Source organism: Anolis sagrei, chromosome 5 (genome assembly GCF_037176765.1).
Source record: "Anolis sagrei isolate rAnoSag1 chromosome 5, rAnoSag1.mat, whole genome shotgun sequence".
Classification (NCBI taxonomy): domain Eukaryota; kingdom Metazoa; phylum Chordata; class Lepidosauria; order Squamata; family Dactyloidae; genus Anolis; species Anolis sagrei.
In genome coordinates, this window is record NC_090025.1 from 171,155,417 (window position 1) to 171,299,595 (window position 144,179).

Genomic DNA, 144,179 nt, shown 5'->3' on the forward strand with positions numbered 1-144,179 from the left:
GGAGGGGCAAATCAGGACATGAGTCATGTCTAACTAGGATATGTTCAAATTACAGCAGCCTCAGTTTACTTACCTCAGCTTCTAGGAAGAGCTGAAGTCTGATTTGTTCCTGGACCCAGTTATTTGTCTTTTTTTTTAAAGAGTATCTGCACGGGCAACACATCCCAAATGAGTTGATTTTCTTCCTATCACTTTTTTCACAGTCTGGTTTTTACAACTCCAGATAGTGATAGAGAACACAATGACATGGATCATCCTAAAATATCTTGTATGTCCAGATTTTGTCTCTACTTAAAAATAATTTCCACTGAGTTCAAGGCTTACTTCTAGATAAATAGGTAATTGTACATGGGATTCTAATCATGTATTTTAAATTTATTACAATTTTATATATTGCTGAGGCACTGTTTTATGTGTGATGGTATGCATACTGTCAGCTAAAATCTCATAAGAACAGTAGTTTGAGACTTCCGGGCTACATCACTGTGCAATATTAGATTACATTTTTTAAAGTGACATAAGGAGGAATTTGAATGGAGGAGCTACAGAGTATTTTCAAAGCATAAGAATCAGGAATGATGAGGAGAGTATGCATGCCATCTCCCTACAGTATGCACCCAGTCCTTAAAAAAATGAGATGCATACTGATATAAACAGATTGTGTATCTCAATGCAATAAGGTTCCAGGACTTATTTTTTAGTAGAAAACATAGGCTACTGCAATTGCATAGTGAATGTGGCTGGAGACTGCAGGCTAATACACATCACCTTCATAAATATTACAAAGTCGTAGAATCATAGAATCTTTGAGTCATGAGCCATCCAGTCCAACTCTCTGCCAAGAAGCAGAAGAATCACATTCAAAGTACCCCCAACAGATAGCCATCCAGCCTCTGTTTAACAGCCTCCAAAGAAGGACCCTCCACCACATTCTGGGGCAGAGAGTTCCACTGCTGAACAGCTCTCACAGTCAGAAAGTTCTTCCTCGTGTTCAGTTGGAATCTCCTTTCCTGTAGTTTGAAGCCTTTGTTCCACATCCTAGTCTCCAGGGCAGCAGAAAACAAGCTTGCTCCCTCCTCCCTATGACTTCCCCTCACATATTTATCCATGGTTCTCATCATGTCTCCTCTCAGCCTTCTCTTCTTCAGGCTAAGCATACCCAGCTCTTTAAGCTCATAGGGCTTGTTCTCCAGACCCTTGACTTTTTTATTCGCCTTTCTCTGGACACATTCCAGCTTGTCAACATCTTATTTATTTATTATTTATTTACTACATTTATATCCTGTCCTTCTCACCACCACAGGGGAACTCAGAGTGGCTCACAAAAGGCAGCAATTTGATGTTGTACATATACATAAATACAATAAAAATAAATATATGCAATTAAAACACAAAGAAAAACAACAGTAATACTAAAACAATTTTTAAAATCACTTTATCCAGAGTGAAATCCAAGGCCATTCAATTAGTCACTTCACAATTCTGTATACTCATATTGCTAGCCAAAAACCTGACCCTATAACCTTTAACTTTCTTCCCGAAGGTCAGGAGGGGGGGGGGCTGCTCTAATTTCACTGGAGAGGGGGTTCCATAGCCGAGGAGCCACCACTGAGAAGGCCCTGTCTGTCATCCCTGCCAAACACTCCTGCAAAGAACACGGGATCTTAAGCTCTGTGGTGGATCATAGAGGGAGCTATGTTTGGGCAGGTAAGCTGGACCAGAATTGTGGTGCCCTGAATTGGACACAGTATTTCAGGTGTGGTCTGACCAAGGCAGAATAGAGGGGTAGCATGACTTCCCTTGATCTAGACACTATACTCCTAGTTATGAAGGCCAAAATCCCATTGGCTTTTTTTTGCCTCTGCATGACATGGTTGGCTTATATTTAACTTGTTTTCCATGAGGACTCTAAGATCTTTTTCACATGTACTGTTGTCAAGTCAGACGTCTGTATCTTTGCATTCCATTTTTTCTGCCTACAAAAAAGTGATTCATCCTAGGAAAGTTTTATGCCAGGATTCATTGAAAAATTTACTGATTGAGAAGTTTTCAAATATCCATGATTACTTTAAAATTCTGATTTCCAGCAGGTATATGAGCCACCAGTTATCTTTTTCTCCCCATTCAAAATTATGCTTCTGGATCAGTTTGTTTGCTGAGTTTCCAGCTCCAATGACTGATGAGAGTGAAGTAGCTATTGGAGTTGGAAAAACACAATTTTTCTCCCTCTCCCCTGTAGGACCCTTTCATTAGCTCTGCACCTGCAGTGAAGGGTCCTTAATTTTCCCATAATGATAAATTTTCCTCTCTTGCTTGCCTTACAGAAACCCCCTCCTCATTATTTTGCTGTTGTTTCTGAAGGGTGAAGAGTAACAACCAGGGGCCCGGCTTGCCCTCCTCTCCATCCTTCAATTACCCTCTGCTTTTGATTATATTTTAAAGCTACCCTGTCTTAACTAATTGCATTGTGATTAAATGTCAGGCAAGAAATCTATAATAGTATTTCTCAATTGTCCTAATGCCACGACCCCTTAATACAGTTCCTCATGTTGTGGTGACCCCCAACTATAAAATTATTTTCATTGCTACTTCATAACTGTAATTTTGCTACTGTTATGAATCGTAACATAAATATCTGATGTACAGGATGTATTTTCATTCACTGGACCGGATTTGGCACAAATACCCAATGTGCCCAAATTTGAATACTGGTAGGTTTGAGGGGTTATGGTTTTGTCATTTTGGAGTTGTAGTTGCTGGGATTTATAGTTAACCTACAATCAAAGAGCATTCTGAACTGCACCAATGACAGAATTGAACCAAACTTGGCAGGCAGAACTCCCATGACCAATAGAAAGTACTGGAAGGGTTTGGTGGGCATTGACCTAGAGTTTGGGAGTTGTAGTTTACCTACATCCAGAGAGCACTGTGGACTCAAACAATGTTGGATCTTGACCAAACTTGGCACAGATACTCAATATGCCCAAATATGAACACTGGTGGAATTTGGGGAAAACAGACCTTGACATTTGATCTACTCACATTTGCATTTTTTCAAACTGCTAGTAATGGCATTCCATGCAGTTATGACAGACACATGACCTTGGAGGCGTCTAAGGACAAAGCCGGCTCTTCGGCTTAGAAATTTATTTATTTATTTATTTACTTTATTTGTACCCTGCTAGCATCTCCCAAAGGACTCGATGCGGCTTACACAGGCCAAGGCCTCACTAAAACAACAGCATAACAAAACACGTAACTTAAAACAAATCAAACATTAAAACAATAGCAGTAAACAATAAAAACAATACACCATAACACAATAAAACTAGGGCCGGGCCAAATGTAATGGGTACAGATTAAAAAGTGCTGGGTGTGACAGGTGGATGTAGGATTTTAGGGTAAGTGCAATGTGCAGACCATCTTAAAACTCTGATAAAGTGCTTCTGGGACATATTGCTGGAGTTTCCTATTCTGGAAAGGCACATCGGAACAGCCAGGTCTTCAAACTCTTCCTAAAGGCTGCCAATGTAGGGGCTTGTCCGATGTCTTTGGGGAGGGTGTTCCAACCACTAGAGTTGGAGATGACTGGACTTGATGTCAAGGGAAAACTTTTACCTTTACTAGGTTGGCAGAAGCTGGTGCTAACAGCGGGAACACGCCCTACTCCCCGAATTTGAACCTGCGACCTTTCAGTCAGCAAGTTCAGCAGCTCAGTGGTTTAACCCACTGTACCACCAGGAGGTGGGGGGCTGTATAGGGAGTTTCCAAAAGAATCAATAAATCGGGACCTGGGTTGTTGTAGGTTTTTTGGGCTATATGGCCATATTCTAGAAGCCTTCTCTTCTGATGTTTCACGTGCATCTATGGCAAGCATCCTAAGAGATTGTGAGGTCTCACAACATCACAACCTCTGAGGATGCTTACCATAGATGCAGACAAAACGTCAGGAGGGAATGCTTCTAGAACATTTATTTATTTATTTACAGTATTTATATTCCTCCCTTCTCATCCTGCAGGGGGCTCAGGGCGAATTATATTGTACATATATGTGGCAAACATTCAATGCCATAGACACACAGAGGCTATTTAACATTCCAGCTTTTTTTCTATGAAGTTATTCTGGCCGCCAGGGGAGCTGTTGCTTTACCATCCATTTGTGACACTGATGAAGTACTTTCTCATTCTTTGCATGCTTACTGGAGATTTTTTATGGTGTCGTAAATTAGTCTCCGGTGAAATTTAGGAAATTTCCCTGGTGGCGCAGTGGGTTAAAGCGCTGAACTGCTGAGCTTGTTGACCAAAAGATCACGGATTCGATTCCGGGGAGCGGTGTGAGCTTCCGCTGTCAGCCCTAGCTTCTGCCAACCTAGCAGTTCAAAAACATGCAAATGTGAGTAGATTAAGAGATACTGCTCCGGAAGGTAGGTAACGGTGTTCCATGCAGTCATGCCGGCCACATGACCTTGGAGGTGTCTATGGACAACGCCGGCTCTTCGGCTTAGAAATAGAGATGAGCACCACACCCCAGAGTCAGACATGACTGGACTTAATTTCCTACTTGACTGATACAACTGTTTTTGGGCTGCAAAGGTCGACAGCAAGCTACACAAATTGGTCAGAAGCTCACTCCGACCCAGGCTAGCTTCGAACTCATGACGTTTTGGTCAGTAGTGATCTTAATGCAGCTGACTCCCAGCCAGCTGCGCCACAGTCCCTGTGCATATAACCTGAAAAACGTACAACAACCCAGTGATTCCAGTCATGAAAGTCTTGGACAATAAATTGGGAGCTTTTGGAAAAGGGATGGAGGTACGATTTGTTACACTGGGTTTTGTTACAGTAGGCCAGGCAGCTTGGGACGGAGGCACATGCCCTTCTTTCCATCCACCCTTCCATTCATCCCCAGCTCACATCTTTGAAGAATGAAAATATAGTAAAAGGTTTTTCATGGTAAACACATACACAAAACCCTCCGCTTATTCCGCGCATAGAAGGCATGAATAGCTGGGTTGGAGGGCGGAGTGGGGGGCGTTTGGAGAGAAGAGAAGAAGCAGGAGAGACTGGGGGTGGGGGGTGGGGGGGGGGAGAAGGCCCTTGACAATCCCCCAAGACATTTTCTCTCCCTCTCTCCCTCTCTGCTGGGCAGAGCATTGAAGAATCGGCCCATTTTTTGCTCAGCAAGAGCGTTTAGAAAAGAAGCGTGGGGTCCCATTGAGGGAGCCCGTCTCCCCCTTGGCAATTGTGGGCTTTCTGAAACCTATCTTCCATGCCTTGTCAGGGCATTTTCGGGAGCCCAATTAGTGCTTTGTTGCGCCCAGGAGAGAGAGAGAGAGAGAAAGAGAGAGAGAGAAAGAGAAAAAAGCTCTTTTGCTGAATCTTTGAGCGGGTAAGAAGGAAAGAAAGGGACAGAGAAAGAGAGGAGGGGGCCAAGGCGAGCGAGGTCTCCCGCTTCCTCCCGCTTCTCCCTCTTATTTTGACGATTTCGGTCATTACTCCGTGCCATAATTAATATGACAACTGGACGCCGGAGTTTGTATAGAAACACCTCGGCAACAGGCGAGGGCGCGCGGGGTGGGTGGCAAAGGGGACTCCGCAGCACTGAGTCCAGCCCAAGAGGAGAAGGAGAAGGAGAAGAAAAGGGTGAATGCCCGAGAAGAAAGCAAGGAGGAAGAAAGATAAATAAATAGTGGGCACCGCTCGCTTGTCGGGAGAGAGAAAGAGGCGAGGGCCTGGGGGGGGGGGGGGGGGGATTGAGACTAGGAAGGAGCAGAAAAGAGAAGTTAACTTATTTTGGAATCTCTTTTCCTGCTCAAAGCCCGGATTTCCCCGAACGTCGTTAAGAAACAAAGAATGTTCCGGGCAACTTGCCCCAGAGTTGGGTTTTGTAGCCCCAGAGTTGGGGACAAATGGCATCGATTCGACAGTGTAGACCAGGCACGGGCAAACTTGGGTCTTACAGGTGTTTTGGACTTCAACTCCATTCGTAACAGCTTCAGACTCCTTCCTTTCCCCCCACAGGTTTTGGACTCCAACTCCCACCATTCCTAACAGCCTCAGGCCTCTTCCTTTTCCCTTTCAGGTTTTGGATTTCAACTCCCACCATTCTTTAACAGCCTCAGCCCCCTTCCTTTCCCTTCTCAGTTTTGGATTTCAACTCCCACCATTCCTTAACAGCCTCAGGTCCCTTCTTTTTCCCTCTCAGTTTTGGATATCAACTCTCACCATTCCTAACAGCCTCAGGCCTCTTCCTTTTCCCTCTCAGGTTTTGGACTCCAACTCCCACCATTCCTAACAGCCTCAGATCCCTTCCTTATCCCTTTCAGTTTTGGATTTCAACTCCCACCATTCCTAACAGCCTCAGGCCTCTTCCTTTTCCCTCTCAGTTTTGGATTTCAACTCCCACCATTCCTAACAGCCTCAGTCCCCTTCCCTTTCCTGCTCAGGTTTTGGACTTCAACTCCCACCATTCCTAACAGCCTCAGGCCTCTTCCTTTTCCCTCTCAGGTTTTGGACTTCAACTCCCACCATTCCTAACATCCTCAGTCCCCTTCCCTTTCCCGCTCAGGTTTTGGACCTCAACTCCCATAATTCCTAACAGCCTCAGGCTCCTTCCTTTTCCCTCTCAGTTTTGGATTTCAACTCCCACCATTCCTTAACAGCCTTAGTCCCCTTCCTTTTCCCTCTCAGGTTTTGGACTTCAACTCCCACCATTCCTGAGGCTGTTAGGAATGGTGGGAGTTGAAATTCAAAGCCCCCGGAGGGCCCAAGTAGGCCCAAGACTGATTTGAAGCCACATAGGGTTCCCACTTCGCAGGACTCCGGGGAAAGTGTCTGTGCTTGGAGAACCTTACAATTCAAAGTATGATCGGACACATGGAAGAGTCTGGGAGATGCAAGAGTATTGAGGGCCCCATCATTACAATCAAAAGCATCATGGGACACGTGGTAGAGTCTGGTGAAAGATGCAGGCAGAGGGGGGATTCTGGGCAATATCATTTGGAGATACATAGGATGCTGGGGAAAGTGTCTCTGGAGAACCTTCCAACCTGATGGGCTGGAGCGGGAAGCAGGCAGAGAGGATTGAGGGCCCCGTAGGCAATATTATCATAAGATACATAAGACTTCCAGTGGAAAAAAACAAACAAACAAACAGAGGAGAAGTTGGTTCTGCTTGGAGAGTCTTACAATCCAACACACGATGGGTCACTTGACAGAGTTTGGGAGGCGCAGGAGTGTTGATTACAATCAAAACCACCATGGGACATTCTTAAGCGGCTGAGGGGGAAAGGAAGGAGCCCGAGGCTGTTAGGAATGGTGGGAGTTGAAGTCCAAAACACCTGGAGGCCCCAAGTTCGCCCATGCCTGTTTTAGATGCTGTTTCTTCATGGGTTCCATAGTACTACTTAGACATGGCAGTTCAAGGTGAGAAAGGCCTTGAGACAGAAGGGTCAGCCGAGGAGGCAAGACCCGCCCTCGGGCAGACACTCAATCCACACCCATCCTCCACCGAGATTAGAATTGCACTTGCCGTTCCTGTTTACTCTTCCAGAAGCCGGTGACCGTGACTTTGACCTCAGTGCAGCCACCGTGGACAATTCCTCTCTGGTGCTGGGCTCGTTTTTCCTTCCTTCTTTTGGTGTCAGTGGGGGAGACCTTTGTACAAACAAGACCCCATGAATCTTGGGGTGCAACTACACCAGGTATGGGCACACACAGGCCCAAGGGCCTGATGTGGCCCTTTGGGGTCCTTTTTTCAGGCTCTCCTTTCTCTCACCATCCTATCCTTCCTTCCTTCCCCCTCTCTTTCCTTCCTCCTTCCCTCCCTCCCTTACCTTCTCTTTCTCCCTCCTCTTTTACCTTCCACCCTTTCGTCCTTCCCTCTTTCCTCCCACTTCCCCCTCTCTCTTTCGCCTTCCTTTCTTCTCTTTTGCGTTTCCCTCCTTCTCTCTTTCCTCCCTCCTTCCCTCTTTCTCTCTTTCTCCTTCCTTCCTTCCCTTTCGTCCTTCTTCCTTCCCTCTTTCCTCCCTCCTTCCCTCTCCCTTTCTCCTTCCTTCCTTCCCTTTCATTCTTCTTCCCTCTTTCCTCCCTCCTTCCTTCTCTCTTTCTCCTTCCTTCTTTCCCCCTTCTCTCTTTCCTCTCTCCCTCCTTCCCTCTCTCTTTCCCCTTCCTTCCTTCCTTCCTTCCTTCCTTCCTTCCTTCCTCCCTCCCTCCCTCCCTCCCTCCCTTTCTTCGCCTTTGTCCTTCCTTCACTCTTTCCTCCCTCCTTCCCTCTCTCTTTCTCCTTCCTTCTCTCTTTCCTCCCTCCCTCCATTCCCTTCTACACTTCCTTTCTTCCCTGAGAGTTAGCTGTTGTAGAGTGGCATAGGCTGCCTTGGAGAGTGGTGGAGTTTACTTCTTTGGAGGCTTTTCCACAGAGGCTGTCTATCGGGAGTGTTTGGATTGTGCCTTCTTGCATGGCAGGGGGTTGGACTGGATGGCCTCTTCCAGCTCTAGGTTTTTAGGATTATTTACCAGGAGTAGGCAATATGAGTCTTATGGATACTCTTTTTCTCTCCCGTTCACCATTTCATCCTGACCAAGACTAACCCTTTTGGGATCCAAACTTTAACCCGTCTTTCCTTCACTTTCTGCCTCCGGAAGTGAAGAGGAAGGGGAGGAAAGGGCAGGGAGGGGATTTGGGGAGAACACCTTCCCTCCCAGCCCACCCACCCTGCTCCAGCCTGCTATGCGGCCCCCAAGTTAGAAAGTTTGTAGAATGTAGTATGGATGCAATCTGACTCCTCTTTAGTTGCCATGGCTCAATGCATTGGAATCACAAGAGTCCTTCAGACGTCTCTGCCAAAGAGTGCTGCTAACTCACCAAACTACCACTTTTAGGAGCCCATAGCGTTAAAGTAGACCAAACAGAGAGTATCTACACCCCAAGAGATGTGCGCTGCCTTCTTTTGGATGCAGAAAAAGGGGACATAAAATCTCTGGCGTCGTTCTGGACAAAGTGTAGTTATTCTGCTGCTCCCACTGGAGCGTGGGCTTTCTCCCACCCGCGTTGGAAGCGCTTGCAGCAGCATCTCTGCCTGCCTCTCTCTTTGCCCGGGAGGAGAAGTGGTCCTTTCCGTCCCTGGAGGTTTGCCCACCTCCCTTTCCCTCCTTGGCCGACTTGGCGGAGGTCAGTCGTGTGTCTCCATTGTGCGGCCACGCGCCCCGCGTCCATCAGCCGCCTGAGGCCGCCAGCTCAGCTTCTGGTGGCAGGCAGCAGGAAGGAGGAGGAGGAGAGCCATTCCTTCACCCAGAAGACCAAACAAGCCCTTGGGGTTCTCAACTAGGCCTAGGGGCTGCCTGCTTTTTGTTGCTGCCATTAAGAGAATCATAGATTTGAAGAGACCACAAGGGCCCTCCACTCCAGCCCCTTCCTACCATGTTGGAACACACCATCAAAGCACTCTTGACATCCAGCCTCTGTTTACAAACATCCAGAGAAGGAGACACCCCCAGACTCCCAGCTAATGTATTCCACACTCGAACAACTTTTGACTGTCAGGAAGTTCTTTCTAGTGTTTATGTTGGGTTTCGTATCTGGACTTCACAAGTTTCCAGACCTCAGTTAGTAGCCAGACTAGAGCTAGGACTAAGCTGAGAGATTCCTTTCCCCACTTTATCATACATGTTTCCCTCTTTAGGTATCTTCCATAGGACTGTGTCCAGCTGATGGCAACTCCTTGAATGACTCCATCAGTGTTGCCTCTGAAAAATCTTGCAAATTTCTTGGGAAGAGAAGTGGACAAGTGTCAGCTTGCTGGAAGAAGCAAAGACCAGCAGCATTGAAGCAATGGTCCTCCACCATCAACTCTGCTGGACCGGCCACGTTGTCTGGATGCCCGACCACCGTCTCCCAAAGCAGTTGCTCTACTCTGAACTCAAGAAGGGAAAATGGAATGTTGGTGGGCAAGAAAAGAGATTTAAAGATGGGCTCAAAGCCAACCTTAAATACTTTGGAATAGGCACTGAGAACTGGGAAGCCCTGGGCCTTGAGCGCTCCAGCTGGAGGTCAGCTGTGACCAGCAGTGCTGTAGAATTTGAAGAGGCACGAATGGAGGGTGAAAGAGAGAAATGTGCCAAGAGGAAGGCACATTAAGCCAACCCCAACCGGGACCGCCTTCCACCTGGAAACCAATGCCCTTACTGCAGGAGAAGATGCAGATCAAGAATCACCTATGGACCCACCACCAGTACACCGATCTTGGATGACCATCCTACTCGGACTACAGCCTAAATAATGCATGTTTCCCAAAAGGGCTTTGTCTTTACTCCTCCTGCTTGCTTCCTCTCCCCTTTGATTATACAGGAATGGAATTCTGTGAGGGAACTTCATCTTTTAAGTTTTATTGCTCTGGGTTGACTATGTGGTCTTCGCCATTGTTCTCTTCTGCCTTTTCTTCCTTCCAGTGAGGATGCATTTTGCCTCTCTCTTTAGGCAAAAATTGATTAAAAAACCTTTATATGGTTTTACCTCATTAGAAGATGTGATTTAGTACACTTAGCTCCAAGACCTTTTCTATAAAAAAATGCATTTCTTTTACTTTAATAAATCAGAGTCCTTAGTGTTGCAATAAGTTAAACCTTTGTACTGGCAGGACTGAAGACTGATAGGTCAGAGGTTAGAATCTGAAGAGAGTGCGAATGAGTTCCCTCTGTCAGCTCCAGCTCCTCATGCTGGGACATGAGAGAAGCCTCCCACAAGTATTGTAAAACATCAAAACATCTGGGTGTTCTCTGGGCAACATTCTTGCAGACGGCCAATTCTCTCACACCAGAACCAACTTGCAGTTTCTCTAATAGCTCCTGACATGAAAAAAATACTTCAGTAAAAATTTATGAACCTGAAGTTCTGACTCTACAATCCTGTGCCATCCTAAGAATAGAAGTTTATCCCAGTTTCACCACGTGTAAGATTCTGTTGGTTATGACATTCACTTCTGGTACTCTGCTATATTTATGGTGGAATCATCCCAACTGAGGGTTATTTTGAGTCTAACAGCTCAGATTTCCCAACAGTTTAGGTCAGGCATGGGCAAACTTCCACAGTTCCTAACAACTAGTAGACTGTTAGGAATTGTGGGTGTTGAAGTCCAAAACATCTGAAGGACTGAAGTTTGCCCATGCCTGGTTTAGGTGGAATTTCTACTCCTGAGATTTGAATCCATTCCTCCATGTCCTAGTATTTTGAACAGCAGAAAACCAGCTTGCCCCTTCCTCAGTGTGACATCCTTTCAAATATTGAAACATGGCTAATATGATGTCCCTTCTTAGACTTCTTTTCTCCAAGCTGAACACACTCAGCTCCCTAAACTGCTCTTCATTGGGCTTGGTTTCCAGAACTTGGACTATTTTGGTCAACCCTCCCTGGACCTCTTCCAGCTTGTTAATGTCTGCTTGAATTGTGGTGCCTTCATTGTATCATGGGGTTGGAAGAGACTACAAGGGCCAATCAGTCCAGTCTGCTGCCATGCAGGAACACACCAAATTGACCCTAGTCTATGAGGACTCTGTCTACACCAGTGGTTCTCAACCTGTGGGTCTCCAGGTGTTTTGGCCTACAACTCCCAGAAATCCCAGCCAGATTACCAGCTGATAGGATTTCTGGGAGCTGAAGGCCAAAAACATCTGGGGACCCCAGGTTGAGAACCACTGGTCTACACTGTAGAATTAATGCAGTTTGACACCATTTTAACCATGATGCTAAGAAACCATGGGATTAAGTCATTTGGTGAGGCATCATCACTCTTTGGCAGAGAAACTTAAAGGTCTTGCAAAGTACAAATCCCATAGTTAAACTTCCACTCTATGTCTAACTTTTTTTTGATGTACATTTTAATATTAAAACACATCATAAAAAATCATATGTGTATTCTATGGAATATTTTAAATGATTATGTGTTTTAGCAATGTTGTAACCCACTTCAAGCCGTGAAGATAGGCAGGTAACATATAAAATTATTATTATTAATAATACCATTATTATTCCATATATTTGATCAATGGCAGTTAATGATGCCAAACTGCACGAATTCTACATTGTAGATGTATATTCAGGCTAAATTCCAGATTGGAAATACCATGCCCTAAAAATGTCACAGAATTTGATTGAAGTACCCTTATCTTCCCTCAGTACTATTATTGTTGGTTCACATGAGCAAGAACCTCCAGGTTTGGGATCAAAAAGTTGGTTACTGGTCATGATAGCTCTACATGTCAAAGTCAGAAGCATTATATACTGGGAGTAACAACAAGAGATGCAAAATGAGGGCATGTAAGAAATTAGTGTGTGTATGTTAACTGCAAAATAAGATGTATGAAGCCGGTTGGTTGGGCCATGCCCGGGGTGCTGGCTGAGCCTGGGACTTTTGGTTACTGCTACATTTTTCAGGCTTGAGCTATGCAGGTGCTTGCAGAAAAACAGAAAGAGAGATAGTTTGAAGTGTACTCTTGCTTCATGAGCTTCTGGAGGAAGATTTCTCCACATGGACAAAGAAAGACCATTTTAAATCTCTCATAAATTGACATTATGTGAGTCGATGCAACTGATCACATATGTTGTTCTAATTTACAAAGAGTAAACTACTTGTTCTTTATTGATAATCTCTGTGGCATATTTTCTTTCTTTGTGGGCTGATCAAATGTGAACTGCACATGGTTTATTTTACATTACGCCCATATAATTTGCTAACAGCACCCAAATTTCAAGTCCTGCAGAAAGTGAGTTTTTAAAACTTGTATATTTGCTGTGCTCTTCTTTTGTTAACTTTGCTTTTTTGATGACTAAACCCATTTCTAAATGCTCAACTGAAGTTTGAAATTACTGCAGTCCTAAAGATTTGAGTCCTGTTGGAAAATTTCATTTAGGAGGAAGGAAGTTTTATTTGGAAGGGCAATGTTCTCCATTTTATTGCTCTCACCTGGAAATTAAACCCCTGAATACATTATCTCTGGGGGACAAGAGCAACAGGTCATATCCAGTTTGCAGTTTTCCAAAGATTCACCTACACAGATCTTCAGTTGGATTTAGCATGGCTCCTCCTCTGCTCTTAAATGGTATCTTGGAGCAAAGGTTCAAGTTAGGAAATAGCTTACCTACAAGTAACAAACTGTTCATGTCAGCTTGGTCTCTCCAAGTGTTGTCATTGAAGAAACCTTTGTATTATTTTACACTAGATCAGTGGTTCTCAACCTGTGGGTCCCCAGATGTTTTGGCCTATGAACTTCCAGAAATCATAACAGCTGGTAAACTGGCTGAGATTTCTGGGAGTTGGAGTTCAAAACACTTGGGGACCCACAGATTGAGAACCACTACATCAGATTAAAATTTAATTGTCAGATTTCAGGGGCTCCATTGCATTAAAATTTCCTAATAATCTGCTACCTTAAACTGCAAACTGTTTATATATACAGTGTTCCCTGACTACTTCACAGTTCACTTTTCACAGACTCACTGTTTCACGGGTTTTTTTTTTTTAAAAAAATGAATTTAAAATATACAAGTAGCGAAGGAACACTGTATACCCATTACCTGTGATTGTGGTTGGTTAAAATCATCCCCTCCGATGCCATGTTTCGCAGCGCAGCCACCAGAAGGTGAAAAAGGCATGTGCGAGTGGGGAAGGAGGAGGGGAGGGGGAGCCAGGCACATGAGGAGGAGCCAGCAGGAAGTGTGGTATGCAAGGGGGGGGGAGGGAGGGAGGAAGGGGGAAAGAGGAGAGGGAAGAGAAGGCAAAGGGATTGAGTGAGTGAGAGAGAGAAGGGGGAGGGGGAGAGAGGTGTGGGTGGAGCCACTCCTAGGAGGAGCGATCCTATGCCTCGTGTGTGCTGAGGCAGTACATATACTGTATAGCGTCCCTACTTCGCGGATTTTCACTTATCACGGGTGGTCCTGAAATGTAACACCCATGATAAGTGAGGGAATACTAAATATGCCTTCAGGATACCTGCTAACTTAGTGATCCCCACTAATTTCAAGGGGTTTTCTTGGGCAAGGAATAATCAGAGGTGATTTTCCTGTTCCTTCCAATAAAATGTAACCACCCTGAGTCCCTTCAGTAAGATAGGAGCAGGATATAAATAAAGTTTGCATTATTATTATTATTATTATTATTGCCCAAAATTTATTAATTTTATTTATTTACAGTATTTGTATACCGCTTTTCTCACCCCAAGGGGTGAGAAAGGCGGTTTACACATAAGTAATGGCAAAATTCAATGCCAGTACAAACAATTACAATTATACACTACAATTAGACATAAATCAAGTTAAAAACAGTGCATCCACAAGCAATAAAACAATAATTAAAACAACAAAACAGTCTCGTCTGTCGAGTTGCTGTTCCAGTCATTGTCTTTCTGAAATGCTGCATACATTTACTTCTACTGCCCGAAGGCCTGATCCCAAAACCATGATTTTAATTTTTTTTCTAAAAGTCAGGAGGGAGGGAGCAGATCTTACCTAATTTGGGAGTGTGTTCCATAGGCGGGGAGCCACAGCCAAGAAGGCCCTGTCTCTCGTCCCCGCCAGACGCATCTCTGCTGTTGACGGGAGCAAGAGCAGGGCCTCCCCGGATGATTTTAGATTACGAGGTGGGACGTAGGGGTTGATGCGTTTGGACAAGTAAGCTGGGCCAGAACCATATAGAGCTAAACACCTAATATTTGTTGGCAGTTTCTTATCCAAATACTAACCCAGTTTGTTGTCCACAATGAGATGTTGCAGACAACATCTCCATCAGCTGGGTCTCCATCTTCTGCCGGGATGCATTTGCTGATATCTTTCTGCAGCTGCTGGTACTTCTGCACTTTGGCCTGGAGCTTCTTCTGCAGGGGCTCCGCCATTCCTTTATGACATTTACCTGTTTACTATATCCAATTGTAGTCCCAATTAAAGTAGTGTCACTGCATTGAATGAAACATTTATGAGTTAATATTGGATTAAGTTGGGTTGATTCAATGTGTTGAATCTAGTTGGATTTGTCAGTTGCATTTGGCCCTAAACTTGTGTATCAAGCCAACAGTGTGTGCACAGTACAACCCATCTATGTGAGTAAAGTGGGCTACATGCAGAACTGAAGCTGTGAATTATTACCATAATCAAATTGAGATGAGGGAATAGAAGGTCCATTAGGAAAAACAACTTTTCCGGTCTTAAGCTCTTTTTTTTGCTGAGGATCTCAGAACAGATCGGAGTTGTGACATCACATTAGAGTAAACACAGCAGACTTGTGAATGAGCCAAGGCTAGAATTGCCTGCTTTTGTTCCAGTTCTATTCTTTATATGGCAATTTGATCTGCAGTAATTAGAAGGTGATATTAACTCCATGTCATGAAAACTTCCACGGACTGATATCTCCATAGTAAAGGTGACAGGCTGCTGTTGTTTTCAATCATGGCCACTTGGCAAAGCTAGCTAAAGCTGGCCTTGTCAGAAAGGTGAATGAGGCTGTGTTTGGGATCTTATCTTATTTCAACAAAATACTGGATTGTTGTTATGCTTAAGAGATTTCCCTTGCTATAATTATTTTTCAATCAAATTATCTTTTCAGGAGGAAAATGCACATGTCCTTGTGATTTTTAGGAGTGGAAGAAGAGAACAAGGGATTATTTAGATTTTCAAATTGATCTATGTAACAGCATGGTGTAGTGGTTTGAGTGTTAAACTAGGACTCCAAGAGGCCAAGGTTGAAACCCCTGGCCAGCCATGGACACCCACTGGATGACCTTATGCAAGTCACACACTCTCAGCCTTAGAGGAAAATAATGGCAAACCTCCTCTAAATAAATCATACCAAAAAACCCCTTCAAGTTTACACTATATATTGGAGTCAACTTGATCCCGGGTGGCACAATGGGTTAAACCCTTGTGCCAGCAGGACAGCTGACTGAAAGGTTAGTGGTTCAAATCCAGGGAGCGGGGGTGAGCTCCCATCTGTCAGCTCCAGCTTCTCATGCGGGGACTTGAGAGAAGCCTCCCACAGGGTGGTAAAACATTCAGGTGTCCCTTGGGCAATGTCCTTGCAGACAGCCAATTTTCTCACACCAGAAGTGACATGCAAGTCCCTCCTGACATGAAAAAAAACTTTTAAAAACTTTTTTTCTCTTTTTTAATGATTTTTTTAAAATATGAGTTTCCAAATTACATTTAAAAAGTGGGAAAAGGATAAAACATAGGGGAGGTGGGAAACGGGTAGTTGAGGAATGGTAAAAGGGAAAAAAGAGAAGAGAGAAAGAGAAAAGAGGGGGTAATCTCTGGGAATGTGTCAAAAGGGGTGGAAAATATGCGGGAAGGTACAAAAAGGGTTGGGGTATTTGTGCTTCCATTCTTCCCTATATTGGTTTTAATTTTCTTATATTCCTTTTTACTGCTTTTTGTTGTATCCCCAGTGATGGTGTCTTCTGTCAGCTTTCTTCTTTTTAGATTAATAATTTTACTTTATTTTCCTTCAACCATTCTGTGAAAGGAGTCCAGTCTGTTATTTTTATATATCTACCTTGTGAGATGGAGACTAATGCTGTTAATTTATCCATGCTCATAATTTCTAGCATTTTATCTATCCATTCTTCTCTTGATGGTAGGTCTTTTTGTCTCCATATTTGGGCACAGACTAACCTCACCGTCTGTAAAGAGTTTGTCTTTATTTGTATTCCAATTCATGTTTGTCATCTCTAATAAAAAAATCCTCGGGATGCATTGGGAATTTTTCTTTCAATATTTTTTGGCATAATTCATGAATTTCTTTACAAAATATTCATGCTTTGTCACATGGCCACCACATGTGGTAAAAAGATCCTTCTTGTTTCTCACACTTCCAACAATTGTGATTATAATCTTTAGTAAATTTTGCTATCTTCTTTGGGGTCATGTACCATTGATACATGATCATCATTTTTAGCTAATTCTCTTTTAAATCATAAGCATAGGTATATTTCAGTATTCTATTCCACATTGTTTCCTATTCCTCTAACATTATTGTCCTTCCAATGTTTCTTTCCCATTTGGTCATACAATCCTTAATCTGTTCCTTTTCTGTACTCCATACCAGAAGTAGTCTGCAGATTTTCACAATAATTTTCTTTTCATTCATTAAAATCTTATCCCCCCCCCACCAAAAAAAAAAAACCCTTGAAGGCATAAAATAACTGTTAAACCAACATCCCTAGCCTCTGCCACATTTTAAACATTGCAGACTCAGGTTCAGAGAGAGTCATGTGATATCTAGCATGCATCTAACAGATGAAAAACAAGGACTATTGCTCTGGAAAAGGAGATAATTGTACCGCTTTTGCCACTTCAGTTTTAAGGGTTATAATAGAGTAGCTCTAAGCTGCTTTACTTTTCCTCCTCATTGTTACTAATGGAGGCTGATGACCCATATGCCATATCTGGGTTTTAGTATGATGTTTAAAGAAGCCATTCAAAATGTGAGCCTATTTTATAGAAAGTATCATCATCTTGGATAACTCTATCAGATTGAATATGGATTGTGTTCATTAGCCATTGACATTGCAGCCACCAATTACCACTGTTTTTAGAGAGTATGCCAGCTTCTATATACAACAGAAGAAGCATTCCTCCTAGAAAGTATGGACTTCCAGAGAAGCTGAAGCTGGCCACTTTAAGAATAGTCTCTGCCAAGCTGCTGAGCCAAAATCAAAATTATCAACAAAGACTGATATTGACAGAACATTTGTGGTGTTTATTTTGGTCATTTATTTATTTACAGTATTTGTATACCGCTTTTCTCACCCCGAGGGGGACTCAAAGCGGTTTACACACAAGTAATTGCAAAAATTCAATGCCAGTACAAACAATTACAATTATACACTACAGTTATACATAAATTACATTAAAAATACATCAATGAGAAATAAAACAATAATTAAAACAATAAAATAGTATCGTCCGTCGAATCGCCATTCCAGTCATTGTCCTTCCGAAATGCTGTATACATTTACTTCTACTGCCCTAAGGCCTGGTCCCAAAACCATGATTTTAATTTTTTTCTAAAAGCCAGGAGGGAGGGAGCGGATCTTACCTCATTTGGGAGTGTGTTCCATAGGTGGGGGGCCACAACTGAGAAGGCCCTGTCTCTTGTCCCTGCCAGGTGCATCTGTGCTGTTGACGGGAGCGAGAGCAGGGCCTCCTGGATGATCTTAGATTACGAGGTGGGACGTAGGGGTGGATGCATTCAGACAAGTAAGCTGGGCCAGAACTGTATAGAGCTTTATAGGTCAAAATCAGCACTTTGAATTGGGCTTGGAGATGGACCGGCAGCCAGTGGAGCTGGCATAGCAGGGGAGTCGTGCTAACCATTTTCCTCTTCTACAGTCAGTACTTTGAGGATTGAGTACTGTGTTCCAGTTTGCAGCATTGTTTTGGCTGTTGAGCTAATTAAATAAGACTCTTGATATCTTTTCTAATTTCTCACATAAGTGATATCATTCATCTGTTATGGCGTGTTAGAATAACAGAACCTTAAGAGTTGGAAGGGACTACAAAAGCTATCTAAATACCATGCAATGCAAGATTTGTGTAGAGGAGATTTGTCTTTGTTTTTCCTTGGAGACTCAGGGCCCATCTAGAGAGGCCCAAAAACCAGGACCTGTCTCAGTTTTACCAGAGGTGTCCAAACAATGCCCCCTGTAAAACTGAATTAATTAAACATCTGATAAAATTCAAGTTTTATGATAAGATCCAGGTCTTACCAGGTGTGGGCCCTGTGTGGATTGGGCACGGGAACTGCATCATGTGATTTCCAGGCCCAATTCACACAGTCAACAAAAATATACAAAATACATCATGCAAGCTTCCAAAGCTTCATCACTTTCTTCATCAGGAAAACATGTTAAAAATCATACAGAAAAAGAAAATTGATGATGTCACAGGACTACATTTTGTCTCCAATGTTATTTCTGTTGACAGTTAAGATGGTTTGGAGACATATTATGTAGGCAGGAATCATACCTACCTGACTGTGTGGAGAATATAAACAAAGAACAATAAAAGATAGACAATAAAATTTCAGGTCCATTGGCACAGAAAGACAATTTTTTAAAAGTTTTTTTAGTAGAGGACTTGTTATGGTTATATCTCTTTGAACAAAAGCTCTGTTGGATAACAACCAAATTGGTTCTGTATGAACCAAAATACCTTGATAGTGGCATCCTTGGTACCAATGGAGATCCTAGAAGTGTCCTGTCTTAGCTTAAGACAACTTAGAGTCACTGCATGACAATCTCTCATCTGTGTAGCATTTAAAAAGTTAAGACAACCCAGAATCTTATGTGGACAGAGCACCATCTACTGGCTGGTGATCATGTTAGGAAAAAGCGATATGTGTAACATGTAATGTAAAATATACCACATGTAGTTCACATTTGGTCAGCCCATGCATTGCCTTGCCACAGAAAGAAAATATGCCATGTAGGTGAACAGTAAAGAACAAGTAGTTTGCTCTTCTTAATTCAGAACAACATATGTACAATGTGATCAGTTGCACCAACTCACATAATGTCCTTTTGTGAGAGATTTAAAAATTGTCTTTTTTTGTCCATGTTGGATAAATTCCTGCAGCAGCTCATGAAGTGAGAGCACACACCAAATTCTGTCTCTCTCTGCTTCTCTCTTCTTTTCTCTCTGCACCTGAATAGCTCAAGCCTGAACAAAAATGTAAGAGTAACCAAAAGTCCCAGGATCAGCCTGCTCCCTGGACATTGCCTGAGCAATCAGCATCATGCATCTTATTTTACAGTTGACACACACACATTAACTGATTCCTTGCATGCTCCAACAGCATACAACCTCCCAGTTACGTCAGCTTCACTGGCTGCCCATCTGCTACCGAACAAAATTTAAAGTGCTGGCTTTAGCTTATAAAGCCTTAAACGCTTCTGGTCCATCTTACCTTTCTGAACATATCTCCCCCTATGAACCAACTTGGGCATAGAGATGTGCCCTACTCTCAGTCCCGCCTCTTTTGCAGATGCAACAGGGCCTTCTCAGTGGTGGCCCTTTGGCTATGGAACTTCCTCTCCAGTGATATTAGATTGGCTTCCTCCCTCTTGGTTTTCAGAAGAAAGTTAAAACGTGGCTGTGAAACCAAGTGTTTGGGGAGTAGCACAACCACAGTGCAATATATATCCACAGAGCCAATATAAACGGAGCCAAGTAGCTTGGGCCATGACTGCGGGATTAGGTGCATCGTTTTAACAGTGTTTTACTAGTTTTTAATTGTATCTATTTGTTTTATTTTGATTTCAAGCTCAATCTTTTTTGTATTTGTCTGTTTTATGGTTTAATTCAATTCTGTTTTATGTTTTAATGCGGCATTAAATAATTGCCAAAACTGGAGACTGCTCTGAGTCACCCTTGGAGTGAGATAGAGTGGGGTAGAAATACAGTAAATAAATAAATAGTTCGTTTAAGTCAAGGGCAGATTTGTGGGTCAAAATTATGGATTTTGCTCTGACCCATGGATAAGTTGAGTGAGCTAGGTATGTTTATAAGCAGAGGCTGGATGGCCATCTGCTGGGGGTGCTTTGATTGTGATTTTCCTGAATGGCAGGGGGTTGGGATGGATAGTTCTTGTGATCTCTTCAAATTCTATGATTCTATCAGCTGGTGCCAGAAAGAAGTGGCAGTAACAATGCAGTGGTCAGAGGTTATAGATGACCAGGAAGTAAAAGGGGGACAGCAGTGAAAATTGTGACAAAGCTGAGTCTGAGATTTTTGGTGAGCATATTCTGCACTAGCTCCAAACCTCAGACTCACATTGAATGAAAAGCTTGCTGTATTCATGATGCACAGCTGTTTCCAGTGAGAATTCCAGGGATTTTGCTTGTTTAAACCATCTTTGCCCTCCAGCTTTGCCCTCCGGAATTTGCAGGAGCCTCCACAGTACCCCGTGGCTGCAGGGCAATCTGGACAGATAAGATTGAATCTGATTTAGTCCAACCCACTGTTCAGACTGGACACTTGCACGATCACTCTTTCCTCATCAGTGAATGCAAAAGAGAGGGATTGTATTGCTGCCTCTACTCTTAGCAGAGCTCTGTGTGAGCTCCTGGCCATTGTGGGTGCCTCTTTTGACATCAGAGCAAAGTTCCTGGATCACCAGCATGATGGGGCATGGTCCCCCCCTCATTTTTTCTTATTGCACAGGTACTCTCTTCAGACATCCACAGAGGTGTCCGGATAACCAGAAAATCTCCCCTCCTTCTCATTGGTCATGCGTGAAAGCTCCTCATATTCTCATTTTAGGACTCAGTGTTGTCAGGACATCTTGATTTCTGTGTTTTCACTTCAATACAGCCCAATGGTAGTCATAGATGTGGCTACATATTACCACAGCATCTGGTAGAGCCTCATTTGAACTGTACTCCAGCATCCCAAACTTGCCAACCCTGAGCAACCTTTATCTCTAGCACATCAGCAGGACTATTACTAAAAACAGACTAGAGGGTTTCACCAACAACAACCCCACCTTAGTCTGTCTGCTTTTTAAACCACCTAGCTTTATGAGATCTGGAGAATTCAAAAGATTGCATCTGATTTGTAGGTTTTTGAAACTAGCCTAATAAAAATTTCAACCAGATATGGATTTTGGGGACTTTTTCTTCTGTCCCACAACGTGGTTATTCTTTATTTTGACTGAAAAACGGTGCCTCCAATTGTTCAATAGTAATGTTTGCATGTTTCTGCATGTGGATGACGGCAATAGAAGGAAGAAAGCCCTTAATGGGGTTGGGCGGATACATCAATAAAAAACATTGCTGTTCCTTGCTCATGCACTGCACTTGGTGTTGGATTTTTATTTCAAGGTTGTACAACAGTGACAACAGAAAGAAGACAACAGTCTATTTCTCCAAAGCACCAATAAGATTTGAGCCTTATTGCTTGTTATACTTAGCAAATTGTAGTTTTGTTTACACTGCAGAAAGGGTTATGGTCAGCCAGTCCCCTGCCTTTGCCAATCAGTGGCAATCTCTGTATGCTTATTGCATTAGACAGTCTCAGGTAATCCAGCAACTCATGTCATAACATTTTGAAAAGGGAAACAGAGGGGTGCATGAAGCAGTGGGCAAGATATAGGGAATTCCAGGTCTTGGGTTGACCTTGGCCCTCCATAAGTCCCAGTTCACCCCACATAGGTCCCAATCCACCCCACAAACAGCCACACTCTATTTTTAGAATCATAGAGTTGGAAGAGAACTTGTGGGTCATCCAGTGCAACAACCTGCTAAGAAGCAGGAAAATCACATTCAAAGCACCACCAACAGATGTCCATCCAGTCTCTGTTTGAAAGTCTCCAAAGAAGGACATTATCACTTTGTAGCCTCCAAGGACAGATATGATTTTACTTCCCACAGTTCTTTTAAAAAAGTATTTTCAGATTTTAAAAATGTTTGCAAACACCAATACACACATCCATTGTGGTTGTGTGTCTTTAAGCCATTTCTGACTTATCGCAACCCTAAAGCAAACCTTGGTTTTCATGGCAGGTTTTTGTTCACAGGGGATTTGCCTTCTTCTTCGTCTGAGGATGAAAGTGACTTGCCTAAGAGAGCAACTTGCTTAAGAATACACAGTGGGCTTCCATGTCCCAGCTGTTTCTGCTACTGTTCAACACAGAAACCAGTACGCCATGCTGGCTCTCTACCCCTCCATTACGATGCATCAAATTAATATATAAAATATCCCTGTCTTTAACATCAGATAAATCCGTCCATATCAGATCCAGATGGTATTTCTCAATTCTGGTTTGCAGTTATAAAAAAAAACTACTTGTCCAAAACTTTAGTTTAATCATCAACAGTTGTTTTGCTAACACAAGAAGTTTTTTTTTAATTTGGAGACAAATAAGTACACTAGTGGATAGAATGGTTAACAAGTTTATTAATGAATAGGCATAATTTGCAAAGATGGAAGGCTTAACAGAAATTAAGGAGCAAATGGAAATTTACATTTAAACCAAGCCCCACTGAGCAATGTACACCCCTATTCTGTTGTTGATAGTCCCAGGAAATAAATCCCCAGCTAACTCTTTTGGTATGCACTGAACTCTTCCATGCACAATCTTGGAGACTTTTTATACACAGAACTTTTAATCTGTCTGTAACCCTCCACTCTCAATCAGTCACAGCTAGGGCACATCAACGCTGACCCTTAAATTGGACCCAATACAATGTGATAGATTGATCTCAAGAGATGTCCACAGAGGGACTCCCCTAGCCACTGTGACTACCCTAAATGCCTCCTCTCACCCCCTCATGTTGCAGTGGTTTCTGACCACAATATAGCAGCTACCTGTTCCTGGTTATGTACTCTGACTTTAGTCAGAATGACAGGGTACCCCGTGAGAGGGGAGAAGAGGAAATCCCCTGTCTCTTCACCTCATTTCCCAGCACTCTTGTTGCCCACACTGACATCAGGGTAAGCAAGAGGAAACAGATAGGTGCCATGTTGTGGCTAGAGAGAAGAGTGCCATCCCATGTCCCCATGCTCACTGAGTCTAGGGATCATGAGATACCTGTGGGGACAGTTGTGGCTGGTTCTGTTTGGGAATCAGTGCAACTGTCCCCACTGGCCTTAGGTCAGGGGACAGCCCAAATCCCAACTTTGAATTTGGGCTTTCTCTAAACATTTGGTAGCACATGGCAAGGTTGTATTACAGTGGCATTGCCCCACATTTCCATGGATCAGCCTATGCAGCATGTAGATGTCATGGGCTTGATCCTAATCTATACTGACTTAAATGGTCAGTGTACATGAAGTCCTAGAATCATAGAATCATAGAATCAAAGAGTTGGGAGAGACCTCATGGGCCATCCAGTCCAACCCCCTGCCAAGAAGCAGGAATATTGCATTCAAATCACCCCTGACAGATGGCCATCCAGCCTCTGTTTAAAAGCTCAAAAGCATCACAGACATGGAAAGAACTGCGAGGGCTATCTAGTCCAATCTCCTACTGTGCAGGAATACACAACTAAAGCAGTTTTGAAAGATGACCATCCACCTCCAAAGAAAGAGCTTCCATCACCTATGAGGCAGTCTATTCCACTTGGCTTTGGTTCAGTGTGTTCTTATTTATCCCTATGTCAGGCTTTTGGTAGTTAGTGTCTTATTTGTTGTCTATTATTTTCAGGGGTTTTTTTGTGTGTGTTTACAGTATGTGCTATTGCTCTTTAGAACCTCAGTGAGCATAATTTTCTTTACCAAGGAATGCAACCAATGTAGATGTGTTTAAAACACAAACCTTGCCTTCACAAACTATATGGGCAAATTCAATGGACATGCAAGATAATAGACAAGTGGTAAATGAATTTTAATAACTATCCCTGATTTTGGGTTGTAGTGGTAATAGCAGCTACAACACATACCAAGATGCTAAACAAAACTGAGAACATTCTGAACCAACCACAAAGCAAAACCCTATTATTGTTTGTTCATGGGGGTGGGAACAGATTTTCAAAGAGCTGAAATTAAACTATTGCATAATACAAAACCCACTGGAAGAAAATCAATCCATGCTGCCCTCTCAAACAGCAAACACATGTGAAACTTGATGGTGTTCCAGTTTGTGCCCCGTATTGCACACAGGGAAGCAATCTGGGCCTCCAGAGTTTGAAGGGGGTTGATTGGTGCAAAAGAGGGATGTGTCAAGAAAACTCCACCTCTGTCCAAACTCACCAAAAAAGAGAAAAGATCAAAGAAGGGGGCTGATCCTTCAGCTGCTCATTAAACTTTAAATAACTGTGTATGTTGTGTACACAGACATTCCTGCAAACACAGGAAGATCACATTTCCCTCTTCCCTGCAAGCAAAGCCTGATAATTTGGGTGAACATGGCTAAAGAGGTCCACATCATGAATGGAGATGCTTTACAGGTAAGTCCCTAATAGAAACTGAACCTGGTTACAGGGTGGCATATGAATGCAATGTAAAGTATGACAAGTAGCAGTTTGCTATTGGTTTTACACTTTTTCAACCTGTTCCTGTGTCTTTGACATTAGTAATGACTTGATGTACAACAGATGTGACAAACACGCATCTTCTTGATATTATTGGACTGTAAGTCCAGGCCTTAATTTATATTGCCAAGGGTGAGGAATGATGGGATTTGCAGTCCAACATTTGGAAAGTCCCATGAGTCCAATGCCTGATGTATACCGATGTATAGGGGATAGCAATTCTCTCCTTCCAGATGAAATATTTTATTATTAATCCCTGTATATTTTTGTTGTTAAATACACAATTCCAGAAGGTGGTTCAAAAGCTGGTAATGCTTCTCAATCCAGTTGACTTGGAAAAAAACAAAATTCAGTGCATAGCATTTTTCCTTTGTGAAAAATGGTTATACTGAATTGTCTGAATGGCAAATAAATGATGGGGCCATAATTAGACACTTTGCCACCAGCCATTAAAATATTGTTTTGGTGATGAGTTCACACCTTAGTGCAGAGTTAAAAACACTTCTCATCCCATGACCACAAAAGAGCTTCGGAAATTCAAAACAGATTTGTCCCCAGCCTTCATCTCTGAATGAAAACTGAGAGACTGGTGCAAGATTAATAGCACATACATTCAGAAGAATTAAAACCTTCTTTGCTGCTTCTAAGCACTTCCAGAGCTCAGAGTAATAATGGGCAAAAACATTCCCTTTTCTCCAGCTCAAGTCAGGGTTGATGAAGACTATGCATTTTAGCTGATAAGAAAATACATTAGAGATCTGTCAACCCCTGTAAATAAACAAGCATGGCTTATTTTCCCTTCTCACTTTTGATCTTTGTTCTCCAAACAGTTAAAATGGTCGGGTGAGTTTGTCTCTTGTTCAGCTATAGTTTGCGCTAAAAAGAAACCAACCCGTTCCCGGGATCCAAGTTAATAGGTTGAAATTAGAAAGAGCTAGACCAGGGTTTCTCAACCTGGGAGTCAGGACCCCTGGGGGGGGGGTAGTGAGGGGGTGTCAGAGGGGTCACAGTGGGAGGTTTGGCCCAATTCTATCATTGCTGGGGTTCAGAATGCTCTTTGATTGTAAATGCATTACAATTACAACTCCCAAATGTCAAGGTCTATTTTCCCCAAACTCCATCAGTGTTTACATTTGAGCATATTGAGTATGTGTGCCAAGTTTGGTCCAGATCCATCATTGTTTGAGTCCACAGTGTTCTCTGGATGTAGGTGAATGACAACTCCCAAACTCAAGGTCAATGCCCACCAAACCCTTCCATTATTGGATTGTTGTAGGTTTTTGGGCTATATGGCCATGTTCTAGAAACATTCTCTCCTGACATTTCACCTGCATCTATGGTAGGCATCCTTAGAGGTTGTGAGGTTCCAGCATTTTCTGTTGGACATGGGAGTTCTGTGTGCCACGTTTGGTTCAATTCCATTGTTGGTGGAGTTCAGAATGCTCTTTGATTATAGGTTAACTATAAATCTCAGCAACTACAACTCCCAAATGACTAAAACAATCCCCTCCCCAACCCCACCAGTATTCAAATTTGGGCATATTGAGTATTTGTGCCCAATTTGGTCCAGTAAATGAAAATACATCCTGCATATCAGATATTTACATTACAATTCATAACAGTAACAAAATTACAGTCATGAAATAGCAATGAAAATAATTTTATGGTTGGGGTCACCACAACATGAGGAACTGTATTAAGGGATCATGGCATTAGGAAGGTTGAGAAACACCGCCCTAAACTATGTATTATAAACGTAGTGGGCTACTTAATAAACTCAAGTAGTATACAAGATATAAAATCCACATGGTGCTAGGACAGATGCCCAAACAAGTATTTATTGGATTTAAGATTTTCCAAATAATATTGTGTAACCCAGCCTCGGTTTTTGGGTAGCTTTGGTGACCCCCTAATTTCTTAACAAGGCTGTCTAGTGAATGGTTTTTATTCATTTTTCATGCCAACGCATTTCCTAATTCTTATACCCTCAAACCAAGATCAAAGTTTCCATAATACAGACTTTGGCACATGTTTGCATTTGTTCCATTTTCCTCCTCATAAAAAACATTTCACATGAAAAGAATTCTAATACTTTAGTTGGTACCATTAGGTTAATGGGAAGAATTGTTGATGTTATGTCTCTTCAAGCTGATCATAACTTATCCTAGAGTTTGATAGGCAGGATTGAGTCAAAGGAGGTCTGCATTGTTTTTCTCAAAAGCTGAGAGAGTGAGGCTTGCCTAGTGTTTTTCCTTGGCTGAGCTGGGATTTGAACCTTTGTCTCTCAGAATGCTAGTCTGGATGTTATTCCATTACATCACACTCTTTACTGACACTTGTTAGCCATCTAGTAAGAGTATTTCATAACTGGTTCAGCACACACTGTTCCAATTGCTACTGAACACAGAAGAACCAGTAGTTAGAATTAGAGCTTGGAAAAGTTACATTTCCCAATGACAACTCCCACATCCATCCCAACCCCCATCCATCCAACATTACTACTGACCACAGAGGATGGGGGAATCTTATGGGTAATTCCCCCAAAAGAGCTTTTTCAAACTCTATCACAAATATTGATTGTACCTTTAATACATGTGAACAGTAGAATAGGGTAGTGATTTTACTGCTGGACTATAACTCTGGAGTTTAGGGGTTCAATTTTCTGCTTGGCCATGAAAATTCACTGGGTGACTTTGGATGAGTCACAGACTCTCAGCCCTAGGAAACCCCATGATAAGTTCACCTTAGGGCAGTGTTACTTCATAACGGTAATTTTGCTACTGTTATGAATCATAATGTAAATATTTAATATGCAGGATGCATTTTCATTCACTGGACCAAATTTGGCACAAATACCCAATTCACTCAATTTTTATTTATCATATCAGGAGCAAACCAAACAGTTGTATTGCATTTTTAACAAACAAACAAACAAACCACAAAGTTTGCAAGCTTGGTAGTTGATTAAATGCCCTTTGACCAGTAGCGGGCCACTTGGAGTGCCTCTGGTGTTGCCGCAAGGAGGCTCTCCATTGTGCATGTAGCAGGACTCAGGTTGCATTGCAGCAGATGGTCTGTAGTTTGTTCTTCTTCACACTCGCATGTCGTGGATTCCACTTTGTAGCCCCATTTCTGAATACTGGTGGAGTTGGGGGGATTGATTTTGTCATTTGGGAGTTGTAGTTTCTGGGATTTATAGTTCACCTACAATCAAAGAACATTCTGAACTCCACCAATGATGGAATTGAACCAAACTTGGCACACAGAACTCCGATGACCAACAGAAAATACTCGAAGAGTTTGGTGAACATTGAACTTGAGTTTTTGAGTTGTAGTTCACCTACATCCAGAGAACACAGTGGACTCAAACAATGATGGATCTGGATCCAACTTGGCACAAATACTCAATATACCCAAATGTAAACACTGGGGGAGTTTGGGGAAAATAGACCTTGACATCTGGGAGTTGTAGTTGCTGGGATTTATAGTTCACCCACAGTCAAAAAGCATTCTGAACCCCACCAATGATAGAATTGGGCCAAACTTCCCATAGAGAACTCCCATGACAAAGAGAAAATACTGTGTTTTCTGATGGTCTTCAGTGACTCCTCTGACACCCCCCTATGACACCCCTCCCCCAGTCCTAACCCCCAGGTTGAGAAATGCCGCCAGAAACACAACAACAATGGAAAGTTTCCTTGTTCTTATTGCTGTAAAAAAGCTATTGTCAGAACTTAAAATTTGGAATATATTTTATGGATGCATCATCACCTACATTTTGAGAAGATCGCCTCTAAAACCCACTCATCCAACTTAAACAATTGGTAGACAGTCAGAAATATTTTATACCTCATGTAAGGCATTCAGACATTATCTACCATTCAATCTAGATGAGACCTTTCTCCCACTCCCTTGTCCTCTAGCTATTGATGGTACTAATTTTCAAGACATGGAACACAGTTAACTATGGATTTATCACATAGGAATCCAGCTACATTGAAGAAAGCAGTACGAAGTGGGATGCCATCTCTTTGATCTTTTCTCTCAAAGAAGAAGTTGGAGCTTTAGCAAAAGTTCTCCGCATATTTGAGGTACATATTTTATTAAAATAAAATAAACCAATAATGTTTCAGAAGCAAAATCTTCCTGAGTTGTGTACAAACTTTCCCAAAACACCGCTGATTTTGTCATGCATCTACTTTAATAGTTGTAATTGTGTCCCATTCTGTCTTGCTGGAGATGAGCCAGTTATTTTGAAACACCCTGCTTTGCATGTGGCTTTAGGTTGTTTTCTTTAATAATGTCATGTCTGCGCTTAAAAGAATACATCTGGAAAGGAAAATTTTTAAACAGCAGCAAAATGTGGAATTAAACTCTGCCCCATTTTGGAGGAATAAATTAAGCTAGCAAACAATAGAGAAATACAGTAGGAAAAATACCAAAAGCTGTACCAAGACATTTTCTATTTGTTAACCGAGGGGAAAGTTAATTATTACCACAAAGAATGAGAATTCTAAAGTGCTTTTCCAACATAAGAGAGGTTTTTTGTGTGTGAGAGTGAATAAGAGAAAGAAAGAAACAGACAAAAACAGAGATAGAGTGCATGCACTTACACACATATGTTTGAATGCACTGTAAAATTATTGCACGGTAAAATGCTCAGTGCTATGGAATTCTGGAAGTTATAGTTTAGTGACACACCAGCACCTTTTGGCAGAGAAGCCCAAAAATTACATCTGCCGTGGTTCCATAGCAATGAGCTGTGGTGATTGTCAAACTGCATTAATTCTCAGGTGTAGATACACAGCCAAGGGCCCCCTGGTAGCACAGTGGGTTAAATTGCTGAGCTGCTGAACTTGCTGACCAAAAGGTCAGCGGTTCAAATCTGGGGAGTGGGTTGAGCTCTCACTGTCAGCCCCAGTGTAAAGAACTAATAATGCCACCAAAAAATATGTGAGGAAGCGTTAATGCCACCGCTTGTCAACAAAAAATATGTGAAGAAGTCTTTATCCCACCAAATGGGATTATCAAAGATGTAAGGAAGTCCCTAGACTGTTATTAAATTAAACTGCCACCAATAAAATGTAAAGACGCTGGTCTTAAAGTCTCTATTTATCCCTATTTGCGTTGTGAGGTAACTTTGGTAGAGTGGAATGCACTGAACATAAAATCAATGGAGGAGGCAGGTTTGAAATAACAAAGAGAACAAGTTTATTATTAACAAAGCGTAATTGTTGCAATATTGAGATGTTGAACTTGGCACATGCTTGTTGGTTACAATATGGCTTGGCTGTGATACATTCAGGCTTTAGATGTTACAATTCTTATAAACTCCTTCTACAGTGAAGTGCTTTATTATTATTTCAGTGTTCCTTATTGTGAATATTCACACTGTTTGTCCTATACAAACCCCTGATCTCCAGTCTTCCACTACTGGTGATCCTAAAACCCCCTCTGTTAGATTCTTTTTTTACTCAAGCAATCTAACAAGGTTTCACCTTCAGCTCCTTTGCTGAAGAAATATTCACAAATACTAAGAACTAACTAAATCTATATTACTTCACACAACAGAGCCCTAGCTGACTCTGCCCTCTTCTCAGGGTCTCATCCTCCTGACTAAACTACTTTTCCCAGAGTCCTTTCCCGACTCTGCTATTTCCCCAGAGTCCTATCTGACTCTGCCCTCTTCTCAGGGTCTCTTCCTCCTGACTGAAGCTTAACTGCCACTTTCAAACCTTTTTCTCCTTAAGCTCCGCCCACCTCCTCTTCGGCCTTGTCACCATGGCAACCTATCTCTCTCAGCTAGGCCCTGGCAACGAATGTAATACATAAATACAGTTTAAACACAGTATAAATAACACTTTATAATAACCATTATAAATACAGTTTAAACACATTATAAATAACACTTTATAATAAACACATCTCTACACCCAGCTTCTGCCAACCTAGCAGTTTGAAAACATGCAAATGTGAATTGATCAATAGGTACTGCTTCTGCAGGAAAGTAACGTCACTCTGTGCACTCATGACCTTGGAGGTGTCTATGGACAAAGTGGCTCTTTGGCTTAGAAATTGATATGAGCACCACCCCCCAGAGTCGGACACAAATAGATTTAATGTCCAGAGGAAACCTTTACCTTTACTTAGATGCACTGCTAGAAATGAGGAAGCATTTCACAGGCTTCTGAAAAGTCAAAGGAAGAAGTTTCAGGTTCTAGACACAATTAATAAAAGATAGGGAAATGGGGCAGGGAAGAGGAGACTTGAGACCCCAGGGCTTTAAGCAACCAATGGCCCAGTTTCCAAAGGCCTCCTCAAACAAACAGTTTTGGTGTCTATCAAGAGAAATTTGTCCTGTTCCTTCTCCACCCGTTCACCCATTTGGCAAAAAGAAAGAAAGAAGGGATGGGGGAAGATGAGAAAAGGGTCAACCAATTGCAATTGACTTTCAGGCTCCACCTAATATTCATCTGGCACTACCTGCCAACTGTGAACCCCATCACAGGTAGCATACTGTACCTTACAGATTACTCCAGTGAGCTATACCACCTTTAACACAAAAAAGCACTCTGACGTCTAATAGAGGAGCATCCACTGTGTAGGATAATGGTTAACCAAGGTTGTTTTCCCCTCACTTCAAAGCACTTTTCTATCTCTTCAACTATTTTGGATGCACTAACTCCAAGCTGTGTTTGCTTTAGTCAGTGAAAGCATTCTAGCCAGCTTGAAAAAGTAACACATGCAGCATGGTTTGGCAGCAAGAACACCGGTCAGTAATATTGGGTCCCCTCCAAAGGGGAGTGGTGTTTGTATATGGATACAACTAGCGTCATCATTTGCTGTCAGGTATGTTTTTTCTTTCAATTAGCTAATAATTAACTGTATTTCTGAGGTTGGAATGTATCTATAATAAAGAACTGCATTCAACTGTAGTTCCAACAGGAACAGACCAATAGCAACAATGGGATTTATATAACTGCTGGCTTACTCTTCAATAATTGGTTCAATCAGTTTGTATCACTTGGGATTAATTGGATTCAACTGTTAAAACATAGGCCAGCATTTTATTAGGTGCACATGGATTGTGTGTGTGATCTCTTGCGGTTATAATATCTGAGCTTACGACTATAATTTGTTATTAGTGTTAATAATGCAATTGCCCTATTATATTTATTTATCTATTTATTTATTTACTTCACTTGTATACCACTCTTCTCAGCCCTCAGGCGACTCAGAGCAGTTAACAACCAGTATCAACAACACAATACAAAATCATTAGTCATTTAAAACAGTAATATCAATTAATTAACATCAAAACATCAATACAACAATACAGCAAAATAACAATCCATCACATCTCATCAATAAAATCAGCATCCACTCTCGTTGTCCATTAATCCATATTCCAGTAATCAATCAATTGCACTGCTTAGTTGAAAGCCTGTTCGAAGAGCCAGGTCTTCACTCTCTTATATATTCACTTCCCGTCTGGTCCTCTGCAACAATGTTTGCCATCCCTACCTCTAAGTGGATGAAGGCAACCGCCTTAGGTGGCAAATGTTTGAGAAACAGCATTAACAATCTTACTAAGGCTGGTGACCTCAGTGCAGTAATGCATGATATCACCCCCATGGACCTCATTCCATAGTAGACCACAATATCATAGCTAAAACACTAAAAAAATTGAAAAATCAGTAACTAATAAAAATAACCAGCAACAAACACAACAGAGTGAAATTGCAGAACATGCAGGCATAAAATTATTTAAAAAAATATTTTTATTGAAGATTTGTATGCATAAAATAAAATATAGAAAAGGAAAAAGGAAGAACGATAAAGTGATAACCCCAGTGCCAAAAAGAGGGGAAGAAAAAGAAAAAGAGAGAGAAAAAGAAAAGAAAGAAAGAAAAAGAAACCTATATAATTCTTCTGTACTTCTGGTCTTCTTCTTTGCTTGTTATATTCTTCTGTCCTAAAATCAATAAAATAAAATAAAAATAAATAAAAGTTCAGTTTCTACTTTCTCCATTCGTAGTTGTATCCTTGACCATGTATTCAGTTGTTATTTTCTTAGCTAAATGATTATAGTTTTATTCTCCTTTTTTATATGTATTTTAAACGATTTTCACTCTGTCTTTTTCTTCGGTATTCCTTGATGTCTTGCTAGGAGTTGAGTCAATTCATCCATGTTCCTTACATCCATTATTTTCATTTGACAATGTTCTTTCGTGGGAATTTCTTCCAGTCACCAATTCTTCACATATACTATTCTTGTAGCATGACATGTTTTTACTGCTGTTGCTTTGATTTTATTGCTGTTAATGTATTTAAAATTGTACTGTGTTTTTGTGGCATTGAATTTTGCCTTGTAAACTGCTTCAAGTCGCCAGAAGGCTGAGAGGGGCGGTATACAAATAAAGTAAGTAAGTAAGTAAGTAAGTAAGTAAATAAATAAATTGCAGATGTAATTAAATAATTTAGAAGTCCTTTTTTTTTGGGTCCATTTTCAGATGAGTTTGGACAGGTAAGTTGGGCCAGAACTGTTTAGGGCTTTATAGGCCAGAGCCAGCACTTTGAATTGTGCCCGGTAGAATACTGGCAGCCAGTGGAGCTGGCGCAGCAGAGGAGTTGTATAGTCCCTGAGTGCCACTCCTGTTAGCAACCTGGGTGCCTTCAATTGGTCCATTAGAAGCTTCCAGATATTTTTCAAAGGCAACACACATAGAGTGCATTGCAGTAGTCTATATGAGATGTAACCAGAGTGTGAACTACCATGGCCAAGTCAGACTTCCCAAGGTATGGGCGCAGCTGGCACACAAGTTTTAACTATGCAAATGCTCCCCTGGTCACCGCCGAGACCTGGAGTTCCAGGCTCAGCAATGAATCCAGGATCACACCCAAGCTGCGAACCTGCGTCTCTTAGAACCAAGGTTTCCCAGTTTGAATAAAATGAAGGGAATACAGTTACTGGAAGGGTTCATGATTTGTTTGGTCAGTTGGGCAAAGGAAGGATCCAAGAGGTTGTTTGTGTACCCCAAAGGTTCATTTGTTTCTTGGTTTATTTACCTCAAGTAAAAGTCTGAATGCAGTCACTACATGAAATTAATTAAGAACATGGAGATGGTTACAATCAGCTAGGTCTAGTCAGTATTGCATAGCTTTGCCACTCCTGGAAAACTCTGTGATGACATCTATTGTAAAGGATGCAAATGAAGCTGTTTAGATGGGGCACAGATGTCAAGAGAAGCTACATTTAGTAACAGAGGGGTGAACAGAGGACACTGTGATGGCCCCAAAAGACATCTCCAGTCCCAGCCTGTCTAGGCACCTGCATTGGATTCAGCACATAACTGCTGGATCCAGCACTAGTTAGGGGGCAAATTAGGCCAGAATCATCTGCCCCATGTAGATAAGCCCTAGAACTTGGAGGAACTACATGAGACCCTCAAATGTAAAGATATATAATTAAATACTAAAGTGATGACATGTTATGTGGTCTAAGCAGCTTCACAGTATTTTTGATAGCTTCAGCGAGGATGGCAAAAAGGTCAAGGTCCCACTAGAGTACTGATGGAGTGTACATGTCTGTAAATAACTTGGTTTGAAGGAGAATACTTTTCCTTCTTTCACAGGTACACAAAGGCATCTAACTACATGCAGAAGATTCTCAGAGTAAATAAGTGGCCAGGAAAAGATCTGTGCCAAGCTACAGTCTGAAGGCCTTTGGGCACCCATGGCAAAGGCTTTGCACAAGGAAATGCAAGCGAAGCTAATGAATGAATAACCTGTGTGCCAGATCAATCCCCAAAGTACAGAAAAACAGAATGATTTCCAATTGGCAAGGGGTCAGGCAAGGTTACATAGTATCACCCTATCTAATGCATATACTGAAAATATAATGCATTAAGCAAGATTAGATTTGGAGGAAGGAAGCAAGAAAATTAGAGTAGGATAATCTAAAATAGGCAGATGACATCATATTACTAGAAGAAAATAGCAAAACCTAGGAACGATTACTGACTAAAGTAAAGGAAGAGAGTGTAAAAACAGGTTTATATTTGAACATTAAGAAAACAAAAATAATGACTACAGATAAGTTACATAACTTTAAATTAGATGATTAAGACACTACAGTTATTCAAGATTGTCCATATCTTGGCTCAGTCATTAATCAGAATGGAGACTGTAGTCAAGAAATCAGAAGATGACTAGGACTTGGAAAAAAAGCTATGAAGGAACTAGATAAGATCCTAAAATGTAAAGATATACCATTGCATACTTAGGCATGGACAGGTTAGGACTGTCCTGTCCATGCCTTTGTATTTCCAATTTTTATGTATTGTTGTGAAAGCTAAAGAGTAAAAAAGCTGATTGAGAGAAAAGCAATTTATTTGAAATGTGGTGCTTGAGAAGAATTCCACAAATACTGTAGACTGCTAAAAAAACCAAACAATAAGTGTGTGCTAGAGCAAATCAAAACTGAATTCTCCTTGGAAGTCAAGATACTTTGGGTATATGATGAGAAGACGTCTCTTGCTCAAGAATATGATAGTAATTAGTAGAGTGGAGGACAGTAAGAAAAGAGGAAGACCACATTTCAGGTGGACATTCAAGCAAGAAAACCATGACCCAAGTCTCCAAGACCTGAACAGAGCTGTAAATGACAGGGTGACTTGGAGGTCTCTTCAAGTCACCCTATTCATAGGGTCTTCATAAGTCGACGTCGACTGAATGGCAGATAAGAACAACAACAAAAGGATTATCATTAGGATTCTGGCCATTATCTCCAGTATAAATACTTAACTCCCAGGGTAGACCAAAGAATCATTACTTCGAACAGACTGTGGCTTACTGGGTCTGGTCTCAATCATAATAAATTTTTACTTAGAGTGACTGTAACTTTCCCATCCTCTGGAGTCCTTCAGTGATTTGTGAGTACCTAATTAAATGGCTCATACAATGCATTGTCTGTTTGCTGTACAGACCTTTAGAGAACTAAAACAACTTGACCTAAGGGCTCAGTTGAGTTAAATGCATTCTTAGCATGGAGGCTGGTTCAATTAGGAGAACATCTTTCCTGAGACACAGGATTTGAAAGCACTCCTGACCTTTTCAACTTCTTGTATTGGTATGTGTGGCCAAGCAATTTCCGTTCATCTGTAATGTCCATTGTGAAGGACATAAATAAGTGACTGCCCCATGGTATTCTTTCCTTACTTGGAGGGTAACATTCCAGCTTTCTGTGTGTCTCTCTCTGATTGTATATTCTCAGCAATGTGTAGAGGTCTTTGGACATATTCTAGGGTTGGTGTCTCCCACACTCTGTTGTATGGATGGACAAATCTATCAGTTTTCTTGCTCCTACATTCATATTTGTTTTTTTAAAATCTCATTCTTTCTATCACAATTCTGAAGAAATCTGAAAATTTGGGAAAGGGAAATATTTTAAATTAAAATAAATAATAAAATTATATTCTTAGCCTTCTTCACTGACCAATTACAATGAATCCAAATATTCTTAGTGCAGGGATGATCACACTTGACCATCTTTCTGTATAGCTTTCATAGAAGCAAATATGGCAACCTTCATCCTTCACTAACATGGCCGAATGCACAAAGATTAAAAGTCAGACTTAAGCATTTGAAGTCATATGACTTGATAAGAAAATATGTCAGTTTTACAGTTCCCCAATAACTGATCTTCACGTTTGAGGATTTACCTTTTGGTGAATTTATGAAGAATTTATGAGGATTTGGATGATCCCTTATCATAAAGGCAAATCAAACAAATAAAGAAATAATCCAGATCTTAAAGCAAAACGTTTTTCTCAGTCACTTCATGGGCTACCTTGAAAATAGTCACATACTGACCATGTTATTTTGTTCTAGGAAAAGGGGATAAACCTGACCCACATTGAGTCCAGACCTTCCCGACTGAACAAAGATGAATATGAGTTTTTCATCAATGTGGAAAGCAAGAACATACCTGCTCTTGAGAAAATAATAAGGACTTTGAGAGATGACATTGGAGCAAACGTTCATGAGCTCTCACGGGAAAAGAGGAAAGATGCTGGTAAGAATATATTGCTGAAAACAATAAGGTTCCTTTCCAACAATATGCAAATGCTGAGCTCAAATTGCCACCAGGATATTTTCTGGAGGGCTCAAATACTCATTTTAAAGTCAACTTATGAATGGAAATTTGCTGAGGGATTATAATGGAAATCTGGAAGCTTGGCCACTCCTGATGGAGCCCATCATCCTGTTTCCAACAGTGGCAAGATAGAAACTTCTGAGAATCCTTCACATGGGTCCATGGGACCATCTGTTTGCATTCAGCACTAAACATATATGATTTATTTATTCAGTGCAAAGACTAAATAAGCAGGCACAACAAAATGATAGAGTAGTCCTCTGGAGAGAGCCAAACAGTTGCCAAAGCAATAATTCCTGGATATAGAGTTTAAATGCTCAGTACACCCTCTTCTTGATTTCATCCACATCCATCCTATTCTTATGAATACAGCTTTTTGGACAACAGATGTGATCCTAATAGGATTTCAGTTAAGGCTGACTTTCAGTGCTTTAGGTCTGCTGCCTCTTCTTCCTTCCTGGGAGGAACATGAAAGGGCAAGAATCTCTCCCTGAAGTAAATCCTGATAATCTCCTTACCCTTTCCTTTGTGTCCTACCCATGACATTGCAAAGGGAAAGAGAGAAATATTTGGAGGAATTGGACACCATTATCCAGGAAAGGAAAATGAGAGATAATACATTATGGGTTGGCAGGGAGTCATAGTCACCTAAAAGCAAAGATTTAATTACTTTTCAAGTTAGAAGGATTTTTAAAAATCCTCCTTCTTAGTTATAATTTTACTACTTTCTTCAAAAGGGAATACAGTACAAAGTTCTACTTCATTGTCATTGTCAAGCATCTTGGGTATGTTTATTTGGCAACAGGAAATCAATGGGTCTTATTAGTTGGTTAAGATTTTGACACTAATTAAGGTGCATTGAGTAGCAGATTTTAGAATTGATGTAATTTTTCTCTCTGTTTTTGAATGCATTTTAATGAACCTTTTAAAAAAGCCAACGAGCTGCCCTGTGAGCCTTTTTGGTTGAAGGGCAGACTATAAATAAATCAATGAATAGAAAGATGTCCTCTTGAGTCTCTTTAAGAGAGAGAAAGCGGCATATATATGTGCATCTATATTATAATATATATAATACATATAAAGATAGCCTAGAGTGCATGGGCTAATTTGGGACCTCCAGGTGTTTTGGACTTCAACTCCCACAATTCCTAACAGCCACAAGCCCCTTCCTTTTCCTGCTCAGCTGCTTAAGCTTGGTTGAGAAACACGAAAGGGTGGTATCATATGAACTTTTGGACCCACTGAACATGTTTCCCAGTAGTTTTGATACAGAGAACTACTCTAGTGAAAGATCTGCCATATGGCCACCCATCCAGAGTGTTTTGATTGTGTATTTCTGCGTGGCATAATGGGGTTGGACTGAATGGCCCTGGTGGTCTCTTCCAACTTTTCTGATTCTATGGTTTTATGTCAGATAACCAGATGGAAAAGGGGGTAGCTTTCCTGTACTTTCAGTAGTTATGCAGAGGAGGTAATTACATCTATATCCAAAGATGGAGGTGGTGGAGGCTCCTTCTTTGGAGGCCTTTAAACAGAAGCTGGATGGCCATCTGTCAGGGGTGCTTTGAATTTGCTTTTCCTGCTTCTTGGCAGAGGGTTGGACTGGATGGCCCATAATTTCTCTTCCAACTCAATGAGTCTATGTTCTATGACATGTTATCTTCTATGCAACTATTAAGTGCCCAGAAACCCCACTCTATTTTCCACCTCATCAGGTTTAACTGCTGCTCTTAACCCTATCCCACCCCAACAAATTGTGGTTAATCTTAACTGTGTTATGAAAGAGGAAATCAAGGTCAAGCCCTGGCTTCAGAAGCTGGCTTGTAAATTTAAACTTTGGTTAATCAAAAACAGAGGAGAAAGCATCTTCTGATCAGTGGTTGAAAATGAGGGGGGAAAGGGAGTGCAGAAGCATGATGTTTTGTTATAGCTCATTCCCATCACAGTAAAATATGGTTGATTGCAAGGATGTGCAATTTGCCACTTGCAGTTATTGGTTGAGGCTGGTAACATCCAGCATCTAGATAAGGAGTAGAAACTGGTGTAGAGATCTGGGGCCATTTCTACCCTGATCTCTTTGTGGCATTAATCTCCCTGCCAGTGGTCCCAAAACTTTCACCCTCCAGTCATTTTGGACATCAGTGCCCGGTAGCTTACCGGTAGCCCCAGCCAGTTTGGTCAACAGTCAGGAATTCTGAGAGGAGAAGTCTGAAGTACCTGGAAGATAAAAGTTCGAGGAACTTTTAGGATGTTTAGAGCCTAAATATTCCAAACAAAATCATATCCAGGCAAAAAGGGCAATGTTTTATTACTTCTGGCCACTGTTTTGATATTCCTAGAAAAAGGAGTTATGTAGAAGGCAAAAGTTCTAGAGAGGAGTTGTGGTTGGCATTGAATCTTGTTTTCATGGGGGCAAAATTGTCTAAAAATGACTGATTTTTTCAAAAAATAATAATTCAGAGGACTGTGCAGGATTGGGAAGGATGTGCGGTTTTGATGCCACAAAATCGGAGTCCAGAGATTGCAAGTGGCCACATGCTGCACTTTTCCTACTCCTGATCTAGGGCCCATCCACACAGCTATATAACCCAGAAAATCAAGGCAGAAAATTCCACAATATCTGCTTTGAACTGGGTTATTTGAGTCCACATTGCCATTTTCAAAGCAGAAAATGTGGGATTTTATTCAGCTGTGTGGAAGAGGCCCTAGACAGATATTCTCTGTTTCTCTGACATCTGAAAACAGCCATTGTATCTGCAAAGTTACACTAAATGCAGGATTTTTTAAAGGAAGAGTTTAACAGATATGTCATGAAAATAGTATATGGTTTTTTAGAAGTCCTTTTGTTAAAAGAAAAACTGGGCAACTGCAAATATAGTGTTAGACCCATTGGAGCCCTAAATATAAGGATTAAGTATAATTCAGTTTGAGCTTGAAAAGGAAGAGACAATTTATTGCTGCTCAGAGACAACCAGCCTCTGTATAAGTGTTGTTTGCTGGAACCCTGGGGGTGACTAGAGCAGTTGGCTCTGCTTTTTTTTTTAAAGGATTCAGACCTGTGCCTAAGAAACACAATAAATTTTCGAGTCCTACCTTTGACCCCTCCCCAGAATGGGCAGAGATCTGCAGAATTTCTGGAGCCCTTTGAATTGGTTGCCCCTCATATAAACTGCTAATTAGCATCCAATTAAGCATCTGACCCTCACATTAAACTGGTCACTACTTGGGTGTCCTCAGCAGGACCATAAAACACGGCTGTTTCTTCAGCAAGCAAATCAATATTTATTACTGATCAGCCCGGCGTGTGCCCTGCAGAGCTTCACAAGGGGTCAGCATTGCAACAGCATAGCCTGGCCATTCATTAATGGCAACAGGAAGAGACGTCGCCACGTCTGGTGAACTGGGGCACAAGAAGGCATGCTGAAGGGCCTTGTATCTCACCATTTAGAGAAAGTGACTTATTTTATCTACATATACACATGCGGAGGAATTTATCCTCCATCTATGAATAGGTTGATTTGGCTATAAGTAGATATAAATTATTTTGCTGTAGATATATATTAAAAGGGTTGCTTGCTTGTTGTTGTTGTTGTTGTTGTTTGTTGTTTTGCATTGCCACAGGATTTGGGCTTAGAATGAGCCACACAGTCCAAATTAGCCTTTGTACAAATTGTCAATAATTGAGTGCAGCCTTTCCCACTACAGTGTGCCTCAGATAAGTAGAACTACAACTCCCATCATTCTCAAAACCTCAAAGCTCCAGAGAGTTGAGATTCGATAATACCTGGAGGTGATAGCCAGTTCCATCTTGAAACCTGATGGCAACCACATTTAAATATAGAGACTCACATATTTACATTGCAACCATGTACACATTTTCGTGAAAGTAAGTACTGATGAACTTAATGATGCTTGTACGTATATGTACTTATACTTAAATGTGTATTTTTATGCCTCTTATGGTATCAATTAATATAGCATTTTATGCAATTTTAGATAGGAAGACACAGACTCCATTTATGATGACATATCCACAAACATTCATATAATTGCTAAGTGGGCTCCATTACAATGCATTTGTAATTCAGTTTAAGAACAACATAGAACATTTAACAGATTTTAAAATAATGTTTTAAAATAATAAAACAGATCATGACGGATCTTGGAAACTAGAAGCAGACTTGGTTAGTACTTGGATAGGAGACCATCAACGACTACCAGGTGCATGTCGGCTACCTTTCAGAGGAAAAAACTGGCAAAACCACCTCTGAATATTCCTAGCCCAAGAAAATTCTATGAAATGCATGGGATTGCCACAAGTCAACAGGCGACTTGAAGGCAGATGGACACACACATCAATAGCTCGCTGCTGCTGCCCTCTAGTGATGGAATTATACATATTTTCTACTTTTCAGAGGGACATTCTTTTTTTAAATCATGGATGCTCTCAGCAGTTTTTACAAACAAAGGCTTTTAAGTCCATGTAAGAGAAGGAAACTCACTTCCATCATATCACAGATATAATACATGTAAAACATCTTGAAGAAGTCCTAAAAGGTTTTGATAAAGGCCTTCTATAAGTACCCCTCTGTTCTAATTTGGTCAGACCTCACCTGGAATACTCTGTTCATTTCTGGACACCACAATTTAAGAGAGATTATAAAATAAATGATGGGAGTTTTACTTCAACACATCCATTAGAGAATTCTTGCTTATTTAATTGTCTCAGTAAAAGTACATAAAATAAAATATTTTGATTCCATAAACACCAATACAGTTATAAAAAGTGTCCCAATACATTGGTCAGTTTGAAAGATACAAGATGATTTATCCACACAATCTCTATTTCTGCCTCTTTCTCTCATTTGTTTCTCATTGATGTCTAAATGCACAGACAGTTATTTTCTAACCCTAAGAGTAAATAAGGGTTAAAGCTTCTCTGACTCATTGCTTTTTATCGCTACCTTATGAATAATACCAGGGCTCTTATAAAGGAGGGGGAAAGGGACAAGAGGACAATCCTGTGTATGGAACACCAATGTCAGGATTGGGATGAACATGGCTTAGTTCTCTGCAGATAGAACCTAATCCTTTTCATGGAGAAACAATTCCCACTGAGTTCACTTCACTCACTCCTGAGTAGAAGCCTATTTATACATTATATATCAATTGAGAAATAGTGTGATATAGTGGTTTGATCCTTAGGTGATGGCTCTGGAGACCAGGATTCAAATCTCCATTCAGCCATGGAAACTGCTAGCTGAATTTGGACAAGTCACATTTTTTCATACGAAAGCAAAGGCAAACCTCTGAACAAATCTTGCTTTTCATATGTTCACCTTAGATTTGTCAGAAACAACTTGAAGGCACAAAAACAAACACAGGGAGTCCCAAAATTTGCACACCTTTTAACAGTTAATAGTAACTATGTTAAGGAAATAATTTAACACCAGATTACACCAGTGGTGGCTGGAGGTTTCCATGTCAGTGGGATGGTGAGTCCACTCCAGGTTTCATTAAAAGAGGTATCCAAGGTGCTGAACTTGCAGATAGAGTTCCAAAGCTTTGACAGATCCATTATAGTCCTTAGTAAAACCTGGTGCAGATCCACTATCTTGTTTACATATCAGACTCCAGTCCTCACCAGAAGTGACTAAAAAACAATAAAAAAATCATTAGGGTAATTCATGTATCTTTCTTCTTTCTAGTACCATGGTTCCCAAGAAGCATTCAAGAACTGGACAGATTTGCAAATCAGATTCTTAGTTATGGAGCAGAACTGGATGCTGACCACCCAGTAAGAAAAAGAAGTTTGATGTCTCTCTCAATCTCTTTGTGCAAATTCTGACATGGTGAATGCAAGACGCACAACCTGACTGCACATAGCTGTTCCTGCCTTTGTATGCCCTAGAACAGGTTACTTGTTCTAGAGCAGTGGTTCCCAACCTTTGGTTCTCCAATTGTTTTGGATTTCAGCTCCTAGAAATCCAGCCAGCTGTTAGGAACTGTGGGAGCTCAAGTCAAAAACACCTGGAGGACCAAAGATTGGGAACCACTGTTCTAGAGCATACAATATAATTATTTGTTCTAGATCACAATATAGAAAAGTATTCATGATTGCAATAAGCTATGACAATAAATCATCTTGTGAACACTGTTAACATTACTTTAAGAAGTAACTTTCCAGACTTCAGGGATATTTCATGCCATTCCATAACAGCCTACAACTATCAGCCAAGCTAATTTTTATATGAATGAATGTTTAATGAAACTCCAGTTAGAAATCTGTTTTTTCACCACTAACTTTTTCTTTCAAGTAGCAGTTGTAAAATATCTATCAGTAGATGGTCTTGTAGAATAAGGAAATGTTTATTCTGTCATTTATCGCTGCGTCATTATCTTCTTTTTATTGTTATATTCGCATTTCTACATTTTATGTTAGCATTTCTATATTGTATTTTGGTTCTTTTTATTTGTGGTTCCATGTTTTCAGGTAGATTGTTAACCTTGCTGAACAGGATATAAATTGAAATAATAATCGTAAAAAAAAAAATACCCAGCATCAGCATCATCCCCTAACACTCATAGAAAAGGAAAGTACATTTTATTTTGATGTCAGGAGATGCAAAATTACTGCTATTGATTTAACCAAACCTGGGTACTTGAAAATAAATTACATGCCCTGCAGAAAAAGAGAAATAATAATTACTGCTATTACACTAATTGGTGCAGAGTGATTAGCCGTTCGCTAGCTCATGAGTTTCATCTGAAATGAGCGACATGTTCTGCACAATTATTTAGCACACAATATTTGGCAGAATACTAGAAAAAAGCATGGGAAATGAAAAGACCCAATTGCTCTGAAAAACAGAGTGAATCAAAGAGCCCTCTCAATGCTTCTGTTAGGGATAAAATAATGCAAGCAATCCTTGAAAGCAAAACAAAAACCATCAACAAACTCAAACCAAATCTCAATGAACTGAAAGGAAATGTGTATTCTACATCCATCTGCTAGTATTAATCAGGCAACCGTTATTTTCCTCTGGTTTGTGGGGAGAGGGAATGCAAACACACGTAGACTGAAATAACATTTAAGATGTCAAAAAAACCACCACATCAACATGGCAATTTTTGTTATCTGCAATACTGAAGACCTTTCATCAGCCAAAGAAGACTGATTTTGTGTTTATAACTGGACACTTGAAAACCTTGCTTACTTAATTAGGATTGAACACTAAATTGGTTTTATAACTGTAGTATGTAAGAAAAATAAATAAATTAAGTCAGCTTCGTTTTCATAATATTTCTGCAGGGATTCAAAGATCCTGTTTACCGGGCCAGAAGAAAGGAATTTGCAGATATAGCATACAACTACAGACAGTAAGTATGAATATGTGTGAAAATGTATCGCGAAAAAAACGAACTTGGGTTCATGAAGATGAATCTGCTTATTCTAGCAGTAGTGTGGAAATTTTCTGGGAATTCAAGCAGTTTTAAAGATGTCACGTGCCTCCATTTACTCAATGCTGTCAGCTGGTCATTGTCTCAGCCATACAGTAGTCTTTCCTTACACATATTATAAAATCTGATGATGGAAACAAGGGAAAGACCTTCTGTTTCACGTGAGATAGCTAATTCAGGTGGAAATCAGCCATAGCAGAGCACCTGATGAACCAGCCTGGACACAGCATTTTATTTGAGAACACAGAAATGCTGGACCACTCTTACAACCACCATGTCAGACTACACAGAGAAGCCATTGAAATACACAAGCATGTGGACAATTTCAACAGAAAGGAGGAAATCATGAAAATGAACAAAATCTGGCTACCAGTATTAAAAAACTCTAAAATTACAACAGCAAAACAGCAGAGAGGAAACAAACAAGGACATCTAATCACCTCTCAACAAAAGTTTGCTCCAGGCACTGTCAGGCCATTATATGCTAATCAAGGTGGTCAATTGAAACATTCACACCTAGCTCCAGCAGACAAGAGTCCTTTGTCCCACCCTGGTCATTCCACAGATATATAAACCCTTTTTCCTAGTTCCAACAGACCTCACTACCTCTGAGGATGCTTGCCATAGATGCAGGCGAAACGTCAGGAGAGAATGCCTCTAGACCATGGCCATATAGCCCGAACAAACCTACAACAACTCCTTCTCTCAGCTGTTATGTGGATCAACTGTAGTGGGCTCCTAACTGTCTTGAATGAGGACTGATATAAACATATCAGGACTGATAATAAATCATGATGATTGAGGACTGATATAAACCAATCATACTTCAGCATTCATTGTGGATTCATTTTGCTACTTTAATTGGAATATTTTGTAGATGTGTTGCTTCAGCATCTACTGACCTGAGCCCCAACAGAGGAAGCAGTTTACAAAACAATATTACATTGTTAAACCAATGTATTATAGGGTTTGTAAAAGTGAAAGTATAGCCTTATTGAATTTGGTCCATAGAATAAGAAGGAAAAAAAAATAAGAAAGTGTTCCATGACACCCCCCGCCCTTAAAAAAAACCCTTTGGCCATTCATCTTTATCTCCCTGTACCATTTGCATCTCTGATTTCCTCTCTCTCTCTTCTCACCTGCTACTCCAAGCAGAGGTCTATTGATCTCAGCTGCTTTCAAATTGGTGTCTGACGGTGTTTTAAGCCTCTGCTCTTTTCTCCAGGCCCACGAAGGTGGCCTAAGGATTAATTAGGAAAGGTCAATGCTATAGAAACCAAAGCGGACCCAGTTTCCCCTTCTCAATCATTCAAAATCACGTTTAAAGCTCCAGAGATCAAGGAGGACTGGTGCAGAGACATAGAAAATTGTACACTTATTGGGGGGCTGTCTCTGGACTAGGCTAAAAATGGAGGTAAAGGGAATGGAGGGGGTATCACTTATATTTTGACAAAGATCCTGCCGCTCTGGAAATCCCTCACATTATCTCAGCAGTGCTATAGACCGTATTAAATTGCTGGAAAAGACCATTTGAATTTCAGGGAGAAGGGTGGTGAATAAGAAGAGAAACCATAGTAGTGTTGCCTGTCCATTTCAAAAAAATGCATTTTTATGTAGACTTGAGCTCCCTCAGTTCTTATGTCAAGGCAACAAAAGGGAGCAGGTCAAAAGACTTTGACCAGACTGGCAGTGCTGTAACTGTATTTAGGTTAAGAGACAGATTTTGACCCTCCTGCTGGGCAATTGCCTTAGCTGGTTCTTAGGAGCTAGAGGAGATCTAAAGAGTTATCTACTTTATGCTATGCCCCATTTTCTACAGCTCTTTCATATGTCTCAGATTTATGGTTTGCCAGAGTACGAAATCTGCAAAGCAAGACAAAGAAAAAAAATGAAACCAACTCACTAGATTGTTGTTGCCAGTACTAGGAAAAACAATGGTGTGTATCTTGTTGCAGCTTTCTGCATAGGGAAGGAGCTAGTTACAAGTAACTACTTAAATTTAATTAGACTTTCCCCCAACTACTCTACCCTAATTATACTATGTTTTGATGACTACCAAAGGACAGGTATCTTCACTTCTTTTGCTGTGTGACTGTTATGTCATAGTAGTAGTATTTCAGGGGTGTTGTGTGGTTTCCAGGTGGTAAAAAAAGGTAAAGGTTGCCCCTGACATTAAGTCTAGTTGTATCCAACTCTGGGGTTGGTGCTCATCTCCATTTCTAAGCCAAAGAGCCGGCGTTGTCAGCAGATTCCTCCAAAGTCATGTGGCTGGCATGACTGCATGGAGCACTGTTACCTTCCCGCTGGAGCGGTACCTATTGACCTACTCATATTTGCATGTTTTCAAACTATGTTGGCAGAAGCTGAGGCTAACAGCGGGAGCACATGCCACTCCTCGGATTCAAACTGCTGACCTTTCAGTCAGCAAGTGCAGCAGCTCTGTGGTTTAGCTCACTGTACCACCAGGGGGCAGTATGACTGTGTTTCAGTAGCATTTTCTCCTGATGTTTTTCCTGCATCTGTGACTGGCATCTTCAGAGGATCATATTATTCCACTTTAACTGCTATGGTTCCATTCCATGGAATTCAGGGATTTGCAGTATAGGGAAAGGCTTTTAGATTTCTCAGCCCAAACTATAAGCCCTAGGATTCTATAGGATGAAACTATAGCAATTAAAATGAAATAATACTGCTATAATTCTGTAGTGTGAGTGGGCAATGCTTGCTCATTCATAATCAGGTAATTCCAGAAGCTTTCATGACATTAACAAGAATAAATTGTTGCTGGGAATATTCAAAGTCACTAACTTCTGTAAAGTTTTCAAATGAACTTAGGGCCCTTCCACACAGCCCTATATCCCAGAATATCAAAGCAGAAAATCCCACAATATCTGCTTTGAACTGGGTTACCTGAGTCCATGCTCCGATAATGTGGGATTTTCTGCCTTGATATTCTGGGATATAGGGCTGTGTGGAAGGGCTCCCAGAAAGTATTGGGAACCTGAAAGTGTGGGGGACCCAAAAGATGGTTGGCAGTGGACATTGTCTCAACTAATAAAAAAGCCCATGGAATTCTGACCTTGCAAGTCCATGATCTACTACGCTACTCATTTTAAGCCATTTCTTTGTTTTAGTGGTCAGCCTATCCCCAGAGTGACTTACACGGAGGAAGAGAAAAGAACATGGGGAACAGTTTTCAGGGAGCTGAAGACTCTGTATCCGACACATGCTTGCTATGAACACAATCATATCTTCCCTCTTCTGGAAAAATACTGTGGTTACCAAGAAGACAATATTCCACAGCTGGAAGATGTCTCCAACTTCTTGAAAAGTAGGTAGAAGTGCAAAGTTAGCCCCCAAATCTGACATCATTGACACACATTATCAATATAAATCCTGCTGCTTGACTTCTAAAAGCCGACATCAGGAGTGGGAATCATGCAGCCCTTCAAATGTTATCCAACTGAAACTCTTGGAGTTCCGCACCATTGACTGTGGTGACTGAGAGCCTTTCCACACAGCCATATAACCCAGAATATCAAGGCAGAAACCCCCATATTATCTGCTTTGAACTGGAATATATGGCAGTGTGGACTCAGACTTCCCAGTTCAAAGCAGATATTGTAGGATTTTCTGCCCTGATATTCTGGGTTATATGGCTGTGTGGAAGGGCCCTGGGGCTGTTGACATTATCAGTCTAGCCAAATCCAGAAGACTGTATAACTCTCTCTCCTAAGTCCAATTCCTGGCCTCCCACTAAACTAGACCCTTTGAGTCTGAGCTGTTTATGAGTTACCACTCAATAACTCAGAGAATCAGCATGGTGTAGTGATTTGAGTATCACACTTAAGGCTCTGGAAACTAGGGTTTAACTCTCTACTTAGCCATGGAAGCCTATTGGGTTACCTTGGGCAAGACATACATTTTCAGCCCCAGAAACCCTTGTGGTACATTTACCTTAGGGTCTCCATAACTTGGAAATGGCTTGAAGGCATACTACAGCAACAGCAGCCCAGTCATACAATTCAATAGGTCTGCTATAGTTGGAACTAACAACTAGATTTAGATTTAGAAACCCAGTTGTATCCATATTTATCTGGAAATAAATCCTGTGGAACACAATAGGACTTTTGAGCACAATAAGACATACATCACATATGTTATTGTACTACATAATACATCGTAGAAATCTAAACCTGTCAGGATGTTATTTAATCCAAGCTCTAACATGTTCTTCTGTCTCTTTAAGGCTGCACTGGATTTCGCCTACGTCCAGTGGCTGGTCTTCTCTCGTCTCGGGATTTTTTGGGTGGCTTGGCTTTCAGAGTGTTTCATTCTACCCAGTACATTCGTCATTCATCAAAACCAATGTACACACCAGAACCGTAAGTATTTGGGCTCAAAGGTGTGGCAAACCTGAAATATTTTATATGGTCACAACAGAGAGAAGATATTTGGGCTGGGAATTTTCTGAGGAAAAATAAATGTGTACAACACAAAGAATGTTTTGGGTACTACAATTGTATTTATATATTTACTTTCCTTTGAGATGTAGGCTTACAACAAATTGAAAGAGCTAAAACCTTATTATACATCTAACAATTAAATGAAAAATTGTTAATAGTATAATGTTAAAAGGGTTTAAAACATTTTTAAAACATCAAAAAGTAATTAAAGCAACTTCTACCACACAAAATAACTTTTCACCCATATGAGGTAAGAGCAAAACTGTCTAAATAAAATGACCTTTTTCAGCTGCTGGAAAGAAAGCAAAAGACAAACCTGCTAAAAGAAAGTATTCTACAGAGTGGAGAGAGGTACTGATAAGACTGTCCTCTGTCCTCACCAAATGTGATGATTTTGGAAACACAGGAAAGCCTCTCCCCACAAGGATCTTTTAAAAAAAATCCATCTCCACTATCTTCCAGAGGTGCCTCAAAATGCCAAAACTGGCTCCAGTCCACACTTGTACCCAACCCTTCTCATCCCGAAGGGGACTCAGGGTGGCTTTGGATTGCTTTGGATTGGTCCAAATTGGTTTAATTCGTTGACGGGATTCAGAACAGTCAGTTGGATAACTCTAGTCCAAATCTCAGCTTTTAAAACTTTTTGATACAGCTTCTTTAGTTTTTGTTTTTAAGTATGTAAATAATTGTGGGTTTTAAAAAAACTGGTACAATCCATGCATTTTTGTTTTTCTTTTAGTGATGTTTGCCATGAACTTCTAGGTCATGTTCCTTTGTTTGCTGATCCCAGTTTTGCTCAGTTTTCCCAAGTAAGCAAAGCCTTTATTTTATTTATGGCATCTAACAGGAAAGATCATTAAACCATACATGAAACTGCCTTATTCTGTGATTCTTAAAGTCAAATATGCATGCAACAAAAACCCCATCCTTCAACATACAGTTACTGAGACTTAAGACTACAATCTTAGGGATTTTCAAAGCTGTGCTATTTATGTGCCCACTTAGGCGAATGTGAGTCCTGTTGAACTCATTTATACACACACATTGTTAGTTATTTTTTAAAGCACAGAAACTAAATTACAGTCAAACTAAATTACAACATCTTTACTATGATCTCTTGTAAATTAAGTCTATTTCAAAATGTATTGTTATATTGAGGCCATAGTATTCATTGATATAGCAGGATTTGAACCTGCTGATTGATAATTGCAATACATTGTTTGAAAGAGTCTCAATACTGGGCAGGAAAATTCAGTTTTTAGATAGCTTATGCAAAGGAGGGGGTAATGAATCAACCTGATTTTGGTTTATGCCAGTTCATTTGTTAATTCATTCCACTGGTTTCTGCATGATTGTGTGTTTTCAAGCCACACAAAAATTAATATATAAACAACATCAAATGGTAGTCCCCATTTAAATGTGATGGTGAATGTGTTCCATTTTCTTATTGAGATCTTTTCAAACATCTGTTTGCAACATATTTTCAGCACCATGGATAAGTTCCTTAAAGTCTGGACCAAGGACTGGAGCAGATTCACCACCTCACTTATGCAGAAGCTACCTCACTTATGCAGAAACTGTCACTATATACAAATACGTATTTAAATTGCATGTATCGTTTTAAAAAACAACAGAGAATAATATATTTTCATTTCTACAGGAAATTGGGTTGGCTTCCCTGGGAGCTCCAGATGAATACATTGAGAAACTTGCTACGGTAACTGTTTGAAGAAAGGGGCACTTTTAGAATGGCTCTATCCCAAATTCAGGATAAACTTTGTACAAATACTGAATGTTGAAGATAGAATATTCTTGAAATCTTTCTAGAGAACCTAGGAAATAACATCAGAACCCATATCCACAGTTTTATTTACCTGCACCTGGGGAAAAATGGTCTCCCTACCCATTTTCCAGGTCCTCCAGGTGATTTGACTGTATCCTTCCCCAGATGTTACCTCCAAGTTGTATTAGAGGACCTAGCAAATTCCTGGAGGGGTGACTTTGCTAGAAATCTCTAGGTCCTCTAACACAATTCTATGGCATGGTGGGGCAGAAAGTCAGGTAATATTATGATGTTTGGTCATATACACATTTTCATGCAACTGACTATTATGTGATGAAATATAGTAATTTATGTTCATAGACAAGGTATGGTTACATTATGTCACTAAAGCAATTCACAGATTTAGTCTTATTAATGTTTATGGCATTAAGATATCACAACCATGAGGTCATAATAACTTATAATAATAACTGCAGCTGCCTACAGTTAATGGTTACACATTGGCCATGTGCAAAAAGTAGCTATTTACTATCTGTGTAGAAGAGTGAATTTTTAGAGGTGCAGCTTTTTTGCACGGACTCATTTGATGGCACAGGCAGTCCCCAAATTACAAACATCCAACTTAAAAATGACTCATAGTTAAGAATGGGGGTGAGATAACAGGAAGTGAGAGAAATCTACCCTTAAGAAGGGAAATCAACTCCTGAAAGAGTCATAATGGAGAAAAGATGGCTCCACTGAAGCCTTGTCACCAATCTTTGTTTCCACAACAAGTCAAAATTTTCAAAATTCAATTCTCACAGGGACAGAAAGTGAGACGAAAGCTTCTGAAAGGGACACAGGCAACAAAACAAACACCACAGGAGTGTTAACCCTTCCTTATGCTATCAAAAGCTGGAGTTACACTTAAAAATGTACTTATTTGAACATACAAATCCAAATTAAGACAAAACCTATAGAATATTTCTTGCTCGTAATTTGGAGACTGCTTATATAAGAAAATGCCTCCTTCTTTGTGATCAGGAATTCCCTGTAGGTAGGCAAGATGCCTGGGAGTGAAGAGACTTCTTCACAGCCAGCATGGAAATGCAGAGGACTGCCCCCCCCCCCCCCACAAAGAACCAAACAAACTTTTCAAGCATCCTCAGTTTAATCCTATGACTAACTTTAATTGTTACATAAATATCATATCTGGCTGAGGTTTGTGTTGTGAAGATTTACAACCATCTTCCTTCAATTTCCTGGGTATAAAAAGGGTAAAAATATTATCTGCATTTCGTATTTATTGTAATGACATTTCATTACTCATACACCATTGGAGCAGTGAATCCACTACAGATTTTGGTTAGACAGCAAAGAGTTCTACCTCCAAAATATGATTATCACCTTGAAGGCCTCGTTGACAGATTAGGCTAAAATCTGGAATGAATGTATTGTCCTGACGACGCAGAAGCCACCAATTGCTGCTTGTTTCTTGGAAAGTGATGGTGTGAGAGGTGGCATATACAAAATAAAATAGTATTATTATATTTCAATTGTTAAATCTACCAGAAGCCCAACACTGAGAGATTAGACATTCCTGTAGTGCCCCAACATAAAACTCTTCTGTTTAGCTTAATCTGGAACTTTGTACATAACCAGCCAAAATAATTGATTCCCTTACTTTATACTAGGTTTACTGGTTTACAGTTGAATTTGGGCTGTGCAAAGAAGGCAATGGCATAAAGGCCTATGGAGCTGGATTGCTGTCATCATATGGTGAATTACAGGTATGAGTTTGTGAATATTGTTGTTGTTTTTTTCAGATCAAGCATACATCCTCCACACTTTCTCCAGCCTCTCTCCCTTCAAAGGATTCAAATGAAATTTAGCACTTTAGACATCTCCTTTAAAGCCAGGGCTGAACCCTTGTGGAGCTTCACCATCTTCCACTATAGTAGAAATGTAGCTGTCTTATCTTCTTTTGAACTCATCCACACTGAAGAGCACATCAAGTTATTTGTCAGACACAAATAACTACTGTTTGGAACTAATTACTTTTAAGTTCTAATCCCAGGTTAAGAGACAGCTGGAATAATTTATAGTGATCCAATCCTGCTCCCAACAGAAGGTGACATCAATAGGTAGATTCCCTGTTAAGAACAAGCCATCTTAAGTCTACAATAAGAGCTGCAGGATTTCTGCTTTTCATGAAGCTAACGTTCAGTGTTCCAGACATCCATATCCTACAACCAGGGCATTATTATCACCATCTGATGTTTTTCTCCTAGTCATGTCTTCACATTCTGAGGTTATTAAGCACACTCAGATCTCATTTAGCTTTTGGGATCTGGTCCGGTTTGACATTGTACAGCTGTACTTTTCATTTTAATTTTTGTTATATTTATTTGTTTTTAGTTTTTCATCTGTTTGTTGTTGTTATTTAATAGGAAGTGACTATGTTCAATATTTCCCTCTTAAATGTGTAATGTGAATATATTTCATTGCACACAGGAAATAGAGAATTGAGAGGCAGAATGGTATCATAGTTTGTGTGCTGGTGTGTGTTTGTGTGTCAGAGACCAGAGTTTGAAACTCTGCTCAACCATGGAACCCCCCTGGGTGAGCTTGGACAAGTCACACTCTTTCAGCCTCAGAGGAAAACTATGACAACCCTGCCCTGAATAAATATTGCCAAGAAATGTTCCAACAAGCATTTGAGAATGACTAGACCCTACTTATAAATGCTCAGTATCATTGCTCACTAGATAGTACTCTGTTTTCTGCACTTCTTCCAATCCCCTGGTCCTATTCTATGCTGTTTTGCAATATCCCAGGCCCGGTCTTCTTATACCCTGATCATGCCCATCTTAGTACTCTGGTGATTGGTTTTTGTTGCGTATTTTTAGTGAGTTTTAATGCTGCTGCTTTATACCTTTATTTTTCATTTAATTGGGTTTTATTTGATTGTTATATTTTGCTATGTTTTATTTTAATTGTGTTTTTGTTTTTGATTGTTTTGTTTCGATGTTCTGTTGACATTTTGTCCCATGTGTAAGCTGCCCTGCATCCCTTCAGGGAGATGGAGGTGGGGTATTAAAAAGTTGTTGTTGTTATTATTATTATTATTATTATTATTATTATTAAATCCTAATTATAATGTCACCATCAGGCAGATTCAACTTGAAGATACATGACAATTACAACACAAAGGAGAAAGGACTTTTGAGTGATAACTTAAATTTCTTCTACCTGTACATAACAGGCCTGATCAAGATTGCTTCAGTGTTTTCTTTGGCCAAGTGAAGAATAAAATCTCAGGTGCACATTTGACACAGGCCTGAAGCCCAGTTTTTGATATAGCAGGCCCATTAACCTATACAATTCATTGCTGAATGGCAAGCCACCTTATCAGTCAATCCCATTGATTCAATCGGTCTGCTCTTGTTGAGACTAGCAATAGGAAACAGACCATAGTGAGCAATTTAACCCTTGGTGGTCTTGGGCTTCGCTACTATCCTGATGGCCCTACTATCTGACCTTCCTATCAGAATTAGGTATTAACTTATGCTATAGAAGAAATAATCCTGATGTTTTACTAATGTTCAAAATTCTCTGCCTTTCTCATTTAGCATTGCTTGTCGAATAAACCAGTGATTGAACCTCTCAACCTAGAAAGGACATCCATTCAGAAATATCCAGTCACTGAATTCCAGCCTATTTACTATGTTGCTGAAAGTTTTAAAGATGCAAAGCAAAAGTTAAGGTAATTATTAAATTTCCATGAAGATTTATATCCCTTGGTAGAGATGGCCCTGGGTGGAGATATGCACTACTTAAAGGACTAAATGGAAAATGCCACCAGAGGGTGCCAAAGAACATGTGAGAGAAGCCTAAGAGCATGATGCACCAAATCAAGCAGGGAATGTGGATGCAAGTATGTCACCAGCCGCAATTGCGTTCATTGATATCTATTGTGCACATTTTCTGCTCCATCTTACATCCTTCCATTTCATACCAGGCCTAAAAACTACTATTTGTATCATTTAAGGATGTTATCCAGCAAAAACACACCCATCTGGATGCATTAAAGTTTCTGTTTTTCCCTTCAGGAAATATGCCTCCACCATTCCCCGTCCATTTTCAGTCCGATACAACCCATATACTCAAAGGATTGAGGTTCTGGATAACACCAAACAGCTGAAGAATTTAGCAGATGCTATCAACAGTAAGAACCTGCACTAGTTTATACATTGTTTTTCCCTTCAGGTACCCAAATCCAGAGGTCTTCATTGGCTTGCTTTGATGTCTAAAAAGAACTCTTGATGTTCCAGTCTCTCACTCTCTGCACACTAGAGCTACAACCATGAGATGAAATTGTTGAAACAGAAAATTATTTTGATGTTCAAAACAAAAACAAAAAAAGCATTCAGTATGTCAGTAACAGTAACAATCTTATTTACTGTCTACCAGTGGCATCAATAGAGGGCTACAGACCATACTGAGAGGCATAAAATGGCCTTCTTATAGAAATTTTGTGGAGTGCATCAGCAGAAAATTATGATCATTAGATATTACCACATAATGGGTCTACTCTATTATAACCACCAAGACATTTTCCAGCACTGTGTCTATATATCTACAAGGCTAAAACACTGTGCTAATTAACTCTCTGAACTTTCTAACAACATATATATGCTCCAGTCAGATATATCATTACCCAAGTTCTATGATATTTCCATCACATGATTTCATGAACACACACTACAACTCCACATCGTTTCTTTGATTGCTGCTGGGTTCTTTTACAGTTACTGATTTTGTCAAATTTTCTTGTGTTTTTGCTACAAAATTCCAACATGGTTTGGAATGAGAAGAGGTCAACGGATGTGTTTTTTTTTCATGTAAGGAGTGACCTGAGAAACTGCAAGTTACTTCTGGTGTGAGAGAATTGGCCATCTTCAAGGGCATTGCCCAGGAGACACCCAGATATTTTACCATCCTGTGAGAGGCTTCTCCCATGACCCCACATGAGAAGCTGGAACTGACATATGGGAGCTCACCCCGCTCCTTGGATTTGAACTGCCAACCTTTTGGCCAGCAGTTCTGCCAGCACAAGGGTTTAGCCCATTGCACCACTGGATGTTCTGTCCATGGAGGTGATAATGAGTTACTACACTTGGTGGACACAAACTCTATTGATGCCATTGAGATTTTAGTAGTCTATACCACAGGACAATGTCTTTCGTCTTCCATCTGCTCTAAGTCCCATAATTTCTTGCCATTACTCATGTTGGTTGAGACTAATGGGACTTAGAATCCAGCTGCTATTTGAAGACCACCACAATTACCACAGAAAATACATAAATTTGGTTTGATCTCACATTAATTGTGCCTGTTAGGGGAATTGCATTTTTCCTACACACAAAAACACAAAATTTCAGGGTAGAAAGGCCAGGCTAATGCTGGGGCACTATCCCACAGCAAACAGCAGATGAAGGAGGAAAATATGTTGGCTCTTGCAGTCATTAATGTGAAATAGGTTGCTCAGAATGCCTCACAAAAATTACAAATCCCAAGATTTTAATGTGAATTCACAGTGCTGGACTTATGTAGTGTGTAAAGGCCCAGAGTTCTGCAACCTGATTTTAAATGGGAGATTTTGAATGGTGCAGACATACAGTGTTTCTTAACTAATTTGAATAATCTAATCCAAGACTTTGTGACTGTTATGTATTCTAGTCCATGTCAATATAACTCTGCCATATTTGCTGTTAGAGGCAGGCTTAGACTAAACACATAATTTGTATTAGGCAGAATGAAGCGGAAATCCATGTGCTGCCCTTTAGAATAATGAAATCTACTTGCTAGTGCTGTTTTGAAGATACAGTTTGAATGACTCTATAGACCTTGCTTCATGTTTGTTCATGGAGCATAAATGTAAAGAACAAAGCAAAACATAGAATTTCCTTTTTTTCTCTTTACAGATGAAATGGGACTTCTTTGCAATGCTCTCCAGAAGATCAAATGAAGAAAATGATCTCAAAGCCAAAAGGCCAACACTGAAACAAACACTAAACTTTTAAACAATCATCATACCAATACTTAACACAATGTAGAAATGTATCGGATATATCATTTGTTTACTGGATGTATAATCTTACAATGTTTGCCAATGCAGGAAAAGTTTAGCAAACTCTTCCATTATTATTTGTAACAAAAATGCCAGGTTTAGTTGCTAGACAGTCACACTCTGACAATGCCCTAATATACATGCCTACTTAGAAGTATATCCCATTCAGTCCAGTGGGATTGCAGACTTGTAAACTATCAGGGGTAAATAATTGTGACTCTCCAGTTGTTCTTCAGCTGCAACTCCCATAAGTTCTTGTTACTAAAGCCAATGACAATGGATGACAGGAATTGCAGTCAAACAATATCTAAAGTGCAATATCCCCAACAACTGCAGAATGGCTGTTCAGAAGGATTATTGGAGAAAAACTATGGAGCAGAGGAGTAGAAGCATTGATCCTTGCATATGGTAGAAGAGAATGCCACCCTCTGTTGCACTCCAGACCAGGAAAGCCCTCTGACTTTAAACACCACACAGCTGAGTAGAAATGCAATCCGTTTATTGAAGATAGTTAAAAAGCAGTAGTAGTAAAAAACACTTTAAGAGAATAGGTAAATCCAATTAGGTAGGAAGATAAGCTGGAACAAATAGTTCAGGAAATTAGTCCATCAAAGTCCATGTAAACAAAGGCAGAAACTTCTATAGTAAAATCCAAAAAGTAGAAACATGAATCCAAGGCACTTAACATATGAATCTAAAATCTAAGAACTGAAAACATGAATCAAAGGCACTTAACACAGGAATCTTTCCAAAGCAAGGCTTCCATGAAACAGGAATGAGGTCTTGACTTGATTCCAGACTATGCTTCATCTGACTACAAATCCTGTACTTGGGACTTTTATCTCCTCATTATGCTATGTCCCAACCAGCCAGAAATGGGTTTCATTTTAGTCTTGAATCCCTTATCATTCTTTCTTTGAGCCTGGCAGAATGCCTAAGAGACTGGTCTGCTTTCCTATTCTGACTAATAACATCCCGTCTATCTATTTGCTCATTAATTTTGCAGCTGGGCCAGGTGTTGAGTTACTTTCAGGCTCTAAGCCATGGGAATTCTCTGGTAGCAATTCAGGGAGCACACCATGATCCCCACACCCTTCAGGAACATTCTCATAAGAAAATACACTTTGAACAGGGATCGTCTGGTCATTCTCTGCATCAATATCATTGGAAACACCATTACCTTCATTAACCTCATTGTCATCATTCCCCATATCCAAAGTACCCTGATCCTTAAACACAATCGCAGGCTGAATTCCAACACCCTCTACAACAGGCATGGGCAAACTTTGGCTCTCCAGGTTTTGGACTTCAACTCCCACAATTCCTAACAGCCTACAGTTGAAGTCAAAAACACCTGGAGTTTGCCCATGCCTGCTCTACAGTGACCAAAACAAGGCATGGGATACTGGTCAATGTCACCTTCAGCGTTTCTCTTCTGTGTTTTACCACTAATTTTCTCTAAGAAATTCATGTCATTCTCACAAGCAGACATTTGTCACATATGCAGGAGATTTGAAAGCATATGAGACTTGGGGAAACATTTTAACCTTTTAGAAGATGCAAAAGAACACACACCTGTACAAATGATAGGATATGGTGTGACTATCTGTGAAATCCCAAAGGGCTCATCCACAACTGGAGGAAGGCTATACTCGATTTTAGGGCCTGAAGTTCCTCACCTCTGATTTAGAGAATAAGATAGCAGATCTGTAAGAATAAACCAGTCTTGATACTTTTCCTCTCCATCAGATTTTGTAAAGTTAGTGGGTCGCACAGTACATCAAAAAATATTCACAAATATATCATAGTGCTCAGAAAATCCAACCCTCCTGTGCACTTACTTCATATGCTGCAGGAAGGCTCAGAGGGAACAATGGAGTTAGAAGGGAATGGGGAATAATATTACGAGTATGTAGGTATATACTTCAAGCCAACTATTGAATTATAGTAATCCAGTGGATTTCAAAGACAAGGAATACTCCAGTGGGTTTTGCCAGTTCCTTCCTCTAAAATACAGGTTCCAGAACCTGGTATTCATGATCTCCTTTCCAGATACTAACCGGGCCTGACTCTGCTTAGCTTTCAAGACCAGACAGGATCTGGTGCTTTTAGGGTATTTATTAGGCTGATTGAAAAGATGTCCTAATTTAATATTAATTGCTCCAATCAATTTTATCATCTTACTTGCTCTATACAGCCTGGATCTACAGAAATGCATGTAGTTCTATATGTAAAAGGGAACTCTTCAACATGTACCTTAAACAATAACCTCAGAAAACTACAAATCACTTTTGATATATAAGATAACTAGAAGCTATCATTTCTGTTTATGCGCAATCCAAGCACTTATGGTAATTTATATGAATTGGTGTTTCTTCAAGATGTTATAGGATTTGTCAAAAATCCTACCATGATACAAAAATTTGAGGTGCACTGGTGACTTTAAAAAGTCACCATAAAAACTGTCTAGATATGTCAGAGAAATCACTCTCAATGGAAATATTTCACCAGAGAAATATATGTCAGTATAACTGGCAAAACAGGAAGAGAATCAGTGTGAGGTGGTGAAGAGTATAAAAGGAAGCAAAGCTAAATATTCTGAGCAAATGTAGCTTCATTTATATTTTTCATAAAAGCCAGGATAAACAATCCTTGTATTTTCTTTAAAGCAAAATTAAAAATATGTAATTATTCCATGTAAATAAAATTCATTTATTGTCCCAATCATTGGCATTTGCATTTTTTCAAGCTAAGCTTTGATGCCAGTACATACAAACATACACATAGACTTGACAGATTTGAGATTCATTTGAACAGAAATACTGATGACTAATTTTATAATTCCCCATTGCCATTTCAAAAGGACGGAGATGGGAGAGCCCTTTGTGGTTGAGCCCCTTCATTGTATATAGCTGGAGCTTGCTTTAAATGGTAGACTGAGAGTTGATACAAAAGATGGAGTGCCATATTCCAACTCAGCAACAGAGAGGAGGCAAGGCTTTGAAGTGCAAGCCCTGTTTTTGTTGTTGCTAAACATTTGCTTTTCCATTTGTATTAATACACTTCAAATGAATCATCTTAATTATAGGGATTGGTTGAACAAAGCCTTTGAGAGATAGCACAGAAAAGGATGATCCAAGCAAAGCCTTTAGACCAGTGGTTCTCAACCTGTGGGTCCTCAGATGTTTTGGCCTTCAACTCTCAGAAATCCTAACAACTGATAAACTGACTGGGATTTCTGGGAGTTGTAGGCCAAAACACCTGGGAGTCCACAGGTTGAGAACCATTGCTTTAAACAGATTTAGAAAGCAATTTCCTGGGAGTAAGTCCTATTGAATTTAGTGTGTATTTCCACTGTGGAATTAATGTGGTTTAACACCACTCTAATGACCATGTCTCAGTGTTATGGAATCATGGGAGTCATAGTTTGATGGTGCACCAGCAGGCATTGTCACAGAAGGCTACAGGCCTTGTGAAACTACAACTCCCATGATTTCATAACATTGAGCAAATGGCAGTTAAAGTGATGGCATTAAATCTACAGTATGTGTATGTATCCTTAGTGGGTTATATTTCTAAAATAAGATATTATGCCAGACTCAATATACTAAATGAGCTGTGTTGTTAAACAGTGGCTAGAATTCTATATGGTTCAGCATAGTATAGTACAGTATGAATCCCATATTTGCCATGGATGTGTTCCAAGATCCCCAATGGGATACCTGAAACATAAATAATAATGCATCCTGTGTTTCGACTAGGACTGGAAGCATACTATAGAATAGCATTGAAGGACTTAGAGAGGCCAATAAACACTTCCAGGAAGGAATATGGAATGTGGAAATATGAAACCATGGATATCAAGTCCATGGATAAGGGCGTCATACTGTACTTTCACATAGAGAACTGTATCACAGGTAGCCATTCATACCCTAGATCAGAGGTTCTCAACCTGTGAGTCCTCAGGTGTTTTGGCCTACAACTCACAGAAATCCCAGCCAGTTTACCAACTGTTAGGATTTTGGGGAGTTGAAGGCCAAAACATTTAGGGACCCACAGGTTGGGAACCACTGCCCTAGACTTAATTCTCCACCCCTACACACATGTATTCAATCATTCCTCCTAGTGAAGAAAGCACGAGGATTCGAGAAGTCTTTGGCCCCATAGCCAGATGTAAAACAATTACATCATGCCCAGAAGCATGCAGAGATCCTTCAGAACGCTCAGCATATGTAATCATTTCACATCTGGCTATAGAGACATAGCCAGATGCTTCTTTGATCGCCACCACTTTTCACCAGATTTCTCCACTTTTATATTCCACATTTCTCCCAATATGAAGTCTTTCAATTTAATGCTTTTTTAAACAATAAGAAATGCTTTGAAATATTATTAACTCATAACTTAACTTGTTTTATATTTTAGTCCCAAAGAATTCACGAGAAGCTGCTCACTAATTCCTATGTATGTTACTTAGTTTGAACTCCAACATGTGGCATTATGTTTATTTATTCTTTGTTTGTTTAAACATGGAAAAGAAACAAGATAATTCTATGGACTGAACTAGCTTACCATACAATATTTGCCTATTTTTAGGACCAGCAATGGGAAGAACACAATGCCATGCTATCTTTCTGGATTCTATTACATTCTCTCCCACTCCCACAACTGCAAAATTATCATTTACATTTGGGGCCTTAATATCACTTGGTACTACACCCAAATAGGTGAGTTAATACCAGGCATGAGCAAACTTGGGTCCTCCTTAAGTGGCTGGGAGGAAAAGGAAAGGACCCGAGGCTGTTGGGAATGGTGGGAGTTGAAGTCCAAAACACCTGGAGGGCCAAAGTTTGTCCATGCCTGGTTTATAGCCAACCAAGCTCATGCAAAAATAAAAATCAGTCTTAAGGGAGCTGCCACATTCCTTTTTTTTCTCTTCTCCCTCCCCTGATCATGTTCAGGATTATAAAAATGTTTTCAGTTTACTCAATCCCAAATGGCAAGCAAGCAAAGATGAAAGCCTAGCAACTATTTTAGAACATATTGCAAATTGGAGAAGCAAAGAATGAACAACTTTGTGGGTTTCAGCCACTGAATTTGAATTAGAAGTCTGTGTTTCAGTACCTTGGACAGCAACTTCAAGGTGTGAATGAAGACCACCTCGAGTAAATAAATATTGAGTCTTCCATAATGGAGTCTGGAGCCCCTGGTGGCACAGTGGATTAAACTTCTGAGCTGCTGAACTTGCTGCCCGAAAGGTCATCGGTTCGAATCCAGGGTGAGCTCCTGCTGTTAGCCCCAGCTTCTGCCAACCTAGCAGTTCGAAAACATGCAAATGTGAGATCAATAGGTACTGCTCCAGCGGGAAGGTACCGGCGCTCCATGCAGTCATGCCGGCCACATGACCTTGGAGGTGTCTACGGACAACGCCGGCTCTTCGGCTTAGAAATGGAGATGAGCACCACACCCCAGAGTCAGACATAACTGGACTTAATGTCAGGGAACAACCTTTACCTACCTTTACCTTACACAGAAAAAAGAAGAAGGGCCGACCAAGGGCAAGATGGATGGATGGTATCCTTGAAGTGACTAGATTGACCTTGAAGGAGCTGGGGGTGGTGACGACCGATAGGGAGCTCTGGCGTGGACTGGTCCATGAAGTCACGAAGAGTCGGAAACTACCGAACGAATGAACAACAACAACACGCATACTATCTTCCACGCAATAACTTACTATGTACGTCTCTCCGGGAGTATATAGTGACTGACTAATTTATTTAATGTATTTATTTACTATATTTATATACTGCCCCTCTCAGCCCGCAGGCGACTCAGGGCGGTTAACAGGGCGGTTAACAGCATAAAACATTCAAACACATTAACATATAATATAATACCTTAACAAGATCAGTTAAATTGTCGAAGGCTTTCATGGCCGGAACCACTGGTTTGATGTAGGTTTTTTCGGGCTATATGGCCATGGTCTAGAGGCATTCTCTCCTGACGTTTCGCCTGCATCTATGGCAAGCATCCTCACTACCTCTGAGGATGCTTGCCATAGATGCAGGCGAAACGTCAGGAGAGAATGCCTCTAGACCATGGCCATATAGCCCGAAAAAAACTACAACAACCCATAAATCATAAATATCCATTAATGTATGTATGCTGTTTCGTTGAGTAACAATATAGAAGCGAAGCAGGAAAACAAACACAAACCAATTCATTGAAGAGCAAACCTTGAGATGACATTATGTTTTGCGGAGTGAGGTAGTTTGGGGGCGAGCGCTTGTCGACGCGAAACTCAATGGGAAAACCCTTCTTTATGAAGAGGAAACACCATGAGCACCCAATCGGGAGTGAAGCAAGAGAGACCTCCACGCCTGGATGGATGCCAGCGAAGCTTTGCAAAAGATTTCGTTTCTCTTTCTCTTGCTTTTAAAGGGGGACAAGAGATAGGTGGAGGGGAGAATGAAGATTGTACAGATATGACAGATAGACAAACATCTAGTTAGATAGATAATATATTTTGCATGAGGAGCTTCCCATCTTCTGGTAAATAACAATCCGTGAGGTTTCATAATCTCTAGATAGAGATAGATATATAGGTAGGTAGGTAGGTAGGTAGGTAGGTAGATAGATAGATAGATAGATAGGTAGATAGGTAGATACATAGATAGATCAGGCCTGGGCCAACCTGGGCCTTCCCTTCAGGTGTTTTGGACTTCAACTCCCACCATTCCTAAGAGCCCCAGAAAAAGGAAGCCTAAGATCCTTCCTTTTCCCTCTCAGCCGCTATCTGAACTGGGATCTATGGCAGTGTGGACTCAGATAACCCAGTTCAAAGCAGATATTGTGGGTTATTCTGCCTTGATAGTCTGAGTTATATGGCTATTTGGAAGGACCCTAAGAAACAGCTTTACAAACTAAAGAATAAATAAAAATCCCAGGATTATCGAAGGATCGAAGTGGGATCAAACTGCTATAATTGTGCAGTGCAGATGACTCCCCCCTCCCTCGAATCTTCTGAGTCTCTTGGTTGCAACGCTCCAACCAATGCAATTAAGGTTGTAAAAATATTTCACAAATCGAAAGAAATCCTATATTTTCAGGATATGTTTTCGTACAGGGAAAAAAAAAACTGGGCTTTTGCTGCCTGAAATCATGCCTATGTTTCCAGTTAAAGGGAAAGATTTGATTGATTGCCTGATTGGTACGTAAATAAATAAATGTGTAAGTAAATCAGTATGTATGAAGCACACGACCATAAACAAGTTGTTCAGGGAAAGATGGAAGGAAATTTTTTAAGAAATCAATCTGAAAATCAAGGAGGAAAAAAATGCGACCAAGCTGTGCATTCTAAGGCCCTGTCTACACTACCATATAATCCAGATCATCAAATCGGATAATCCACATTATCTGCTTTGAAGAGGATTCGTCTACACTGCCGGTTCAAATAAAATATATTCAATACAACAAAATATTCCAAAAAGAGAATGCCAGAAAAAAGCATTGTGAACGATCACTTAATCATTTCAAAACATCCTTTCTCTTGAATGCCCTCATTTTTTTTAAAAAAAGGAAATTCTGAAGGAATATTTGCTGGTGCATTTGTCCCCTTAGAAACGGGATTATCGGAGTCTACACTGCCATGTAATCCGGTTCAAATCAAATAATCTGGATTTTATATGGCAGTGCAGAAGGGGCCTTGGATTAATCGGATTTAATATTGCGCGTTTGATATCATAGTTTCAACAAGATTGAAGGGATTGTGGTTATTTAATCATGACTGCATGCGCGCCATGCAGTCATGCCGGCCACATGACCTTGGAGGTGTCTATGGGCAACGCCGGCTCTTCGGCTTAGAAATGGAGATGAGCACCACACCCCAGAGTCAGACATGACTGGACTTAATGTCAGGGGACAACCTTTACCTTTACTAATCATGACGAAGAATTCCAAGGAAATGAGTTGTCATTATAATGAATCCTCGATTTTTCACGGACCGCTAACGTCGTTTTTCTTCTCCTAACTGGATCATTTCCCTCCTTATTCGCGAGAGGAGCGTTTCCTTCTCCTGGCGCCATCCAGAAGCGTGTGGCGGCGATTTCCATCCTCCCCAAATAGCGGTGGGGACTGGGGAGAGTGGGAGTTGTAGTCCAACCCCTCTGACGCAACCTGCAGCCCTCCACCTCCGCGCCTTGCCTCTTCAAAGGAGAGCTTGATGCCCTTTCTGGAGCGGGAACCAAACCCTGCCAGGAGAGCCGGAGAAGCTGTTCTTCCAGGGATGGAGCCGTCGGAAGAGGCTGAAAGAGGCACCCTTTGCCTCACCTTCGCCCTCCGCGACGGGAAAAGAAGAGGCATCGCCCCCGCAGCCCAAGCCTTCCAGGTACCGCTTTGCCTTGCCTTCCTTGGCCCTTGTCGCAGGATGGATCCCAGAGGCAGGGCTTGCTTCCCCCAACCCACCCAAGCCTGTGCCTTCCGCCTCTTGGAAGAGCCTCTTGCAGGCTTATTGAGAGAGCGGTCAAAAGGCGTGGTTTTTATACCCAGTTGTTTCCTTCTGTGGTCATCTATACATTGGGTTGTTGTAGGTTTTTCAGGCTATATGGCCATGTTCTAGAAGAGGGGTCCTCAAACTTTTTAAACAGAGGGCCAGGTCACAGTCTCTCAAACTGTTGGAGGGTTGGATTAAAATTTGGAAAAAAAATATGAATGAATTCCTGTGCGCACTGCACATATCTTATTTGTAGTTCAAAAAACCACTTAATACAATAATTAAAATGAATAACAATTTTAACAAATATAAACTTATTAGTATTTCAATGGGAAGTGTGGGCCTGCTTTTTGGCTGTTGAGATAGGGTTGTTGTTGTTGTTGTTGTTGTGTGCTTTCAAGTCGTTTCAGACTTAAGTTGACTCTGAGTGAGGGCCAGGTAAAGAGTGAATGACCTTTGAGGACCCCTGTTCTAGAGGCATTCTCTCCTGATATTTTGCCTGCATCTATAGCAAGCATCCCCAGAGGTTGTAAGATCTTCTGGGGGGGCCCTGCTCTCAGCCCCGCCCTTGTCATAGATGAGATTGGTGGGACAAGGGACAGGGCCTTCTTGGTGGTGGCTCCCCACCTGTGGAATTTACTCCCCAGGGAAATTAGATCATCATCATCCCTCCTCTCTTTCAGAAGGAAATTAAAAACATGGATATGGGACCAGGCCTTTGGGTAATCTGGCAGACTGACAAGGACAATGACGACTAAAGCTTTGGAAACGGACTATGATAAGCAGAATGAATTTATTAATTACGGACTTGGCGAAACGATGGCCACCAGGCTAGCTTTTTATTGTATTAATGTAATGTTTTAACTGTTTATAATTATTGTTACTATGTATTTAATTGTGTTGATTGTAGGCATCAAACACATGCCGATTGGAAGCTGCCCTGAGTCCCCCTTAGGGGGTTGAGAAGGGCGGGGTAGAAGTAATAGAACATGGTCATATAGACCAAAAACCTACAACAAGCCAGTGACTCCAGCCATGAAAGCCTTTGACAATACATCTATACATTCCCTTGATCTGAGCCAGGCCTGGGCAAGCTTGAGCCCTGGTAAGCTGTTAGGAATGGTGGGAGTTGAAGCCCAAAACACCTGGAGGGCCCAAGCTTGCCCAAGCCTGATCTGGGTAGTTTACTAAAAGCATAGATATCCTTAGAATCATAGAATCATAGAGCTGGAAGAGACCTTGTAGGCCACCCAGTCCAACCTCCTGCCAAGAAGCAGGGATTTTTTTAAATTTTATTATGCCATAAACACAAATCAACAAGCCATATTGCAAGTGTTACAAGCATAAATCCTAAGTAATTCAACAAATATTAATGGTAGTAGACCTTCCATCTATTTGCAATAACCTTTTGTTTGTCCGTTCTTGTTGCTTGCTTAGTCATAATTCCTGTAATGTCTAACAGTATTAAAAGCACCCCGGACATCCAGCCTCTGTTTAAAAGCCTCCAAAGAAGGACCCTCCACCACACTCTGGGGCAGAGAGTTCCACTGCTGAACAGCTCTCACAGTCAGGAAGTTCTTCCTCATGTTCAGGTGGAATCTCCTTTGCTGTGGTTTGAAGCCATTGCTTTGAGTCCTAGTCTCCAGGGCAGCAGAAAACAAGCTTGCTTCCTCCTCCCTATGACTTCCCCTCACATATTTATCCATGGCCCTCATCATGTCTCCTCTCAGCCTTCTCTTCTGCAGGCTAAGCATGCACAGCTCTTTAAGCCGCTCCTCATAGGGCTTGTTCTCCAGACCCTTGATCATTTTAGTCACCCTCCTCTGGATGCATTCCAGCTTGTCAACATCTCCCTTCAATTACAGTGTCCAGAATTGACACTAGGCATGGGCAAACATTGGCCCTTGAGGTGTTTTGGACTTCAACTCCCACAATTTCTAACAGCTTCAGGTCCTCTCCTTTCCCCCCTCAGCTGCTTAAGTGGAAAAAGAGGAGAAAAGGAAAGGACCTTAGACTGTTAGAGATTGTGGGAGTTGAATTCCAAAACACCTCAGGGGGCAAAGTTTGCCCATGCCTAGTGACAATGGACCGTTAGTTGGTTCTTTTGAGGCAGAAGGGGAATGGTCTTACCAGTTTTCGACTTTTTTGTTGTTTTGTTTTTACTTTTGGGAGCAGTCTTGGGCAATATCATTGGGCACACTGTATAATACATTTGGTTGGCTGTGACTGTCTTCTACAGCTGTTTGGAGCCAAAATCGACCACCTGGAAACGAGACTCCGGAGAAATGCTGATGAGGATCTTGAGGTTTTTGTGAGGTGTGAGGTTCTGAACTGCAACGTCAGCAACCTTATTGATTCTTTGAGGGAAATGGCTGAGGATGTGAAGACAAAGAGAGAAGAGAAAAGTATGTAAGCCACACCTTGGCATTCACTTGAAACAGAAATCATACATCAGAAAGAAGCACCAAAATCCCATCAGAAATGCCAGGAGCATAGGGTCTTATCCCTCCTTTCATCTAGCATGTGTCTTAAGATGGGATTTAAAAGAGACTAAAGACAAGGCAAAATAAAGAAACAAAAAGCTAAGAAAAAGTCTAAACACAAACAGCCTATCATTAAAACATTCCTAATATTTAAAAAAGGTTGATATCATTTAGAAACACAGCCCTAAGTATAAAAATACAGCAGACACCCCTATCAAAAAGACTGACCATAGGTTACTGATATCCCCCCCCCTCTCTTTAAAAATCTGACTTGAAGGGGGTGAAAGGAGATGGACACAATTGGACTTGACAAAGCAAATCATATCCACCTTCAGTAACTAACTTTGCAAAAACTGCAAGTCCTCCTGTCCATTTGGTTGATAATGCTTGTGCTCTTCTATAATATCCAGAAAAAATGCAAACTCTATGTCCTTACTTTGCTCTTTATACTCTTGCCAACAGCTCCCTGGTTCCCCAAGAAATTAAGAGATCTTGACCAATGCCATAGCCTGGTCACCAAATATGATCCTGGTTCAGATCATCACCACCCAGTAAGTTATGAGTATACTTTCAAGGTTATCTAAGCTTAAAGACGATAAACAACTATTATTTTATTTATTTATTTATTTATTTATTTCACTTACTTATACCCCGCCCTTCTCACCCCGGGGGGGGGGGGGGGGGGGGACTCAGGGCGGCTTACAGGAGGAGGCACAATTAGATGCCCAAGTCAATTGACAAACAATACAAAATACCAAAACAATCAGCAGTTAGATTAAAACATCAATACATAATAAAATAAAATAAAATAAAATAAAAATATTAAATATGAACATGAATAGTAAAGGTTAAGATTGCCATTGACATTAAGTCTAGTCATGTCCAACTCTGGAGGGTGTGCCCATCTCCATTTCTATGCTGAAGAGTGTTGGCTGTAGACTCCTTCTAGGTCATGTGGCCAGCATGACTGCACGGAGTGCCGTTACCATCCTGCTGAAGTAGTACCTATTGATCGACTCACATTTGCATGTTTTCAAACTGCTAGGTTGGCACAAGCTAGGCCTAACAGTGGGAGCGCACCCTACTGCCCAGATTTGAAATGTTGATCTTCTGGTCAGCAAGTTCAGGAGCTCAGTGGTTTAACCTGCTGCGCCACCAGGGGGCATGAACATGAATAATCAATCATAAAAAAGCTCTTTTTTCCATAAATGAAAACTCTGCGTGGAGATGTGTGCTGGTTTTATTTCTGCACATGCATAAAGATCTCAACAGTTATCTCTTCCACATTTCAAAATGTAGACTACGAGTTCATCTACAGCATTGATGTGGTGTGACACTACTTTAATTGTCATAGTTCAATGCTGTGGAATCATGGGAACCATTGTAGTGTTACACGTTCTTCAGCCTTTTCTGCCAAAGAGTGCTAGTGCATCACCAAACTACAAATCCTATGATTTCATAGCAGTAGACCATTGTAGTTAGAGTGCTGTCAAACTGCATTAATTCTACAATGTAGATTTATCCTTAGAACATTACACAAGGAGATGTTTAGTACCTATATCGGGGAGATAGGGTGAGTTATAAATAAAGCATTCTTCTTCTTCTTCTTCTTCTTCTTCTTCTTCTTATTATTATTATTATTATTATTATTATTGTGTTGTTGAAGGCTTTCATGGCTGGATACACTGAGTTGCTGTGAGTTTTCCAGGTTGTATGGCCATACAGCCCAGAAAAACTCACAACAATGCATTTTATTTATTTATTTATTTACTACGCTTATATACCGCAATTCTCAGCCTACTGGCGACTCATTGCGGTGTACAACATGAAAAGGTGCGAAAAACAACATACAATAAAATCCACAATACATAATTATCAACATCATCAAAACATCATCAAAACATCATCCTTACTACAAGATCATTCCGAGTCGTCTCATCGTCAAATTCACAATCCGATACCATTTCCGTAGTTCCATTCCTATGGTCAAGTTACCAGTCATTGCACTTCTATTCAAAAGCCTTCTTAAACAGCCAGGTCTTCAGCTTCCTGCGGAAGATCAACAGGGAGGGGGCTAGCCTGATGTCTATGGGAAGGGTGTTCCACAGCCGAGGAGCCACCACTGAGAAGGCCCTATCTCTCGTCCCCGCCAGCCGTGCCTGAGACGCAGGTGGGATCGAGAGCAGGGCCTCCCCGGAAGATCTCAAAGTCTTCGTGGGCTCATAGGCCGAGAGGCGGTTAGTTAGGTATCTTGGGCCGAAACCGTTTAGGGCTTTATAGGCCAGTGCCAGCACCTTGAATTGAGCCCGGTAGCAGATCGGCAGCCAGCAGATCGGCAGCCAGTTGTATGCTCCCTGCGCCCCGCTCCTGTTAGTATCATGGCTGCCGCACGTTGGACCAGTTGGAGCTTCCGGGCCGTCTTCAAGGGCAACCCCACGTAGAGAGCGTTGCAGTAGTCTAGACGGGATGTAACCAGAGCGTGGACTATCGTGGCCAAGTCAGACTTCCCAAGGTATGGGCACAGCTGGCGCACGAGCCTAAGCTGTGCAAATGCTCCCCTGGTCACCGCCGAGACCTGAGGCTCCAGGCTCAGCGATGAATCCAGGATCACACCCAAGCTGCGAACCTGCGCCTTCAAGGGGAGTGCGACCCCGTCAAGCACAGGCTGTAACCCTATACCCTGTTCGGCCTTGCGACTGACCAGGAGTACCTCTGTCTTGTCTGGATTCAATTTTAATTTGTTCGCCCTCATCCAGACCGTCACAGTGGCCAGGCACCGGTTCAGGACCTCGACAGCCTCCTTAGTAGCAGGTGGAAAGGAGTGACAGAGTTGGACATCATCTGCGTACAGATGACACTGTACCCCGAAACTCCGGATGATCTCACCCAGCGGCTTCATGTAGATATTAAACAGCATGGGGGACAGTATAGAACCCTGAGGAACCCCACAAGTCAAAGGTTGTGGGGTTGAACAGGTGTCCCCCAATAACACCTTCTGAGACCGACCCTCAAGGAATGAGCGGAGCCACTGCAAAACAGTACCTCCGAGACCCATCCTCGCAAGGCGTTCCAGAAGGATACCGTAGTCGACGGTATTGAAGGCCGCTGAGAGGTCCAGCAGCACCAACAGGGACACACTCCCCCTGTCGAGCTCCCGGCACAGATCATCCACTAAGGCGACCAAGACTGTCTCGGTTCCATGCCCCAGTCTGAAACCAGACTGTGCCGGATCAAGAAAATCCGTGTCTCCCAAGAATACCTGGAGTTGTGAGGCCACCACGCATTCCAGGACTTTGCCCAAAAAGGGAAGATTGGAAACTGGCCGAAAGTTGTCGAATTTAGTGGGGTCCAGTGATGGTTTTTTCAACAGCGGTTTTATTATAGATTGTTTTAAGCTCGCTGGAATTCTGCCTTCCCGAAGGGAGGCGTTAACCACCACGTCAACCCACTCAGCCAATCCCCCTCTGGCCTCCTTTAGAAGCCAGGATGGGCAGGGGTCTAGGATGGACATGGTAGGCCTCATTCCTCCAAGTATCTTGTCCACATCCTCGGGTTTCACCAATTGAAATGAATCCATCAAAATAGGACAAGCAGGTGCTCGTGTTACATCCTCAGAGACTGCCCTTAATATGGTGTCCAGACCAGAACGGATCAAAGCGACTTTGTCTGCAAAGAACCGAGCAAAAGCTTCGCAGCGAGCTGCCGAATTGTCAGGGCTCCCGCCTAAGGTGGCGGGATTTAAAAGGCCTCTGACAATCCGAAACAACTCATCCGGACGGTTCTTTGCAGACGCAATAGTGGCTGCAAAGAAAGTTTTCTTTGCGGCTTTTATTGCCCCGGCATATGCCCTTAGAAAGGACACAAACCGTGTTCGATTTGGCTCGCTCAGATCCGATCGCCACACACTCTCTAGTTCCCTCTTCCTTCGCTTCATCGCTGCCAGTTCCTCAGTGAACCAAGGGGCTGGTTTAGCTCGGCTACTTGAGAGGGGACATTCTGGAGCGATCGTGTCAATTGCCCTAGTCATCTCCCCATTCCAGAGAGCAACCAGGGCATCAACAGAATCACCTACCGAAGTGGCGGGAAATTCCCCAAGAGCCGTCAGGAATCCGTCCGGATCCATAAGCCTCCTGGGGCGGACCAACTTAATGGGTCCTCCACCTCTGCGGAGGTTACGGGGCGCAGCGAGCCTAAATCTGACCAGGAAGTGGTCGGTCCATGGCAACGGAGAGATGGTCAACTCCTCCACACCGCCACCTTCTTCCCATCCCTGACAGAAAACCAAGTCCAATGTATGTCCAGCACAGTGGGTGGGGCCAGAAACTTGTTGGGACAGCCCCATGGTTGCCATGGCGGACATGAAGTCCTGAGCCGCTCCTGAGAGGGTCACCTCGGCGTGGACATTGAAGTCTCCCAGCACAAGGAGCCGTTGAGACTCCAATGCCAGGCTCGAGACCACCCCCGCTAGCTCAGGTAGGGAGACTGTAGTGCAGTGAGGTGGGTGGTACACTAGCAGAATCCCTATTCTGTCCCGGTCACCCACCCTCAGGTGGACGCATTCAAAATTTGTTGACTGCGGGATGGGGCCCCTGGTCAGAGGGATGGAATCTCTATAGACCACTGCGACCCCGCCTCCCCGCCCTCCGGATCTCGGCTGGTGCTGCACGGAGAAACCTGGTGGGCAAAGCTGGGTCAGATTCACGCCTCCACCTTCGTCCAACCAGGTCTCCGTGATGCACGCCAGATTTGCCCGCTCATCCATTTATGATGATGATGATGATTATTATTATTACAGTAAATAAAACAACAAAGAAAAAAAACCAATATTGTTAATTCTATGGCTCTATTACCAAAGCCTTTCTTGAGGTAGAAGTGGTGGTGGTATCAGGAACAGTAAGAAAAAGGAGACAGTGATAGCGACAACAGGAGGATGAAAAAGGTAATAGAAGGGTGATGGGTCTGGTCTGAGTGATCTATTCCAGGAATACCTGGCTTCAAGACATAGTCTTTGCTATTCTACAAATTTTCCAAACCATCCATTCCATAGTGCCTTGCATTTGAGGACTCCCAAACCCAGAAATACATGAAACGTGCAGCTCATAACCAGCCTCCAATAACCATTGCCTCTTTTCTTGCTGATCACCCATAGAGTAAGCAATCTGTCTGTCAATTGACAGACATATTGCTACAATAGGATCCTGGACAAGGTCTCTCTTATCTTCATAAAGTTTAATTAAAGAGAGACTCATAAACATCAAGTAAACTGAGGCTATCATACTTAGGCCATATCATGACAAGAGATGACCCATAAAAGATGCTAATGCTAGTAAAGGAGGCCATGGCTCTGAGTCTGTAAGACCTGATTGGAATTACCAAGAATAGTGTGACTTGGAGGTTTTTCATTCATAAGGTCATCATAAATCGAAGCTGACTTGATGGCTGTTAACGATATAAATAACATGCTATTTCTTAAACTGTGAAGATACTTTACTCCATTTTTAAATTAAATTAAGTGTTGCTTAATTTATTGTTGAAGGCTTTCATGGCCAGAATCACTGTATCGTTGTAGGTTTTTCAGGCTGTATGGCCATGTTCTAGAAGCATTCTCTCCTGATGTTTCGCCTGCATCTATGGCAGGCATCCTCACAACCTCTGAGGATTCCTGCCATAGATGCAGGCAAATCGTCAGGAGAGAATGCTTCTAGGACATGGTCACACAGCCCAAAAAACTTACAACAACCTGTTGCTTAATTTCCAGATACACATATCATTTTCACAGCTAAATTCAAACTCTGTAAGTGCATGATTTTAATTAATTTGACTTTATGGCACAAAGTGCTGTAGAAGCATTTTTCCTTCTGTTTTCAGGGATACAGTGATCCAGAATACAGGAAGCGTAGAACCTTTATTGCTGACTTGGCCTTTAACTTCAGACAGTAAGTGCAACAATACTTCAGAATTAAATAAAAACATGTTTGGTTTCTTATTGTTCATATTCTCTTGTGGTCTGGTTTTCTCTGCTCACAAGTGTTTCTGGGATTGATGGAAGTTGAATCTTGGTTAAGATGTGTAGCTTGCTTATTGTTGTAAAACTGGGATAATCGCTATAAGACATATTGAATCATAGTTCCTTGAATAAAATTCAAATAATTGTCCAAAACTCCAGATGATAATACCTAGTAGACTGTGAAACCAAGATAACAACAACAGCTCATTTGAGGTATTCAAATAGAATCAAGTGCCATCTCTTCTCTTCCACAGGGGAGACCCATTACCAAGAGTTGAGTACACTGCACAGGAAACTGCTACATGGTATGCTTATGATTTGCATGATGGTGCCTAGTATTGATTGATTGATTGATTGATTGATTGATTGATTTACTGTATTTATATCCCACCCTTCTCACCCTGAAGGGGACTCAGAGTGGCCTTACAAATAAGCAGCAATTTGATGCCAAAACATACATATAATGGAATACACAGATTAATATGGTGACCAACTAAATAATAATAATAATAAAAAATAAAGTTATTATTATTATTAATTAAGTAATAATAATAATAATAATAGTAGTAGGAATACTGCATGGGCCACACAAGTGATGCTTCTCCTAGCAAAGTTAATAACCATCTAAATGCGCTTGTCTTCAGGAAAGAAATCTACCAGAAGCTGAGTGGTCTGTACCCCACCCACGCCTGTAAACAATACCTGGAAGCTTTCCACCAGCTTGAAAAATACTGTGGATACCAAGCAGACTGTATCCCTCAACTGCACGAGGTTTCTGCATTTTTAACAGGTAAGCTAGTATGACACCATCCTTCCAACTCTAGCAGCAAGATCTGGGATGCCAGAACAACTCCCAAGGCCTGGCTAGGCACTTTAGCAGAGACCATTAACTTTAGCAGAGACTTGGTACTGATCAAGCTTCCTTGCCTCTCTTCCCCTTATGGTTGGATTTGGCAGGGAAGCTTGCTATGGGTTCCCATCATTTTAAAGTTTTTTCAGTGCATAGGATATCTGACCTACCATAGCTCTTGTTTAGTAGCCCATAAGGTAAACGTGAATCAACACTCTGATGTGACAGTAAAAAAGAGAACATAATTCCATGCTGTATTACTGCAATATTGCAATTAGATAAAAAAAGTAATTCTCCCACACTGTTCTACTTTGGTTAGAGCTCTATTTTAAAATAGGTACTAGGGCAGTGGTTCTCAACCTTCTGAATGCTGTGATCCCTTCATACAGTTCCTCATGTTGTGGTGACCCCCAACCATAAAATTATTTCATTGCTACTTCAAAACTGTAATTTTTGCTACTGTTATGAATCGTAATGCAAATATCTGATATGCAAGATGTATTTTCATTCACTGGGCTAAATTTGGCACAAATACCCAATATGCCCAAATGTGAATACTGGTGGGGTTGTGGGTGGAGTTGATTTTGTCATTTGGGAATTGTAGTTGCTGGGATTTATAATTTACCCACAATCAAAGAGCATTCTGAACTCCACCAACGATGGAAGTGAACCAAATTTGGCACACAGAACTCCCATGACCAGCAGAAAATACTGGAAGGGTTTGTTGGGCATTGACCTTGAGTTTTGGAGTTGTAGTTCTCCTACATCCAGAGAGCACTGTGGACTCAACAATGATGGATCTGGATCAAATTTGGCATGAATACTCAATATGCCCAAATGTGAACACTGGTGGAGTTTGGGGAAGATGGACTTCACATTTAGGAGTTGTAGTTGCTGGGATTTATAGTTCACCTACAATAAAAAAAGCATTCTGAACCTCACCAATGATAGAATTGGGTCAAATTTCCCACACAGAACCCCCATGACCAGCAGCAAATACTTTGTTTTCTGTTGATTTTTGGCAACCCCTCTGATACCCCGTTGTAACCCCCCCCCCAGGTGTCCCGAGCCCCAGGTTGAGAAATGCTGGTCTAGGGACCAAAATGCTATGTAACTGTCATATATATTTGTTCTTTTTAGCAACAGCAGGAGAATGAAGGGGGGGGGGGGAAGACTAATGTACTCCCAAAACTGGACTGCAGGTGGAGTAAGATGAATATGATATTGGGTTATTTTAAAGCCCAATTCTGAATGATATTTTGGGGACTCTACCAACATGATCATCACAACAGTGCCAGAAAATCACAGGAAAATTTATATATATATCTAGGCATAGGAATACTGCATGATTTTCAAGTAATTAAATAGTATATGAGACACTGTGTATTATTTTTTGGGCTACATATATTGGTATACTGAAATGACTGGATTTCAAAGCAGGAGAAGTGACAGCCAAAGAAGAAAGGCAGTTTTATGTGGCAGCAGAGTTTGGCAGCCAAGAGAATGAGGCTTTGTTTCTATAGGTTTCTTTAGAGCAACTGGTCATGACTTTTCTTTCAACTCTCTTTGGGTTTCCAGAAGACATTAAGCAATTTGTCCAAGAAGACCCAGTTTCACCTCCAATTCTTTATTGAAGACTTATTTTTATTGGAGAGTAATAAAATACAAGTAAAATTTCCCATGTTACATGTTTATAATAACAAAAGTCCTTTTCAGCTTTGCTCCCACCTAACAGACATGGCAGGGGGAGAACCCCTAGGGTGCCATAGTTTAAGAATATGAGCTTGGTGTTCTTTCTTTTCTAACAGACATGGGATCTAATTTTTCAAATGACTCAATGAGGATTTGTTAACCCGAGAAAATTGTAGAATTAGAAAAGCACAATATTTTAGCATTGGGTGGAGAATGAGAACATACAGCTTTATTTCAAAGCTAAAAAGAAAGGGCTTTCCAAGAGAGAGAAGTGTATCCAACATCTGGGAGAGATCTTTTTATGGCATTATAGCCTTCATGAAAAAAGTATGAAGCTATGGTAGTAGCAATGCCTTGTAGCTGTCAGTTCATAAGATTTATTTACCAAAAATGTCTGCTTCCTTCCTAGCATGGAGTCCACCCTTCACTAGGTTGGCTGGTTTAGCTACAATGACTAGTAGATGCTAGGTGAACAATTTCAGCAGATGTGAGAATTCTAACCACCCAATGGTAGTGAGGTATACAGCCACTGTGATGACATACTGTGGAAATTTTGTTGTGCTTCCCATAGAGCTTCAATTCCCTCCCTGTATTATTTTAAAATTAAAAAGGTGCATTGAAATGTACATCATGTGTCATAGATAAATTGTGCTTCTGGGAATGTGATTCAGCTTTTAAAAAAGGAATGTATTCCCAATTGCCTCACTTTAAACAAAAAGGGAGGGAGTTGTATCTCCATTATTATGCCTCCAAAGCCTTATGGGGAACACAAAATAGTGAATCTCACACGACTTGCAAACAGTATATGTCTATGGTATAGTTGGAAGGAGCCTTAAGAACCATCTAGTTTAGTGGTTCCCAACCTTTTTTTTGATACGGGACCACTTGATCAGGGACCACTCTCCAACATTAGTTCCAAAAGGGTTATGAATCAGTTTTTGGTCAACTTTAGATTTTAGATTATTTGGGGTGCTTTTTTCATGTCAGGAGCACTGCTTCTGGTGTGAGAGATTTGGCTGTCTGCAAGGACATTGGCCAGGGGATGCCCGGATGTTTTTGATGTTTTACCTTCCTTGTGGGAGGCTTCTCTCATGTCCCCACTTGGGGAGCTGTAGCTGACAGAGGGAGCTCATACCCACTTTCCCCAGATTTGAACCTCCAACTTGTTGACCTTCAGTCCTGCCAGCACAAGGGTTTAACCCATTATGCCACTGGGGGGTCCTATTAGGGGTGCTGATTCAGAAAATTGCATTGGAAAGACCACATCAGCTCTAGTTTCTGATACAGAATATATGCCATCTAGTAGTCACGATCTTCTAATCAACAAAAAACCATATTTAATAAGCCTCGGCACTCTAAGAGGGTTTTGCAAGATCGGTCGCTCTTGTTGCAACGGTGTAGTACCGGTGAGACTGTGGACCATGTTTTAGTTCTTGTGGACCACTGATGATCCACAGACCACAGGTTGGGAACCCCTGATCTAGTCCATGCCATGCACAACTATCCATTTTGAAGTGCGGCTACTCTGATGTCAGGCTTTCATCCCTCCTCTACAAGTAGAGCAACCACCCCACACTTCTTCTAGAAATAGCAGTCTCCACCCTCTGAAAAATAAAACCCCAAAACAACATCCATAGTACAGATGATGAAATAGCACCCTCATTATTCACACTTCTTGCTCTGAAAGGTGACATATTTATTTATTTATTTATTTATTTATTTTGTTTCAAACATTTGTACCCTGTCCTTCTCAATCACCGAGGGGGGACTCAAGGCGGCTCACAACAGCAACGATTTGATGCCAACACATACAAAAACACAATACAACATGATGTAACAGAGTAGATAAAAACATTAGGTTAAAAACCATTTAAAACATTATTATCAACCATATTGCTATATCCTAGTCCAGTCCAAAACCTGTCCATAGTCCATTCTAAAACATTGCAATTGCAATTAAGCCATATCTATTGAGCTCTAAAGTCAACTTAGGCAGCAGTTATATGACATTGCTGCTCCTATATGGAGCATTGCTCCTCCCCAAATAAGAATACTACTCTGGCAATTTTTTTCACAAATCCGAAAATGTTTAGAACTGCAAAAACCAAAACTTTAATGGAGCATTTGGAAATATGCTTTTGATCTCCAAAGAAAGGGGGATGCAATAGTTATCAAGAGAATGGTAACACATCCCAGATAGCAGTGGTTCCCAACCTTCCAGGGGTTTTGGACTTCAAGTCCCACAAATCCCAGTCATCTTACCAGCTGTTAGGAACTGTGGGAGTTCAAGTCCAAAACATCTGAAGGACCAAAGGTTAGGTACCAATGGATACAGTGGTATGCACTATGGTTCTTCAGAGAAGAACCATAGTGCAATTATATTAACTGGAACTATGTGCAATGACTGGATTACAATGGCAGGTTGTGTGATTTTATAGTGATAGTATTTTTTATAATGTTTTTATGTATTTGATTTTAATTTTAATGTATTTTAACTGTATATTGTTGTGAAGGCATTGAATTATTGCCTATCTGTAAGCCACCTTGAGTACCTTCTGAAGTAGAGAAAGGTGGGATATAAATACATAAATAAATAAATGCTGTATGACCCTCCATATCTACAGAGGATACATTCATGAACTTACCATGGAAGCAGGAAACCTTGGATGATAGCAAACCCTATAGAAATGAATCACTTCCTTTAGGAGTTACTATAGAGTTGACCTGGAGGACTTAGAAAATTCCTTTAGAGGACATATTTTGCCAGATAGAACCACAAGTACTGATCCTACCATGTGTGTTTCAGGAAAGAAAAACTGCACAATATGTTGATGGCGTTCAGCCCTGAAATATAAGAGCTGCGGTGGATTGGTCGAAAGGAGCCATTCTGGGGCTTGGGAGCTCCTCACATGCATAAGAGTTCGGGATGTAAATGATTTTCAGTGTTTCAAAATCTACAATGCTAGATATTTACAGAAGGAAAATTTCATTGGCAATGGAAGGAAAATTTCATGCAAGGGCAAAATTCTTATTTGGAGGCAGTACTTTCCTCCCCCCACCCCCCCCACCCCCCATAGCTGAGGCTACCCTGATGGATGGGATCTTGATTTCATTAACGTTTCTCCATCTCATGTACACTTCAATTTAATTGCTCTGTTCATTTCTTTTCCAGAAAGGACAGGATTTAAGTTGAGGCCAGCTGCAGGGCTTCTATCTGCTCGGGACTTTCTTGCTGGACTGGCGTTCCGCTTCTTTCAGAGTACACAGTATATTAGACACTCATCGTCCCCTATGCATTCTCCCGAACCGTGAGTAGGAGTGAGGTGGTCTTGTAATAGTTCTCAGCCCTGGCTAACAAGGACAGCAGTGGTTCCATATACGTTGGACTGGTGCTTTGCATAAACATGATATTTCAGTTTTGCCAGAACTGGGACGTGAGGAAAGTAGCTTGGAGTGGGAGGAATATAAAGGAAAACTTCAAGGTTCTCACACACTTTGGCATCAGTTTTATTTTCACTGTCAACCTCAATTATTTATGATACGTTCACACACAACACCCTTCTCTGTCCGCACCATCCCTTCTCAGATCCTACACTCCTTCTTTTGAGGAGGAAGATCCATATTTTACGATATTATGCTTTTTTCCCCGAATGTTGACATTAGAGTCCAATATCAGCATTTGAATTGCCAAAGTCCACTTAATTTTTTTTCAAAACTTGTGGAAATTTGTCTGAAGTTCAAACCACACAGGAGGCTGATCATATGTAATACTCCCCCCTACACATACAATGCTGTGGTTTCTTGGACGAAATGAATTCTCCTTTGGTTGATTAATGTGTAACACATCATACAGAAGCCAGCTGGTGATCCACTTTAAAATGAACACGCACACTTACACCTCATGTTTTCAAATAAATTGTGTGTCAAATCAACAAATGTGGAGGGCCAACTGTAATTGTAAATTACACATGCATTTACATATATAAGTGGTTAGTACTAGAATCTGAGCAATAATTTACAAGGAGGTTTAAGCTATGGCTTTTTAAAAAATTGCTGGAATGGCTTGATTTGAGGGATTACCAAGCATTATCGTAAGGCAAGATTGATTTATTTGTAGAGATTTTAGAATTTCATGTGAAACAGCTCAGTGTTTCTCTTCTCCTTGGGTACAGATGCAGCTGAGACAGGCTGCTTCTTGCTTATCTGAACTACCACCCTCCCCCCTGCCCCAAGCCAATGAGAAACTGCAGTAGAAAACCACCACCATCATTCATCTGCCCAGCTTTACTGTTGCTTTAGGAGCGATGTTCTGCATGGTGCTAAAGGGATTAGTGTTTTGTGCACCATCCAAAACAGCACATACACATGCACAATGTGGAGTCAAACACATGAGCAAGGTTCCAACTAGTACAAGGAGCTGGACACCAGCAGCTGTTTGGGCCCTGAGGCTATCAGTTTCACCACTGATAGTCCAACCTACAGCAGTGGACGAGAAGACAGAGGAAATGACATTCAAGTAAAGCAATGGAAAATTCCAGAGTAGATCTATGTATGTTTTCTGAATTTACAACTTGGCTACCACGTGTTGCCAGACAAAAAGGAAAAAAAAACACATTTTATGACATGTTTTAAACATCATTTTGTTTTCACAGGGATTGCTGTCATGAATTGTTGGGCCATGTTCCCATGTTAGCTGATAAGGAATTTGCCCAATTCTCACAGGTAATATTGCTGTTGTTCAGCTTGAAGATTTTGTAATTGGAAAAGAGCCTGTTTTCACCTATATGAGCACAGTAATAGAGAGTGCATGTAACAGTTGGAAATCCTGACTAAAAATAAGAATATAGTAATGTAACAACAAGCAATTAAGACTGCCAGCTTCTAGCATACTTTTCACCACCCTTTAACCTGCCTCCTTTCCCACAATTGTTGGCGAATTTTTAAGCTGCTCCTTACATTTTCACATTGCTAGTAAAACGCTTTATATATAACAGCATTGCTTTTATGTGGCTATCTTTGTCAATTTGACTGTCTCTTTCTGTATAGCAATAATACAATATACCTCTGAGGATGCTTGCCATAGATGCAGGCGAAACGTCAGGAGAAATGCCTCTAGAACATGGCTCTATAGCCCGAAAAAACCCACAAGAACCTAGTGATTCCAGCCATGAAAGCCTTCGACAATACAATAATACAATACTTTTTGTTTAGGATATTGGATTGGCTTCCCTTGGAGCATCTGATACCGATATAGAAAATCTATCAGCTGTGAGTATGCATTGCTTTGTGATAGTGGATTCATGGAATACCAACATGTAAGACTCCTTCTATGTATAACACTGCTTTCTAAATTTTTATTTATCACACTGCTGTCCTGTAAATTACATACTTTGTATTTGACATTTTTTAGGTATCTGAGCTAGAAAAACCAAATTGCATACACACAAAGTACACACTTCTTTAATCTCAATTATTCCAATTTTCTCATGCATCAGGGTGCTCTGACATTCCAGTATGATCAAAGTAGAAAACCAACCATAAGCTTAGCTGCAGTTGAAAAATGGGGACATTGCAGGTAGGACAAAGGGTTAGGGAGAAAATGAGTAAGCTGCCCTACCATTTTTTAAATTTATTTATTTATTGTGTCATCCGCAACCAGAACATTGTATTACATTTCTAACAGAACAAAACAAACAGATAAGATAAAAAACCCTCAAATGTTGCAAACTTGGTAGCTGATTAAATGTCCTTTGACCAGTATCTGGCCACTTGGAGTGCCTCTGGTGTTGCCGCAAGAAGGTCCTCCATCGTGCATGTGGCTGGGCTCAGGTTGCATTGCAGCAGGTGGTCAGTGGTTTGCTCTTCTCCACACTCGCATGTCATGGATTCAACTTTGTAGCCCCATTTCTTAAGACTGGCTCTGCATCTCGTGGTGCCCTACCAAATAAGGATAGTGTTTTGCAATGACATTTTCTCTCTCCATGCCCCAAATTTCTAGCATTTCATGAGTTAGACATTTAAAATTATTTACTTCTAGAACTCTTACATTTGTTGCATTCATATTCCTCAGTATTTTTCCAGCCACTTTCTTCTGAAGGCTTAATTCTTATTTCTAAATCCTTATTTCTAAAAACTCTACCGAACTTTTAAGTGATTGCAGTGGTAGAAATTTGTGGACTGAATGGATATTTAATTTGGGAACCACAATTCTCATGGGGAGGCAATGTCCTCATTTTGCTACTCATTAGTTGCATTCTCACCACCCATTTAGAGTTATATTATCTATATCAGGCATGGGCAAACTTTCTAACTTGAGGACTGCATGGCGGGTAAGAGTAGGGTGGGCAGGCCAGAAGGGAGGGAGTTCTCACCAAGTCCCCTCCCTGTCCTTTCCTCCCCTTTCTCTTCTTTTTTGGAGGCAGAAAGTGAAGGAAAGAAGGGAAACATTTGGATCCCAGAAAGGTTGGTATTGGTCAGGATGAGATGGTGGATGGGAGAGAAAAAGTGTATCCATTAGACCCCTATATTTTCTACTCCTGATATATAATCCTAGACTCCTAGTGCAAAAAGAGACCCCCAAGGGCTACCCAGTCTAACCCCCTGCCATGCCGGAAGGCACAATCAAAGCACTCCCAATAGCCAACCTCTGTGGAAAAGTCTCCAGAGAAGGAGACTCCACTGCACTTCCAGGCAGCCTATGCCACTCTCCAACAGCTCTTACTCTCAGGAAGTTCTTCCTAATCTTTTCAGGGAAATCTCTTTCCCTGATATTTGAAACCATTGCTCCCTGGTGCCCTGGTCTCTAGAGCTGCAAAAAGTCAGTTTTCCCGCTCCTCTTCAATGGGACTCCCTTTTAAATCTTGAAACATGGTTCTTATGTTGCCTCTCACACATCTCTTCTCCCAAATAAACATCCCCCAGGAGGAAAGGGAGAAGAAGAAAAAAGAGAAGGAAGAAAAGGAAGGAAAGGAGGAAGAAAAGGAAAGGTGGAAGGGAATTGAGGGAGGGAGGGAGGAAAGACAAAAAGGAAGGAAGGAAGGAAGGAAGGAAGGAAGGAAGGAAGGAAGGAAGGAGAAAGAGAGAGGGGGAAGGAGAATGGAGAAAAGGGGAGGAGGAAGGACAAAAGGGTAGAAGGAAAGGAAGAAAGAAGGGAGAAAGAGGAAGGGAAGGAAGAAGGAAGGAATGAGAGAAGGAAGGAAGGATAGGATAGTGAGAGAGGAGAGGGCCTGAAAAAAGAGTCCAAGGGGCCACATCTGGCACCCAGGCCTGGATTTGCCCATACCTGATCTATATGTTAAGAATACTCTTGCTGTCAGTATGTGTAATTAAGACATAGATTAAGACATGTGTGCAAATACACCAGTTCCTCTGGAATCAAAAACTTTTAATACATGGTCCTGACAACTTGTTGCCCTTAACCATCTCTGTAGTATTGGTTTTTGGTGACCAGAATTCAACTGCAGATCATTATTTTGCTTTCCCATCATGTGCTAGGCTGATCCATTTGAGGGCCAGTGAAGACTCTTACCAATGGAAGACCACCTCTCAGAATCACAGAAATATGGAGAGAAAGGAATAAACCAAGAAACAAATGGATGCAGTTTGCATTCTCCATACCAATAAAGGGCAACCTAGTGAGCAGGATGCCGACAGTAGAGGAAGACATACTTTTAGAGCATTTTAAATGATCTCCTCTTTGTGTTTCTTTTAGCTCTACTGGTTTACAGTTGAATTTGGTCTCTGCAGACAAAATGGAGCTATCAAAGCCTATGGAGCAGGTCTCCTTTCCTCGTATGGAGAGCTGATGGTAAGTTTTAAAACCATTTATGTTTCAGTTTCCTGGATATGAGTAGCTTCTTCATAAAGATCAACTGTTTCAAGATAACAGTGTTAATTAGATAAACTTACCAGTTGCTGTCACTGAAGGATAGTGCTGATCCTTACGCTCAGTAGTACATTTTATATTCATTGGTTTATGCATTTTTTTGCACAAGAAACAGCATAATAATTCTATGGAAAATAGTGTTTCTTGTGCTGTTTTGTATGCAAAACAGCTACATGTGAATTTTGCAGAGAATAAATCTCCACAGACATATTATATTGAACTGCAAGTAGACTTTGAAAACTCTATGGTTTTCAAATACTTCTTCCAGTAGGAAGAAATTATTTCTTGCTTAGTGGAGAATTATATTCTTAGGAAACATATGTTTGGAGATTGCAATTTTTTACTGCTTTAGGTCTGGTTTTGCTATGTGGGTTTCGAGACCCTTCGGGGAGAGAGGGCAGTCTAGAAACAAAGTATATTTATTATTATTATTATTATTATTATTATTATTGTCACTCAACCTTTTGTCCTTCAGAGTGGAAGAAAAGGTCTATACAACAATGTCTGAATCAAATTTTGGAAAGCTACTTTTTTGGACTGCAGCTCTCAGAATCCCCCAGTGAGCATAGTCACTGGCCATGTTAGCTAGAGGATACTTGGAGTTACAGTCCCCAAAGGTAATGATCCCATCTTCTAGCATGTTCTCATAACTGACATGGAAGAACTTGCCTGCTGGCCAACCATTTGTTTCCTTAGGAACAGGAATGTGCCTGAGACACTTTGTTTTGCTCTGTAATTTTTACTGTACTGTCAGCTGCTCTGCATTATATCAAATGAGTCCTCTGTTAACACCCAGCCTGGAGTTCAGCCTGTGTACAGTAAAATGCAACAGCCCATACTTCACAATTGGCAGACCTTACCCTCTTTGCATGCTTTGTTTGTAGAAGCATAAGGCTCACTCAGCTGCTACAAGGTTATATTGGGTCAATTCAACATTACGAAGTATAACTTCCCACAGCAAAAATGAAATATTCTGCTGGAAAGAAATGTGCCTGAGATCCTAAAACCTTTCAGCTGGTATTCACAAGGCCTGAAACATAATATAGTTGCGTATTATGACTAAGGCATCTGGTTTAGATTTAAAGAGTGTCCTTTCAGAGTTAGCCTATGAACTATACAGTGCTAAGGAAGAAATTAGTATTCCATTTTTATGCCAAACAGCTTTCCCTCCCTTGCAGACATCTTATGCCATCTTTGGGGTAAATTCAAAGTTTGGACAAATTACATTTTTGGAATATAACTCCAAGCATCCTCTAGCAATCATAGTCACTGGCAAGAAAGACTGGGGGATTCTGATAGCTCTAGTACAAAAAGTAACTTATCTTGGCTCTGGACCAATGCATTATTAAAATGGGAGTTTTGTGCATCTTCCAATCCAACCATTTCACTGAAGATCATCTTTGCCTTCACTAAAGGCAAATCATCTTTGGTGATGTGTTCATTCTGCTCAGAGGGTGACTGAAGTTTTTTCAGACCATCTTGATCCTGCTGCTGGCATCCTTTCACCGCTATGGAGAACTGATGGAGAAGGAGAAAGTAACAAAGTAAAAGAGTCTTTTGGTGTCCAAGGCTGGCTGGGGAGAGACATTGCCCTAACTGGCTGTGTAACAAGGTTCCCATATTCAAAATAACAATAGTGACAACTCCAAACTATTTTATAACTGGAAAGGGTGATTAGATTTTATCGAACCCAGTTCCCAATGAGGTAAGTACAAATTTATCCACAGAAATATATAACATTGAATGCAAAATATCAGCTAGTTAAATGAAACAAGTTTACAGGCAAACATGAAATACCTGGAGGTCTACAATTCATGTTTGTTAAATATGAGGGAATAGCCCATCTTGTGGGAGGTGTGGAGTAAGCCGTCCCTCCCTCTAGGGTTGACTTCAAGTCACATAGTATTCTTAGCATAGGTCCCCCTCTTTCTTTCTAGGTCGTCTTAAGACAGCATTTTGGATGCTGCTTGTCTGCTGTAGTCCAAATCAGCACCCATGTAGACCTCTTTGACATATCTAGACATTATTTTGTAATGCTCTCATTATTCTTTCATAACAGTATGCTTTATCAGAGAAGCCCCAATACAAACCCTTTGACCTGGATATGATGGTGGTTCAGCCGTATCAGGATCAGGCATTCCAGTCCATTTACTTTGTAGCAGAACATTTTGAAGATGCAAAATTGCAGCTCCAGTAAGTAATGAAAAATGAGACCAATCTGAAAACAATGAATTTGGGTCACCAGATCTCTGAGCCTGGCCACGGGGCTCCAGTTTTATCTTGATGAGGGAAGAGGACAGACACTATTCAGTTTTAGGAAGCTAGGATCCTGGCACAAGAGAAGGGCTCTGTGCTAATCTCCAGCTCAGTTAGTAGAGCTTTCCACAGTTTGGAAGGACTGATGCATTTGTTGCTGCAATTTGCTAAAAATTATCCTAGCGGTCTGTATATTTTCTCAGTTAACTTCCTTCTTTTCTCTGCTTCCATTATAAGTCCACCTAAAAGCAAAAAGAAGTAAGTGGGCCAGATTATTTTCCCCCCTCAAATGCTTGAGTAAGGGATAATGAATAACTCCTTCAATTTATTTTGATCTGGGAACAGCTCCTTTTGCTAAGAAATCTGTCTTAATTTTCAAACAAGAAAATATTCTCTTACTCTCTCTCGCTCTTTCTCTTTTTCTGTATTTGCATCACAAATTGTGAGTAATTTAGTAGTTGGTACTAAATGCACAATACTTACTGAATAGGGCTGTCCCAATCGGCCTCAGTGTCTGGTCCGATCCTAATCTGGCAACGCTACAGTAAACATATTCATTCATTCATTCATTCATTCATTTATTTTGTATAAAAAGCATTGCATAGATTAGTTTTAAACTGATAAAAATAGAAGGAGTACAAGCAGCTAAATAGCTTTTGACCAAAAACGGGCAACAGTGACTGCATTATCTGTAGCCTCAAACAATTATTCCTCTGTACATGAGGCAGGACATTGCGTACAAGCATACAGACGCAGAGTTGTTTGTTCTGCTTCACAGTCACACAAGGTGGAGAATTCTTTTAGGTAATGCCATTTTCCCAGATTGTTATTTGCTCTACCCACTGTTCAGGGACTTCCAAGTTGTCCATTCTTGGTTTGCCCCTGGTGGCAGAGCCTTGGGGGGGGGGGGTCCAATTGGGATTTCCTGGTTTAGCTGCCCAGAGGGATACTCTTGCTGTTGCTGGGGGAACATTAAAAGAGGAGTCGTGGTTCTCTTGAAGCCTTTCTTTGATTTGAGTCTTCTTGGAGGAGACTGATAGCCATATAGTGGGTGGCTTTCACAGTGTTCAACCTTATTTCTCTCACAGTTAGCAACAATTTCCCATTGCTAACTATGAGAACCACCACTGCCTGCTACAGGTGTAGGTTGAAGACATCCTGTGATTATTCTGCATGCTTCATTCAATGCTATGCCCACCAGCTTTGCGCTGGCAAACTTGTGCCAAACAGGACAGACATACTTGGCAGTTGAGTAAGTAAACACATCATACACTTGGATGAGTTGGCTTTTAGAAGATTTCCCTGTAAAATATACTGTAGATATATGTGTGGAAAGATACACAAATGTTTTATAACTCTTGCTACCTTGGTGCTGAACTTAGAAAGGGGTTTTTTTTTGTACCCAGGGCCCCCCAAATCCCCAGCCACCCTCTGACCATCTTGTGCTACCTCTATTTTCCTATCCATTTGACAGTGTGCCAGGAGGTGGCAAATTTGTGGTTGAAAAAACAACTGTAAACCCATCTTCTGATTATCATTTTACTCAACAGGAAATATGCCTTGACACTCAAGAAACCTTTTACTCTGCATTATGATCCTTTTACATGCAGCATAGAAGTGCTCGATTCACCACAAAAAGTGAAAGAAGTCATCACTCACTTGAAAGAAGAACTGGGAAACCTGTGTCATGCTTTTGAAAGGTTTTTGTAAAAGGATGTAGGTTTAATCTTTCATGATGATAAATGTAATGATAGGAGACATGTACATTTTGCTGGCTTAAATAAATTTAGTATTTACAGATACTGATGGCACAGCCTGGGAAAATATTTTTAAGACGAATTGATTAAACGACCTGCTGAAGGCATGCATAGATGGGTGGTAATAGGAAGGTGTTCACCTGTGTCCTAGAGCTTCTTAGTTTTTCTCCCAATTGTGACCCCTTTTTGCCTTTTTGCCTGGTTAGATGAGTCTATAAAATAAATATAAAACCCAAGCATTTGCTGATATAAAACCAGCATTTATTTATTTATTTATTTCCTATATTTATACCCCGCCCTTCTCCCCCCAAAGGGGGACTCATTGGCAAGTCTGGCTAAACAGGCTGATTTTCCTATTTTGTGCAGTCCACTAGAAACATTGCACGACAGATTTGTAAAACAACCACTAGGTGGCATTTAGAAACCTTTTACTGTTGCCAATCTTTTTGTGACCCTAACTGAGCTCAGGGACCCCATTTGGAGTTGGGACTCACAATTTAAGAAGCGCTGTCCTCCAGCATCGTCCTATAACTGCTCAGTTTTGGAGGGTTTCCTCAAAAAGTGATTATATTCCTTCTTAAAAGTAACTTTCCAAGCTACAATAATGATTTCTAGAACAAAATTGGTTAGCAAGACATTGAATGTGAATATGAAAAGCAATGTGTTCTTTAAAAATGCCCCTGATATTCTGGCTGCCACTGTTTTTTTAGGGTGCATGAACATTATAGGACTAATGCAGTTTGACACTTCTTTAACTGCTGTGGCTCTATGCTATGGGATAAAGGGAGCTGTAGTTTTACAAAACCTTCTCTGCCTCATTAAACTACAAATCCCCCATTTCTGATTCTTCCAATGGAGTTTACGAGGTGGACATATGAGCTGAGAACCATAGTGTGTGCTCTGGTCCTCCAAATCAATATACTTTGTTGGAATGATACCATGGTCAAGATTAATTATACTACCAAAGACCAGTCTCACCTCCCTGAGCTCCATGGATGTGATAAAACAAAGATTTGCAGAGAGTTGTGAAAATGAGTAGAAACTATTAAAAAAAAACCTCCAAGCAACCAAGTTTTCATGCAACTCTATACTGTTGCCCACTGCCTCAAGGTCAGAAGGTGGGTATTTCCTGTACGGAGGAGTGTGTATACATAGCCGGCTGTTAGGAATTGTGGCAGTTGAAGTCCAAAGTTTGCCCATGCCTGCTATATAGGCTAATGAGAATATGGACAATCTTTAGTTGAGATGTAGTATTGTGTTGTAATTTGACAACATTTCTGCTATAACCACCAGATGGCAATCTCTGCCCTCCCCAAACTGCAATGGAAAAACTTTTTTTTCCTTCTTCTGGATTATTTTTTTAGTTAATAGAAAATATATTGTTTGACACATTGATGGCAAAAAAAGTGTGTGCATGCATACTGCTACCCATTTGCTTCACTTTCTCTTGATATCACTTTATTTTCCTGAATTTATCATTTTATGGAAAAGAGACAGGCTGGGAATAAGTTGGTGGTACTTTAAACTATATGATTTTTAATTGCCTCTGTGCCCCGTATCCTAAAAAGATAAAAGAATTCTGGCACTAGCCCATGAAGTTCTGTGCTAATAAAAATTGGAGACATTGCCAAAACAAGGTGTAGATATTGCTCAGTGTTTTTGTTTTACATAGCAGACACATCCACATCACCATAAAAGGGAACAGCCACACTCAGAGTAATAATGGATGTGATTTTAGACAAAGTAACCGATTGAGCAACTCAAAGAAAAGGAAATAGCAGAAGTAAACAGTACAAAATACAGTAAGCTTCCCATATACGTTAAGGGGATATGTTTCCAACTGTACCATGGTAACCTGAAATGACAGATATGCCCAAACACTCTTTGATTCCCTAGTTTCTGGTCCTAGAATACCATTGAGTTGCACTGAGAGACCTAGGGTGGCTCCAAACAGCCTTTTATCCCAGGAGTATCCGCGTTTTAAAAACATGGGGGCCTGTCCACACCAACCCCAGATAGCGTGCACTTTCTGGAGTGGGTGCCCAGATGTTCTTCTGGGACTAGCCCAGGAGAACGTCTGGAGGCCCTCCCCCCAAGTCCCCAAGTCCCCAGACCCCTTAAAAGTAATGAAAACTTACCCAACCTCCATTACAGGCTTCGACCAGCTCTCCCGACACATAGAAATGACGCACCAGGAGAGTGTGTGTGCGTGGGGAGGGGGGAGATTTTCCTCCCTCCCCTTCCCACCACTCTCCTGGCACAACATTTCTATGCACCAGGAGAGCTGGTCAAAGCCTGTAATGGAGGCTGGGTAAGTTTTCATTACTTTTCTAATGAGTCTGGGGGCTTCAGGGGTGGGGATTCCCACAATTTACCAGGCTTATTTAGCCCGGTAAACTGTGGGAATACTGTCTGGACTGCAGTATTCTGCAGTCCAGAACCAGAAATAGTGGGTTTATCCCGTACTTTCCAAGAAGGCACGGAATAAACCCACTATCTAATTAATTCACTACAAACCAGGGTTTTCCTGGTTTGTAGCGAATTAATTCGGGACTGTCCAGAACATTGCCTGGACAGCCCCTCCTTTATTGCCGTAGATACCACAATAAAGATACTGTCTGGACGGGCCTCTAGAGATTTCTAGGGAGGTATCCTTTCCAGGAATTTGCTTGGTTTTCCAGTGCAACTCTGTAGTAACTTCCATGGGAAGCATACTATAGATTTGTGCTAGAGGACCTAGCAATTACCTAGAGGGTTGTTGTGGGGGACTCACTATACATTTGTTTTAAAAATGAATTCAAACTCAATGCTTTGTTCACATTAATTTATAGTGGCCAGTCTGGACATTCTGGGTCCTATTTAGGCCCCCTCAACACAGTCCTTATATCCCAGGATTTGATCCCAGATTATCTGTTTATCCCAGATTATATGGTAGTGGAGACTCATATAATCCAGTTCAAAGCAGATAACCTGGGTTCAGATCCTGGGATATAAGGACTGTGTAGAAGGGGCCTCTGGTTGCTCTGAAGTCTAGGCTGACCCCTTCCCTCTTGTTCTTCAATTGCTTAGCAAGCTATTTTATTCAGACATCTGGCATTTGAATGAGGTTGCTGTTGAAGGGAGTGAACAAGTTGGCTGATACTATTTTTCCCTATGGTGTATTTTCATTGTGCACTTGGACTGTTTTTTGGTATATTTTTGTTTTTCTTTCCTGTATTTTACTGTTTTTATTGTTTGGAGTGCCAAATTTGCACAGAAAGGTGTTTTATACCTTTAATAATGCTGCGAAGTACACTGATGATCAGAATAAAAGGAACACATAAGCTATGTAAATTGGTTGTCTTAAATTGTTTTGGTCATGGTATATAATAGAGCTTCTTAAACTATGTGTTCTGACCCCAAGTGTGATGCCCTTACCTTAATGTCAGGGTGTAACTGAATGCCGTCTAATTACACAAATCTCTTAGCAAAGTATTGTCAAAGGCTTTTATGGCTAGAGTCACTGGGTTGTTGTAGGTTTTTCAGGCTGTATGGTCATGTTCTAGAAGCATTCTATCCTGACATTTCTGTGGCAAGCATTGAGGTTTGTTGGAAACTAGGAAAATTGGGTTTATATATCTGTGGAAGGTCCGGGGTGGGAGAAAGAACTCTTGTCTGTTGGAGTTAGGTGTGAATGTTTCAATTGGTCACCTTGATTAGCATTTGATGGCCTGCCTGTTTTTAGGTGTGGCTTGTTAATGCCTGGGAAATTCCTTTGTTGAGAGGTGATAATGTGTTCCTGATTGTTTCTTGTCTGGAGGTCCCCTATGTTTGTGTTTTGTTTTTATTTACTGTCCTAATTTTAGAGGTTTTTAAATACTTGTAGCCATATTTTGTTCATTTTCATGGTTTCTTCCTTTCTGTTGAAATTGTACACGTTTGTGGATTTCAATGGCTTCTCTGTGTAGCCTGACATGGTAGTTGTTAGTGGTCCAGCATTTCTGTGTTCTCAAATAATACACTGTGTCCAAGTTGGTTCATCAGGTGCTCTACTATAGCTGACTTCTCTGGTTGAAACCCAATTTTTCTAGTTTCCAACAAACCTCACAACTTCTGAGGATGCTTGCCACAGATGTAGGTAAAACGTCAGGAGATGTTGCTTCTAGAACATGGCCATAAAGCCCGAAAAACCTACAACAACCTTGTTAGCAACAGTGTGCAGTGTTTATGATGGACTATGCAGAAAATGCTTCAGCTGTATGCCACAAAAAGAAAATTAGCTGTTTAGCAAGCCTTGAAAATGCTGATTTATTATCAGTAAATGTTTAGTTTTTACACCTATTATATATACCTGGGATCATGGAAAAATTCTCAAGTGGAAAGGGGTTGTGAGTGAAAAAGGTTTAAGAAACCCTGGTCTATAAGAACACGTCTCATGATGGAGAGATGTGTTCCTCAAGATGTTGAATGGCTGCAACTCCTATAATTCATAGCACAGCCAGTGATCAGTGCTCCAATAATATTTAAAAGTCATAAATTTTGCCCCTTCCAAACAAATCTTCACCTACAACTGCAAAAGCTTTTTGTGCCTTGCCAAGTGGTGCAGGAGAGCTACAGGGTCAAAACGTGTCCATCCATTCTCCTCCCCAAGTAGAAAAGCACATATCCTCAGGGACCATAATGATTAATCCTCTGCTGTCCCACTTTTTCAACTTTTAAAGTAGCTTCCACTCATCTAACTCAGCAGGAGGGAGAGGAGAGGTGGAGTGAAATCTTGCCTGGCTTGTAGGAATCGGATTCAAGATTCTGTTGTCAGAGAGAGATCTGGGAAGCTGCTGACTTCAGAACAAAATATTTTGGGTTCTTGCCCTGTGGTAATGGAGCCTGGTTGCTTTTATTCCAGTTCTGTTTGGGTGGCTTTTGAGTAGATCAAGGTCCAGCTGACAGACAATGGGAACCTTCATTGCTTTGGCAAGAATCTTTTGGTCGACTTAATGGGAACAGAGCAAAATGAACACTGAGTGCTCCTGAAAGTCTTTGGTAATCTCAAGAATATAAGTGTGTAGCTTGAAATGCCAAGGCTTATGCAGACCCTCAGCGCTGATGGTAAGTGTAATAAAGCCAAACCAGGACAAGCTGCATTGTGGAGAAACAAAGAGATTGATGGGAAAGTATTATGGAGCCATTAGAGGAATCATATAGCCGCCAAAGATTATAGTTACATTTTGGGCTATCACTCCCAGAATCCCCTGCCATAGGCTATACTGACTGGGGGGACTATAGGAGATATGGTCCAAACAAGTAATTTCCACATACTATCCACAAACATTTACCTTCAAATCCCTTCTTTACTAGGTTTATTGGGGCTTACAGTTGGCAAGAAGGATTTGGAGATGGGATTGGAACAAGAGGGAAAGGAAAGGGCTCTGAATTTGTAGTTTTTCTGTAAGAAGTGGGTCACTACTCACCAGTACTAAGAATATTGACAATAGAAGGACGGTTGTATTCTGAAGATGCATAAACCTGTCTTAATTTTTTGTAGATGTTTTTGGCCTTCAACTCCCAGAAATCCTAACAGCTGGTAAACTGACTGGGATTTCTGGGAGTTGTAGGCCAAAAACATCTGGGGACCCCAGGTTGAGAACCACTGAACTAAGAGATCAGCCTTTTAATCCAAATGAAAGTCTACAGTCCTCCAAACATGCCATTATGTTTGGATCCTGTTCTTCTGTCATCATCACCATCATATAGTTTCTGTTGTAGTATGAAAAACTTGTGTGTATAAGGTATAACTGAAGTATAACTGAATACTAAGTTCCCACCTTCAACATATCTTATTATATAAAAGGTAAAGATTTCCCCTGACATTAAGTCTAGTCTTATCCAACTCTGGAGGGTGGTGCTCATCTCCATTTCTAAGCCAAAGAGCCGGCAATGTCCGTAGACACCTCCAAGTTCATGCGGCCATCATGACTGCATGGAGCACCTTTACCTTCCCGCCGAAGTGGTACCTATTGATCTACTCACACTTGCATGTTTTTGAACTGCTAGGTTTGCAGAAGCTGGGCCTAACAGCGGGAGCTCACTCCGCTTCCCAGATTCGAACTACCAACTCTTTGGTCAGCAAGATCAGCAGCTCAGCCATTTAACCCGTTGTGCCACCAGGGGGGGCATATCTTATATACATTTCTGCAAATACAGGCATTCTAAAATCTTTAAAAATCTGAAATCCAAAACCTTTCTAGTTCCAAGCATTTTGGATAAGGGGTACTCAATCTGTATTAACAGAGGACCAGCCTGGTTCAGACAGTCTTCATGCATAACAGTCAAAACATGTGGATCCCAATCAGAACAATTCTTCTCCCCCTTTATGCCATGGTAGTTAGGGTTCCCAGATTTAAGATTGCAGAAGTTCCCTGTATTTTTAATTGTTTTGTACAAGAAGGAAATTCAGTAGGTATTGCTTGTTATCTGGTTGCATGATAAGGAATCAATGGTGTATAGCTTTGAGTCATCAACACAGGGCTATTTGGGAGAGAAAAATGGGCAAGATTGTGGGTACTGTATCCTTGGATGTGAGGAAATGGTCATCAATGGTTACCCTTTTCACAGAAACATGACTCACTTTATGAAGAATTGGCTGGCAAGAAGGTTCAAGCAAACAAAAAAGTACAAACTAAATAAACAGGCATGTTGATCATTTAGACTTATGGCCTTGCTTATTAGCCAGAGAGTTAACCCCATGACAGGTATCATCATTACCAAAGGGAGGGGAGATCTAGAAAGATAATGCCCTTCTCTCTTCTGATGAGCTTGGTGACAATGTTTGTACGTTTTTGTACTGAGCACACTTGCTGTCACACAAGAGTCAACAAGCAGTTGAGGGCCCTTCCACACAGCCCTATATCCCAGAATATCAAGGTAGAAAATCCCACAATATCTGCTTTGAACTGGGTTATCTGAGTCCAAAACTCACATAATGTGGGATTTTATGCCTTGATATTCTGGGATATAGGGCTGTGTGGAAGAACCCCTGGTTTTCCATTATTAGTTGTTAACGTGTTTTAAATAAGCCCTGTTCTTGGATAAAACTCTTAAAGATAATCTGTTCATTAAGACCCCAATACAATCTTCTATCTATCTATACACATATACAATGGCTGAATGAAAAGTAATGCCTCCACCTTCGTTACTTGGGTTTGGATGGTACTATTTTAATAAACCAAACACAGAAATAATCTTTAGAATGTGCTCTTTAACTACCACTATTCACTTTTTGACATGATCACCAGACAATTGGATACATTTCTGTCAACAATGAAGAAGTTTTCTGTAGTCATCACTCTGTTTCCGCAACCCATTGTGCACAGATCTTCCGATAGCCAAGCAAAGCAATAATGTGACCCACACGTTCTTGTGAAATGGTGATTATGTTTGAAATTTCTCTCTGAGTGATATGATTGTCCTGAATCAATCTGTCAACCTTTTGCTTGTGAAACTCAGTGGTTGCTGTCACGGGACATCCAACTCTTTGTTTGTCACACAAGTCAAATATTCCCACCTCAACATCTTTAAACTTACTCGCCCAATGACACACAGTACTCATATCAACTCAATCACCATAAACAGCTTGCATTCTCTGATGAATCTCCTTTGGGGTGATATCTTCTGCTGTCAAGAATTCAATGACTGCACGTTGCTTAAGTTGCATTGTCCAACCGTCTGCGCAGGGTTCCATACTTTGCACTTCAACAACACAACCATTCAATGCTAAGGCTTCCTGCCAAAATGGAATTGTAGAGGAAAGTCTACAGAACAAGCCAGTACCTGCAGTTTACCAGTACTGCCATCTGTTGAGGAGTTAGGCAGGTGGAGGCATTACTTTTCATTCAACTCTCATAATAGAAGTGAAAGTGTATGTGGCAGAGGTGTCCACTCACATAGACAACCTCCCACCACTATAAACAGCTTTAAACCACAGTGCTGAAGAACCACCAGAGCACTCCCTCCAAGAACAAGGGTTATAGTGGGCACATTAACATGTCTCCAACCCCCTGCCAATGTCCTCCCCAAACACCATACTGCCCACCACTCAAGTGAAGGCTTTCAGAGTGGGACAATTTCATCCTAGATATGATGTGTTTCCTACACTTCCCAGTGTTTCTAACTCCCTCCATTGGTCTGTTATTTGCATGACCCCGCCCACTGCCTCTCCCCTTAACCCTATCCTACCCTTTCCTATGTCACACAGCAAACAGAGAGGAATTGATCAACAACTGAACATACTGGAGGGGTTTTGGAGGACTAACTCAACATGATGGGTGTTATAGCTCACTTTGCATCAAGACAGAGCACTGTGACCCCACTGACAATGGACCTGGACCACAATTGGCACACAGAACTTCCATGACCAACAAAACATACTGGAGAGGTTTGGGAAAAATTCACCTTGATTTATAGGAGTTGTAGGTCCTGGGATGTATAGTTCACCGTCAAGCAAAGAGCACTCTGAACCCCACCAGCAAAGGACCTGGAACTAATTGGGCACATAGAACCTTCATGATCAACAAAACATACTGGAGGTCTTTGGAGGGATTTATAAGAGTTGTAATTCACCTACATTCAGAGAGCAATGTGAACTCAAAGAATGATGGATCTGGACCAAATTTAGCACACATACCTGATATACCCAAATTAGAATACTGGTGGGGTTTGGGGCGGGGGTTGTAGGTACTGGGATTTATAGTTCACCTGCAATCAAAGAGCACTCTGAATTCCACCAAAATAGGAATAGGACCATGAGGGTCCCCTCAATTCTGGAACCCTCATGACCATCCAACCTCCCCCCCCCCAAAAAAAAAAAACCTGAAGGTCTGGGGAAAAAATCGCCTTCTTTTGCGGGAGTTGTAGTTCACCTATATCCAGTGAGTATTGTGACCCCAAAAGCCAATGGATCTGGACCAAACTTGGCATGCATACCTGCTATGCCCAAATTTGATTACTGGGTTTTTTTGGAGGTGTTGGCCTTGAGTTTTGAGAGTTGTAGTTCTCCTACAACCAGAGAAACGGTGACCCTTACCAATGATGGACCTGCATCAAAGTTGGCACACAGAACCCCCATGACCAACTGAATATACTTGAGGGGTTTGAGGGGAACTGACCTTCATTTCTGGGAGTTATGGTTCACCTACATCCGGACAAACTGTGACTACCACCTACAATACACTGGGACCAAGCTTGGCACACAGAACCCCCATGGCCAACTGAACCTATTGGAGGGGTTAGAAGGGTCTGACTCATCATGGTGGGATTTGTAGTTTACCCTGCTGCCAGAGAGCACACTGGACTCCATCAATGATACATCTAGAGCAAACTTAAACAACATGGCAAACTAAGTACTGATGGAGTATCAGGGAGTTAACCTGGCATTATGTGAGTTGTAGTTCACCCATAACATTATTCATTTTGTAAAATAAAAAAGTGACTTTCTCAAATAACCTGGGCAATGCTAGGTACCTAAACTAGTAATCATAATAAAGCTGAAGTATACAGACATGGTTTTGATTAAAAGAAGATTGCTAGATTTTTTTAAAACAATCTTAATTGATTCATCATCGAATGTTTTACTATTTAAGCAGTTGCATAATCTCCATGTGCATTCAACTCATCACTTTGAAGCAATAAGCATGCATGCATCTCATCTGGCAGAGCAGGCTTGGGGTTCTGGGAGGTCATTTGGTGAGATGACTGTAAAGTGCTGGTGAATGAAGGTTACTCTCTTCTTTCTTTCACCGTGACCCATTTGCTTGCCTATGATTCTTTTGGTCTTCTCTGCAAAGTCACACAGAAAAGAAGATCAAGGCAATCCTCTCCTCATTTTTCACCACTGCTGAGTCAAACAGTGGTGAGAGAGGGCAGCTGAACTAGCAGTAACAATGCTTTCCAAAGTCTCAACTGACTATATAGTCAGCCCTTCACATTTGTGGATTTACCTTCTGACAAACTGAAGCTTAGTCCTGACAAAACAGAGGTCCTCCAGGTCAGTCATATGGCTGATCAGAGTATAGGGTGGTAACCTGTTCTTGACAGGCTTATACTCCTTCTGAGGACACAGGTCCGCAGTTTTTGGGGGTCCTTCTGGACTTTGCTTTGACACTTGAAGCTTGGGTGTTGGCGGTAGCCAAGAGGGCCTTTGCGCAATTAAAACTTGTGTGTCAACTGCGCCCATACCTCGTGGTCTGACTTGGCCATAATGATCCATGCCTTAGTTATCTCCAGATTGGATTATTGCAATGCACTCTACGTGGGGCTGCCTTTGAAGATGGCCTGGAAACAGCAGATAGTTCACAGATCAGCAGCCAGGTTAATAATGGGAGCTGGTTACAGGGAGAGGTCAACCCCCATGTTTAAACAGCCCCACTGGTTGCCAATAATTTTCTGGTCCCAACTAAAGGTGCAGATGATCACCTACAAAGCCCTAAACAGTTGAAGACCTGCCTATTTTTTGAGATCATATTTTCCCCTATGAACCAGCACATACCTTAAGTTCATCTGGGGAGGCTCTGCTCTCACTTCCACCACCGTCTCAAGAGCGGCTTGTGGAAGAGAGGGCCATCTTGGTGGTGGCTCCTCAACTCTGGAACTCGCTACCCAAAGAGATCAGATTGGTGCCTACCCTTTCCGTTTTCCGCAAGGAGTTAAAAACCTGGTTGTTCCACTGTGCATTTGATTAGAGAGTTCACCAGAGAATTGGATCGATCTAGCCATAGCCCTTTGCACTCTTGTTGGCCCTCCCACTTGTAATCCTGTTACTGTAAATACCTAAGGACATTACCCTCCCAGCTGTGACCCGAACTGAATTGAATCATATTTTGCACTTTCCCTGGGCTCTATCTAGGAACGATTGCACATTTCCTGATTGCCCCCGCACTCAGCACCTAATCTCTCAACCATTACACTGTTCTTAAAATGTGCACTGCGATTGTAATTGTTTTTCTGATGTTGTTGTTGATTTCATTTCATTTCATTTCATTGTGTGTGTTTTAATCTGTATTTTCAGGCTGTCCCCTTGTAAGCCGCCCCAAGTCCCTCTGGGGAGATGGTGGCGGGGTATAAAAATAAAGTTATTATTATATTATTGTTCTGCAGGTTTGATTTCACAGATTTGATTAATATGGGCTGTGACAGAGTCCCAAGAATCATATTTACACTGATCACTTAGGACCTCCCCAGATGGGGTACATTTTGGCGGCATACGCCAGTTCTATCATAGTTTAATGATGGAGACCATCAGCTCCCATCCCACAATGTAAAACTACTCCCGGCGGGGCTCCATTGTAAAACTATTGAGGAAGTGGTGTATGCTGCCACGGCAGCAGCATGGGAAGCTTCCCATGTTCAACTAGTCCAATGTGGGCTAGGCAAAACTACGGTGAGGTGGATCTGTAATTGGCTAAATGGACGAACCCAGAGGGTGCTCACCAATGCTTCCTCTTCATCCTGGAAAGAAGTGACAAGTGGAGTGCCACAGAGTTCCGTCCTGGGCCCGGTCCTGTTCAACATCTTTATTAATGACTTAGATGAAGGGTTAGAAGGCAGGATCATCAAGTTTGCAGATGACACCAAATTGGGAGGGATAGCCAATACTCCAGAGGACAGGAGCAGGATTCAAAACGATCTTGACAGATTAGAGAGATGGGCCAAAATTAACAAAATGAAGTTCAACAGTGACAAATGCAAGATACTCCACTTTGGCAGGAAAAACAAAATGCAAAGATACAGAATGGCTCAAGAGCAGTACGTGTGAAAAAGATCTTGGAGTCCTCGTGGACAACAAGTTAAACATGAGCCAACAATGTGATGTGGTGGCAAAAAAGCCAATGGGATTTTGGCCTGCATCAATAGGATCATAGTGTCTAGATCTAGGGAAGTAATGCTACCCCTCTATTCTGCTTTGGTTAGACCACACCTGGAATATTGTGTCCAATTCTGGGCACCACAATTCAAGAGAGATATTGACAAGCTGGAATATGTCCAGAGGAGAGTGACTAAAATGATAAAAGGTCTGGAGAACAAGCCCTATGAGGAGTGGCTTAAGGAGCTGGGCATGTTTAGCCTGAAGAAGAGAAGGCTGAGAGGGGATATGATAGCCATGTATAAATATGTGAGAGGAAGCCACAGGGAGGAGGGAGCAAGCTTGTTTTCCGCTTCCCTGGAGACTAGGACGCGGAACAATGGCTTCAAACTACAAGAGAGGAGATTCCATCTGAACATGAGGAAGAACTTCCTGACTGTGAGAGCCATTCAGCAGTGGAACTCTCTGCCCCAGAGTGTGGTGGAGGCTCCTTCTTTGGAAGCTTTTAAACAGAGGCTGGATGGCCATCTGTCAGGGGTGATTTGAATGCAATATTCCTGTTTCTTGGCAGGGGGTTGGACTGGATGGCCCATGAGGTCTCTTCCAACTCTTTGATTCTATGATTCTAATTGGAGTCAATGGGGGGAAGCCGGGTGGTGAACACTTCCCCCTGTGGGATGAGGCAGAAGGGAAGTTGGGTGATACTGGATATGCGGCAATGGGTTCCCCCCACCAGGCACCTCTTGATTTGCCATGATCCATGGCAATTCCGTAATCCACATCTGATGAAGACCATAATCTGGGGTGAAACCTCATGAAAGGAAGTCATTTCATTGTGATGATTATTATAATGCAAGTTCTGGGAACTTGTTTGGGGGGCAGATGGTGCTTGTGTGCACCACAATTACTGGTCTCAAACTGATTCCAGGATTCACAGTATAACAGCTACTGAGAATCTAGGTTGTTTTTTCATGCTCATGTGGAGCACTTCGGGTGTCCGCAGAGCCATTCGGAATGGAGACACTTGTCCTATGTGATATGGTTTATAGTAGAACGTGTTGATGCACACTGTGGGGTTTACTTTGGAGTATTCCCCAACTATTCTTATCCAAGTTTAAAGGTCTTAAAGTGTGCTGCAGCACACACTCATAGTGTGCACATTGTATAACAATCATGCTGTCAAGCTGCCTTCAAACTCAAGTAAAAAAGTTTTTAAATTCAAGTTTGTTTCATTTTCCTGGGAGTTTCTTGGTTGCTGCAAGTAGTGTGTGATCAGCTTGAATCATACATAATAGTTATCCACATGGAGGAAGCAGAGAGTTACTTATAATCATCCGATCTGAATATTTTTATGAACTTAGCAGCTTTGGACCAGCCAAGCCTATAAACAAATGAAGATACTTCTGTGCCAAAATCAACCCCCCCCCCCAACCTGAATTTTGCTATCCAAATCAAAAAATGGTTCATTTTAAGGAAAAGTACAGAAAAAGTCACAGTGTAATAAAGGGGAATGCTTGTTTAAAAGTATGGGGATTTTTAAATCATAAAAACCAATTTTAAAGGAAATGTGCACAAAACACATTTTCACCTGAATTTTCTTTTGGTGAATGTTGCTATGCTTGCCAGTAGAAGCAAGTGTGAGCCAAAGGGTATAGTCTATTGGGGAAGTGAAAAATTTAGTGAAACCAAAAACTGGTTGTTTTTTTCCACTTGTGAGAAATTCTTAGAGGTCTCAATGTTATATGTGGAACTAGTTTGGGGGATCAAATGTGAAGTCTTTTGATTATTAGAACTGAAAATATAAATTTTGGGGCAATAAATCTCAGTAGCCATTAGCCAGGATGACCACTGGCCACACTGGATAGAGAATTCTGGGAAATATTGTTTAAAAAAAGCAATATTTGCAAGTTTTGCTTTTATTGGAATGCACTTATTGTAGTGCTCAATCTGAAGATTATGTTTTATTGTAGTGCTGGATCTGGAAATTATTGTCCATAAGAATGTGTTTTAATTGATTTGCTATTTGACTTCATTGCATTTCTTTTTTAAAAAAGAATCTTTATTTGGTTTTAAAAAAGATAAAATACATAGTTATAACAAAGAAAAATAAAACAGTGAATTTAGATGAAAAGTATAGAATTGGAATAGAGATAGGTGGGGGTAGATATAGGGAGGAGATAGTTAGGGGTTTAAGAGGTGGTAGGTGAGGATGTAGGTAGGTAGGTTTAGGGTAGAAAGGGTAAGAGGAAAATATAGGAGAGGGAAAAGTAAAAGGTTCAGAGTATGTAAAAATGTAGAGTTCTTGACCTCCCGGTATCTTCTGTGAGGTTCTTTCCTTTTCCTTTCTCTTCTTTTTCTTATCTTGTCTCATCTTATCTTTTCCCCCTCTTTTCGTATTGTCAGTTATTTTCTCTTCCTTAAAAGATTATTTTCATTTTTTTCTCCCTTAAGTATGTTGTCACTTGTTTCCAGTCTGTCTCTTCCTTCTGCGAGCCCTTCATTTTTGATAATAAATGTGTTAGTTTGTCCATATTTCTTATGTCAAGGATTTTTGTCAGCCATTCTTCTTCTTCTGGAGGTTCTTCTTTTTTCCATGTAATAAAGCTACAAATTATTGAAGATCCAAAAAACCCTACAAGAGATGCAGGCCCGTAGCCAGGATTTTGATTGGGGGGGGGGGGGGGGGCTGAGTTTGTTTCGGGGGGGGGGGGGAGGGCTCAGTCTGAGTGAAAGAGGGTCTACCTAGCAAACCTTTTGTATTGTTACCCCAATACCCCCTTGCATATGGGATATATTGAGTATGGTGATCAGATCGTGATATGAATAAACATAACAGTTTAAATAATGCCCCAGTAAGGCCTTTTCACGAACCACCATGAGAATTTCGGAGGGGGCTGAAGCCCCTCAAAACCCCCCTCCCCCCCAACTACATGCCTGAAAAGATGCTTGGAATTGATATACCCAGAAAACCAGAAACCTTATTACTTGGAATGCACAACTTAAAAATTGACAAAAACAAAGTCAAAATATTATTCGTACTACTAACGGCAGCTAGAATTTCTTATGCAAGACTTCATTGCATTTCTTGTGTTAGATCTCTTAATTATATAGAATGTAAAAAAAATGCTATTTTTTTAACCTGGAAGAAAAAAAATGACTGTTTACAAAGTAGCATAAATAAACAAACAGCCCAAGTTCTGCTGCATTTAAGATGACTTAGATGGTATTTACTCCACATTATTCTCTATTATACTAAATGTCTCTACATTCATACACCTCTCAAAAATGCTGTAAAGTAGATGTTACAATAAAAACATGGAAAAAGAAGTTATTGAACACCTGTAGAGCTGGAGTTAAATGCGAAAAAGATTTGTAGCTGAGATGTCATGGCAGAATATGTTTAAAACATTACTAACAAAAACAATTTAGTTCAAGATGTGGGGACTGGAGCGCTGAAATCAGTGTGAACTATCTGATCAGAGTAGTGTACTGATACTTAACCCCAAATTCCCAGATAACCTCTTTTTGTGTCTTCACAAATTTATTTATTTATTTATTTGCTGCATTTGTTGACCGCCGTTCTCAGCCCTAGGGCGACAAAGACATTACGAATCACAAGGAAGGATAAAAGCACCCAAGTTCCAAACAGCAAGCAAACAAAAATATGCTCCAGTACTGACCATATGGATAGATGTGGAACCACAAGAAGGATTCCATTGTAAGTGGTGTCAAAATTCATCAAGAGATCCAGGGGAATTAAAGGATTTCCCTATTTATCTACACAAGTGAACTCAGATCCATATAAAAGCTGGACAAAAACCCAACTAGATTAGATCTAGAAAAACACATCATCGCAACAGACCCTAAATTACTCAACCACCTAAAATTTTAGTAGTTGTACTAGTAGTAGTAGTAGTAGTAGTAGTAGTTGTAATCTGCCTTCAAGTCTTTTCTAACTAAGGGAAACCTATCACATGTCCTTCCTGGAGTGGGAATTGTCTCTTAAGCCAATAAATAAAATTTCAACAGAAACTAGTTAAAAATTCCTGAAGGCTTTCAAGGAATCCCTGAGATTCCATCAATCTCTATAAGCTGAAATATCTAATTAGACCCTTTATTAATATTAGAGGGTATAGTCACCAGAAATCTATATCTCATCAAGAAATTGTGATCATGCAGATATGAAATAATAACTTTACAATAACTTTGAGTTTGGATCACGGTGAAAGAGATTGTCTTTGAACCTATATGCTCACACAAAGATGCCACATACAATTCAGGCCACTGATTATCCTAACCAGTGACATCTGCTTTGTAAGCATGGGACATCATATTGACAATGAATCTTACCACACCAAAAGTATGAGACCCTCAACTGAGCTGCATGTTCAGACCTAAATCAAATGGTTAGCCCCAACTAGAATAGTCACACTGGATCACTGCAAACATGGTGAGATAACATTTAAATACATTCTTTTTATTCAGTGGGCTTTTTCTATGTGGCACTAACAATTAGATTTAGGCTAAATTCTTCATAGAGTAAAAAGAAATCTTGTTCTATGGAAGAGAACGTCAGCTGGGCTAAGAAGTCCACTCTGGATTTGTGCTGCAATCTCACCCCTCTGTGAAGGAGAGTTGGGAAACCATCAGCCTCACTTCTCAGTGGCAGCAGCAGTTGTGAAATCTCAGGAGGAGGATGCGGCCACCCAGAGTGCGTCAGTTTATCAGCTAGACAGCTGTGATGTGTCTGCAAATGCCAAAGCATAAGCTTCCTGGCAGGGAAAGCAGAGATTGTGGCCAGCACATACAGAAGAGATTCCTGAGTTTCTGTTACACTTGAGGTTGGAGCCAGTTTTTGGACCTGCTTGTAATCATATTGAACCACCCCAGTGGCATAAAGTTGAAAGGGCTACAGAAAGACTGTTTAGGTGTGTGGTGCCAAGGAAGCTACTAGACTGGTGTTCACTTGTAGGATATGCTCTCATATTAAAGTGATTGCATAATGTGTCAACAGGATATTACAAACAGATGTTTTCTCTTAAGAGTGAAGAGCAAGAGATAGGCAGGTGGAAGAACAAGGTGAATGAGGACAAATGAATGAGAAGACCTCTGCCACCAGAACTATACAACTGATGCTCATATGCAAGGTAATTTTGGGCTACTTACATAGAAGGCACCAGCCCATGTTACACAGAACCTTACTTAAATTCATGAAAATAAGAGGAAGATAGAAAAAGGAACAAAGAGATTTGCTGTCCAAGGGCCCTCTACACAGGTCATATAATGCAGTTTGAAGCCATCTCGAGGTTGGAATATCCAAAAAACATACATCCCTGGTGTGTCCTGCATCCAGACAGAAACAGGAAATTGTGGTTAAATCCATAAATTCTGATGGTGATGGTATAGTCAATGCAGAGCAGGAACCTAAGACCAAACTATGGAGTGCTTGTCAAGACAGGACTAGTGCTAAAGCATTTGGAGGAAGAAACCAGATACATAGATTGGCCGAAAGGTAAACAAACACCTTCCCCTAGAGAGGAAACCACAGAATGCTCACTTTCCCTTTCTTGCTTTCATCTAACATTGATCTTCATTGAACAGGCTGCTTTTTATTAGTACAAACACACAAACCAGCAATGAGTGACTATAGATTTTCAGTGGCTGCTAACTCTAACATAGGTTCACCTAAATAGGGTTTGAGAAAATGCAGGGGCAGCTTGAAAGATAATAACAAATGAAAGGGAGAGAGTGAAGGGATGGAAGAAGCTGAATTCTTCTCTTGTGTGTGTAATTAAAGGTAAAGGCTTTCCTCTGACATTAAGTTCAGTTGTGTCTGATTCTGCGGGTTGGTGCTCATCTCCATTTCTGAGCCAAAGAGTCGGTGTTGTCCATAGATACCTCCAAGGTCATGTGGCCAGCATGACTTCATGGACACCGTTACCTTCCTGCTGAAGTGGTATCTATTCTTCTAATCACATTTGCAGGTTGGCAGAAGCTGGGGCTAACAGCAGAAGCTCACCCCACTCCCCGGATTTGAACCGGCAACCTTTCAGTCAAGTTCAGCAGCTCAGTGATTTAACCCACAGCACTGCCAGGGGCTCTGGTGTGTGTGTGTACCCTCAAATCACTTGTCCACTTATAATGACTCCATAGGGATTTTAATACTCAGAGGTGCTTTACTTGTCTTTTGATGTAGCCTGAAATTTAAATTCTCATTGTGTGTTTCAGATGAGCACATACTTTCCCATTCTGTATTACCAATCCAACAAATGTATGCTTGTGGTCTATAGATACAGTGAAGAATGGTTTTACATCTCAGGAATTTATCATCCTTGCCAAGAGAATATTTGGAGCTGGCAGCATAGATATGTGTAGGTTCCCACAGTGGTGTAAAAAGGTTGAAAAAGTGGTCATCTAGGCTGTGCCACAACATTTTCCTCTTAGAACCTTTGATGGTTGCTTGTCCTTGGGGTAAAGCTATGCTTGGTTATTGCACCAGCAGTCAAAGCTTTTGTAGAGGAAGGTGCTGGATCTCTCTTTACGCCACATCTGTAAAAATGCATAGATCCTTAATTTAATTCAGTTATGCTAATGTAAGTCACAAAGAGGATTCCAGCCCTTATTTTATTTTTATTTTATTTTTTAGTTTTTTAACCTTTATTTTAACATTTTTTTATCTTCTACTTCTACTTCTAAATCCTGGCACTTTTAAAATACTTCAAAAGACCACTTTTTTCCTTTTTAACTGGTGATCTCTTATTTTATAAATGGCTATAAACTCATCATTGCTGACATTCTTTTCTCCAGTACCTTCCCACTTTAGACAATAAAGAAGAATATGTTAAATGTGTCCTACATATTGTCTGGGATATCTATGCTATTTTAGGCTAGTAAAAGAATCCAGGAAACTATCTGCATCATCTAAACTCAAATGCACACACACAGAGATGGTTTACTCCCAAATTTCTTGCTTTGCCTTATCTTAAAGTCAAGGTGAAAAGTGTCAAAGTGCCAGAGCAAAGACCTTTGAAGAATGTTGATCTGATGGTGAAGAAAGATGACTTTAACAGAGGCATTCTGGAATATCTGCAATAGCAACTAATTATTCCAAACATTGGCACAAATGCCTATAAACAGAGACTGCTGAAAGGATATTGAAATGTACTTTATTTGCTGACATTTATACTCTGGTCAAAACCACACTGGCACACTTAAATCATCCCTTTGTTATCAAACTCCCTTGCGCATTGATGTCTGCATTTGGCCCCTACTTTGAATTTTATGTTGTCTGGAGCTGATGTGTGGCTACGTAATTTGATTTTAATATTTTGGATTTTGCATAAAGCTTGCCTGAAATTCTGGTTATGCCATGCTTTGAAAACTTTGATAATCCAGGTTTTATTTTATAAGAAATCTAAAAATAAAAGAAGGAATACGTGACATATATGAGGAGTACCTCGAGTTCCATGCATATTTTGTAGCCACCATCAATCGTGGCCATGGAGAAAGACCTCATAATAGCTAAATAAGAATGGTAAAATATAGAAGTAAAGAAGATAAATGCCGAAAGTGTAGTGACATTGACTGAGATCTTCTATAAGTTTAAGATAAAATATTGTTTGAGAACTTCTCAACCATCCTCCTCCTCTTCCAACTAAGAATCCTGGTCATCAACAGCCCTGTTCACATCATTTACTCTTAGGTCTGTGCGTTCCTTGATTGACCCAATCCAACTCTTTTCTTCTGCATTCTTTTTTCTCACAATCACATCATCAAGTATAAAATACAATATCTACATTTTGGTTATTCTGGTTTCTGTGAGAGCTCACCAATGGAAGTTCCATGGCTAAGTGGGGATTCGAACCCTGGTCTCCAGGGTCTCTCAAATAACTACATTGTGCTGTTTTTTTCTCTGTGGCCCAACCACAAATGTGACATGTTAGATGGAAAAGGGTGTCAAAAAGTGTCCAGAGATTTGCTTCTATTTTGAAAAAAAAAAACCCAGGAAGGTGGAAGCTTTGCATTTTTAATTAGCATAAGGCAGCATACATTAATTTGGGCAAGAATTGCATTCCACACAAGCTATAAAGAGCACAATCCCTCTAGTTTCGCACAAAATATACAGTTACCTGGGGATGATAGGTGGCTTTAGAGGTTATAAAAATAAGTGGTGATGATGTCAGCCTGTCATCTTCCCGTTCCCCACTCCTATATTATTTACCTGGTTTTATTTATTTATTTATTTATTTATTTGCTGTACTTATATCCCACCCTTCTCACCCGGAAGGGGGACTCAGGGCGGCTTACAAACTATGGCAATAATTCAATGCCAGATTCAGATAATAACAATATCAATAAATCACAATATTATAAAACAGTTAAAAAAACAGTGGGTTGTTGTAGGTTTTTTTGGGCTATATGGCCATGTTCTAGAGGCATTCTTTCCTGATGTTCTGCCTACATCTATGGAAAGCATCCTCAGAGGTTGGGAGGTCAAAACCTCTGAGGATGCTTGCTATAGACCTCACAACCTCTGAGGATGCTTGCCATAGATGCAGGTGAAAAGTCAGGAGAGAATGCCTCTAGAACCTGGCCATATAGCCTGAAAAAAACCTACAACAACCCAGTGATTCCGGATATGAAAGCCTTCGACAATACATTGTTAAAAACACATACATATCAATTAAAATAGTCTTTCAAATAAAAACATATTAAAATATTTCAAACATATTAAACTTACATTACATTGAAGCACGATTACTGGTCTTATAGTCCAGTGACTTAAACGGCCAAAATCCTGACAAATAATAGCTCGACACTCTCAAAACATTGTTACACATTGCCCACCCCCACCTAAAATTTGTCCAATTCACCCCACACTCAATTGTCCTTAAGGAATTTCCAAAGGGCTGATGAAAGATTCTCAAAAAGGCATCCAGGTGGTTCAGTATATTTAGACCAGACCAGTCCATTTCGTCCAGGGTTGTGGGCAAGGGGATAGATTGCTAATAAAAGTTCAACACTAAGTGATGGTAGGCCACAGCATCTCTTCCAAGGGCAACAATGACAATGGTGGTTGAACAAGCCAGTGGTGGAACGCAGCGGCCAAGGGCAATGGTGGAGGAGGCCCCAAGACTGCCTGTCTGGTTTGAACGCTGCAGCAGCAACGCCAGAGGGGGCAACAATGGAAAAGGCCCAACATTAGAGGCAGCGCAATGCGACCACTCACCAGAGGCTCCTTGCTCAGCTGTTCTTACCAGCCTGTGTTGCAAGGCTTTATAGTGGCCAGGAGCATGGTGGAGAGTTGTAGAAGCTTCTATCTCAGCTGTAAATAGCTGAAGAGGTCCTGGCCATCATCTTCTTTCCCAAAGGATTATGTAAACTGGTGGCACAGAAAGGCAGTTGCACTTCATACTGGTGAAACTTGACAGTACATAAAAGATGCAAGTTATAGTTATAGGTTTTCCTCCTGTTGAGCATTTTTGAATATTAGACTGTTGATGGAAAATTTCAAACTGAAAAACATATGATTGTTTAGTCTTTTGCATATAAAATAGATAGATAAATTGGTAAGGAGACAGGTAGGCAGACCCCAATTTCCTCTGCTTTGTGCTCAAAATGTGGCAATCTTCATAAGGACATAACTTGATTGTCTCTGTTCTACAACCAGTCCCATAACCGGATTGAAATGGCTCTTGATGACCTATTTCATCCTGAAACCCTGAAGCTGAGAGGCCATGATGCCTAAAAATAGAATGTTTAGAAACAGGGCAATCATTGTTCAGAATGGTGTTGTGGTAGACCCTTGGGATCTTTTGGGATTTGGCTCTAGGACCCTCTTTATGTAGCAAAATCTATGGATGTTCAGGTCTTGTTACATGCAATAGTGAAGTAAACTGGTGTCCCCTATATAAAATGGCAAAATTAAGGTTTGGTTTTTGAAATATTTTAAAAAATATTTTCAAGTTGTGGATGATTGAATCTGTGGATGAAGAGTCTGTGAATATGGAGGGCTTACTCTGTTTCCATCCTCACTTTCCTAAGCAGACAGATCAGAAACAGCTCTTGCCTGTTACAGCAGCACCAATAGCTGGATAGTAAAGCATTCAGAAGATTATCTAGAATAAATGCTCTGCATACTTCTTAGCCTACAGCAAAGAGCTGCCAAAATCCACCCAAATTTCAATTATATTCCAATTCCAAAGAGAAAAGAACCAGATCTCCTTCAGATATACTATTCTTTACACAGTGTTATACACTATAGTTTAAGACTTCATCATCAGAAAATGTTGTTCAGAAAAAAAATCATCCACCAGGGCCAAATTATGAATCTAAACTTTCCCGTAACATTATGTGGCTAGCTGCCCGAAGAGGCCAAGAAAATGAATCCATATTAAATGTCACGCAAACCAGCCACATATGTATAGAGTTTTTAAAAATGTGTCACATTAATTTTAGTTTCAAACATGATCCTTCCCAAAGGTGTTACCAGTTACAGCCTTTAAGCTAGAGTTCAATGTAAGGACAAAGATATTTGGCAGCGATCTTCTTTTTCGCTCACTGGGATAACAAATTTGCATCTTATGAAGAGACTGTCCTGCCTCCTTCTGATATTTCCCCTTTATTGTGCTTTACTTAATTACAGCTGAAAATGAATGCAAGAAAATATCAATATCAGTTCCCTTAATTCAAACTTGCTTGCAATTCAAAACTGATCGGATCCTTGGCATAGAATTTGCACATCCAATTTCCTGGGTTCATTCCCTCATTTCTCTGGAATTTGGGGGACAATAGAACCTATTGAAAGAAAACTTTCATTTGCATCTACATGACTTGTTTCTTGATTTTAAAGGAACCAAGGGTTAAGGTTGTGATTATAATTATGACCAAGGCATGTGGGATGAGGAAGAAGGAGATAACCATTAATTCTTGGTTTATTTGTCTGTTCCTTAATTTGGACAGCCTTTATAAACAATTCCATATCAGAAGCTGAAAAAGGAGAGTTAAGGTCACTTGGACCTCCAGGGATAGAAACATCTGGTAGGATCTGTAACTACAAACCTACTCGTTCAGCAGAAGGGCAATCCATCCAGAAAAGGGGAAGGGTATCTCCCTTGAAAAAACAAGATCTGTGCATCCTCAAGGACTGAAACACTTCTTTGTAAGAAGGTGTGCACTATTTATTTGCTGGAGACTTTTTCCTCTGACACATATTTCCTGGCTGACAATAATTTTGGACCACATTTTTGTTCATCTGCTTGTCTTGTAATGTTTTGGATTTGGTTGCTTTGACTTATTTTGCCCTCTTCCAAAATCTCTGACACGGAACTGTTCACAAATCGTATTAATGAAATAAACCAGGCAGGATTGTGCATTGTACTTGTTCAAACTTTCCATTTGTTCAGATCAAAGAATTGTATGTGAGAACAAGTGTCGGCATCGAAAATGCTTTCTACACAGTCAGGAATATAGATTTCCATCCCTTCCCTCCAGTTCCCAGTCTTTATTCCTTCTCATCCCAAACTCTGTGGCTGATTCTTTCTATCTTCCAGAACTGCCTTTTATTTAGTACACATTACCATCCCTTCTTCTTCCTTGATTGCAATTCCATGATGTATTTCTAGACCAGAGTATATTTCTGGCCAATGAAATGTCAAAATGGTCAGCCAATGGGGAGCAGATTGTTTCCATGAAAGGCTACTAAATCTTTCTGCAGAAAGGAAAGCTTCAGCTGCAAGGCTGAAGTGTTTGCTAATATTTGTGCGTTGGTAGAGAAAATAAGGAATTCTGCATGAGCTGTTTTGACTGGGTCATGAACTGACATGGCGTTCACTTTCAAATGGTCTTTGGGGATGACGCAGTCTTAAGCCATTTTGCATATATATAAACTATTGTGCATTTTGTCTTGAGTTTCTACGGAAACGTCATACATAACCTTTATTAGAATGCCAGGTTCAACATTTTGGTAAATACCAACATTGTAGAAATGTCTTTATAACAAGTATCAAGGGTTTACATACAATAAAAAGAGAACTGGATGTCCTGAAACTGACCACATGGATGAAACTTTAAAGTGCAAGCAGTTTACTGGAAACTGCTGTAACTTTCTAGTAGCCTTGCAGTAATTTTGTATAATGGTAAATTTCCAAACATTTTTCAAGATCCATTTGGAAATGATTAGGCTCATGTTACTTCCCCCTGTGCTATTATTTAAGAAATGTCTCTAGGCTGAGACATTTTCAGGCATTCTCAGATGGAGCACTGGAGAAACAAAATGGTGCCTTTTCCTATAGTAATATGGTCTTCTTCCATTCCACGCATAATCAGTTGGACCCAGGTGGACTTCTCTGAATGGAGGCCCTTCTGCATTCCTAAGAAGAAGAGCATTTGGATTCAGCTCCATGTCTTTGTGTTCTCTGAATGTAATCTTCATCCTACTGTGTTAGATATGTAAACGCTAGTTATGTGGAAGGGCTCGGCCATTTGACCAGAGAAAATTAATCAGTTTGGAAAATTTTAGCCTTCTTTTTTAGCATCACATTGGCAGAGTAAATCGCAGCGGGTGAGCAGAGGCAAAAAAGAGAATTGTAGGATAGCTTGCTTTGTAAATAAGATACAGGCACAGTCAAAGCTGATTTAATGATTGATAACAGCACCTCCTTAGCATGCAAAGGAATATATATATTCATTATGCCAGAAAACAAAAGACTCCACATCATCTGGTTAATGTAATTAAAATAGTTTACTCAGAAAAAAATGTGTAAAAGGGATCACACAGGCACATGATAACTTCATTGGAGAACATCCAAAGATAGACTTCATTGGAGAACATTAAAACATGAGTATATAGAGAAATCAAATTTGCAAATGTAGAGTCCCAATTTTAGAGCCACTTCATATGGACTGCATTGACCACTTACAGTCTCATTGCTTAATGACTGGATAGAGACAAGGAGAGTGCTGCCATCTTTGCATTTCATGTGCAAGCATCCTCAAACAACTGTCCACTGTTGGGAACATCAGGTTGGTCATATTCTAGCCTCAATCATCCTTGGTATGTTCTTATCAAATATTGAGATGGTTTCTGTCATTCCTGTTTCCCAAGAACAAGAAGTCTCTTTGCCAATTCTCTGAAACAAGACTGTCTCACTCTTTGAGAGAAAATAATGAAGCCAGGATGAAGTTTATCATAACAGAGTTCAATGGCTCTTCCTCTAATTGTGTCACTGGTTTTACATCTTGAGAGCAGAGCATAAAATCTTACCCACAAAAGGAATATCACCGAAGGAGTGGGTGCACTAGGGCCTAGTTTCCTGTTCTGGACCCTTTAGAGGCCACACTGAATGGCAACGTACTAGGGGTGTGGAGGAAAAACCAGATGTGGTTGGAAGTCCACTGCTAATTCTGATACAGCAGGGATTTTTAGGGGTAAAATAATGGTAGGTGTGAACAAACCCACTGGACCAGGGCCCAGAACCCTCCTCCATGTGCTGTACCTCCCCAAACATAACAATACCTAATATCTCCATTGTGGTCTCTCTCAAAATGGTGAGAGGAAGCAATGCTGTTTGACTTCCTGACACAATGATAATTTGGGTTGTAAAGCAAATAATGATGATAATAATAATGATAATAATAATAATAACAATTTATTTGTAGACTGCCCTATCTTCCTGAAGGGACTAAGGGCAGTTTCCAACATATATGGCAAACATGTAATGCCAGAAAGGAAAAACATACAAACAAATTACATGAAAATAGACCACCTCGAGCAATATAAAAACAACTAACTTTAAACATAATCACAGACAAAAATGGATTGTTGTGAAAATGGGATATATTCCTAGTTTCCAACAGACCTCACAACCACTGAGGATGTCTGCCATAGATGCAGGCAAAACGTCAGAAGAGAATGCTCCTGGAACATGGCCATACAGCCCGGAAAACTCACAGCAACCCAGTGATTCAGGCCATGAAAGCCTTCAACAATACAGACAAAAATAACTGACCCATACAAACATAAACGCTTAATATAAATTTATCACTAGATAAAAACATCTAAAAACTAATTGCTAAAATCTTATAAAAATGACACGATATGCGTTTTATTGGTAGAATAGTGGAAAAGATCCAGTTCTACTGTTGGGCAAGATTCGATTCTGGATCTTTATAAAGTCTGGGAAGTTGACTGTGGGATTAAAGATCCCAGAATATCTAAACCAACATGGCCACTGGGACTCTGATAAAAGTAGTCCAAAACAGTCACTTTCCAATGCTCTCAGTCTTCCAGAAGGATAGATAATCTATATATATAAATGCTCTATTCATTTTGAGTGACATCGTAACTCAAAATTCACTTCATGAACTACCGTCAAATTTGGACACAAGATACCTACTAACTCAAGTGACCATCACTAAAAAAAATGGTTTTGCCATTTGGGAGTTGTAGTTGCTGGGATTTATAGTTAACCTGCAATCAAAGAGCATTCTGAACTCCACCAGCGATGGAATTGAACCAAACTTGGTACACGGAACTCCCGTGACCAACAGAAAATACTAGAAGGGTTTGGTGGGCATTGACCTTGAGTTTCGGAGTTGTAGTTCACCTACATCCAGAGAGCACTGTGAACTCTAACAATGAAAGATCTAGGCCAAACTTGACATGAATACTCCATATGTCCAAATATGAACTCAGATGGAGTTTGGGGAAAACAGACCTTGACGTTTATTAGTTGTAGTTACTGGAATTTATAGTTCACCTATAATCAAAGAGCATTCTGAACCTTACCAACAATAGAATTGGGCCAAACCTCCCACACAGAATCCCCATGACCAACAGAAAATACTGTGTTTTCTGGTGGTCTTTGGCAACCCCTCTGACACCCCCTCATGATCCCCCCAAGGATAATGACCCCCAGGTTGAGAAATGTTGCCTTAAGGCCATCCAACTCTCTTCATTAGGGCAAGAAAACATAATCAAAGCCCTCCTGTCAGAGAGCCATTGATCCATAGATATAAATAGATATATATGATTCACACACACACATGTATATGACAGATATGGTATCACAGATTTGAAAGGGACCCCTAAAGATGGACAATTATATGTTGTATGTTCCAGAGAAGTCAAACCAGACAATCTCTACATCAACACAGACAAAGAAACAACAACAAAACACTGTTTACCCTGCAAGCATAAATAAATTACATATATTAGAAACCAACACTTTCTCATTACTTTTTAATGGAAATTATTATTTCCATTCTATGATTGATGTTTTTTCTTATGTCTGTTATAGCAGGTTGTGTTTTTTATTTAATTTTAGTTGTTAAGTTATAATTCGTGTTTATATGCTGGGTTGTATCAATTTTGTTATTATGGATGTATTGTTGTTATATTCGGGGATTGAATGTTTGCCTTTTATGTTTGGAATCCACCCTGAGCCCCTTCGGGGAGATAGAGCGGAATATAAATAAAGTTTTATTATTATTATTATTATTATTATTATTACTTAATTTTCCAGATCACCAGACTGGGCCACAGCAACACGTGGCAGGGGATGGCTAGTAATATATAAATCTGCTTAGCTTGGGGCACTCATTTGACTGTAAGATTTTGAAGCTCTTCCCACAAATCCTGTCCTTTTTTCCTCCCTCCCTCCCTCCCTCCCTCCCTCCCTCCCTCCCTCTCTCTAAGCAAATGCCCCATCCAATCTACTCAGGGTAAGCATCATTGTAACCCCATATCGAGAGCTCTCTAATCCCAGTTGTTTGCATCATGGATCAAACTGGGTTACATGTTTTAATACCCAGCAATCGTCTATGACAATGGTGACTGAAGGCTACTAATCCCTTGTTATTTATTGCCATTCACAGAAGCTACTGGACCATTTCCTTCACATTTGGCTTGCTGTCTAGAAAGGTTCAAAAACTATGACATTTGATCAACTCTTTCTTTAGTTCCATATTAAACATAAAGTTATATTAATATATTGTATACAATTTAGCAGCTCTTTAATTCATATCCATAAACTGTCAAAGAAGTTTTCATAACAGCAACAAATGCTGTCCAAAACAGTAAGAATAAAATACAGCATCATAACAATCTGTGGGCTAGTATCCTCTTCAGTATTTACAATGCCATAAGCTAAATTTACAACATCAAATATTTTGAAAATAATTTTTATTGTTATATCATGGCAATGACCAAAAGTGCCCCCTCCCTTAAAATAAACCTACCACAGAAGCTAGGGATTTCTGAAGCCTTGGAGCGTATGGAGGACAGTGAAGAAATACCTCAGAAAAGCACTTCACTGCTGGATACTTCTTCATTTACTACCTCACTTTCAAGTGTCTCAGAAATTCCTATGTTAGTGAGGTTGTCAGACTTCGAAGGTAGGTTTTCAGGGATCATATCAGTTAGCGTACAGAACACAGTTGTTATATCTCCCAATCCTTACTTTTATATATTAAGGAGATCCATGCAATCATGGTTGGTTGTTACCCAAAATTCTCCTTGGAACATCTTAGCAATGGCTTGACAACTGTCCTGTCTACACCTTTTCCTTCTGCACTTGCCTCCCAAATGGTTGGCTTTGAATTCAGTGGAGAATTCTAGGCGACATAGTCAAAAAATAAGTTCCTCGAGCTTTGGTTTGATACACTGGCCAAGATAGATATACCATAGTTGTAAACGTTCTCCCAGTTTCTTCTTTATTTATTTTAATGCAGGCTAACCAATGCAGTTATGAGTTATAAAAGTTGGGTGCGGGAGAGGATAAGGGGGCTTCTTTTGTATCTGAAACTGTGTGATGCCATCAGATGCTTTGTCATGGGGTCTGTAGTGTTAGGTCTTCTGTTTTGCTTAAAGACAGTTCAAGCTACTATGACTGGAGAGTTCTTGAACAAACTGTACCAACATGGAAATAGAGTTCTGAGTATATGGAGTACATGTCAGTATACACAAATATGTCTTTGTATTTTATATATATCCAAATCCATATATTCTGCTCTTGGCGGATAAGATCTCTGATTTTCCTAGAACCTGGAAGGCTGAGTAAACTGGTAGAGTGCCATTTTCCATGTTTAATGCTTTTAGTTGAAAATCCCATGCTTTGCTTGCAGTAAATTTTGTGTACTAATTTCTTTTGCCATGCCAGTTCCACTACTGCTGCAAGGCCTTTTTTTTTTTACTCCCATCAGTATCTTCACTAGTATTAATGCACCTCTATAATGGTATTTCTGGTTTGTGATGCAAGAATGGAGCTAGTAAAAGCATGGAAAAAATAGAGAATTTATCAATACGGAATTGAATAAATAGAATATGGACCATAGCTCTGTCTGAGAAACTAATAGACAAATTAGAGAGAGGAAAAATAAAAGATAATTTGATTGAGGCCATATGGAAACCATTTATAATATGTGCCAAAGCAACAGCAAATTCAAAACACCCTCAGATCAAGAAATATTTTGGTTAGATGGCTAGGGTAAGATATGCATATTATTAAGAAAACTAAATAATAAAGTAGAGAATAATTTATCAGTTAGAGGACTGACAGGGAAGTAAAGAAAAGGTAAAGGTTTCCCCTGACATTAAGTCTACACATCTCTGACTCTGTGTGCGTGTGTGTGCGCGTGTGTGTTTGCTAATCTTAGTTTCTAAGCCGAAGAGCTTGCATTGTCCCTAGACACCTCCAATGTCATGTGGTCAGCATGACTGCATCGAGTGTCATTACCTTCCTGCAGAAGTTTTACCTATTGATCTAGTCACATTTGCATGTTTTCAAACTGCTAGGTTAGCAGAAGCTGGGGCTAACAGCGGGAGCTCACCTTGCTCCCCAGATTCGAACCACCAAGCTTTCAGTCAGCAAGTTCAGTAGCTCAGTGGTTTAACCCACTGCACCACCAGAGGGAAGTAGTAGTATGTAAATACCTGTGACTTGGGGATGGGAAGAATTATTAATAGTAATGTATAATGTGCAATAAAGAAAAGGTATTTTTTTAAAAAAAATTAAAGGAATAAAAGAGAATGTGATATGCAGTGTAATCTAATGCCTACTTTCTCAGGACTAAATTCCACTAAATTAATGTGATTTATTCCTGAACAAGTGTGCATAGAATTGCAGACTAACGGACACTGAAAGGTCTGTGTGTGCAAGACCTGAAATATGGAGTGTTGAAACAAGAAAAATCTTGCAGTATCTTGAAGTGATGTGACAAACTTCTTTCTTGCAGATGAAAGCATCAGTGAATTTTCTACACATCCTTCCCCTGTTCCACGACCGGGCAAGTTTAAGGAGGCCTTATCCAAGGATTTCACACAAGCATCCAGCCTGGGTTAGTTTCCGTCACATTCCCTTTCACGGTTCTTGTTACATAAATGTGTTCCTAGTTAAATCCATTTCTTGCTGTTTGCTGCTTTATCTCTTCCTGAGACTTCAGGGCAATAAACAAACTGTTTGTCATTTTGTTAAAGCAGTAGGAGAGATAAGTGTTCCAGAGCTAGACAGGCATAAGGACATAATTTGTGGCTAATGAAAAACCAACAAAAATGGCTGTTGAGATGAAGAGGGATGTTGTAAGAGCAACAGGAGAAGCCTGGATTGTTTGGAAATGGTTTTCAATCTCAGATCTTCAGAGTCATTCCCAGAGACCATACTGAGCCCAGGAGGCTATGCAGGGGTGTCTGCCAAGTTGTCGCTGCTTCAAGGCAGCTTCCCCCTACGTGAAAGTATATGAATCAATTTCCCAATTCACTTGGGTGGGTGGGTGGGTGGGGGGGGGGGGGGGGGAATAAATGGCAGTAAAAGTCTTGAGGAGGGGATGCCCACACCTTGCTAAAACTCCCTGGGCAATATGATTCTTATCTATGTGTGATTTTTCTTCTTCTCAGATTTTTGTTTCTTCAGATCCAATAAGATAGATCTATTCACTTGAAAAATGAAGAGGTTCTGGAATTTGGTATGACTAGAGTTGCTAGATCTGAGGAACTCTTATCTCAGGGCTTGGACTCTCAAGTCCAGTTTGCAGGGCAAAGAGGAGGAATTTCAGGACAAACCTGTTGCCTCAAATACTTATTTTTCTCAATCTTTTTTTGACCAGGGATCATTTGTCCAGGGACCACTTTAACCAGGGACCACTCTCCAACACCAAGTACCAAAAGGTTATGAATCAGTTTTTGGTCAACTTTAGATTTGGTTTGGGGTGCTTATTCAGAAAATAGGATTGGATAGACCACATCAGCTCTAGTTTCTGATACAGAACATATGCCATGGTCAATGACAGGGAAGAAGTGGCAGGCAGCACAAAAGGAGAAGAATTAAAATGTTGTTGTTTATTCATTCAATCACTTCTGACTCTTTATGGCCTCATGGACCAGCCCCTATTGGCCATGGCCACCAGAGCTCCCTATTGGCCATGGCCACCCCCAGCTCCTTCAAGGTCAAGCCAGTCACTTCAAGGATATCATCCATCCATCTTGCCCTTGGTTGGTCACTTTTCCTTTTTTTACTTCTATTTTCCCAGCATCATTGTCTTCTCTAAGCTATACTTTCTTCTCATCATGTGGCCAAAGTACTTCATCTCTGCCTCTAATATCCTTCCCTCCAGTTAGCAGTCGGGCTTTACTTCCTGGAGTATGGACTGGTCCATAGGCACTCTCAGAACTTTCCTTCAACACCACAGTTCAAAAGCATCTATCTTCCTTTGCTCAGCCTTCCTTATGGTCCAGCTCTCACATCCATCAGTTTCTATGGGGAATATCATTGCTTTAACTATGCGCATCTTCGTTGCCAGTGTGATATCACTACTCTTCACTATTTTATCGAGATTGGTCATTGTTCTCCTCCCAAGAAGTAAACATCTTCTGATTTCCTGGCTGCAGTCTGCGTCTGCAGTAATCTTTGCACCTAGAAATACAAAGTCTGTCACTTCCTCTATGTTTTCTCCCTCTATTTGGCAGTTATCAATCAGTCTGGTTGCCATAATCTTGGTTTTTTGGATTTTTAACTGCAACCCGGCTTTTGCACTTTCTTCTTTATTTTGTTTATTAAAATAAAATAAAGGGGAAGGAGGCCCGTGGACCAGATTTTTATCCTCGTGGCCCACAAGTTAAGAACCACTGGGTTAGACCAAGCTTCTTTATATAAAAAGCACATCTTGTGCAACTATAATGAATGCTTAAGGTATCAGACTTAAGACCGCATTAGATGCTGGTGTCTCCCCATTCCCACACACTTGTAATCCATTTCAAGGATGACTTGCTATGGAGCCCATCAGACAATGTCTCAAGACTTCTGGGAGTCATCCATTGTCTTCCACCTTTGAAATTGTCTTGAAGTATTTTGAAAGGGGGAAGAAGAGGAAATGGGGGCAATCATTTTCTGAGTTCCTGATGTGCTCGAAAATGGGAGAAAGTGCTTTAAAACACATGGGCTTGGATCTTGTCAAATTTGCCAATTGCATCTCGTTTCAGTAATTTAGAGTAGTAGGTGTTCCAATGAGCAGTATTCTTGAAAGACCGATCCCTTTTTAAATACGTCAGAGAAAGAAATTGTACAATAGAAAGATGTCAGTACTCTGATGTAGCTGTCTTCCAGGATTTCAAAGATTTTCACATTTAAAAAAGAATGTGGAATGGGCAGGGAAGTGCTTACCTGGGTGATGGTTCCGAACATGGGAAAGTATGGGGAAAAGGCTGAAGAACATATATGTGTGATGGGAGCTATTAAAATGAAATGATCTGCTTTGAGATGAAATGCTACAATTTGTGCTGCAGCAAAGAGGAATTGCTTTACTGAGCATTATTGTCTTTTCTTCAGCATGACCTCTCAAAGAAATTGATTTTCTTTCTGTTTAGATTTTAAATGTATGGACAGATGTTGGGAAAACAGTGGTCCCTTGGAATCTGCTGGGGTTTGGTTCCCCTGTGGAATCAAAATCTGTGTAGTGTATATTCAAATCCCATAATATTCAGTGTCATAGTAAATAGTGCCCTTTATATAAGGGCACTATTTTTGAGGGTTATTTATTAAAATAGTATTTTCAAGCCCTGGATCACTGAATCAATGGCTATAAAATCTGTGGATTTTATAGAGAGCTATTCAGAATTATCCATATCTTGTACAGGTGTATAATTACAATTGTATAATTACAATTACATACATCTGAATACAATTCTTTCACTTGTTCATGCTAAATGTATGCCACTTATTTAGTGAGGCAAAACTTGTAACTGTAACACAGAATCATAGAATCATAGAGTTGGAAGAGACCTCATGGGCCATCCAGGCCAACTCCCTGCCTGGAAGCAGGAATATTGCATTCAAAGCACCCCTGACAGATGGCCATCCAGCCTCTGTTTAAAAGCTTCCAAAGAAGGAGCCTCCACCACACTCCGGAGCAGAGAGTTACTCTGCTGAATGGCTTTCACAGTCAGGAAGTTCTTCCTAATGTTCAGATGGAATCTCCTTTCTTGTATTTTGAAGCCATTGTTCCGTGTCCTAGTCTCCAGGTAAGCAGAAAACAAGCTTGCTCCCTCCTCCCTGTGACTTCCCCTCACATATTTATACATGGCTATCATATCTCCTCTCAACCTTCTCTTTTTCAGGCTAAACATGACCAGCTCTTTAAGCCGCTCTCCATAGGGCTTGTTCTCCAGACCCTTGATCATTTTAGTCACTCTCCTCTGGACACATTCCAGCTTGTCAATATCTTTCTTCAGTTGTGGTGTCCAGAGTTGGACACCTATATGCTTTACCATATAAGCAAATCTCATTTTATCTGCTACATCATAGGAGGTTTAAAGGAAAGCACAAAGAAACAGAAATACACATACAATCATTGTGATTTACTAGAAATTTAACTGGAGGATTCAGACCAAAGTGTCCTGAAAAAATGGTATTTCATCAGCATACAGTATCTATTGGAATTCCTTAGAGAACTGGTTCTAAACCATGACATTAACCTAGTGACTCCGCTAACAGCAGAGTTGCCAAGTTTTGATTCCAGGAATACCGCTTGTTTGGGATGAGGCCAGGGGACAAAGGCAAATTCTGTCGGTCAGGGCCAGAGTATGGGGGGAAAGGTAGATCAGGAACTGAGATGGTTCTTGGGTCCAGATGGGAGAACCAAACGTAAAGGTAGATATGGGGAATACAAGAATGAGTTTGTCCTGTTTGAAAATCTACTTTGAGTTACATGACATCACTTTATGTTTGTAAAATGTTGGCTGGGTGGAGGTGAAAGAGGTATATACCTAAAGGCATCTGAAAATAGATTCCTTAGCTCTGTTGAACAGCTATTACTTTCCAGTAGATAACGTTTTTGATAGCTTTTGAACTCTAGTCTCAATGTTTGTTTGTGCCATATCAAATGTATCTGTGCTTCCCAGAAAATTTTGCCAAATTACCCAACCTTACTGGTGTTTGGCCAGAATCACGAGAAGGTGGCCCAAGTAGATTTTGAAAAGCTTGTAATTCTTTCTCAGCTATAATGCATGGGTTAGAATGAATTTTTAAAATGGTTGGATTGTATACCAGTTCTAGTTTCCAAAGCTCTACAGCACTAATAAGGTTTTCACGCTGTTTTAAGATATGCTGATAGACATTATGAAGATCCTGCACATCTCTGGTCAATTCTCTTTACCAAAAGGTGATAAACCTGGAGGAGGAAAGTGAGGCTGAGTACAGCAATCTTGATATCAACAAATTGTTACTTGGTAAACACAAAGAGAAAAGGAATTTAACTATCCGTGTTCAACCCTAAAGTTAAATTTTCTTGGAATATGCATTGTTTGTCCATTTTGAACACTGTCCAATTATGTTCTCCAATAAAAGTGGAAACATCAAGTAGGGGACACCTGCTGGCTAGGAGTGGATATCATTTGTGTTGATTTGTGGGCTTGAGCCCTAGCCTGCATGGCCAATTATGAGGAATTATGGGAATTGTGGTTCCATAATGTCTAGGGGACCACGAGTTGTCATCTGTTGGTGTAGAACATTTTGTCTAAAAAAGGAAAGCTAACTCTTTAAATCCATTTTCAAACATAAACAAACAATCAATAATCAATAACCAATGACGAGCAGGAGGCAATTGAGAGCACAGGGCTGGCAAAAATGGTCAGTTTCGGAGGCTTTACCAGTTTCAGAGGGCTGAGCTTGGCCAGAAAGCTAATGCAGAACCTGAAAGAGCTTGCACTAGCTTCAGGATTATTAGCAAGCATGTTGCATCTGTTTAGGAGCTGACGTTTCCTTTTGTTGACTGCTGGAACTATTGGCTTTGTCTTAATTAAGAGCAGCTGCAACGGTTGCCATTGAAACTCACTGTGATTCTGACCAAGCAACACTCACAGTCAGATGTATGACAAGGAAGAGTTGGCAGGTTCTTTAGAGCAGTTCAGGCCAACTCAATTAAACCACATTGTCAGCTGTGCCATTGAAAATTCCCATGAACATCAATTACACACCAAAGTGATAGAAACACTCTGTTATTGCAAGATTTACTTAGCAGTTATGTAGAGATCGCTCTAGGTGACTTTGGACAAATGGCTCAACCAACTGGATAGCACCATGTAATCAGGGTTAGTTACTAATGGATGTTGTGCAATTTATGAAGTATGAGTTAACATGTGGGCTGGAATTCTGTACTGAAGTTACAGAATTTACACAGCCTACATGTTCACAATTGTGACAGTATGGCCACAATCATAACAGTTTCCTGATTTAGCTTTTCTAGGCAACAGCCACTCTGAGCAACAAAGCTCTATTATCCTGTTAACTGGGGAATAGGAGACTGATGTCCCCACTGCTCTCCTACCAGCTAACTTCAGTGGGACACTTAGAAGCAGGATTCCTGTTTGGCCCCATGTAAGCTGCTCCGAGTCCCTTTGGGGAGATGGAGGCGGGGTAGAAAAGTAAAGTTTTTCTTCTTCTTCTAAACATGGCTTCCTCAAAGCAAATTGGGATGCTACCTAAATTTGTGATACCATCTCAGTGATACAAGATTTTAACATATTCTGATATTGACTACATTCCCTCTTCAAGCTCTATCTCAAGGAAAAACAGCAGTCAGAGGGTGCTTTCAGACAACAGTAGGTTTTAATCAAGGGCAAAAAATCCCGGGACTTCAGAAGAGGTCCACATACAGACCTGTTGGTCCTGGGATTTCTGCCTCTGTCAGCCACACTTGCTGCTTCATTGCAGAATTTAGAGGCTCTCAAAATGGCCACTGCAGAGTGCTTGGATTTTTTAAAAATGAAACTCAAGATATGAAGTTGTGAAGATGCGAATCACTGTATAAATTCAGTGCACAGACGGCTGCAAGGCCATCTGTGCAGACAGGGTGTTGTTCCTGGGTTATATAAGCTATAGGGCTATCTGTACAGACAGTGTGTTGTTCCTGGTTTATACATACCTGTTCCTGATTGCTCTTATTGTGAAAAGGTGTACAACGTTGACTAGGGGGCCACAACTTTGTCCTGACCAGAGAAAATGTTCCTTCCACACATTTCATGAAATATCTGGCACACAAACAAAATTTTTGTGTTCTACTCAACTGTTCCTTTCTTTTTAGGAACTGGCCTCTCAGGAACAAATATCTAAAACCCAAGAACAAACATAGATAAAACATCCTGTGATTTCCGAGTGCAAGGGCATACAGACAGTCAAAGATATGGATTTTTGCCTCAGAACGAAGATATTCCCACACCTGAAAATCTCATGTTTTTTGCCGTTTCTAGTGATTGTTTCCACGTTTACAGGGAATGGTGTCTGGCCACCCTCTTGTCTGCTGCAGAAACTCCTGGGGCCCTGATTCTAGTTTTTTCCAACAGTATTATTCTTCAGAAGCAGAACATACAGCAATAATCTCAGGTCTCATCACTAGCCAAAGCTTATTTCCTGCTCAACTTGCCACTGTTGTCTTTATGCCTTCTCTTTTGCTTTAGTAGTTGTAGTGACTGTTGTCTTGCCAGTAAAGATTAGTGTAATCTGAAAAGAAAACTGTCTGAAGGTCACAAATATTTCAGAAAGAACAAGTTACTATTTTGAGGGGAGGAGTAGGAAAAGGAGATTATGGGAGGAGTATGAGAAGTCCACTTCCCTAGTTTGAAAAGATGTCTCAGGTAAAATCCAAGTATCTATACTGGGCCTTTTAGACACCTGGAAACTTCAGTTAGTTTGTTACTTGAGCAGATTTAGAAACCAACAATTCTTAACCATGTAAAAGAGTTTCGGAACTGGAAGCTTAGTATTTTTAAAGGGCTGAACTTTTAGCTAATAAGCTTAAAATCTTGTAAGCAAATTTTAAAAGCGTTTGTATTCATCATGTTGCATTTATTTAATTCCAAAAACAAAAGCTGATCAGCCCTATAAAGAAAATCCATGTTGGACTGGGCCAAAGATCCATCTATTTAGGCATACTGTTGCCACAATGATCTATGGGAAGCCCAAGAGCAGGAGCTCTTTCAAACCATGCTAACACCTTGATTCTAATCTAATAGCACTGTAATCGTGTGGTGCAAAAGGGCCCCAGAACATGTGTATACAAGTAAAGATAAAGGTTTTCCCCTGACATTAAGGCCAGTCGTGTCCGACTCTGGGGGTTGGTGCTCATCTCCATTTCTAAGCCGAAGAACTGGTGTTGTCCATAGACACCTCTAAGGTCACGTGGCTGGCATGACTGTGTGGAGCGCCATTACCTTCCTGCTGGAGTGGTACCTATTGATCTACTCACATTTGCATGTTTTTGAACTGCTAGGTTGGCAGAAGCCAGGGCTAACAGCTCACCCCATTCCCTGGATTTGAACCTGCGACCTTTTGGTAAGCAAGTTCAGCAGCTCAGTGGTTTAACCCTCTGCACCACCAGTGGCTCCATATAGGTATGAAAGGGCTTGGCAATTGTTTTCTTGTTGGTAAATGCATTTATGATGGCCCCATGAAGGAGAGACCTAAACCCAACAGCCCTGCTCAGGTCTTGCAGATTCAGGGACGATGCTGGAATGTGGTTCTATTTTCCTATCATTTACCATTTTACTTAGTATCATTATCTTCTCTAATGAGTCCTCCCTTGATATGACCAAGCTACAACAGCCTAGGTTGGCTTTGGGGGCTTGGGAGTTCAGGCCTGATTTGTTTTAGGACCCACTTATATCTGGGCTATTATGAACATTATGATGCATTGCTATCATGGAACATTGCTATCATTGTTGTACTGTGGGGGCTCAGTCACAGCAACAATGCAACCATCATTTCTGCTAAACTTACATGTGCAGTGGCATCCTGACTACATTTTTGCCAAATCCATCTCCACTTCCACCTACACATACAGGACCCCCAAACCGCATGGGGGTTTATTCCCAATATGATCATACTGGCTGAAGGATTCTGTCAGCTGTAGTCCAAAAGAGAACTTTGTAAAAGCGCTGAGATTTATAGACCCAGAAAAATCAAAAGGGATCTGGAAAGGAAGGTTTGGAGAAGTTCAAGGTTAATACGGATCTCTTTTGCCACATAGTTTTCAACGCAAAGCTTCCCATTTGGGATTCTACAAAGCCACACATGTTGGGGGATTTCTGCCAATAGACGCAGTTCAGCGGGTGAGAAATCTGTCTGCCTCTTGCAGAGGATTAAAAGGCAAAGAGACCCAATAAGCAACTCCTTTGCCCGTAGGCTATGCCACTCCACAGAGCACCTGCCCTTTGGTTCTTCTCCCTAACTCTGGCCTTTTCCCTCCTCCTTCCAAATTCTCCCTCTCATTTCCCCTTATCCCACAACTATTACTGGTGGTCTGCTGCATGCTGACCAGATGTTTTCCCCATGCTATTGTAAGATTATTTTTAAAGTGGCTTCTTAGAACAGATGCTCCAGTATCCTTGCCTTGGCTGGAAGTGCTCTGCTTAAGAAGAGCAGATTGTGTTGCTGCTGCTGTTCTTTTGATCTAAAAGGCAGGAGGGAGGGAAGGAGGGAGGGAGGAGAAGGGATAGAGGACAATCCCACACAAACGGCACTGGCTCTCAGCACAGCCTCTTTGGCAGAAGAGCACCTGGGTGGGTGGGTTTCTCCAGCTTCCTTGCTCCTCCTCACTGGTGTGGTCTGCAGCTGTTTCAGCTGGGCCTTTCTTCTGAAGCTCAGGCTCCCCCACAATGACCCCATCCCTTGCTCCCACTGGTTTCTTTTTCACACATGCTCAGCGGAGTGTTAGCATTGCGAGTTCCAAATTATTTTCTGATGGCTGCCAGCGTTGCAGCTGCATCACCTGCCTGCTCATGGTGGCCAGTTCTGCTAGCTTGCCTGCTGATTGTTTCTCACACGTAAAAGTTCTGAGCACTAAACAACAACACCTCATCTCTTCCTTTTTTATTTATTTTATTAATGAATAGTTTTAACATAAATATGATAAAAGAGAAAATAGTAATGGCAGGGGGGTTTCTTAGGGGGTGGAGGAAAAGAGAGAGGGAAGAGCGGATAGGAAAATAGAGGGAAAGAAAAGAAAAGAAGGGAAGATAAGCAAGAGGGAAAGAAAAAAAGAGAAAGAGTATGAGAGAGAGAATGGGGATTGAAGAGTTTGACTTCCAGTCTTCTCAATTGTGGTTATCAACTTCTATTATTTCCATATGATCTGTTTAGAATCAGCTTTCTCCTTTCCTGTTCTCTCATGGTGTGACATTAACTGCTTATATGTCTTCTTAAATGTCCACTATCAATGTAATGTTTTTTTTGTTCATGTAAACCTTAACCAATGTCCAGTCTGTTATTTTCCTTTTTTCGCTTGGTTGGTGTTCAGCATCTGTGTTAGCAAGTCCACCTCTTCCTGACGCCTTTGTTTCAGACAAATAGTTAGGCTGAAGTGCATTAAGAAGAAGAAAAAAGAACAACCAGGCTGGTTCAGACCAAAGACCTGTTTAAATCCTGTGGAAACCAGTGGCTTGTGGGAATCCAATCACCAGGCAACAACTCATTTCTATCATTGCTCAGTGCAGATAGTCTCTAAGTTACTTCTTTTTTTTTAATGGATGTATGCCTCACATTTTTCTGACAGTGGGATCCAAACCAGCCTTTTAAAAACTGGATTGTAGGATTGTTTTAGGCTGTGTTGTTGTGACTTTTCTGGGCTGTATGGCCATGTTCCAGAAGCATCGTCTCCTGATGTTTCGCCTGCATCTATGGCAGCACATCCTCAGAGGTTGTGAGGTCTGTTGGAAACAAGGGAAAATGGGGTTTATATATCTGTGGAATGTCCAGGGTGGGAGAAAGAACACTTGTCTGTTTGAGCTAGGTGTGAATGTTTCAATTGGCCACCTTGATTATTTATTTATTTATTTATTTATTTATTTATTTATGATATTTATAGCCCGCCTTTCTCAGACATACAGCAACTCAAGGCGGGTTACAGATTGGCACAATTCGATGTCAGACATTCATAAAAATGCCATAAAACAATCAACATTACAATATAAAACATATATAAAAACTGTTAAAGCATATAATCATCGGTGTCATCCTGTTAAAAACATTATCCAGTAACATTGTCTGGCCATTCCATATTCATCATTCATAGTTCCGTGTTATCTATTCTGCTGCATTCTCAAAAGCTTGCTCAAAGAGCCGGATCTTTACTTTTTTCAGAAAGTCAGGAGGGAGGGGACCAATCTAATATCCCTGGGGAGGGAGTTCCATAGCTGGGGGGCCACCACTGAGAAGGCCCTGTTCTTTGTCACTGCCAATCACACTTGCAAGGCAGGCGGGATCAAGAGCAGGGCCTCTCTAGACGATTTCAAGCTCCTAGATGGTTTATAGGAGGAGATAGGGCTTAGAATTTTATGGCCTAGTAGTTTCAATGCCTGGCTTCTTACTGCCTGGGAGAATCCTTTGTTGGGAGGTGATTAGCTGGTCCTGATTGTTTCTTGTCAAGAATTCCCTTGTTCTTGAATGTTGTTCTTTATCTACTGTCCCGATTTTAGAGTTTTTTTTAATACTGGTAGCCAGATTTTGTTCATTTTCATGGTTTCTTCTTTGGTTGAAGTAGTCTGCAGTGCCTTTCATGTTCTTTATTCGTGTTTGGGGAATGCTGCTTTTGATGGTCACTATATAGACTTGTCCACAGCTACATGGTATATGGTAGACTCCTGCCGAGGTGAGAGGATCCCTCTTGTCCTTTGCTGAATGTAGCATTTGTTGGATTTTCTTAGTGGATCTGTAGATAGTTTGTAGGTTGTGTGTCTTCATCAGCTTCCCTATGGGGTCCATGGTTCCCTTGATGTAAAAACAGTTTTCATCTTTGTCTTGACTCTCGTGGCTTGTTCCTGGTCTTGCAGCTCTTCTGATGTCTGTGGTGGAGTATCCATTGGCCTGTAGAGCCCAGTTTAGGTGGTTCAGTTCACCTTGAAGGAGGTGGGGTTCACAGATTCTTTTTGTTTTGGGCTGCTTTTGGTAGTTTAAAAAAAGTATCTGTGTGTATATGTTTTTATCTGTGTACTGCTTTTATTTGTTCATCAGCTTGTGATCAGGGAGGCAATACAGAAACTCTAGATCCTTTACGATCAACTGAAAAAGCACCAATGTTAATAGAGATACTTGCAGGAACTGGGCATTTATTCCTACTCTCTGTTTCCTGTTCTTTAACCTATTTTTTGGACCCACAAGAGGATTTCTCCTCTTATCCCATGACTGGTATGTTTGTTCAAAAATCTTTGCTGAGGGACTTTGTCAAAACCCTCTTGGAAATGCAAGTAAACACTGTCCGTGGGATAACTCTTGTCCACATGTTTACCAACACTTTCAAAGATTTTTGTAAGGAAACACTGGAGAGACTTCCAAATGTTTTCAGTGGAAAACATGTTTTCAAGGGAAATTTGTTCCAGGCACAAATTAAATTGCAAATAACTGCATCCCATTTGAATTATATATACATTAAGTCTGTAAAATTATCTGTTTATTTTATGTAAACTTACACACATATTTTTCTGATGTTGCTCCTCCAAGAGTAGAGGATTGTGCCAAGCTTAGTCTTCCTAAGCAGTTATGACCTTTGTTCCACTCTTCTTCTCCTTATTTGCTATTTTGCTTCTGAATTTGTTGCTCTGCATTGTATGCTTCCAGCAGTTTGATACCATTTGGATCGTAATGACTCTGTTCTACCCAGTCCATGATATATTTGTAATTTGGTGACATACTTAGAACTCTCTTTCATAGAGCTTTAATGTACTTTCCTGACCCACAGCAGACAATTCTAGTCCCTAATATTTAGTAGGATATTATATTTTGGGTACTCTGTCACTAGCTGATATGAGATTTGTTTTAAAAGAAATAAGTAGAGCTAATGTACGTTCCGAAAACATCTGGGACAGGGGCATAGGTTTCCCAACTCTGGTTAGCACAATCAAATCTCAATCCTATGTTATTTAACCAGTAACCCCCAATATTATTTTCCATTACATTTAAAAAATATTTCTTATTCAAAAATGTATTTCTATATTTATTTATTTATGTTCACTAGCTGGAGCAGAGCCTGGAAAAGTTATTTTTAGGATGGCAGCTCCCACAGTAGCCCAAAAGGAAGTATTCTGGCAATTGGTTAAGCTGTTATCCAGAAATGTAACTTTTCTAAACTCTGAACTGGAGATTTGATGCAAAATTATGCCTATCTATTCTAGGTGTGAGCAGGGTAACCATTCATTTTCTTTCACATTGATATTTAATTATTCCCATTTGAGGTTCTGTGCTCTGCAGAAATGTCAAAAGAACATTCTATAAAAAAGATGTGATAAAATCTGTAAGTGAAATTTTAAATAACAAATACAAGACAATTGCCCTGGCCACTTTATTTTTTCACTTGTGTGGAAAAAAAGAAAATCTACCAGCTAATGGGATTAGAAAAGATATTTCAGAAATCTTTATTTGGTCATTAGATGTAGGAGATATATCTTTGAGTTATGATAACTGCACTCACCGCAGTTGTAGTTTCCTGATTTTGGTCACAAGGCTAAATCTTGAAACATTTCATGAAAACTTTGAAATAGGAGGTATATTGAATATTATTATGCCTTTTCAATAGTCTTGGTCTTCATTTAAGACATTACACTCATAGTCGGGGAAGTGTTACAAGTGGAACATATGTTAAATATGCCGCATGCTTTAGTTTGTTTAGTCAATGCATTTGACAAATAGGGATCAAATGAAAGATTACTGTCTTCCCCAAACAGGTTGATCCCTTCAGGTCCCTATATTGCCAAGAATTCCCATATATGTACCATAACAATTTAAATTAACTTTTATCATCATGACTGAAGATCTTTGAGTTCATCTGGGGTTCCTTTACTTGTCCAGTTTTTTCATTTACTGTTCATTTTGCTTATTTTAACAACTTCCTTTGTTTTAAATGACTTTCTTGAAGGATAGCGGCATTTAGTTGGAGTCATTTGGGGTCAACAAGCACAAAAGCAGCTAGAATGGGACTCGTGCCATTTTTTTCATGTGCATGTCAAGGGAAGTTGATGATTGATTGTCCACAGCTCCAGTGGGGAAAAATGACATATATTTAAAATCCTAGGATTGCAGCATGTTATATCAGCCTTTGGCAAAAATAAAAATATTATATCTTATATCTTATAACAAATAGCTACATTTTGTAAAGTTTCTTGTCATACATTGTGCTTAGGGACAATTTTTATTTCCCCAGGTGGCTACCCTTTTACGCAATTGCAACTAACACCCGAGACATCGTTCTCCAGTATTTGCGTTGTGGTTTTAAAAATCAAAACATGTTTTAGATCTGATTGTCCCCCTGACCCCAAACATCAAGAAGAAACTAGGAAAAATGCAGGGTGTTCCAAAAGTCTCCATGCACAGGGGAAAAAACAGCAAACTCCTATTGTATGATTTCTCTTCCCCCCCCCCCTCCCCAACTTTTACTTGTCAGGCCTCTTAAAAGTCATGGTGTACAAGGAAAAGATTAGAAATATGGCTCATTTAAAGTAATGCATTTTAAATGCAATTATTTGCAAAATATCTATAACAATAGATATTTTGGAAATGTTCACCATGAGTGGGGGAGAAAACTTTGTGTCTGTGTAGAAAGAGGTAGGCAACACATAGAGAATATTTTGGAAATATTTTGTAATGAATATTTTGTAAATAAAGGTATATTTAGCTGCAATTTCCCAATTTCCCCATGTATTGCAGCTTTTGGGAAATCCTGTAGTATAACTCCAGGCTGACTTTACAGTCTTAGATCTCCGGGTTTATGGGGAAAGAATTGCCATCATTCCTGGCAATTGGCCATGGTGGTTAGGTGGAGTTTATCATTTATCAATATCTGGTGATCCCAGGTTGAGAAAGCCTGCTTAAGTAAATAAAAAGTTCAGCTACCTGACAATGGCTGTGAGAATTGTATTTGCGAGATACTGGAGAACAGAAGAAATCCCAGCAAGTAAAGAATGGCTGACTAAAATTATGGAGATCATGAGAATGGATAAATTAACACAACAACTAGCATATAGTTAAAATAAAACCAAAAGAGAGATGGACTGGTCACTGCTCTTGCACCTATATTCCTCACCCATCATGTCTGGAAACCCAAATTCAGATCCTTGAATCCTTGAATCTTGTTGCTTGACATTAGACCAGGGGAAATAGGTGACAGGACTCTTGCACCTTTAATAGTGCAAACCCTGCTGAAATGCCTTTTTCTACACAGCCCCGTTCCTTATTTCACTTGGCAAGCCTTTGAGAAGTAAAAATAGATTTGTCTTATACTTCATTTATGCTTATTATAGGAAGCCATTCTGTCATTATAAACAAGCTGAGGTTCAATCCAGGAAATACAGAGGTACGATGGATTGGAAAATATTTTAGTCTTGATGGAGGCTTGTATTTGGTTTCGGATGGGCTTCCAGTCCCCTTGAAAAACCAAAGATGTAGTTAGGAAGGTTGGTCCTTCTATCTATGGATTGACCCCAGTGTTTCAATCTGCCTTTTATTAGCAGATTGAAAAAGCAAGAACAGTTTCAGTTACTCATGTTGTGATTGTAGCCAGATAGCTTTTGTAATCCATTCTACCTCGGGTGCCTTTAAAGAGAGCTTGGAAATGTCAACTGATACCGAATACAGCCACTGAGGTGCTTACAGAACCAGCTATTTGGACTGAGCATATAACACTGATATGGTATCAGTTACAATGGCTGCCTATTACTTTCCAGGCTCAGTTAATAACATGTTCATATCTTTGACATCAGATAACTCCAAGGCCAGGACAATGTCAGGCTGACTGTTCCCTGTTATGGTCAACACATTGCCATAGGCTTTGATACTGCACCAGTTTGTTGCAGCCCCATCATGCCTGTCACTCTTGGGCGCATAGCTAAAAATAACCCCCACTCTTCCATCTTTAGCAGTAGCATACCTTACAGTTAGCAGATATAAAAAAGACTACTTTGATCACTCTTATCTGATTGGCCACTGGCAAAGAAAGTGTCCTGTACTAGATGTGTGGCTTACCAGAAGTAGGGAGTTATGATCCTCCAGATAGTTTTTTGTCTACAACCTCCAAAATTCTTCCCTACTGACTATACTGGCTGGGGCTGATGGGAACTGTAGCCCCCCCTCCCCCCCAAAAAAATCCAGCAAGGCAGACCTAGTCTAAATCAACGAAGAAAATCTTTTTTCACACATAGGTTGAGAATCCTTCAACTGGAGATCCAAAATCTAAAGTACAGTACTGTACTTCAAAATCCAAAATTGTCCACAGGATGACCAAGAATGACACCTTTGATTTCTGATGGCTCCATGTACACAATAAATCCGGATGATCTTCAGCTCTATCACTCCTTCCCACCTGTTACTAAGGAGGCTGTGTAGGTCCTGAACTGGTGCTTGGCTGCTGTGTCAGCCTGGATGAGGGCGAACAGATTGAAACTTAATCCAGACAAGACAGAGGTACTCCTGGTCAGTTGAAAGGCTGAACCGGGGATAGGGTTACAGCCTGTGTTGGATGGCATTACACTTCCCCTGAAGACACAGGTTTGCAGTCTGGGAGTGATCCTGGACTCAACACTGAGCCTGGAACCCCAGGTCTCAGCAGTGGTCGGGAGAGCTCTTGCACAATTAAAACCTGTGCACAATTAAACCTTGTGCGCCAAGTCAGACTTCCTTGGGATGGCCCACGAGGTCTCTTCCAACTCTATGATTCTTTGATTCTATGTGTATTGAACCACCTTTATACTGATATTCACCATATGTCAGCTGGGGCATGGGGCAAGAGCATATAAATGCCAGCAGATGGCAATAAATGAATTGGGAGTATTCTCAAGTGGCCTTTCCTGAAGGATACCAAACACCTGAATAAGGCTATTAGGACTTGAATTGTAATTTTAATTTTAAATTAAAGAAACCTTTCCTTTAAAAAGCTAATTTGAGTACTTTGTGATATTTGTTTTTATTTCACATGAGCTGATTAACCCACAAGCAGTTCATGTACCATTCTCCCCCTTCTGCAATTTTTTTTTAACACATGGTGGACACATAAACATTGAGGTTGATGAATTTCATAGAAATGATTATACAACATCATAAAAGAACTGAAAGGGGGGGACCCTTAGCACTAGATCATAAAAGATTATACAATTGGTTGTTTCAACTTTTCTGTGGTTTGGTACATTAATATGTTTCAAAATACTGATATTATTAGTCCGTTTTACTCAAGGCATTCTTCCAAACAATATAACTTAAAAAAAAAAACAGAAATGGATACGTCAACCAAAATGAATCCATAAAAACTATTGCCAAGGGTTTTTTCCCCCTTTCTTGTACACTTTTTAAATGGTCATATCTCAATGGAATTTATAGACCTGCTTTTCTACATGGATGAAAGAATAAAAATATTAACAAAAGTTGAAGGATCATAGAATTGTCCTTTTTAAAAAAGAGGCCAGAGAACTTTGGCCTAAATACTCCAAAGCCACCAGATCCTGTCTGAGCTTGAAATATAAGTAGGGTCAGTACTTGAATTGGACACCACCAATGAATTCCAGATGCCATAGGCTATATTTCAGAGGAAGCAAATGACAACACACTTCAGAGTATTCCTTGCCTATGAAATTCACAGGGATTCCATAAGTCAACAGGTGACTTGAGGTCACATACACACACACACTGAGAACTGTGGCATACCAGTGTCGCCCTCTGGAAGAGTTTGGGGATGAAAACTGGTCCCTGCCGACTCTGCAATTGCCCATGTGTAATACAGTCTAACATCCTGTAAATGCAGGAATTCACTGAGAAAACATCCCAGACAAGTGGATGAGATGTAGATGTCATGACTTGTAAATGACTGGCCTGTTGTATCTCAAAACAGCAGACAATTTCCAGGTGAAAAATTTACTTCCTAAATAGCACATCGGTTGGCATTTCTAGATCAATTGGTTGCATTTCGAAGTCAATCATAATATAATGAAGACCATTATTTTGGGGATAACTTAAAAAATTAAAATTACTTGATTAGGGAGATTTATACTTGCATCAAATTATTTGGGATACCTGCAGTCTCTCTTTGCAGTTCCTCAGTGGCCTTGGGCATTTGCTGGCTGACAATAGACCATCTTAAGCTAATTTCTTATTATTATCTCTACTGATTTTGCACTGTATTATGCTAGGACAAAATCAAGGCTTCGGAAACTTACTTTGGGGGATTCTGGGAGTTGTTGTTGGAACAAAATTCACACTATGTCCACATCAGTATCTGAACAGCTGACACAAAATCTCAGATCTTGTGGAGTTGTCTCTTAAATTTTTTTACTGTAATGGTAGCTAACTGATTTGTGAGCCTCAAAAGAATCAATGTAATTAATTACTTTTACCAATTACTTCCCAAACTCTAACAAGAAATCCCCCTCCCTTCGCCTGCCCTCGGCTTTACTAGTTTCTACAGGGCTCTGAATTGTTAGTATGTGATGGGAAGTGCTTTTGTTGATCTACCTTATCTTAGATAATATTTGAATAACTGGAGGAAGTATGAAGAGTGTCTTGCACAGGAAATTCCCACATGAAGTATTCATTTCCTAGATTGGGAGAAGGGATGGTGATGTAGGAATTTCTCACATACTGTACACAGTACCTGTGATCCAGTTACTCAAAATATTATCAGGCAGGCATGAATCTGTGACTACATAGAAGCAGCTCCTACAGTTCATCATAATACGAGTCTGGTGTAAGTAAGTTAGATAGGATGGCCCCCTTATATGTTACCCTTGAAAAGCTGGCAAGAGCTTGTTGATACTTCAATAAAATGTCCATATGCTAATTTACGTATATTGAATTGCCATATATCTCACCAAAATGGGGAAGAATGTGATTAAAGGACTTGTGTGCCAGCACATTCTGCTTACTAGGTGATCCTTATAGTTATTTAAACTGATTGTGAATTACAGAGTCCTTCAAACAAAGTCTTCAACATAGAAAACTTCTCTCAGAAAAGTAAAAAAGCATGGCCACACAAGTTAGGTGGAAGACAAAGTGATGCATGTGAAATTATCCCAGCATATGGTGTGCTATAAACCAGGAACCAACTGTATTTCCCCCAGTATGATGCTGCTGCTAAATTTTCAGGCATTACTAATTTTCAGTCAACAACATACATAAACACCATCCAAGTTCCAGAGTCAATGAAAAGAGACTGAACGTTCTATCAGATCCCATACACATGGACAAGATGTACTATTATTGCCAGGTTCTCATTGTAACAGAGTTCTACAAGCTTGCTTTCTGCTGTTCCAGGGATGAACTCTTGGATTCAAATTACAAGAAAAAAGATTCCACCTAAACATTAGGAAGAACCTTTTTTCTGTGAGAACTGTTCAACAATTGTCTTGGATGGTGGTGCACTTTCCACCTTTGGAGGTCTTTAAATGGGGGAGAGCTTTAGTTTTGCATTCTTGAATAACATGGGGTCTCTTGTGGTCTCTTTCAACTCTAAAATTCTATGATTCTATGAATCTACAAACTCTTACATCGGAGTTGAGCTGCTTTCTATTCTGAGGAACAAACGGAAAATGTTTGCACTATAGAATGTTGAGATAGAATCATGATGAAGACACCACCCTAAATGGAGAAGAGATAAAGAAAACATATGTCCCAAAATCATTTAGGGACTGTTGGTTGCCATATACACACTTTAGGGACCAGCACCCGCAACAGTTCAATGATCATATTGGCTCATCAGTGGTATTAGGATTTAGCTTTCATACAGCTCAAAAGGAATTATCCATGGTGCTAAATGCTATTCCACAAATTGCGTCAACATGTAGAATAACATCTTCAAAAGGTGGATTATTCTTTCCCCACGAAACTGGGACTTTGAGTTTTTGTTGTGGGATGGTAGAGATGGAAGGAAATGACACCTATAACCACTGAACAACCTGAAGACCTTTCTACTGGCCTTAGCTTCCTCATTACCTTTTCAATTCAACTGTACTCCCACTATCCTCCTTTCTTGCATAGTTAAAGTAAAATAGTGCTTTAGTATTATGACTATGACAAAAATAAATATTTAAAACTTAAGTTTGCAAGGCAGTAAAGGTGGATTTTGGGGGAGTAGCATGTCATTAAGGATGTTGAGTTCATGCAAGGGAAGGCAATTATATGAAGGGAAACCACACCAACACCCCATACTGATTCCAGGCTGTTTTGCACCTTAGACAACACTATTTTCATCCTTTCAAAAACAGATGTCGTCTACATAAGAATTTATTTAGAATTGATATGATATGGATATCTGCTAAACTCACAACTCAAGTTCAAAAGACAAAAATCCTACCCAAAACAATCCCAGATCATAATCTAGTGACCCTAGTATTTAAAAATAAAGATAAATACTCCTACAAAAGATAAAACTCCTACAAAAGCAATCACCTATGTTACTAGTTAATGAATTGGAAACGAAAATGAAGAATACAAAACAAAAATACCTTGAATCAGCTAACAAACCTAGAAAATGGTTAGCATATAACTTGAGGAAGGAAAGGCAAAAGAATGTAATTGTTGAGATATAACATAAGGATAAAATATTAATGGCTGACATCAATATTCAACAGGCTTTTAAACATTATTACATAAATTTATATAAGGCTGACCACATATCTCTAGAAGAGATTGAAAATTATTTAATTCAGTGAAAGTTGTCAAAAATAAACGAAACATAAAAACAAATGATCAATAGACCTATAACAGTGGAAGAAATATCTAAGGCTATTAGAAAAACTGGAAAAGCACCAGGCACAGATGGATTACCAAAGTCATATTATCAACATTTTGAAGACGCATACCTGAAAATGGCAAAAAACTAATATTGCTCTAACACCTAATACAGGATTCAACCTTACCACAAAACATAGACATTAGAGGTTATGCTAAACTCTACAACAGCAGCAAACCATGGCCAAAATTCCAGCATACACAAATTTAGAAAACCACTGGATATGAAAGCAGTAACAACTATAAAAAGTTGTTACATCATGGAACAGAATACCCTGATATTTACCAGAACTGATGAAAAGCTGGGATTCTGAATTACAACTTTCAAACTATATGTAATTTTTCATAAACACAGAATTAACAGTATCCCAGCAACACTGGGAGCCCAGTTGCTCGATTGAACAGTGCAGCCAGTTGAAGCAGTGAAATGTCTTAAGTTGGCCTTCTTTGTAGATTTTGTTTTTTGTGATATATACATGCCAAAACCACAATTTGGTCAGTTTCTGCATGTGATAATGCTCAGAAAGAAAAGAGACAAGATGGGAATTTCTGTTCCCTTAAAAGGGACTTTACCATAAGCTAATTCACCTAGACTGGAGAACAAACAGTTTGTATTGTACACAATAAGGTTTTTTGTGTGTGTTAACAGAAGTTAACACCAACTTTTAAATAGCAAATTTCAACAGAGCAGCCCCAAAACTTGCATAGAAATGATGGCTGAGCATTTAGAATATTTAGAGAACAAGCTCACACTCCCGAGTCTGCTTCCAGTTTCCAGTGGTATTGGAAAAGAAGCCAGGATAAATCCTGTTGTCACAAAAGAACAAGCTTCAGTATACATTCAACCACACTGAAAAATGTTCAAACAACATTGAGGGTATAAGTGAGGCCCACAAATGCTAGGAAATTTATCACTGGGTTTAGAATAGCTGTCCTTAATTCACCCTTATTGTGTGAAATAAGACTATTTAGTGATTGTCAAGCATGAAGCCAGTGGAGATAAATTGGGAAGACATAGATACCAAGCAGCATTCAGTAGTACCTTTTTCTTCACAAAGCCTTGGCTGAACCATCACACTCATGAACTATTACACTGGGAATTTCCAAGCTAAACAAGCCCAAGAGAAATATTTTTGGTAGCATTCAGCAGTAAGTAGTTTGGATTCCTTCTGCTTCATTAGGAAGTTGAGGCTGACAGATTACATGGTTTAGTTCAGTGTTTTTCAAATTTCAAAGCTTTCAAAAACATTTCCCATGTGGTCTTATTTGCACCCCTTTGCAGAATTAGGCAGCAAGTGGCTGATTATTAATTTATTATTTCATTTTTACTGCAAGCAAAATGAAGAGATGTTCTGTGAGTTCTGCAAAACCTTTGGTATATGAAGCAGAGTACCATATCTTTGTATGGAATGGTGCCATTTATGGATCCACCTTAGGCAACATTGTTTTTTTTCCCCAGCCTGTGTGTGTTGAGGAAGATACATAAGCACGTTCCATCCTCTACCTGACATCCTTTTGGGCATTAAAATATGGTGAATTATGCTCGTTTTAGTCTTCTCTTCTTCAAACTAACATACCTGGCTCCCTCAGTTGTTCCTCATAAGATTTGGTTTCTGGACCTTTACTCTTCTGGTTACTCTTCTCTGGGCATGTTCAAACATGTCTATATCCTTCCTTAACTATAATGTCCAAAACTGAACACAGTATTCCAGATGAAGTCTAAACAAAGCAGAATAGAGTGGCACTCCTTTTTCCCTTGAGCTGGAGAGACTATGGACACACTTAAACATCTGTGCCTGGGGAGACCTGATGGGGTGAGAACATAAGAAGTTGACCATTTAGGACACTCATGTTGACCATGAGTGTCATCTACTTGCCAGGATTCATAACAAGATGTTTTTTTTTCTCAATTCTCCCATGAGTTGTTTAAAAGTGGGCAGGCAAAACATTAGCTTCCCCCAATCCAGTTTTATTGGTCATACTGGTTGGGGATTCAGGGTGTTGTAGTTCAACAAAAAACTTCCAAACTCTGCTAATACTGTATTGTCGAAGGCTTTCATGGTCAGAGTCACTGGGTTGTTGTAGGTTTTTCGGGCTATATGGCCATGTTCTAGAAGCATTCTCTCCTGACGTTTCACCTGCATCTATGGCAAACATCCTCAGAGGTTGTGAGGTCTGTTGGAAACTAGGAAAAATTGGTTTATATATCTGTGGAATATCCAGGGTGGGAGAAAGAAGTCTTGTATGTTGGAGGTAGGTGTAAATGTTTCAGTTGGCCATCTTGATTAGTATTTGATTGCCCGGCAGTTTTTAGGTGTAGCTTGTTAGTCCCTGGGGGAATATTTTGTGGAGAGGTTATTAGCTGAAACTGATTGTTTCCCCTCTGGAGTTCCCCTGTATTTGAGTGTTGTTTTACTGTTATAATTTTAGAGTTTTTAAATACTGGTAGCCAGATTTTGTTCATTTTCATGGTTTTCTCCTTTCTTTTGAAATTGTCCACATGCTTATGGATTTCAATGGCTTCTCTGCGTAGTCTGACATGGTGGTTGTTAGAGTGGTCCAGTATTTCTGTGTTCTCAAATAATATGCTGTGCTTCATCAGGTGCTCTGCTATGGCTGACTTCTCTGGTTGAGTTAGTCTGCAGTGCCTTTCATGTTCCTTGATTCATTTTTGGGCAATGCTGCATTTGGTGGTCCCTATGTAGACTTGTCCACAGCTGCATGGTATCCAGTAGACTCCTGCAGAAGTGAGAGGATCCCTCTTGTCCTTTGCTGAAGATAGCATTTCTTGGATTTTCTTAGTGGGTCTGTAGAAAGTTTGTATGTTGTGTTTCTAATACTGCCAGTATATGTGCCAATATATTCTTCAGAAAACCCTCTGGCCTCCCTCAGCTCTGCTGCCCTCTCTTATACACCAAACATTCCCTATGAGTTCATGTGGATGGATAATCAATGTAACAGAATAGCCTGGCACTATTTATTTATTTATTTATTTGACTTGTATACCGCCACTCCCAGTTTGGCTCGGAGTGGTTTACAGCAGTAGATTAAAACAATACAATTAACTTTAAAATACAATAAAAACAAGAACAGACATAGTCCTAAGTTATTCACCCATCGAAAGCTTGTCGGAAGAGAAAGGTTTTACAGGCTTTCCAAAAAGCAAGTAGGTCTCGGATAGATCGGGCTTCAACTGGCAAGGCATTCCATAAATAAGGGGCCACAATCGAGAAGGCTCTCTGCCTAGTCGAGGACAGATGATAAGTCCGGATGTTGGGGACTTCAAGCAAATTTTGGTCTTCAGACCGAAGTAATCTCTGGGGTTGGTAGGGGGTTAAGCGGGCCCTCAGGTATGTCGGCCCCAGACCATATAAGGCCTTAAAGGTTAATACCAGCACCTTGAAAGTAATCTGGTACTCAATCGGTAGCTAGTGCAGCTGTTGTAGAATTGGGGTGATACGACACCTCGCCGGCACCCCAGCGAGAAGACGAGCCACCGCATTTTGCACCAGCTTCAGTTTCTGGATCACTGACAAAGGAAGGCCAATGTAGAGGGCGTTACAGTAGTCAAGCCTCGAGATGACCATCACCTGGATCACCGTAGCCAGGTTGTTCCTAGATAGGTAGGGAGCCAGTCGCCTAGCCTGACAAAGATGGAAAAACTCAGATCTGCTCACAGCATAGACCTGGGCCTCCATTGTGAGCAGAGGGTCCAATAAGACACCAAGACCTTTTACAGAAGGTGACGGACGTAGTGTCTCGCCATCCAGGGTAGGCAGCTGGATCTCCCTCCCACCCGGACGGCCCAGCCAAAGGATCTTCGTCTTCGCTGGGTTCATCCTCAACCTGCTAGGGGAAAATGAGCCTACAAGCTTCCTTGGAACCACACTTGGTGCTGCTGCAAAGCCCTAGACTTGCATTTGCTTTATGAAAATGATCTTTTTAAAAGTTCTCAGCACTTTCTCAAAAACCTTCCCTGGCTTTCAGATTCAAATGAAACTTAAAAACAAGATGAGAATTTTGTACAAGACTTAGCTCTTTTAACAAGCATTCAGCATTGGCTAAAATAAAGTAAAACCAGTCACCAATTCCATGTTCTCAATTATAAAATTGCTGCATGTTGATTACAAAAAGTGAGGGCTAATATAAAGTTTATTTCTCTTTTCAGATTTTAACAAGAAAATCACAGTCTGCTTGTGAGTCAGGGGTCTTCCATTTTAGCTTAGTCCATGCAAAGGCAAAGGTAAAGGTTTCCTCTAACATTAAGTCTAATTGTGTCTGACTCTGGGGGATGGTGCTCATCTCCATTTCTAAGCCGAAGAGCCAGAGTTGTCCGTAGACACCTTCAAGGATATGTGGCCAGCATAACTGCATGGCGCATCATTACCTTTCCACAGAAGTGGTAACTATTGATCTATTCACATTTGCATGCTTTTGAACTGCTAGGTTGGCAGAAACTGGCCTAACAATGGGAGCTCACCCCGCTCCCCAGATTCGAACCACCAACCTTTCAGTCAACAAGTTCAGCAGCTTAATGGTTTAACCCTCTGTGCCACCATGAGCTGCCACTAATACCGAAGATCTGGTCGATCGTAAACCTGACCAGGGTATAGGGTGGCAACCTGTGCTGGACGGGGTTACACTCCCCCTGAAGCCACAGGTCCGCAGTTTGGGAGTCCTCTTGGATGCATCGCTTACGCTTGAGGCTCAGGCGTCAGCGGTGTCTGGGAGGGCTTTCGACAACTGAGACTCGTGCGCCAACTGCGACCGTACCTCGCGAAGGCAGATCTGGCCGGGGTGGTCCATGCCTTAATCACCTCCAGATTGGACTATTGCAATGCGCTCTACATGGGACTGCCCTTGAAGACGGCTCGGAAGTTCCAACTGGTCCAACGAGCGGCAGCCAGGATGCTAACTGGGGCCCCTTACAGAGAGAGGTCAACCCTCCTGTTTAAGGAGCTCCACTGGCTGCCGTTTATATTCTGAGCCCAATTTAAGGTGCAGGTGCTTACCTACAAAGCCCTGAACGGTTTGGGACCAGTCTACCTGCGTGACCGCATTTCCATCTACGAACCCACGTGCTCACTTCGGTCATCTGGAGAGGCCCTGCTCGTAATCCCGCCTGCGTCGCAAGCATGCTTGGTGGGGACACGGGACAGGGCCTTTTCCGTGGTGGTCCCCCGACTTTGGAACACCCTCCCCAAAGATCTTAGACAGGCCCCTACATTGGCAGTCTTCAGTAAGAACCTGAAGACCTGGCTGTTCCGATGTGCCTTCCCAGATTAGGAAATCTCCACTGCGAAGTCCCATAAGCACTTTACTAGAACCAATGATTGCTGCACACCGCACACCGCACTTGCCCTAGAAGCCTCATATATACCACCTGTCACACCAGCACTTTTAACCTTGTACCAATTACTCTGGCCCGGCCCAGTTTTGTTCTGCTTTAGTGTATTGTTTATTGCCTGCTGTTCTTTTGCTTTATTTTGTTTTAATTGTTTGATTTGCTTAGACTGTATTGTTGCATTGTTGTTGAGGCCTTGGCCTGTGTAAGCCGCATCGAGTCCTTCGGGAGATGCTAGCGGGGTACAAATAAAGTTTAATAATAATAATAATAATAATAATAATAATAATAATAAAGTACAATTCCACTGGTACAACAGAAAAAGACAACTTAATTTCACAACTTCTATTT

General features: G+C 40.7%; 2 protein-coding genes across 2 annotated transcripts; both read left to right on the plus strand.

The window, feature by feature from the left end:
- The first annotated feature begins 24,763 nt into the window (after positions 1-24,763).
- PAH (phenylalanine hydroxylase) lies at positions 24,764-59,714 on the plus strand. The gene is made up of 13 exons (XM_060776889.2): positions 24,764-24,927; positions 28,995-29,102; positions 36,904-37,087; positions 42,877-42,965; positions 44,481-44,548; positions 47,764-47,960; positions 48,879-49,014; positions 49,835-49,904; positions 50,756-50,812; positions 52,552-52,647; positions 54,490-54,623; positions 54,970-55,085; positions 56,845-59,714. The coding sequence occupies exons 1-13, from the start codon at positions 24,886-24,888 to the stop codon at positions 56,886-56,888; spliced, it is 1,341 nt and encodes a 446-aa protein (XP_060632872.2). The 5' UTR covers positions 24,764-24,885; the 3' UTR covers positions 56,889-59,714.
- A 5,497-nt stretch (positions 59,715-65,211) lies between these two features.
- On the plus strand, positions 65,212-88,390 carry LOC132775713 (tyrosine 3-monooxygenase-like). The gene is made up of 12 exons (XM_060776536.2): positions 65,212-65,376; positions 67,721-67,886; positions 68,427-68,515; positions 73,833-73,900; positions 74,226-74,276; positions 74,616-74,761; positions 79,686-79,821; positions 81,166-81,235; positions 81,725-81,781; positions 84,225-84,320; positions 86,458-86,591; positions 88,205-88,390. The coding sequence occupies exons 1-12, from the start codon at positions 65,212-65,214 to the stop codon at positions 88,362-88,364; spliced, it is 1,338 nt and encodes a 445-aa protein (XP_060632519.2). The 3' UTR covers positions 88,365-88,390.
- The last annotated feature ends 55,789 nt before the right edge of the window (positions 88,391-144,179 follow it).

Coding starts and splice junctions, on each gene's coding strand:
- LOC132775713 (XM_060776536.2), top strand. CDS start 65,212: ATGCCCTTTCTGGAGCGGGAACCAAACCCTGCCAGGAGAGCCGGAGAA. Junction 74,277..74,615: donor GCACAGGAAACTGCTACATG/GTATGCTTATGA, acceptor GCTTGTCTTCAG/GAAAGAAATCTACCAGAAGC. Junction 81,782..84,224: donor ATATAGAAAATCTATCAGCT/GTGAGTATGCAT, acceptor TGTTTCTTTTAG/CTCTACTGGTTTACAGTTGA.
- PAH (XM_060776889.2), top strand. CDS start 24,886: ATGGCTAAAGAGGTCCACATCATGAATGGAGATGCTTTACAG. Junction 37,088..42,876: donor GGAAAAGAGGAAAGATGCTG/GTAAGAATATAT, acceptor TCTTCTTTCTAG/TACCATGGTTCCCAAGAAGC. Junction 42,966..44,480: donor AACTGGATGCTGACCACCCA/GTAAGAAAAAGA, acceptor ATATTTCTGCAG/GGATTCAAAGATCCTGTTTA.